The sequence below is a fragment of the Mesoplodon mirus genome (assembly GCF_964341445.2).
Source record: "Mesoplodon mirus genome assembly, chromosome: 11".
Taxonomy (NCBI): domain Eukaryota; kingdom Metazoa; phylum Chordata; class Mammalia; order Artiodactyla; family Ziphiidae; genus Mesoplodon; species Mesoplodon mirus.
Window position 1 is genome coordinate 86,085,344 of NC_138987.1, and position 117,752 is coordinate 86,203,095.

Consider the following 117,752-nt stretch of genomic DNA (forward strand, 5'->3'; position numbering starts at 1 on the left):
ACCATGCCTGACTTATCAGTGTTCATGGCCAGGAAAGAACTTGTGCAATGGTGTGAAAAGAACACACACAATGTGTTTGATGTTCAGAGAGACATAAACTGAATGTACAGAATCTGAGGGAAGCTTCTGTACCGTACAACTCAGAGACATAACTGTGATCTCAAAGGTTGTTTTCAGAGGCAAGGATGGTGGTGGGTCACGAGCCACACATGAATCCATTCCAGTACTTCACACTGCTATCTGTTTAGTTGCAGGTCCCAATTTTCACCAGAACTTCTGCTGACGTTACCCCAAACTGGCATTACTACTACCTGAAGCATTGTCCTATACCAGGGGTCAGCAAAGTTTCTTCTGCAAAGGGCTAAATAGTAAATATTTTAGGCTCTGCTGGCTATAACTATTCAGGCTTGCTGTTGTAGTTATGAAAGCAGCCATAGATAATATTTCAGTGATTGAGTACGGCTATGTTCCAGTAAAATAAATTACAAAAACAGGTGGCAGGCCACATTTGGTCAGCATGTATAGTTTGTTGAACCCCTGTTCTATACTATCCATCCAATGACGAGTCTCTTTATCTTATAGTAGAGGGATATCCATACAACATGCTTACCAGCATGGTAAGATGGTATTTAGGCCAGACCTTAGGGTTTAATGAGTTATCTCCCAACAGTTGCCACATCTTCCAATGCAAGAAGAAACAGAACTCTGTGGTCCACACTACAGAAATATTTACAGTGGACTTATTATCAAATAGCACTATCTCCATTGTTGCAAATTTGGGATGAGGATTTGAGGGAAAGCAAGCTCTACTTTTCAGAGTTGAAAGGAGGCTTCTCAGTTTTCTCAGGGGAGTGGGACTTATCAGTGCTATCAGAACCCAAGGTGCCTTTCTGGGGGTGATCTACAAATTCTGTATACATATTCTTTGCCAGTGTATTTATACATTTGAAGCTGTTTGAAAACAAAAGTAAGCTGTCTTCTACCAGCCATTCGGACACTGTTTTAGGATAGCTTTGTGGATCTTTGAGGCTCTTTGGACATAATTTTTTTTTCATCCTATTTTTTAGAGTGCATAACAAGCTCACTTTTTGCAGTGACGCAGCTCTGTCTTATCTGTAAAAAAGAAAACAAATCCCACCATAAAACGGTAGCTAAAATATCTTCATTGCCTGCTTTCCTAATTCATCTGCCCACCTAGAGATTTTATTTGGCAACTTACGAGACCAATGTCTTCAACATGATACCGACCACACTGAACTTTCACCCACAGAGAAAGGACCGGGTGACTTGCTTCGTGAACAATTTAGTGAATTGTTCTAGTGTTCTTCTCTAGTGGATTCCCCAGCAAAGCACTGAGGAGGCCAGGGAGACCGCGCGCCCCCAGGAAGTGTGGGTACAGCATGTCATGTGGAAAGATTGAGCTAAAAGTTAAGAAATCACATTCAGGGCCTCCCTGGTGGCGCAGTGGTTGAGAGTCCGCCTGCTGATGCAGGGGACACGGGTTAGTGCCCCGGTCCGGGAAGATCCCACATGCCGCGGAGCGGCTGGGCCCGTGAGCCATGGCCACTGAGCCTGCGCGTCCGGAGCCTGTGCTCCGCAACGGGAGAGGCCACAACAGTGAGAGGCCCGTGTACCACACACATACACACACACACACAAAAGAAATCACATTCAGTATTGGGAGCCGAGCCAGGGTGATGGCAACAGCACCAAGGACTCTGTGTCACCACTGCTGTGGAGGGGTAATGACCTTGGGTAGATACTTACTCAAAAAAGAGATATTGTTTCTTAATTTAAAAAAAGGTGGCTGATAGAGACAAGCAAAAGAAGACTATGTTTATGACCAAGGGGCAATTATTAGTGTTTTGAAAACCCTTTCTCTATGGTTATTTAAGTCCATTTGTTGTACAATCACAGTTATTTTTCAGTATGTTGGGCAAGACCATCTAAGTTAGGGAAAAGTTACTTTGCTTAAAAACTTACCAGAATAGTTAAGGTCCTGGAGAAAATAATCCTGATAAATAAATAAATAAAGCCCTAGTTACTGGGGGTCCTTGACAGGGAGTTGTCACAGAATTTTCTAAACATTTCCCTACAACACCTCCATCAGGGAGTCCTTCAGGTTGTCTCCCAGACATTCTGAATGTGTGTAGACCCCTCCATGGCCGCTACCACCGTCCTTATCCAAGACATTGAAGGTCTCGGGGAGATCTCGGGCCTGGACTGTCACAATAGCCGTCTGGCTCCGCTCTTGCTTCCTGTGCCTAGCCCTTTCTCTAGGCTGTGGACAAATCGATCTTTTAGAGACACAGATCTGATCGAGTCATTCCTCTGCTCACATCCTCCGATGGCTTCTCATTTCCGAGAGGAGACAGTCCTATCCCCTGGCTGCGCAGACAGCACTGGATGAGGCCTGTCTCTGCTCAGCGCTCCGGCCCCCTCCCACCCACCTCTCTCCTCCGTGGTCAGAGCTCACCCCGCTCCCACTACCTTGGTCTTCTTGTCAATCTTCCAATGCAGCCTGCTTGCTGTCTTCCACCCTAGGGCTTTTGTACTTGCTGTTCTGGCGTTCCTGGGGGGCTCTGTCTTACATCTTTACACAGTTGCTCATCTTAATCTCTGAATTGAAGCTTAAGCATTATTTCTCAAGGGCTTTCCCAAACAATCCCCCCAAACAGAGGCCTCTGGACACTTTCAAAACCCCATCCCTCTGTTTGCTTCTCTTTGTGGCTTTTATACCCTCCAAAAATTACCTTGGGAAACCGTTCCATAAAACCTTTGGATGATCCTGCCAGAAGATGGAGGAGTAGAGATGGGAGGTAGGCTGGGAGTGAGGGTACGGGTGTGGTTCAGGCAGGGGAAAAGGGTGTCTTGGGACATTGGCAATGGGATTATGTTTTCTTTTGAAAAAAGTGAAGATACATAAACTCTTATTATTTTTATCAGAAGTGTAGTTCTCCAAGGCTTTGAACACTCTAGGAGATAGTTTATACATATTGCAACAAAAGAAGGAAGAAGAACACGCAATTCTCTGCAACTTTTTTTTGTTTTTTGTGGTATGCGGGCCTCTCACTGTTGTGGCCTCTCCCATTGCGGAGCACGGGCTCTGGACGCGCAGGCTCAGTGGCCATGGCTCACGGGCCCAGCCGCTCCGCAGCATGTGGGGTCTTCCCGGACCGGGGCATGAACCCGCGTCTCCTGCATCGGCAGGCGGACTCTCAACCACTGCGCCACCAGGGAAGCCCTGCCTCCCACTTTTGAAGCAGTTCCCAGATTTTGTCCACAGAACTGCAGGATGGACAAATATTTTTGTTTCCATCCTTTCCTCAGACTACTTACACACTTGAAAACAAAGACATAAATCTCACCTTCGGAGGCAGAAGAGCAGTACAAGTAATATCTGAGAATTACTAAATATTATTTGGGTAGGGAAACATTTTCTAACTGATTTGGTTGCTAAGTATTCACATACACACTCTATACAATTTACACTTTTAAAAATATACGTATTAAATAGGCCTAGTAAAGGGAAAAGAATTCCTCTTAATCTTATCATGTTGACTTGCTTATTTTCTTCTTTCCTTTAATCAGAGCTAACAAAGTAGAAATTTAAACTACTTTGCTTATTTTTATATCCTTAGTATCTAGAATAGCATTCAGCCTAGAATAGGCACTCAACAAATATTTGTTGGAAGAAAGAACTATAATCTCAGCAATTCTTTGTGGTCAGTGCTATAATTATCCCATAGCATAGATGAAAAGACTGAGGCTAATGAACTTGTCCAAGATCGCAATTCATCAGTGTTGGAGCTGGGTCCAGCTGGTGCTTTTAAGCATCCCAAAGCATTTGTATTATATCTCCCCGTTTAACATATCAATCCAAACTGTGTTCTGACCTTCTTCTCAAATTCCACCTGAAAATGACCACCTCTGCACCAGCCACAGTCTCTAATATTTCACTCATCCAATTCAGCTAGCATGTTACTGATACAATAATTGGTAAATGTTGGTTTTCTCACATCAGTCTATGTTGAAAAATGTTGGTGGCGGGCTTCCCTGGTGGAGCAGTGGTTGAGAGTCCACCTGCCGATGCAGGGGACACGGGTTCGTGCCCCGGTCCGGGAAGATCCCACATGCCGCGGAGCGGCTGGGCCTGTGAGCCATGGCCGCGGAGCCTGTGTGTCCGGAGCCTGTGCTCTGCAACGGGAGAGGCCACAGCAGTGAGAGGCCCGCGTACCGCAAAAAAAAAAAAAAAATGTTGGTGGCGCCCTGTAGAAATGAATGTTCCTGTCTGCAGCAATTCTGTGCTTCCAAGTTTATTCCTCTTTTGATATCATCTTTTCTTACGTCTTCCAGTCACACAGGAAACTGAACTCATGCTCAATGTATTAACATCTTACTTTACTGAATGAGTAAACCAGTAAGGAATTCTTTGATTTACAAAAGACTTGCTAAAGCACAAAAGCAAAAACTGAGAAAACTGAGGGTCAGCTAGCTAAGTAACATGAACTCATTAACTGAGTTCTCCTGTAGTCTCTGAACATGATGTCTTAGTCAGAGCCCTGGCCACATAAGGGTTAACTGTTAAGAAAAAAGAAAACAAGAGAGTAAGGAGGAGCCTCTGGTTCCAACTGACTAATCTTTTCTCTAACCTGTTTTATGCAACCCTCAGAACCAAAGAAACTTTACCGAAGGATTAAAACTTATGTAAAACAGAGATCCTTTTATTTCCAGCTCGGATTCTCTGGAGAGCAAGAAGCTCCAGCCCAAATGTGTGCAGAGCTTTATTCATATTGGTTACTCAATACGTAATTTTAAAAAAATCTGATGATCTTACAGTATAGAGGCGACAATGAATGAAGATGATGGTGAATGCTAAGGTAAAAGGAGTTCATTTATTTGGGTTGTTGTGGGTTGCAATTCAGTCACTTCTGCTTGGAAAAAATATAACATAGGCTTAATATTGGGAAATATAAAACTCCTTGGGTTTTCTAATTACCTTGTTTATAATTTCCTGATAGTGACAATTCTATTTAATGCAGGATCGTGTAATAGTAACACTATTGCTTGTTCACAGGTAAGCATGTGGAAATATACTTTGATTTTTTTCTAATATGTAGTTCCCAGTGGTTTGGAATATTTGAAGTGAGTCTAAATGATCCAGACAATGTTTCCTTCCTGCTTTTTCCAAGGTCTGAAAATTCCGCCTTTGTTTATCCAGTTCCTCCAAGTCCATCCTCCAAGTTTTGATCAAGCCCCATGTCCTCCATATACCTCTCTCCCTCCCCTGAAGTCCTAGAGCATTAGAGGTCCATACCACACGCACACACACACACACACACACACACACTTCATTGGCATTTTCTTTCAAAATTCAAAAATGAGAAAGTTATTTATTTTTAAGCCAAATAACACAAAAGTGTAAAAAGACAAAATCAACTTGGTGCATATCCTTTTACATTTCTTTCTATGCTCATGTAAAAAATATACAGAATGTATATAATTGTATGTTTTTATATACATATGCTCCCCACTTCTCTTATTCACATGAATAGGATCATCATTATACACATGACCTGACTTGTTGCTGTATTCATTTAAACGGTGTACTCTGGATATTCCTCTGGGTCAGCACATGTATCTCAATCATCCTTGGCCTATTTTTTCTTAGAAATATGTCTATTTCTATAGAATAGATTTCCAAAAGTGAAATCACAGAAACAATATGTACTGCAACTCACAACCCTACCATGTCTCTTCCCCACTCCACTGAATGTTAAAATCTTTAAAATTTTGCTAATTTATTATATGAAAAAAAATGAAGGTATTGTGTTGTTTTGAATTGCATTTCCTTGTCTACTAGTGAGACAACATCATTTACAAAAGCTTTTTATAAATTGTTTTGTCTATTTGCATTTCTTCTTTTATAAACCTCAGCTCATACCCATGTTTGTCTTTTCTTATCAATCTGTAGAAGTTCTTTTTTTACATTAAAGGTATAACCCCCTGTTTCTTATATATATTTCAAACATTTCCTCCATCTTTCTCTCTCTCTCCCCCTTTTCAACCTTATTTATGGTATTTTTTTTGCCTTTGTGTAATTTGTATTTTGATGAAGTCAACTTTGCAATTTTTTTCCATTATAGTTTCTTAGGTTTTTTTTTTTTTGTATTTTTGAAGAAGTTTTTCCCAATCCTAACATTTTTCTACTTTTAAAAAAAAATTTTTTTCTACATTAAAATCTTTGATCTATTGCTTTTTAAATTTTAAACATGATATTTAGACAGGGCTAGCACTCTATTTTCTTTTCCAATAGAGAGTAAATTATGATATCAATATCATTTGTTAAATAAACTCTATTTTTCTTGAAAAACTATTATTAAGTATATATCGAATATTACATTTTCATTTGTACTGGCTCTAGTAATGGACTCAGTTTTGTACCGGTGACCTGTTTGCCTGTTTTTTTGGCTCATCATGTGCTGTTTTAATCAGACTAGTGTTACAGAAGATTTTAGCACCTCCTGTAGCAGGTGCCTACCGTCCTTTTCAATGTCAGGGCAGGGCGGGGGCCGTCTCTCTCTCAACCTCAAGCCTAGAGAGCATGGCTTTAAGAAGTTTGCTCCGAGTGCTTTATATTTGTCCTCTGCAGTTTGGAGGACACAGGGGACTGTTGTCGGACTCCTGCTTAAGAAGTTTAAAAGGCAAAAGGCTGTGAGCGGATCCGCCTGCCAGGAGGTGGAAAGAAGAGAGGGCTACGTTGAAAAAGGACCCAGTCAATGGCCGGTCAACCAGAGCTAGTCTGGGGCTGACTTAGATCTGGCCTGATTGGATTATATGGAGCATTGATGAGACCTCAGTAGAAAGAGGCTAAACTTGTAGGCTGCATATCAAAATTTGAAGGAGAAATTGTGCCTGACTAGTCAGGGGAGGTGCATTTACCCTGCCAAGGACACTGTAGGTGACAGATGGTGAATGGAGGGTGGGATCGCCCAAGACCCACAATAGTGGCCATGAGAGAAAGTCAGTTTTAAATATCCGTCCTGGCCGAAGGAGGCAAGGATGACATTTCCGGTCTCATTAACTCCTCCCATACAAGTTTCAACTCTGCAGGAGACAGAAGCAGCCTTGTTCTACTGTGGGGAAGAGATGGGTGTGTGGGCTGGGGAGAAGATGGCAGAAGCGTATAGAAAACAGAAACAACCTGGACTTTTCTCCCAACCGCAGCATTTGAACAGGTTGTAGTGGAAGGAAAGGAGCCTGAATTTAAGTGAAGTTCCAAGTGAACAAGATAGTAACCCAGAACTGAGCCTTTTTATGGGACTGAACATGACCAGAGGGCTTTACATTTTTTTCTCTTGAAGGTTAACAGAAAGTAGCATGACCTATCTCAGATTCCACTTAGTGTCAGGAAGAGAACTGGCCCAGTGAAATGAAATTGGATAGGCAGTGGAGGGGAGAAGACTAAGGTTATTTTCTGCTATCACCCTGTAAATCCCATGTGTTCAAGGCTCTTGCAATTGCAATCTGTTTCTAATATAAATATTGTTTGGGAGCACAACAGTGGCTTATTTCAGTTTTAAAGTCTTTTTCAATAACACCTCCTCTTCAGGAAACGATGGCCTTCTCCTTAGAAAGACTCCAGGATACTGTTGCTAGCTTTTCTACTTAAATATTTTCTACGGATACTTCGTATTTGCCTTTTAACTTAACATATTTAGCTTTAGAGGCATGTCATCAATTCCATGGGTTGAAAATTGGTAAGGACGGTCAAAGCACAGGAGTCAGATTTGCGCCACTCTATAACAGGAGATTTTTTTAGTAGAATTTATTATTGACAATGAGGATGATCATGATTTCAGACATGTGTATAGCATTTTAAATCTTCAAAATAGCCATTTTATTCCTTATAAATCAGGAAATAAATAGGATGACATGTCCCGTATTTGAAATGAAGAGAGTAGAAATTGTCTTAGGAATTACTTAATACAGATACTTGGAGGCAGGATGAGGACAAAATGAAACTCAAGCTTGGCAACTTGAGTTGTTCAGTTACTTTGTAAGCAATAGAGGCAGCAGGAGCTACCAATTACTGAAACTTACAATATGTCAGGCTCTCCGACTAGCACTTTACATCAATTATCTCATTGTTTATTATATGCCAGGTGGAAGTCTAATCATTTTAGGGCCCAGAGAGAGATTTACATTATCTCCTATTTAGTTGGCTCTAGGAAGCCTAAGGAGATTTACCTAGAGGGTCCCTTGGCAGTTTCTGAAGCTTCAGAGATATTTAGGTCACTTGGATTTCAATGTTAGAATTAATTCAGATGTGGCAATAGCAGCTTGGGTGTTTCAAATTGTCATCCAAATATACAATGTAAATGACAGTGCAGGAATAGTATGGGAGAATGTAGACTGGATTCTACACTGGCTTGGTTCACCAACATTTTTGTCTTACAAATTAGAAATTTTTTGATAGTAATAATTTGTAGTTTCATCTGTTTTATGACAATATAATATAGTGATTGAGTGAGACAGTGTATTTTCATTTGCATTCTAAAGTGGAGAAACAACATATGAAACAGGACTATGAAAACCCATAGGAGGCACTTTGTTTTGAAAAAAGTCCACTTTCTTCCTTTTATCTCTGTGTAGGTGAGATTTTGTTTTTCTTCATTGACTGGTGACACTTATGACATTTCTGGTTTATAAGTTCCTGTTCTTTATGCTGTAAATCTTGTTGTTAAAACCCATGCTAGATGAGGCCAGTTGGTAGGACTACCTATATGAATTCTGATATTTATTCAGAATAAGTAAATTCAGAAATGTCAGAAATATACACTTGAGTATATCTTTGAATCTGCTGTTCTATCTTTTGTCATATTTACATGGCAGAATAAGTTGTTTATATATGTAAGGAAGAGGGCAGAGGGTAAACTCCAATTGAAGTGTCTGTTTTCCAGTTGGGACACTGATCATTTGCTGGACTGGATCTTAGCCTGGTAATGTCTCACTGTATCTGGAAATTATGGTCACATTTGTGGATTTTCTAAGGTTAAATTAAGTTTTAAATATATATTCCTAGAAAAGGCTAGAAAGAAATGTGTGTAGGTGGCAATAACACCTAAGCTTTTCTGGGGCAAATTTCCAGATGAAAACATAGAGTAAAATATAACTATAGTTATTGACTATAACTATTTTTTATACAGGTAAACATTATCTCCGAATGCTTTCCTGTATTATAGATGGGAAAACAATTTACCTCAGATTACTGGTCACAGAGACCAAGCTCATTTTTGGTGGTAAAGTAGTACATTATCCATTTCAGGTGATTTAGCTCCTAAATTCAAAAATACCAAAAGGACAACATATACTAGAGATATATGAGATTTAAGAGATTTTAAAGAGCCTCAACACCTCATGTCTTAAGACAACCACATTAAAGCATACGTTAGATTATTGTATTATGGTGTTTACAATGATAAAGTACAAAAGGGTCTCTTCTACGTGTGAATACACTCTAGAAGACCAATCCTACACTTGCAGATTTTAACAGTTGTAGCTATTAGACTTTCCTAAACGTCTTGACCTGGGTTTACTTTTTTCTTATCTTTTACTCAGAAGTCTTAGAATCAAGGTGAGGCCAAATGTGAAGTAGTGACGTAGTATAATTTTTTTTAATGCCTCATGCTTTGGTCAGGCCATATCCTAGAATTTAATTAATAATAATCACAGCTAATATTTGCTAAATGTGGTAGAGACAGGTATAATTATATTCTAAGTGCTTTTCATGAACTATATCTATCATATCTCTGCCAAGAATGAGGGAATTGAGGCTAAAAGAAGTTAAGAGATGTATACAGTGTTTTGAAAAAGAGCTGTGATCCTAACAAAGGTCGGTCAGCCTGATTCCAAAAACCCTGCCCTTGCTGCTATACCAGTGGCCTTACCACAGTAGCTTTCAGTGTCCTGTTGACTTTTTGCTCTTCAACATCACAACAGGGAATTTTTTTTTTTTTTTTTTGTGATACGCGGGCCTTTCACTGCTGTGGCCTCTCCCGTTGCGGAGCACAGGCTCCGGACGCGCAGGCTCAGCGGCCATGGCTCACGGGCCCAGCCGCTCCGCGGCATGTGGGATCTTCCCAGACCGGGGCACGAACCCGTGTCCCCTGCATCGGCAAGTGGACTCTCAACCACTGTGCCACCAGGGAAGCCCCCGCAACAGGGAATTTTTTAAAAGCTTAATTTTACTTTAATATTATGACATTTGAACACATTTAAACAATCTCTCCTGGTACAGACAGATACTAATCCTAAACTCAAATTCAAATAACGATCCAGAAACTGAGTTTGAATTTCTAGGAACTCAAAGGGTTTGGTTCTGTTTCATAGCCTCTTTTATTTTCCGTGTCCTTTCTGCAGCAGGGGTTCTGGAACAAGAGAGTTCCTAAGGATCCAATACTGTCTGAGGAAGCCTGAGGACTTTTCAGAGAAACAAATGGTTTCCACTGTCTTGTTCTTTTCTCTGTTTTGTGCTGCTCGCATCCTCTACCTTGTCGACCCAGGTTAACATTTAAGAATTTTATAACCAAAGTAGAATTGGTGCTTTAAATCCTGCTCAGGCCTAGCTGTTTGCAGGCAAATGGTTGCAAATGTATGTAGGTCCCAAAGCCCAAACACAGAAATTGTAAGCTAATCAGGACTCCTTTATGCCTTTTCCTGCCCTTCTCTTTCTCCTTCTTCCTTCTTCTTCTTCTTTTCCTTACAGCTCACCTTGCCTCTTCCCTCATCATTTTTCGTGTCTGCAGCTGCCTATCCCATTCTCCTAGGCCTTTGTTCTCAGCTAGCTGTTAAGTAACTTCTTCTAGGGTAATAGTGATAGTGATAAGGATTTCCCTGTCAAGAGGGATTTACTTGTCTTTTAATGAGGGACTCTTGAAGTAAAATGTTTTCAAAATACAAAAGAATGAATTTCAAATTGTAGAAAGTTTGGGAGGTGAATCTGGGATAGGAGTTCTGCTCCAGACTGGTTCCTTGTTCAAATAATTCATATTTTGAAAGTGGAAGTATGTATTCAATAAAGGAAGTGAATAAAGGAAGTGAAACCAGAATACACTTTTATTACAGTTGTAGCTGGGACCACAGCCTCCTAGCCTTCATGTAAGCTCACACTAATTATTTCATCATTTCAGTTACATAGACCCCATGTTCACATGTTTATAGGATAATCAGGGCATTATGCCTATGAAGATGAAGAAGAGTTTTTTTCATCTAAAAATCTCCAAATTTTAATTAAGTTAAAACAGTCGTGATAGTTTTTTCTTTGTTAATTCCAGTATGGTTGATTTACAATATTGTGTTTGTTTCAGGTGTATGGCAAAGTGATTCAGTTATATATATATATTTATTATATAGTTACATATATATATATTTAGATTATCTTCCATTATAGGTGATTACAACATACTGAATATATTTCCCTGTACTCTTCCATAAATCCTTGGTGCTTAAGAAGAGATTTTTAAAAATTTAAGTCTACAATTTTTTTTAATTAATTAATTTTATTTTATTTTATTTTTGTCTGCATTGTGTCTTCATTGCTGCATGCGGGCTTTCTCTAGTTGCAGCGAGCAGGGACTACTCTTTGTCGTGGTGCGCGGGCTTCTCATTGCGGTGGCTTCTCTTGTTGCAGAGCATGGGCTCTAGGCACACGGGCTTCAATAGTTGTGGTGCGCAGGCTCAGTAGTTGTGGCTTGCGGGCTTTGTTGCTCCGCAGTATGTGGGATCTTCCCGGACCAGGGCTCAAACCGTGTCCCCTGCATTGGCAGGTGGATTCTTAACCACTGCGCCACCAGGGAAGCCCTACAATTTTTTGATAAACTTAATTTTCCTTTTTATAATGCCTGTCCATGATTTCAATTTTAAAAATATTGAATTAATTAATATAGAGTTTGTTATGTAGGTGGTAACATTTCCAGCTACTTAAATTCTATCGTTTTAGACATTTTAGAATTTGCTCTCACTCATAATCTACGTGCAACACAGGTAACCTCTACCAGATGTGCTGTTTCTATATTGTCTGCTATTTCCTTTTTAGGATTTGTGTGCCACTTCTTACTGATCATAACTGTTGTTCTAAATAACAAGGAATGTTCCCACAGGGAAGAAAGAGGATGGATTTCTAGAACGTGCCTCTTGTATGGTTCTGTCAAATTTTTGTAATTCTAGATGCAATTGTGCAGAACAAGTGTCTTGTGTCATTGGTCATTGGAGCAGGAAAGGTAACCGGTGATACAAATCCTATTTAGGATTTGGGTAGATTATTCTCATTATCCTTTTTCTGTTTTTGTTTCTTTGAACCTTTCCCTACATCGTTTTGTGCCCACTTTTATTACCCACCTTTATCTCCCACCCCCTGCTTTTTAAATCCTTCTGGTTTGCTATTAATAACAAAAGAACCCACTGTGATACCATATCATTCTTTTGTTTGTGTGCAGTTATCATGGCTATAATAGTTACCACTGACTGAACCCCAAAATTGTGCCACCTACTTTGCGTATTTCATTCCTAGTCTTTAATAAAACCCTACAATTATTATCTTTGTTTTACAGAGGGAGTGTAAGAAGTCACACTCTATCAACTTCATCACTGTGTGATATCAGAACTTTATATTAAAGTTTACTCATTCATTTGCTTGTTCATTATTCATGGAACACACTCATTCAACCAGTATTTATTGAGTATGTGTTATGTGCAAGGACTGGATTTAAATATTGTGGGGATTACAGAAGTAACTCACATACCCTTGTCCTAGATTTCAGGCTAGATGAGGAAATAATACCTGTGCATACATAACCAAAATACAAGGTAAATCTGTAAACTTCTTCAAGGTATGCTCTAAACCCCAGCCACTAAAATAGTATTGAATACCAACGTGAGCTCAATGGACATTTGTTGAGTGACTGAGTGAATGTTTCAATAAACTGATATCGGCAGAGTAATACAGATAAAGTCTATGTAAATTCAGAGGAGAGGCTCCTTGGAGACTGTGGCATTTGAACAGAACCTGGGTGTAGACTCCCAGAGGGTGAAGGGAGAATATCGAAAGGTGAGCAAATTCTGTGAGCAAGGGTGTGGAGGTGGGTGACTGTGAGGTGTGAAATGTAATCTGAAGTTCTGTGGGAAGGACCTTCATGGACTGGCTACAGGATTTGGGCTTATTCACTTGGCAGAATTTTCATTTAACCATAAAAGAAAATTTCCTTAGTTGTATATAGAACAAAGAAATGAGTCTCAATAGAAAAGTCAATATGTTAAGAGGTTGGAATTAACAGATACACACTACCATATACAAAATAGATAACCAACAAGGACCTACTGTATAGCACAGGGAACTCTACTCAATATTTTATAATAACCTGTAAGAGAAAAAAATCTGAAAAAGAATATATATATACATATATATATATATATATATATATGTATATATATACAAAATTGAATGCCTGAGCGCCACAACTACTGAGCCTGCACTCTAGAGCCCGAGTGCCATAACTACTGAAACCCCTGTGCCTAGAGCCCGTGCTCCGCAACAAGAGAAGCCGCAGAAATGAGAAGCCCGTGCACCACAACGAAGAGCAGCCCCTGCTCGCCGCAACTAGAGAAAGCCCGCATGCAGCAACGAAGACCCAACGCAGCCAAAAAAAAAAAAAAAAAAAAAAAAAATTGAATCACTGTGCTGTACACGTGAAACTAACACGACATTACAGATCAACTATACTTCAATTAAAAAAAAGTCAATATGAAAATCTCAGCTGGATTTGGGAGAGGGGATAAAGGTAAACTACAAGTGATCTTTCAGTATTGGAAATTTTTAATAAGGGTATTAGATTTTTCAAACTTTCTTTCACTTGAAACAAAATACAAAATAAAGTAAGACAAAGGTATCTGATACTGGGTAAAGATTGTTATCCTCAAAAGCAAAAGGAAAAACTTCTTTATATTCTGAACACATATTTCTTGCACCATTATTCTTTTGCCTGACCTGTTTGTCCAGTTCTCAGACAAACTGCTTTGGCAGAGTACTATACAAAATAAGCCACAGTGGAAGTAGGGAAAAAAGACTTTTTGTTTGGACATGAAGTAGAGAAATTGCCTGGGCTTTGGAGTCTGATAAACCTCGGTTCCAGTCTTGGAATGACCCTTATTAACTGTGTGATCTTAGACAAGTCAGCTCATTTTCTTTTACAGATACTATCTTTTATTTTGACAGATGTGGCTTGCTAGGCGAAGTCAAAGAAATCCCTGTCATTCTTTTTTTTAAAATATTTATTTATAATATTTATTTATTTATTTGGCTGTGCTGGGTCCTAACTGTGGCACGCAGGATCTTCGTTGCGGCACGCGGGATCTTCGTTTTGGCACGTGGGCTCTAGTTCCCTGACCAGGGATCGAACCCAGGCCCCCTGCATTGGTAGCATGGAGTCTTAGCCACTGGACCACCAGGGAATTCCCTGTCATTCTTATCTATTCTTACAGAATGAAATTTTTGTAGCTGTCACAGCATAATTTAATTTTCTAAGAAAGTACTGAGAGTTGTCCTAATTCCAGGCAATATAAAGTGTGACAATTTTTATAACCTTAAGGATACTAATTGCAAGCCAAATGATATAGCTATTTTAACTTATTCACATGTAGCCTCACAGAAAAACATCTGGCTGTTAATATGTAAACTCTAAGCTCCTAAATTGATAAACCTACTCAGCACGAATACTTAATACTTAATTAATTAAGTACTAATTAATTAATTAATACTTAATTAATACTTAATTAATACTTAATACTTAATTTCTCTCCTGACTGCCCAGAACTCTCAAGTTTGATTGTCATGTCTGAGCATCATAGATAAATTTCTAATGTGTTCTGTGTCTTTATTTCTTCTGTTGGAAATTCCACAGAACTCTGACTCACTGTGTTCTTCGATATCTCAATGTGCACTATTAATAAATGTTTCAAAGCAGAGACTTTTCAGTCAGTGGAAATATTGTCCAAATAATGTAGGTTAAACAGCAGCATGGAGATGAATGGCCAATGCATATTACTATGTTTTCACAAAAATGATCTAAAATTTAAAATTTCCAAAGTTTTAGCAATAGGCAGAGATTTGAATTTTGTTTATGAAATTTGTTCATGAATGAAATGTATGTTATAAATCAATAATAAGGGGGAAGGAACATATGCTAGCATATGTAATTTTTTAAATGAAAGAGCACTTTTCTTTCAATAAATTGAGAAACATGACCATTTGCTCCTGTCCCACTCCACCAAAAAAACCATTTTTAATGGAATTTACTCAAGCTTACTTGTTATGAAAATTTAGAATCTTTATTTTAATAATTATTTTATGGTATTTAATATTTAATTGTGTAATACTATGTTTAGTTTATTTGGAGGTGGAATTCATTTCCCAAAGGGTTTAGTAACTCAAATCAAGAAAACCATAATTAATATGTTCTGGTATGATGAAGATACATTCCATAGCAATTTATCAATTATTTTTAGTTATGTGGTAAAACACCCTTGGGATAAAATGATAGTTCTTGCTTCTTCCATAAGTTGTATGATATGTTTAGAAAGCACAATTGTGTAACCCAGGGGTCCCCAAATCCCCCAACCCGGGCCGCACAGCAGGAAGTGAGTGGCAGGCAAGTGAGCAAAGCTTTATGTGCCGCTCCCCATCACTCCACATCACTCACATTACCGCCTGAACCATTCCACCCACCGACTCCATGGAAAAATTGTCTTCCATGAAATCGGTCCCTGGTGCCAGAAAGGTTGGGGATGGCTGGCTGAATCCATTGTCAACCAAAAGATGCTGGTGGTAAATAAATATCAAGTTATTTTCAGAAGATAAGAGCAGTTAAGCTCTATGCCAGCACAATATCAAGAACAGAAGATGGAAAATGCCCAAGTAGCCTAACTTTCTCCAGAATGTGTAGATAGGCTTAATCTTCTTGATTGTGAAGTAGGAAATTTGTGAAATGGAGAATGACTAAGTTTCAGTCTCCGCCCTTAGTTAGGAATCTAGCAATGCTGAAGAGAAATGTGTCAGTCACACAAATAATACAGCAATAATATAACATTATAATAGAGTATTTTAATATGAATAAAATAGTAATAATATATACTTTAATATCAGATTTCTTTTGAATCTAAAAGATATCTTCTAAGTGTGGTTAGAGGTCAGTGGGTGGAGAAATCATATTCAGTAGGGCAATGATGAAAGATTCTTGACTTTGTCGTTGAAAGATTTCAAAAGGCTGCACTGGGAGACATTCGTTCAATTTGGAGGGAATGGAGGGAAGAGTCAGAGCCTGGAAAATAAGAGAAAATGTGATGATATCTGGTAAACAGAAACAACTAAAAAAAGAGTTTGGAAGAGTGTATGTAAAAGAAATGAAATGATGTGGGGTAAAGCTGGAAAAGAGGATAGGGGTTACTTTATGGAGGGACTTGAATGATAGGCTAAAAAAATTGATGTATTTTTGTAGATAATAACAAGCCTTTGAAAATTTTTGCATAGAACAACTGATATAATAAGAAATGTGCATTTGGAAACTTATTCTGGTATCGATGTATAGAATGGCAGTAAATATTGGAGGTGGAAAACTATTTCAGCAGCCTGTTATAGAGATCCTGGCTTGCACAAAGAAGGTTGGAGCTACTTTACTGGCAATGGGAAAAGAAAGCAGAGACATATCCTAGTAGCAAGGACGTAGAGTACACATGTCCTGGTAACTAATTGGAATGTGGGGAGCAAGGAATTTGACGATCGGTGATAATTTCAAGATATCAAGGCTGAATTACTGTGGAAGAATGGTTATGCTGCTATTAGATATAATAGAGTCAGGAGGAGAAGTAGGTTCATTAGGTAGGATGAAAGTTTGACTTTGGTTATTTTGTTTTGGTAGGCTGTAGATAAAAAGTCACAAAAGTTTATTTCTTGGTCATACTCCATGTCCAAGACAGGTCAGTAGGAGAGTTCTTCTCCGTGAAGTCACTCAGGGCCCCAGCCAGAGGGAAGCCTCACCAGCAACGGCTGCAGCAGAGTAGAGAAAGATTGAAATTTTTCACATAGGTTTTTTTGTGTTGTGTCAACCTAGATGTGACACACATCATTTCTGCTATTATTTCATTGGCCAGAATGAGCCACATAGCACCACCTGAATGCAAGGGTCTGAGAACTATACTCCCTTGTATGCTTGAGAAGGAGAGGATGTCAGTGAGCACTAATATGTCTACTACAGATGCACTGAGTGTAAGGAAGATGGATTTTTCCATAGTTTTGGGTAGTGTGTATGTGAAAGGGAAAATAATGGGTTGAAAAAGAATACTTTCTCCTACATTATGTGAAAAGCTCTCCCTGCACTCAGCCAAAGGAGCTTTAGACTCACAGGCTTTTCTACTGTTAACCAAAAGGTGTTATTTCATCTCAGCATAATATTACCAGGTAATGATATTCAGGCTTCAGAAAAGTAAGAGGCTTATTGCAGAATGTCCTCTCACAATGCTTAAAGAGAATTTCTAGAAGTTCTAAATGCAGTGTTAATAAATAAATTCTTTGTTCTGACTCTGTATTGCAACATGATCGATATAAGAAACATTTTTATTTCTAAATCTTCAATAAAATATAATTTGTAGCATGGACATAAGTATTTGGAAGGTTACTCAAGAGTACTTATGATTTCATGCACCACAGGCACAATGAGAAGAGTTGGGATAAACTTAGTCACCAAAACTTACTGTTTACATTTGCAGTTACATCAATAAAGAAAAACCAATCATTATTTTCACAAGCTATTTAATTATGAGGAGCCAGGGGAAGTATCTGGTACATAAGGCATTCCCAACCTTTATATATTTAGATTCCTACTGGCCTACGAATACAAACTAAGGAAATAATGCTGAATTTGTTCAAATGTTTCACCTTGATAATAAATGTAATGAGTAAACTTTAGAATAACATCTACTCTTAATGTCTATTGTATCAATGTAATAACCACTTTCCTTCTCAAAAGTCTCCTGGTTGGAATAAGTGACATAGTAACCCTAACTCTATCCAACGCCTTAGCACCAGAGGTCGTTAGGTTACTATACATTAATTCTTCTTGTTTTATATCTGGGAATTGTGTACTGCTGTATACAATGTCCTTGAATATCATATGCATTCATTAAAATCTCATTAATGCTTGAAAGATAGATTGGAGAGTTGATATAGATGTAAGATGCAATAAACTGTTACTTAATGTAGACGACTGTGGGAAAATTTTTAAATAAGTAAGTTTAAGAGATTGTAATTTAATTGTACCTTACTCACTTTAAAATGTGCTCATATCCACTTTGAAAGAGGCTAACAATTGAACATCACAAATAGGAATTTATATACTCATTTATTTCACTATGCAATGCATGACATAAAATCACTCTAAATAACATCTTCTGTCTCTATACACTCCAAAAAACCCCAACAAACAAAATAACAACAAAGTCTATAATCTGGTGATCTAAGGCATACTTCGTAAGGGGAAATTTTAATGTAGCAATCAAGTCAATGAGTCAGATTCTTAATAAGATTGAGATGCTTCCTTTTTCTATTTTCTTTTTTAAATAAAAGCTGAGTGCCTTTAGAAATGCATAATGCAGCATGATAGCAGTTTATATGAGTTAATGCTTCTTCCAAAAGTATGAAACTCAGAGTCAGGGAAAAGCAGATACCACATAAGAATCTGACTTAAATAAAGCCCTGGTCAGGGAAGATCCCACATGACGCAGAGCAACTAAGCCCATGCACCACAACTACTGAGCCCACGCACTGCAACTACTGAAGCCCGCGTGCCTAGAGCCCATGCTCCACAACAAGAGAGGCCACTGCAATGAGAAGCCCGCCCACCGCAATGAAGAGTAACCCCGGCTTGCCGCAACTAGAGAAAGCCTGTGCGCAGCAATGAAGAACCAATGCAGCCAAAAATAAATAAATAAATAAACAAACAAACAAATAAATAAAGTGAATCTATTTTTTTTTAAAAGGGGATTTCTGTTCCAGGATATGTTTGGCAAATGCCTGGAGCAGTGTGAAATACTCTATGTGTTAAATGTCTGATAATTGATACGTCTGATAATTGGTCTCAAAGTCTGTAATAGGATTTAAAATTATTCTAAATAAAATATTACCTTCTTTGAGTTTTCCCAGAGGGCCATCATTCTACTGTAAAGAAAAACTAAGAGCTTTTATGTTCGTTGGTTTCATAACTGTGAACCTGCTTTCCCCAACAGGACTTTTCGTGTAAATATGGTAGTCAGGATATATAAGATTCCACCCAAAACTATCATTAAGATGGAAAAGTTGGCTAAAATGGTTAGTGAAAAGCACCATACTCCTATCTTCATGTGTTTTTTCCTCATTGACTACAAGGTAGACCCGGCCTGCCAGCCAACCCACCAGCTAGTGACAAATACTAGTTTAAAACTACTGACCACTTACACACATGCACACAAACATGGAACTTCTTGGCTTTAAGAGAGTTTAAACAGTGATGTTGACTATAAGCCAAACATTAACTCTTAAAATTGTCTCTCTTTAAAAACATCTCAGTTTCAAGAGTTTTTATTTTTTAATTTTTTGGCCGCACTGCACGGCTTGCAAGATCTCAGTTCCCCCACCAGGGATTGAGACCTGGCCATGACAGTGAAAGCCTGGAATCCTAACCAGTAGGCCACCAGGGAACTCCCTCAAGAGTTTTTAAACGGATTCCTTATCCCAGGTCTTAATAGTTATCTGTAGAGGTATGTGAGTTCCTGTAGGGAGCTCCTAGTAACTCCAGAATGAAACCCATATAATTATACTTTTGGTTGCCCTCTGATTATCTGCCAGACAGATAGTTACTACTGAGTCTTAAAAAGTTGGTAGGCAAATGTGGGATCCTTTTGTCTCACTCATGAGTGTAAAGTATCATAACTATGTTTTGATATGGTTTGTAAAGTCTGTTACCTCTTAATCCCATACCATACGTGTATAAAAGTTGAAAAAGATCTCGAGTGAGATGATTAACTTTGTGAAAAAAATGACATTGAATAATAAATCTTCATCAGCTTTATTTTTTTAAAGGTGTTTAAAATTTGAGATGTTTCCTACATAGGCTTTCTCAGCTTTTTTTGAGCTTTATAGAATATTACATGGTTGAACAGCTCGATATAAAATTCTTCCTCCCCCTTAAAAAAAAAATGACCACATCATACCGATTCCAAGAAATTCAATTCCTGAAAAAAAATTGATGAACATTTTATAAGTATTTCTAATAATAATTTAAAGTAAGAGATTGTATGACTAACATGAATATATACATACTGGGTAAAAATACTTAGCAAATGAGTATATCTAATGAAAGAGAAGATCAAGATATAGACAGAAATACTAGGTCATATTGCTAATTTTCCTGTCATCATTCAGTTGTTCTGCTAGTATACCAGAAACTTCATGGCAGGTGTTTTTTTGTTGTTGTTGTTTTTTTGGTTTCTTTTTTTTGCGGTACGCGGGACTCTTACTGTTGTGGCCTCTTCCGTTGAGGAGCACAGGCTCCGGATGCACAGGCTCAGCCGCCATGGCTCACGGGCCCAGCCGCTCCGCGGCATGTGGGATCTTCCTGGACCAGGGCACGAACCCATGTCCCCTGCATCGGCAGGCAGACTCTCAACCACTGCGCCACCAGGGAAGCCCTTCATGGAAGTTTTAAAGTTATTTTTATCCAGGAGAAAACCAATTGAAAATTACAGTCAGTTCTGAGAAGAACATCCTATAAACTAGATAAGCCCTGAAATGAAAAGAAAAATATCTTCGGATGATTCTTCTTATTTATTATACATAGGTGCTTTAGAAATCTTTCCATATGACCAAAGACCTCCATCTCAACAAAAAACACCTGGAAGGAAAATAGAAAAGATGCTGATAATTCTATGAGAAGAGTTCTAATACGACTTAAGGCAAAGTCTTTTCAAAAGTAACCTTAGTCTCCTTGGTCTTTAAAAGAGTATAAATTCAGTTCTACAAAACTATATGGAATCAAAACCAATTTAGGCACAAATGAATCCTCATTATATTATTTATGACATATGCATGAATTTGAACTTAAGGATCTTTTAAATAAATGGAGAATCAGTTTTAAAGGCTTTTCATTTGAAAGTTATAAATACTGCAAACATTTTCACCCTACATAGGTTTTAGACTTCTTTAATATTACCATTCGAATGAAATGACACCTTTCAAAATAAGCTTTTTGAAAAAATCCTGATGCACATGCTACCTATTGAAAACATTTTCAGAGGTATTAATTTACATGTAGAGCATCTTGGAAGTAGTCTCATAAAAAATAATATTTTAATTATAATTCTGTTTCATTAACAGAACAGTTAACAATATAGAAAGAATCCCCCTAAGAACAAATGGCTTTTTAAGTAGAGCTTCTAAATTTAACTTCTTAGAAAATTTAATTTTCCCCTTTATTATTTCTATATATTTAAATTTCCAGAAAGAGATGTAAAAGTTTTGGATATTGCCAGAGCTGAGAAAAAAAAAAATCTATATAAACATACAGTAAAATTCCACCTCATATAACATATATGCTTTAAATTTCTCTAGTTTGTTTGAGAATCAGGTTAGTATAGCAGAAGTTACTACCTTTTGGGTTTTCTTGCTTCATGTTTTGGCTTTGTTCCTCTAAGTTCCAACAGCATATTTCTGACAAAACTGGAACTATCCATTCCTGTCTGTTAGAAGTTTCATCAGAGAGATTTATCAGACTGACATTATTCTTTAAAGAACACAGAATTTAAGGAACAGTTGAACAGCTTAGTGTACTATTCTTTTTTTTCTCTATTTTGTATTCACTTTTAAAAATAATTAATTAATTTATTTTTTAACATCTTTATTGGAGTATAATCTCTTTACAATGGTGTGTTAGTTTCTGCTGTATAACAAAGTGAATGAGCTATACGTATACATGTATCCGCATATCCCCTCCCTCTTGCATCTCCCTCCCTCCCACCCTCCCTATCCCACCCCTCTATGTGGTCACAAAGCACCAAGCTGATCTCCCTGTGCTATGTGGCTGCTTTCCACTAGCTATCTATTTTTAATGTACTATTTTTAAATATGATTTAGTCAGAAATCACATGGAACAAGGGCTGTTAATTACATAGTTGTATTTAATTCTAATTTTCTCATACTTTGCAAAGAAACCAGGATTTTAAAGTTACTAACCTTTCAATGGGTGTACCTTCCAGATGGTCTAATGCAACAAAGAGCATAACGAGAACTACTGGAAGCTTCCAGATGCCCACTGCTTCTCAAATTTTCTGAAAAGAATAATTCAGAATTGAAATCAAGAAATTTATTATAGCTCTGATTAATGGAATATTAAACTAGAGCTTACTTTTAAAAAATCTTTTCTAGAACATAATTTCCAAGGATCATACTTTTATTGATGTAGTCCCTTAACAATTTTCAAATATTTTCAAAATTTTCCCTTACCCAATTTCCTTCTTGAAACAATCTGGAAAATTAATATTATAGAACATTATCCATTTAGCCCTTCTTTGAAATAAACCATATATTTAATCCCAAATTTGTTCTAATGCTAAATAAATAATACTATCCCAGCAACAAAAAATTCCTTACCTTTTAATGTCTTTTAGTGTCAGCAATATCAGAAAATACCTTTGTTAACAAGGAAGCTTTGTGAAAAACACCGAGCTTGCATCCACTGGAGCATTTACTCCCCGACTTGCTAACCAGTAATTGAGCTCTTATATACCCTTCACACCTTTCCCAGCTCTGACATCAGGCAGTTCAGAGAGACTCTGTCATTAATTTCCATCCCTATAGATAGAAAGTACCTCATAGACAGCAGAAGCAGATGGGTCATTATTACATTAACACATCAGTGAATGTTAACGTAGTAGATACAGAGTATCTTGGTGGAATTCATGGTGTGTCACATACAGCAGAAACTTGAATTTGCTATCTTTGTAAAGTACCAGAATGGATTTTCATGGATTAAAGAGAAGTTTGTATTAAGGAATTGGTAAAAAGCAGTGATTAAGAATATCAGGGCATCCCTGGTGGCGCGGTGGTTAAGAATTCGCCTGCCAATGCAAGGGATATGGGTTCAAACCCTGGTCAGGAAACTAAGCCCACATGCCACAACTACTGAGCCTTTGCTCAAGAGCCTGTGCTCCACAGCAATGAGAAATCTGTGGGCACCTCAACGAAGAGGAACCCCTGCTTGCCTAAAGACCCAATGCAGCCAAAAATAAATAAATTTATTAAAAAAAAAAAGAATATCAACAATAGGTTTAAATGCAAAGAATGAAGCTAGGGACATTGAAGTGTCTACCTAAATTCAAATAATGCTAGGGGCTTAATTCCATGAACATTCAGTAACAGATGGAGGTATAAGGACAAGGTACATTTAAAGAAAAGATACAGAACCAACAGGTGTGGGTGGAGTCCTCTGCCTTGGTGAGTCCTGAGTTGGGGCTCCAGCAGTGCTGGCAGTAGTAGCTACTGCAGCAGCAGCTACAGTGCCTCTTCCCTGGAGTCATTACCTGTTGGGATGGCCTCCCAACCCCTCGGACAGGACCTGCTAATCCAGCAGGAGCTTTGGGAGTTGGAACACTAGCTGGTACACTTTAGTCAGCTGCCTTGCCAACCCCAGGGCCTCTTGTAGTTCCAGCAAGTGATACCCAAGCAATGTCAGTGTATTTGGGGGTGTACCCTCCACAGTCACAGAAACCAAGTTCTCTATGTGGCAACCCCAGACCCCAAACCTGCTTTCCTTCATGTTCTGGCTGCTTTGGATTCTTTAACCTGATCTCCTTGATCTCATACCCATCACAGAGGATCAAGTTCTTATGTTTGTCTAAAGCCTTAAAGATGCCAATGAAGATTTGGCCATCTTGCAAGATACATCTCAATCTACAGTTAATGCACTGCAGCATCTTGCTGCTCTTTCCATAGTCATGGTTGCTGTTCCACCAAATCTAATGTCCCCTGGAAGGTTTCAGGATCCTTGAGACCTAAGGGAAGGCTACAGTTAGAGGTATGACGCAGGTTCTCCTACAAACAAGGCAAGCTGGGACAGAATCTTCAAAGAGTAGATAGAGCATTGGTTTTTTTTTTGCTTCAGTCAGCTGCCTGGCTATTCCAATACAGCTTTACCCAACTTCTTGGTGTCTCAGCTAAGAATGTCCATGTCAATTTTGCCTTAAAATCTACCACGGGTACTTGCTGCTGCTGAGATCTCTGCGGGCACAGTGGACACTCTTGATCGCTTGGTGAGGTTGTCCTTCTACGTGTGACTTGAACTTCCACCTCTGGTATGTGCCTGTTCTGTGGTCCGTTTCAGGTGTGAGCAGTCCCTGGCCTGCTCCATTGCACCGCTGGCTGTTCTTCAAAACAGAGCATTAGGCAGCCCTGGCTGCTCCCGTCTGCTGCTCCAAAAGTCTTTTGAGGATTAGATTTATTCATTTAATCTTATGTATTTTTTTCTCACTGGTTTTCCATATCTTTAATTTTTTGAACGTCTTAGAAATATCCTAAACTTGATAGACTAACTTTTCCAATTAAAAATCAACTTTGACAATCATATATTTTTTTAATTTTCAAGATCTCTTGCCTTTTGAATAGCACCTCGGTTTTGTTTCATTGATGTAAAATCCATTCTTATCTACGAGGATACTATTTACAGCTTTCTCTCTCTCTCTCTCTCTCTCTCTCTCTCTCTCTCTCTCTCTTTCAAATTCTTGTCCCTTTGTGGTCTCTATTTCCTTCAGTTCCTTTTTGTTTACCTTTGAATGTTTGTTTTGGTCTCTGTATTTCTTATTGGAGCTTTCTTTAAGTATCTGATGATCCTTAAGCTATCCCTTTATTTATTTTTATATTGTTTTACATCTTTCTTTAGGCACTATAGAAATAAAATAAACTGCACATATGTAAAGTGGACAATTTGATTGGTTTTCACAAATTTATACACCCCTGAAACCATCACTGCAAACCATCACCACAACGAGATGTAGAGATGTTTCCGTCTTCCAACAAGTTGTCTTGTGAACTTTTGCAGTTTATCCCTTCTTCCACTCCTTCATTCTCCTCTATTCCTTTACCCCCTCGCTGGGCAACCACTGATGTGCTTTTTGTTCTTGTATATTTGTTTGCATTTTCTAGAATTTTCTATGAATGGAATAGTACAGAATGTACTCTTTGCCTGGCTTTTTTTTTTTTTTCCACTCAGCACAATGAATTTGAGATTTATCTGCCTTCTATATCAATAATTTTCCCTTTTATTGCTGAGGAGTATTGCTTCTTGTTAACATTGCTCTCTTAGCCTTATGGAGACTGAAACATAAGTCATTATATCTCCTCAGTTTTTTTTCCATCTTGCATAGATGTGTAGCTGTCTTCTGCCTGTAACTTTTCTCTCTCATTCTCTTTGTCTTTGTGGATTCATATTCTTTTTATCTCTTTGCTGTCATTTTAAGATTGGCGTGATTAAATGAAGTCTAACATTGCATGTTGATGCCTTCAAGAAGTATTCTGTGGCTTGGGAAGATATTTAGAATTCTTTCCTAACAAGCTTTACTTTTTATTTTTATTTTTTTACATTAAAAAAATATTGTTCATTCCCTGTTTATAGGTTTCAAACTTAACAATTAATTTTTGATTATAAAAATTTTAAAAAGGAATAAAAATTGAAAGATATGAACTAGTGATAAATAAAACAAAAGATACAAAATTGTTAATATATACAGTATTTACATATGAAAATAGACCACAGTTACAGTTACAGTTTTTGTGTTAGAGTTCCAGGTTATGACTGATTTTTCTCTAAGCATTTTTTATGTTGCTACATAGTTTTAAAACTATCTCGTTAATGGATTGCCAAACATGGTGTGAAGATGGTATCAGTGTTCTAAACATTCTCAGAAATGTGTTTTAAATCCGTGTTACATGGTGTCAAATAATTCTTCTATTATTCCACTCCACCATGAAGATATAAGTAAGATTATTTTCTATGCAAAATGATACAAATTAGGGGCTTCCCTGGTGGCGCAGTGGTTGAGAGTCCGCCTGCCGATGCAGGGGACACAGGTTCGTGTCCCGGTCCGGGAAGATCCCACATGCCGTGGAGCAGCTGGGCCCGTGAGCCATGGCCGCTGAGCCTGCGCGTCTGTAGCCTGTGCTCGCAACGGGAGAGACCACAACAGTGAAAGGCCCGTGTACCGCAAAAAAAAAAAAAAAAAAAAAAAAAGTACATGGGCTTACCTTACTTACTAAAAGAAGGATATTTCAGGTAACCCACAAAAGAAATCCCAACTGTATGCTCTTTATAAAAGACATACTTTCCGTCCTGTTTTAATAGTTTGAAAAATGATGCATTTTTAAGGACTTCTAAGATCCTGTTAATTCAGACATATGGATTAGGAGCTTTTGAAAGGCCTGATGTTCCCCCAAAATCAAAACAAAATAAGCACACAAACAAATGAACAACAATCTCTGAGTTAGAAGAGACTGTCAGGAGAATTTAATTTACTCTCCTTTAATGCTTGAATTATTCATTCAGTAATATTTGGAGCATCTATTGGGTACTAAATTCTTAAGTATAGTCTAGTTTGGAATTTGGGCAACTAAATAAAAACTAGCAATGATGTTTTCAACCTGCTGGAAAAAATACCACAAACTGACTTAAACAACAGAAATTTATTGTCTCATTTTTCTGGAGGCTGGAAGTCTGAGATCAAGATGTTGACAGGATTGGTTTCTTCTGAGGGCTGTGCTATATCTTTCCCCACCTTCTCGTAGTTTGCTGGCAAATCTTTGGTGTTCCTTGGCTTGTAGAAGCATCACTCTTATCACACACTTCATTTCCATTTGAGTTCTCTGTGTGTACATGTCTCTGTTTCCAAATTTCCTTTTTTTTTAAATTTTATTAAGACACCAGTTATATTGGGTTAAGAACCAAACTACTCCAGTGTGACTTTGTCTTAACTAATTACAACTCCAGTGACCCCATTTCCAAATATGGTTACATTCTGAGGTACTATTAGAACTTCAACTTATAAATTTGGAAGGAGGGGAAATAATTCAACCCATAACAGTTGTTTTCTAGAAAGTCTGCAAAAATGTTTGTTTGTTTGTTTTAAATTCTCTCCTCTAACTCAATGATTTTCTTTCTTTTTTTTTTAGTCTTTCACAGTAGAGGAGTTTCTTTTGTTTTGTGGTCAAACAATATTTTCTGTGTTATTTTAGACTTTATTAAATTTTTTGTGATCAAATATATGATTAATTTTAGTAAAGCTTCCATAAGCACTTGGAAAACGCTGTATTTTCTAATTCAGGTACAAAATTCAATATATATCCATATCACCTCCTTTATTGAAAACATTATTTAAGTCTTCTGAATCCTTTCTTATGCTTTTCATTTTGCTATGCCTTGGACTAGGGGGAGAAATAAGTTGTATTATTTATTTATCTCCCTGAATGTCTCTGCCTATTTATCTTTGCATCTCCTGAATTTCCTGCTTTATGAAATTGCTGTACTCCCACTGGGTGCATAGAAATACATAACACATCTTCACTGTGTATTGTTCTTTTTAGTACCTTTAACATGCTTTTTGCTCTGAATTTTAATGCCTTTTGCTCTGAATTTTACCTTGTCAGATATTATGATCATGACTTCTGTTATTTCTTTTTTTTCTCTTTTCTTTTTTGGATATTATTGCCCATTCTTTTAGTCTTTCTGAATAACTTTGTATTTAGTGTGTCTTTTATACACAGCATAAAGTGGGGATTTGTTTTGTGAGTTATCTGAAAAAAAATCTTTCTTTTAATAAGTAAGTTAAGTTCATGTATTTCTTGATATAATAGATATGTTTGATCTTAGTTTTGTCATATTAATAATGACATTTATTCTCTAGTGCTTAGTTTATCAGACTTTGATCCAAGCATTTTATATATATATTATTTAATCCTTACAAAATCCTTATTTTTAAATATATGATGAAACTGAGGTACAGAGAGGATAGTAACACACCCAAGGCTACAGAGGGATTTAGTGATAGAGCTGGGATTCAAATTTAGTCTAGTTCCTTAATCTTGTCTTTTATTGACTGCATTATATAGCCTCATTATTTTGTACTTTTTATGCTAACTCTGGGTAATTAATTTCCTAAGATTGATTTTTCAATTCACAAATTATCTCTTTCATCTGTATCTGATATGTTGATACCCATTCCGTGTGTGTTTTTTTAAAATTTATTTTATTTATTTATTTATTTTTGGCTATGTTGGTCTCTCACTGCAGGCGGGCTTTCTCTAGTTGCTGTGAGCGGGGGCTACTCTTCACTGTGGTGTGCGGGCTTCTCATTGCGGTGGCTTCTCTTGTTGGGGAGCACAGGCTCTAGGCACACGGGCTCCAGTAGTTGTGGATCACAGGCTCTAGAGCGCAGGCTCAGCAGCTGTGGCACACGGGCTTAGTTGCACCGTGGCATGTGGGATCTTCCTGGACCAGGGCTCGAACCCATGTCCCCTGCATTGGCAGGCGGATTCCTAAACATTGCGCCACCAGGGAAGCCATTCCGTGTGTTTTTAATATCAAAGATTAAGTTGTTTTAGTTTTAAATACTTCTTGGTCATTTTTAATTGTCATTTTAGGTTGATTTAAAAACAGTGCATTTGTTTTGTTTTTAATCATTTCATAGATGGTCAGTCAATATTGTTTATCTGATTATCTCACCATATTTTCCTTGGAAATTTGGTCTGTATTTTGTTTCTGATGACTCTCAGTGGCTGTGGCTTGATTTGTGTTTATAAGATCATATGTTCTTTTTTTAATTCTTTTTTTTAAATTAATTAATTTATTTTTGGCGGCATTGGGTCTTCATTGCTGCACACAGGCTTTCTCTAGCTGCAGTGAGCAGAGGCTACTCTTGTTGCAGTGCGCGGGCTTCTCATTGCAGTGGCTTCTCATTGTTGTGGAGCATGGGCTCTAGGTGCACAGGCTTCAGTAGTTGTGGCACGTGGGCTCAGTAGTTGTGGTGCATGGGTTTAGTTGCTCCATGGCTTGTGGAATCTTCCTGGACCAGGGCTCAAACCTGTGCCCCCTGCATTGGCAGGTGGATTCTTAACCACTGCACCACCAGGGAAGTCCAAGGTCATATGTTCTTCAACTAAATCTGTGGGAATCCTAAGGACCCGCATTGGGGATTTTCTCTTAGAGAGGATGTGGTTTATTTGCCACTGTCCAGAATTTGCTGACATCTGAGATCACTTAAGCTCCAAGGAGGGTCAAGGTAATACAGGAGACTCACATTAGCCTCCAACCTTGAGACAGACCCAAAACTTAGGACTTCAAGATCTCAGGACTCCTATTATTATTTGTTCCCAGAGAGACTTTCTTTCACTTACTGTTTACTCATGGCTCTCTGCTCAGATTTCATTTCATTGCCTCCCCCATCACACTCAGATTTCCTTTCCTTCTTGTGAGCTTAGCCATGCCTTAAAGATGTTTGTCTTAATTTGTCCAGGTTCTAGTTGTCTTTTAGTGGGAGGGCCCTTCAGTATAACTTCATACTATAAAAGCAGAAGTGTGTATGCATATTTTAAGGACTTCCAATCTATATAGTCAAATTGCCCTCTAGAAAGCTTATAATAATTTACAGTCCATTAGCAGTGCACTAGGATACACTTTATTCTTAAGTTTGCTAACACAGGTTATTGTTTAGAAAAAAAGTACCCATAAATCATAAGAAAAAGGAAGTAGTATCTTTATATTAACGTAAAATTTTTTTTATTTTATATTAGAGTATAGTTGATTTACAATGTTGTGTTAGTTTTAGGTGTACAGCAAAGTGATTTAGTTATACATATACATATATCTATTCTTTTTCAGATTATATTAACTTAATTTTTAAAAATTACTAGTGAAGTTTAAAAAAATTTAAGTGTTTCTTTGGGTCATTTATGCAATTTATTTTTTAATCACTTAGACATATGGATTTGGATACCAGAATAGGTCCAATCTGATAGAAAATCTTAGACATGGATTATATAATCCAAGGAGAGCATGTACAACAAGAGTAAATTAAGACAAAGTACATCTTAGGAAACATCAAAAGTTATGAGTCATTTTGAGGAGTAGGGGCCAGAGGAAGAGATGGGAGTGCTCAAATATGACTTATTGGGAGAAAAAAGTGATGTCAGAAATCAATGAAAGAGAAAGTCCAAGAAGGAAAATCTTGGTATGAAATGTCCCACTATGCAGATAAATAACATAGGATGAAGACTAAAAAATAGAAATTTGAGGTAAGCCAGTAAAAGTTCACTGCTGACTATAACTGGGGTACATTCAGTGCTTGGTATGGACAGACACAGTATAATGGCATAGCGTTACAGTCCTGAAATGTTACTGATCTAGATCACTGAATCTTAACATATTGAGAATCAAGCATCCTTTTAAGACTCTGATGGGGAAAATGAGCTCTGTTTTTCTGGAAAATGTGGATTTGAACATGCAATTTAAATTTTGAGCACAATATCTAGAAATTCATACTCCCTCTGACAACCTCCTTTATATAGATTCCCCTACTGTAGCCTCATGGCAGACTTTTGATCATAAAGGCAAGAAGAAAGACAGACCAATAGCTTCAGGAAAGGTTAGCGTTAGGTTAAGATAACGGGTAAAAAAAAGGCCTGGCACTTACTAACTACATATTCAATAAATGTTTATTGACTTTTCAGCAGGATAGGAGAGTTTGGTAAGACGGGAGAGGGAAAAGATACTTGTTGGTATAGTGTCCCCAGAGAACTGGGAGGCAATGGGATCGTGAATTAGTAGAGAGGTTAGTCTTATGGGGATGAGGGAAGCAGACATTAGAAATGTGTGTTTTTCAGAAACTGCTTTGTGTCAGGCATTGTGTTAGAACATGTTTGTACAATACCTCACTTAATCTTTAAGCAACCCTGTGAAGTAGGAAAGGTTAGCTTTTACAGATGAGCATTTGAATGTTTAGAGAGATTACATAACTTTTTCAAAATCATGTTAGAAAGTGGCAAGGAGCAGAGTCTAACCTCCACGTGTCACACAACAAAACTGCCACACCTGGTACAGTTATGCAGAAATTAAGGAATTAATTACTATCGCTAAGATTGGACTTGGAGGGGAGGGAAATTTGGGAAATTGGAGTCTCTATTTTCATTGTCAAACTGTTACCAAACTCAGGTTCAGCTGTTTGCAGGTTGAAAGCCAATAAATGAGAGACAAGTGTTGGTGAGAAAAGGAAAGCTTGCTTTATTCAGAAGGCCAGCAACCTGGGGAGAAGGTGGACTTGTGTCCCAGAACAAGCTTCGAAGATTCTGCTTGGCCATGAAAGCTTTTAAAGAGAAAAAAGAGGAAAAAATCTCAGTTAATCACTGAAGTAGGGGGTCAGATTCTGTACCATCTTCTATAGTGTGCAGGCTTGTTGACTTCTTGTGACCTTTCTTTAGATGCTGTCTTGTTCATGCAGTCAGCTCACAGTGTTACTGAAGGGGAAGCTGAAGAAAAGATCTAGTCCTCCATTAATTATTTATTCTTCATTCCTACTTCTTCAATCTAAGAAAAAAATCAACAGGTTAGACAAGGCATGGTGTGATCCAAAGATTTGAGAAGGGGGCTTCCCTGGTGGCGCAGTTGTTGAGAGTCCGCCTGCTGATGCAGGGGACACGGGTTCGTGCCCCGGTCCGGGAAGATCCCACATGCCACGGAGCGGCTGGGCCCGTGAGCCATGGCCGCTGAGCCTGCACGTCCGGAGCCTGTCCTCCACAACGGGAGAGGCCACAACAGTGAGAGGCCCGCGTATCGCAAAAAAAAAAAAAAAAAAGATTTGAGAGGTGTGCTTGGGTGGGAGATTGGTGAAGCGTGGAGGCACCTGGTATAGAGGTTAAGTTAAAATACAGCTTTGCTAAAGTGACAACAAAAAGGGCCTCCTGCAAAGAGCTGCTCCCTGCAAAGGGCTGCTTACAAAACGGCAGAATGACCCACTGAGAATGACCAGTAGCCTGGCCTACTCCTCTCTACTGACTTGTCAGCGCTGTCCCTTAGATGCCTGCATGGATGTCACACAGTCCTGCAGCCCCTGGGTCCTGCATCCTGCCCACCTCCAGGTCTGACTGCATTGGAAGCTGGGATTGACGCAAACCTCTGGGAAAGAGCCAAGTTGTTCACAGGAGATTTTCAAATATGAGCTAAATGAAAAGGGAGAACAAAAAGAACATAAAAGATCCATCAGAGCAATCATGTATTATTTCATATCAAAGCCACCCAGCTTTGATTTTATTTTTGTTGTTAGTTTGTTTTTTCCTAAGACCACCCAGTGAGTACAGAAAGAAGCTGTAGAATTGTCCATGTTGTAGAAGCCTTAGGACTAACTTTTTTCCCCTCTGTACAATATTACCGTCTATCTTGGTTCAGCAGATTATTAGCTCTTTGAAACCTTATTTACATTTTTTGTTTTGTTTTATACTCAGGAACACTTCACAAATAATATTACTTTTGTTGTTTGTATTTGAATTTTATTTTAATTTGATCTAAAGCTAAGTAACTTCCAAGCTAAGTTGATATGTGATAGAAATTAACTGGTTCCAAATAGTCATTTTTTGTTGCTGTTGTGAATACTGTGGTTGGATATAATTATAGAGATGAGTTTTAAGTGATAATGTGTATAGTCAAAAGAAGTCTGGTTTAGATTTGATTATTTAAGCACATCTGATAATAATTTAAGGGTGATACCCTGTGATTAAGTTGTAACTGCTCAGAGAAGTGGCATATGGTTAAGGTTGAAATCTAGCTATTTTATATTCACTGTTAAAAAAGTTTAATAACCTATGCCAAAAATTCCTTTAAAGATTAGTGGTTTCCCTCTAAGTGTAAATTGATTGGTTGACAAAATTGCCAACTTCACTGAGATATTTTTACCTACATCCACTCATACTCCTCCCATCCTCACTCCCATGGAAACAGTCAACCAACCAATGAGCCAACCAAACAGTAGAGGAACAGGGAAAGAGTATTTTTATTTTAATGTGTTTCAGCATAAATGGATTGAAGTTATTTGTTGCACTAGACTTTTGTCTGTGGGTGGAAAAGCCAACATCTATGTATTCTGAAAATATACGGTGAGTTTCAGAGGCCCACCACAACAAAGTGTTAAGTGTAAACAGCAGATGACAGACAAAAAGGAGTGTTTACCTGTGGGCAGCCACGAAGGGCTCATTGACAGTGAGTGATGTTTTTGGACACACACTCAGCCATAAGAGCACCCTTAATAGGAAGACTCAAAATGTTCAATTTAGAGATTCCCTCAGTCAGATGACCTAACTGAAATCAGATGAAGGGAGAGATATAGGGTAATGATCTAGTTACTGGGAAAATAGAATAGGATTAGTTGAGATCTTACTGACACTACGGAAATGGAGCCACTAGACTAAAGACCCATAAGGCTTAGAATTTTATCTAGTTGCCACCATGCACCCCTCCTAATCTTTCCTCTCTTTGCATTTCCAGAGATAAATTCAGTTTTGATGATGTAGGTCTGGACTGAAGCGCTTGGTGAAGTACAATTCTAAGCAGTCAATCTTTGAAATAAAACAGCAAACCTTCCCTGTAAAGACTATCCTGAAATGGAAAGGGAGGAAAGGCCAGGAGGGGTGGATGACACCAATTAGACAAAATTCTAAGGGGTTTGTCATTAAAGCCCTAAGGAGCTTTAGTCTGGTAGTTCCGCATGCAATGGAGGACCTTATGCTACAGGAAATAATCAGCCAGTCACAGAAGGACAAATAAGGCATGATTCTACTTATATGAGGCACCTAAAGGAGTTTAACTCCTAGAAACAGCACAGAATGGTGGTTTCCTGGGGCTGGGAGCAGGGGGAAATGGAGAGCTACTGTTCAACAGGTATAAAGTTCCAGTTACACAAGATGAATAAGTTCTAGAGATCTGTTGTATAACACTGTGCTTATATTAACAATACTGTATTGTGTCCTTAGACATTTAAGAGGGTAGATCTCATGTCAATTGTTCTTACCACAATAAAAACAAAACAAAGCAAACCAGAAATAAAATAAAATGTGGACTGTTAAAACCAAGACAAAACCAAATCAAACAAAAACCCCAGCAAGAGATTAAGAGGCCGATGGCAACTGGAGACCTGACATTTTCCGTAACAATATAGGGATCTGAGGGCATCTTGAATCCGTCTCAATCTGTCCTACATATTTTGTCCCAAGATTTTAAGTCACAGACTGTCAAGACTTCTTTGAAACCCAGGAGAAAAGCTCCTAAGGCCAAGTTCAAATCAGTACAAACTAAGACCCAAAGGCCAACGACATGTTGGTGGGCTTCCATGGCATTTGTCTGATCTCAGTTATTTGGGGACATAAGAAAGCCTGGTGTTGGTGCATTTCAAATAGTCCCTTGATTCACGGTTCCTTCCAAAACTTTTAACATTCTCCAGTAATAAATATTGTAAGGCATTTTAGAAAGTGCAAGACACCAAATGTGTGTTGTTTGTGGAGACACTTTGAACTCTCCTGAGCTGGGTGAGAGTTTTCTTTAGGTCTGAGGCCCAGGAATATGTTGTAGGTGAACTAGAGACCACACTTTGAGAAACTGCACAAATGAAACAAAACAACTTGCTTTTCATTGTCACCACACCCTGAACTCTGTGACCTCCGGGCTTGTACCTCTCATGTTATGGATGGAGCACAGTTCACTGTGTCATGTGATTGTCTACATGTCTTATCTATTGGCTTCTAAGGTGCTTCAAAGTGAGGGTCACTGATTGCTAACTTCTCATTACCCAATGCCTCTTAGCAGAGTGCCTTGGGCACATTTAGTCACCTTGTTATTTTAGCGTGATGTCATATGTGTTTCAGTTTTTCCCAGATTCTTGTTTGCTATTAATAGCCTTTATTTTTTTGTTTGTGGTTGTTGCTCTAAATTTTAATTTTTTTTTTCTGCGGTACGCGGGCCTCTCACTGTTGTGGCCTCTCCCGTTGTGGAGCACAGGCTCCGGACACGCAGGCTCAGCGGCCATGGCTCACGGGCCCAGTCACTCCACGGCATGTGGGATCTTCCAGGACCGGGGCACGAACCCATGTCCTCTGCATTGGCAGGCGGACTCTCAACTACTGCACCACCAGGGAAGCCCAGAACTTATTCTTAATATATTTATATTAATATTTATTAGAAAATTTATTAGAAAATAGTCATAAAATCACCAAATAAGCCTAGGACTCAGCTTTCGACAAACTGAACATTCCTTAAAATGTATTTAATGAAAGTATATGTATATTTAAAAACAATATTCCTTATAAAAAGTTTTACTAAATTTGACAGGTTTGGTGTTTGGTAAATTGACATTGTGCCTGACCTCAGGTTTAATTCTCTTATCAGTTCATTTACTTAAGAAAGCATAATTTGTGATTATCTTTCATGACTTGGAATAGAAAACTACATCTTAGCTTTATATTGTTTATTCAGTCTTGCTTACTTGACTTCTAGGATGATATAGTGAAAACTAATTTAAAATCAATTATAATTTTTAACAGGATACTATGAATCCATTCTCACAAGTGATAATGATCCTGACCTTTTCAGGATTAGCTATTTACCCAAAAGGAATGAGCAGAGTTCTTTATTGTCTGTGCTCAATGGAAAAAAAGATGTCCTGGTCCTGCTTGCAAATAGATGTTACTGCTTCTCTGGTTCTAAAATTTTAGAAAAGGCTGGACTGTTCTCAGTCTCTCTAGATCACTATGTTTACGTCATAAGCATTGGTCCACCAAATTGTAATAATTTAGTTTTCCTACTGCAAGGAGGAGGTAGATTCCATATGAATATGCTACTTTCAACAGACATTTAACCTGGATTTTCTGAGATTTAGGTGAAGAATTAATTGAATTTGGACCATGAAAGGTCACGTTCCCAGAAAATTCTATGGTTGTACTTAACAAGACCAAACACAGAACCAAAACAGATCAAAACCGAAACAGTTTCAAATAACTGAAGGTTAAGAATTAACCTGAGGGCTTGGCTTCCCTGGTGGCGCAGTGGTTGAGAGTCCGCCTGCCGATGCAGGGGGCACGGGTTCGTGCTCGGTCAGGGAAGATTCCACATGCCGCAGGGCGGCTGGGCCCGTGAGCCATGACCGCTGAGCCTGCGCGTTCGGAGCCTGTGCTCCGCAACGGGAGAGGCCACAACAGTGAGAGGCCCGCGTACCGAAAGTAACCTGCTTCTTTGAATGTGCCGTTAATGTTTTTACAATAGCTTTTTGGGGTAATGAGAAGAACCATTTAGCTCATTTACTCACTGTCTCCTATGGAGTGATTACTCTGTGTTTATATGAATATGGATTAGGAAAATTGTTCTGCACATATGAGCTAGGGATTTTGAAGAAAGAATCTTTATTCTCAGCACTGATTTTACCAAGAAAAGGCGGAAGTGGTATTGCAGTTAGTTATTAAAGAAATAAGGAATAGGGTTTACTAACGTCTGAATTCAGTATACAAGAAGACACTCTAAATCTAAAAGCTCAAACTGTTACCTTTCCTTTAAAAAAGAAAATCCTTATTTGTATATTAATTGAGTCAAATGCATTGTTAATTTTGCATTGAGTAGGACTTTAACTAATCTGTTCATTTTCTCTTGTCTTTCTCTTAGGCATATAATTTTCTGCAGCATTCATTCAGATAAGTTACTGTATAGTAGGAAGGACCTTAAAACATTTTCCAAACCAAATGTATTTGCCTCTTTAGTTTCTTGTGTACTAAAATTCCTAACATGTGAGCTAGTCCTTTTAATTAAAAAACTTAACAAAGGGCCCCTATTAAAATATGAATCTGCCTGGGAGGAGCATATTAAATTCAAAATTAAAAGGTGGTAATATATCAGTATGAATGTATTAACTAGCTTAGTTTCATAGCAACTAGAAAAGAGTAGAACCAAGACATAAAACACTGTGGAAAGTGAGTCAGGTGAAGCACTATAATTCATACCTCTGTGAGGCCAAGTATGGGGTACACTGTGGGTTTATGGTATGGTGGGTAAGGGGAGGGAGGTATGCCTTGGATTACATCATCTCTCAGGCTTCCTATAATGCTAAAACTGTGCAGCTCTCTCATTCTAGGAGTTCTGAAAGGCAGCACACGGAACTGTTTAACCCCTAACATTAATGCTACATACAAATAGTCACTCAGTAAGTGAGATTTATCTGATTTTTGAAGATACATAAATTCAGTTACAGAAATGCCAGTTTTCACTGCTCAGCGGTCCTTTTATCAGATTTACTCAGCTGGCAAAAGAAAAAAGTTTGACTCATATTATTTATCCCTTTGCTTTTTTTCTTCTGTCAGTTCTCACACCTTATCTGTATGAAGTTGCCTATGTGTAGACAGAGTAAGTGGCCAGGTAATGGATGTGATTTGAAAGGTATTGCAAAATTTTGTGCTATTCTATCCCATGTCCCTGCCAATGGAAATGTCCATTATCGACATTTCTCCAACGAATGAGATAACCAAGGTGAAATCTTTTTCCTGCATTTTACAAACATATGCATTTTTCCCCCTCTGGGAAAGAGGAAAAGGATAAGCTACTTCCTAATCAGAATGGTGTCTTAGGTAAGCAGGTGTTACACTGGAAAGTAGCAAAATGAGGCAGTCGAGGAACATATATAAAGAGTTAGGGGAAAGGGAGAAGAGAAAAAAGGGGCTGAAAAATATGTTTTCACAGAAGTTAGTCTTTGATTTAGCCTGTCATCTCTCATATTGATTAAGGAGAAAAAAGGTGACAAGGGCAATTTGACTCTCTGGAGATGACAGGTGTAGGTCACGTGGGTGCACACGTGCCTGTGGGTCTCTCACAGTGTGTATAGGTGTTTTAGCAGTCCTGTTAGTCCCTAGGTCGATTTCAGTGAGAGTTGCTCTGTATGTAGTTGTTGTTTTGATGTGCCTGTGATGGGAGGTGAGACCAGTGTCCACTTACTCTGCTATCTTAATCTCTTTTGAAAAGTTTTATAAATTAAAAAAAGTTTATTTAAAAATAGATGATTCTACCTAAATTTTTTATTTTAGATCAATATGTTTGTAGACAAATTATAAACTTTATGATATTTGGTAGTATTAAGTAGGAAGGCAAATTTTTGTCATATATATCATGTTATTTATCATGTGATATAAACTCCTTATTTTAAATTAATATTGAGAAAAACCATGACCTGTGAAAAATTAAATTCAAAGGTGACATTCTGTTGTATTTGGCTTCAGAGAGTCATACATTAAAATGTAGATTGGTGTTTAATTATTATATGTGTTAAAGTGTTAAAATAAGAAAAAAGCTGATATAATGTTTGGAAGTTTTATACTTTGGAGTTTAAATATGTTTGGAGTTTAAAAAATCTTAAAAATCAATAAACTTAGTATTATACTGTTTGTATTTTCTTTAGAACTGAAGAAATAAGATAATAGGTTTTATGTCATTATTTGCAGATATTTCTAACTAGATGAAAAAAGAGCATTTAGGTGCCATTCTTCATTTTATTCTTTCTTTCCAAGAATTGGTTTTGATACAATGGAAACATAAAATGAAGTACTATGCTGTTGGAGGATGGAGGGGACGAAAAGTGCCCACTGAAATGAGAAGGCGTCTTGAGACTGAAAAACAAGGCAGGCAGCTCCATCTAATCAATGGATCCATTTATTATAGGGCAACTTACAAGGCAGGATCTATTGGGATCAGGCGACAACAATCCCGAAGCATTCACACCTGCACTCTGCACCACCGAGGAGCCGTTGGGGCAGTTTTATAGTTAACCTAGGGAATGGGGTGAGTGCTTGGATAAAGGGTGTACATTCCTAAGTCAAGATTTGTGAATGGGGGGGACTTCCCTGGTGGCACCGTGGTTAAGAATCCACCTGTCAATGCAGGGGACACGGGTTCAATACCTGGTCCAGGAAGATCCTACATGCTGTGAACCAGCTAAGGCCGTGCGCCATAACTACTGAGCCTGTGCTCTAGAACCCGTGTGCCACAACTACTAAGCCCAAGCACCACAACTAATGAAGCCCATGTGCCTAGAGCCCATGCTCCGCAACAAGAGAAGCCATTGCAATGAGAAGCCTGTGCACCGCAGTGAAGAGCAGCCCCCGCTCGCCTCAACTAGAGAAAGCCCCCGAGCAGCAAGGAAGACCCAATGCAGACAAAAATCAACCAATCAATAAATTTATTTTAAAAAAATGATTTGTGAATGGGTAACTAGTCTCATGGGTGCTGGAGAATATATCAGCAAAAGGTTTCATCATTTTGTAGGGACTAACAGAGCATAGAGGCCAGCTGGTCCTAATGATTATTAAACATTATCTATTAACTACAAATCCCTTGACGACAGAGAAATGGTTTATTGCACAGTACAGTCCTGGGTAGGGTCAGTGGAAAGAGAGAAGAAACTCTGAGGGCTCAAGATGGTGTCAGTTATTCTAACAGCCTTACACAGGCAGATTTTAGGGACTTCCCTGGCGGTCCAGGGGTTAAGACTCCACACTCTCAATGTAGAGGCCATGGGTTCGATCCCTGTTCGGGGAACTAAGATCCTACATGCCATGGGGCCAAAAAACTTTTAAGTAGAGGAATGAACTTACTGATCAGATGAAGGTACTCTTGAGGGACATTTATAACATTATTTTCTTTATGCTCCTCATTAGGTTAGATTTTAACATCAGTGCTTTTCATGCTTTCTGTCTTTATCCAATGGTCTATTAGAGGTATAAATAAAACAGTGCATGACCACAAATAAAGATAGTTTAAAATTGTCTAATATTCGAAACCAACATGCTGCCAAATGGTACCCAGCTGAGTGGTAAATGGAGAAGAGGCTAGTCCTGCACTCACTCATCTGATTAACGCTAGACCTGAGCATCTCGCTTGATTTTTTTTTTTTTTTTTTTTTGCTGTACGCGGGCCTCTCACTGTTGTGGCCTCTCCCGTTGCGGAGCACAGGCTCCGGACGTGCAGTCTCAGCGGCCATGGCTCACGGGCCCAGCCGCTCCACGGCATGTGGGATCTTCCCGGACCGGGGCACGAACCCGTGTCCCCTGCATTGGCAGGCGGACTCTCAACCACTGCGCGACCAGGGAAGCCCTCACTTGATATTTATTCAGAGCTCCAAACTGTTCCCTTTATATAATTTAAACAAGTGTTTTATTTACTAATACCAAAGTAGAAATGAGAATTGATACCCTTATGGCTGGAAGCACATGGAGCCAGTTGGGAAGTTCTGAGTAGCAAGTCTGGATGCTTCCCGGCTCTAACAGTCAGTGGCTCTGGTCAGGAAAGTTACAGATGCCTCAGGCTGTTTTGCTAAATTAAAGTCCAAATAATCAAAGAGAAGGGAAAGAAAGAGGAGACTGACAAAGGTTCTTAGTGAAAGCAAAATAGTTAGAGAACCAAGGGGAAAAAAAAACAGTTAAGAAAGTTGTTAAGAACACAGCATTAACGTAGATTAGAAATGTGCTACCTTCTTATTACCTTTTTAAAGAATCAGTTCCAATGATGCTTGTTCTTTTCCCCTATATTTTTGTAATTGAAAAAATATATAATGATCCTTGTGGAAAACAGTACATAACTTTCCAATGGAAAAACAAGACAAAATCAATCATAATCCTACCCAGAGGTAACCACTATTAAGATTCTAGTTTTGGTCCTTCAATATTTTATCTAAGTGAATACAACAGTAAACATACACACCACACCAGTGGATAGGCAGCTTAGGGTACTGGATAATAGTCTCTAGGGCCAGACGGCTTGGATCTGAATCCTGGCTGTGACACTTACAAGCAGTGTGACCTTGCACAAGTTACTTGACCTCTCTGTGCTTTAAAGTCCACATCTTCAAAGTTGGGATAATATTATTTAGGTCATAAGGGTTTTTTTTGTTTACCATTCATTCTCTTTATTTTATTATTTTATTTTGTTTATGTATATTTTTAACATCTTTATTGGAGTACAATTGCCCCACAATGGTGTGTTAGTTTCTGCTTTATAACAAAGTGAATCAGCTATACATATACATATTCCCCATATCTCTTCCCTCTTGTGTCTCCTTCCCTCCCACCCTCCTTATCCCACCCCTCTAGGTGGTCACAAAGCACCAAGCTGATCTCTCTGTGCTATGCGGCTGCTTCCCACTAGCTATCTATTTCACGTTTGGTAGTGTATATATGTCCATGCCACTCTCTCACTTTGTCCCAGCTTACCCTTCCCCCTCCCCATATCCTCAATTCCATTCTCTAGTAGGTCTGTGTCTTTATTCCTATCTTGCTCCTAGGTTCTTCGTGACCATTTTTTTTTTTTTAGATTCCATATATATGTGTTAGCATACAGTATTTGTTTTTCTCTTTCTGACTTACTTCACTCTGTAAGACAGACTCTAGGCCCATCCACCTCACTACAAATAATTCAATTTTGTTTCTTTTTATGGCTGAGTAATATTCCATTGTATATATATATGTACCACATCTTCTTTATCCATTCATCTGTTGATGGACACTTAGGTTGCTTCCATGTCCTGGCTATTGTAAATAGAGCTGCAATGAACATTTTGGTACATGATTCTTTTTGAATTATGGTTTTCTCAGGGCATATGCCCAGTAGTGGGATTGCTGGGTCGTATGGTAGTTCTAGTTTTAGTTTTTTGAGGAACCTCCATACTGTTCTCCATAGGGGCTGTATCAACTTACATTCCCACCAACAGTGCAAGAGTGTTCCCTTTTCTCCACACCCTCTCCAGCATTTATTTTTTGTAGATTTTTTGATGATGGCCATTCTGACCAGTGTGAGATGATATCTCATTGTAGTTTTGATTTGCATTTCTCTAATGATTAATGATGTTGAGCATTCTTTCACATGTTTGTTGGCAATCTGTATATCTTCTTCGGAGAAATGTTGTCATAAGGTTTTATCATAACTAAATGAATTGGCAACTCTAAAGCTTCTAAAACGGTGTCTGGACTATAGCAAGTAGTATATAATGTGTATATGTTTTATTATTATCTCCAGTTATATATAGTTTTACAAGAATGGTGTCACATTGTGTGTAATATATTAGGGTTTGTGTTTTTCTAATCTGGTCATAGCCCTTTAGGACAATCTACTTCTACATGCTTTTCTTGTATGTTGGAGTCTTTGAGAAGGTCCAATCAATAAATACCAATAAGTACCAGTGCCCCCCCAATCCTAACTGTGAATCAATTGAAAAATAAGAGACACATATGACACACAGATTCCAAAACATCACTTCCAGCACTGACAAGCTGATGTGAGGGAATGTGGCTTATTTCTGCTGGCAAGCAGGCTTTCTTACAGTTAACTTCCAAATAGATCAACCTCCCCACGTCAGCCTTCTCCACATGGAGTGAGTGAGGGTATGGAGAGGAAGGACATGTCATGCTCATGGAATTCCATCTATATAGAAGGAAATAATAAGAATGAGGAATAATAATATTAGTCTTTTCCTTTTTTCTCCTCCCAACATGGAAAAGTTTTCCTTCTGATTTTAATGTACTGTTTTTACTCTGCTTGTTGAAGCATTTTAACAAAGCACTTAGTGGTAATTGAGACTATGTGTCTCGAATTTCTTTGGACATTTTCCCCACATATAACTTAAATAAGAAAGCTAGATATACCTTGGTAAGTGAAGATTTGGTGACAATGGCTGTGTTTTACCTGATGGGAAAGTAGTTGGTTAATATACCTGACCAGTTAAAAATCAGTTGATTTGATGACAAAATCTCATTTGGTATCACATAGAGATTGTAGGGTCTGCATATGTAATGTCAAGAGCTGGCCAATTATGCAAACTAGATAAATCTCCTGAATCTTCTATTACTGAGAATAAAAAGAGCATTAGGGATTGAAGGCATAATATCAATAACATCAAGAGGTACCCTTCACTGAATGTTGATTGTGTGCTAGCATCATATTACACACTTCTTATATATTATCTTCTTATGTATTATCTTATTTAATTTTATTTCAACTGATTTTTGTTGTCGTGGTCACTTGTATTGGGCCCTCTGATCCTTTCTGTCCTCCATGGGACTGACTTCAGAAAATTAAAATTTCCAGTTTCCCTTGCATCTGATTTCCAGTTAGGTTGTCAATAGGAGATATTGCTGTGAGACTGGGGTTGTAGAGGGGAAAAGCCATTTCTCCAGCTCCATGCATTAAGTGGTGCCTCTGGCAGTGGCTGTGTGTCCCTAAGGGCTCGAGCTCCTGCAACTCAGCCCTTTTCCCTTTCTGATACATTCTCAGGAGTGAGAGAGACTTGCCACTGACATAAATCTCTGGGTTGCCCACCGTCTGCCCAGTTTGGCTTTTTAACTCTTCCGATGCCTTTAGAACTAGTTTCCCATAATTAAATCCTCTATTGAACTACCTGTCATGGGTTCTATTTTCTTGTCTGAACCTTGATTTATGTAAAGATAGAGATTATATTCATTGTATGGGTAGATTAAGTGACTTGTACAGAATCACACAACTAGTTTAAAAACAGGCTTTCAAACCAGTAGTGCCTCCTTTCGAAGCCCAAGTCCTTAAACTACTATTCTGTATCGAAATGATATTCCAAGTGAATGTCCAAATAAATACTTTTCATGAATTGTTTATTTTTATTACTTAGTTCAAATTGTCTGCATGATGGCATGAAGCAGCTATTATTATCCTTTAATTGTCTATCTCTCCCATTAGCTTGTGAGACTGCTTGAGAGAAAGCACATATGTTATTCATCTTTGTAGTCTTAACACCAACTACTGTGCTTGGAATGTAGTAGAGCCTTAATAAATATTTGTGGAATGAATGAATAATAATCACTGCCATTTACAGAGTGACTATTTCATTCCAGCAAGCATGCTAGGGGTCTTATGTAAAATTTATAACTCAGTCTTCATAACAATCTTGAAAGGTAGGCATAAATATTCCAACATCGTAGGTAAGGGAAAATAGGGTCAGAGTTTAAACAATTCACAACTAAGCTAGAATTAAACCCAAGCTAACTGGGCTTTAAAGTCTGACCTTTTGACTATATCTAGCTGCTTCCATTAGTATGAAGGAACAAATATATAAATAATTGGGTTGGAAAAAAATCTAACATCATATTGGATTTCCAATTATTAGAGGAACTTCATAAACAGATGAAGTCTTATCTCTATGAGAAAAAAGAGGAGTTCAGTATTTTCTTGCCATAATTAAATGAAGAAACAAGTTTTTGTATCTCAAACTATGCCTATGCAGGCAAAAGGAAGAGAAATTGGGATAATAATCTGAAATATGAAATGGTTTAAATTGCCAATGTGGAAAACATTGGCTATTCCCATAATTACCTAATCATTATCTAAAGTTACTTGGCATGAGATGTAACCCTGATGATATTCACAGCTAGCTCTCCTAAAGACTTAGAAGTCAGGTTTTAGCTTTACTTTTCCATGTCTTGGTTTATTATCCAGCACGAGACAATAATTTTCCAAAGTACCTGGGTAGGTATTTTTTTTTTTTTTTTTTTTTTTTTTTTTGCTGTACGCGGGCCTCTCACTGCTGTGGCCTCTCCCGTTGCGGAGCACAGGCTCCGGACACACAGGCTCCGCGGCCATGGCTCGCGGGCCCAGCCGCTCCGCGGCATGTGGGATCTTCCGGGATCGGGGCACGAACCCGTGTCCCCTGCATCGGCAGGCGGACTCTCAACCACTGCGCCACCAGGGAAGCCCTGGGTAGGTATTTTTATTGTTGGATTGCTGATGATGGTTTTCACTTGTGTTTCTGTGTGTTCCATACTTTGCTTTGCATGGTAAAATCATATGCATGAGTCTATGGCCCAGTTAAGTTTCTCCCTTAGTTTTACCAGAGTGATGCATTTCTAGTAACTCCTCTGAGCTTGGACTTAAAATAATACCTATATTTGTAAGGCTGATTTGCAGAATCCCTGTCTTATTCTTTGATTTATGATGAAAGGTAACTAATAGAAGCAAAATAATTTGGTAGGCGTCATACAAAGAGTCATTGTTAATTCTCCATGTGCTTCTTTGGCACATACTTGCTTGGTTTGGTATTGGTTGAAATTATTTCAGCTGGATACCACCAAGAGGCTGTTCACTTCTTGCAGAGCTAGGAGCCATTTGAAGATTCTGGAAATAAACAATTTTCATAAGATCTTTGCTGGCGTGACCCTGTCTTTTTTCCCAGGGAAAGGATGTTCTCCTAAATCTTCTTCATGTATGTACTACTAGTTTTGCCATGATAAAGTAAAGCTTTTATTTTGTTAATTCAATAGGAGAGATTAATATAAAATTAAATGTAGGCATTTTCCCAGGTGATTTATAATAATAAAAGCTATGTCTACGTATTTAATACTGGGGAAAGAACACAATAAGACCGTTTATTTGTTTGATAAACAATTGTATTCTCTTGTCGTTGAGACACATCATTAAGGGCTGGAAACCAAGGGGTGTCAAAGACCCTAGAGTGTGGCTGTTCCATGGGTGTAGAGTTTCAGTCATGCAAGATGAAAAAGTTCTAGAAATCCACTAACCAAAAGTGTGCGGGAAGAGAACAATTCTGTAATGTGCTTTTACCACAATTAAAACAAAAATAAAAACAAACACAAAAAGCAGAGTCGTGACCAGTAGACATGGAAGAAACCCAGCTACATTGGTGCTGAAGAATTACCTGCTCCCATTTGAATGTCGAGAAGGAGTTAGAGAAATAAACTGATTCTCTGCTTCATAAAAGTGCAGCAAGGCGTTTTCATTAGCAGTGATGACTGATGGAGATTGTTGGTGATGCTGTGATCCCAAGAGCAGAAGTCACCGTGTAAACAAAGCTGTGCTGACAAAAGGGGACTGTTCACAAAGCTGACACTAACGCGGCATTTAGAATATGAAGAAACAACGTGTGTATTCTCTGATTTGGGGCCAAAGTGCTCAATAATGATTGTGACATTAACTATTGGAATTTACAAATTTTAAGTAAAAAGAATAAATCTTATTCATTCATTTATTTATTTTCCTCTGCTAAAATTTTTCAAAAGTATCTGAAAAGCTAAAATGTTTTCACTGTATACGTTGGCAAATTAAGGAAAGTTTAGTGTTAATTGAATCACATTTAATTCTTTCCAAGTGCTTAGCTTTAAACACTACAGTGAAAAGACAACTGTTTGAAAACTTCTTTCAGGGCTGGAAACACATTTTGAAACAAACCTGTGAGGCATGATGATAAAACCTGCACAATATCACAATGCATAGAAGGAAAAACAGAATTCCCTGATGCGGTGATTTTCTGTGTTACCAACTCCAACTTCTATGCCTCCTCAGGTATATAGGAAAAATAGGCATTTAGAATAGGGTTTTTTTTTTTTTTTTTTTTACATCTTTATTGGAGTATAATTGCTTTACAATGGTGTGTTAGTTTCTGCTTCATAACAAAGTGAATCAGTTATACATATACATATGCTCTCTTCCCTCTTGCGTCTCCCTCCCTCCCACCCTCCCTATCCCACCCCTCTAGGTGGTCACAAAGCACCAAGCTGATCTCCCTGTGCTATGCGGCTGCTTCCCACTAGCTATTTATTTTACGTTTGGTAGTGTATATATGTCCATGCCACTCTTTCACTTTGTCACAGCTTATCCTTCCCCCTCCCCATATCCTCAAGTCCATTCTCTAGTAGGTCTGTGTCTTTATTCCTGTCTTACCCCTAGGTTCTTCATGACATTTTTTTCTTAAATTCCATATATATGTGTTAGCATACAGTATTTGTCTTTCTCTTTCTGACTTACTTCACTCTGTATGACAGACTCTAAGTCCATCCACCTCATTACAAATAGCTCAATTTCTTTTCTTTTTATGGCTGAGTAATATTCCATTGCATATATATGCCACATCTTCTTTATCAATTCATCCAATGATGGACACTTAGGTGAATAGGGATGTTTTTAGCCACTAAGATGAGTGAAGACAACTTTGATACCAAGAGGAATATGTTCTCTCCCTCTCTTATCATTTGACTGGGTAGCTATATTGAGCTCTAATATATTGAAATATAAGCAAGTGGGAGTGGGGGAAGAAAAAACATAAGGGAGAGAGATTGAGTTCTAAATGTATGAGAAGGAAAAACTGAGAGCAGTTGAGAGGTTTATGATAAAACCAGAGGTATTATAGATGAAGACCAAAAAATAGCAGTTTCCACTCTTTTGAAAATTTATGCTATTCTATGGGTTTTTCTAAAACTAGTGTTATGTACTTGCACTATACTTAAGGTGACTTGGAATTTTATGGGAGAGATTTCAGCTTGAGTTCATTTGTATTGTCATTCAGAATTGCCAAGAGTGGTCTCTCATAATTTTCACTTATGACCTATGGATTTTTTCACCACTTACATACCAAACAATCTGTATTTTATCATACACTGTCCAGTTCTATTCCAATGTGTTTATTGAAAAGTTTTACCTTTCCCAATAAAAGTATAATTTCCTTGGGATCTGGGTCCAGGTAACTTTCACAGAGCCTTATACTTCTCTACCTAGTTTATATTGTCTGTAGGACAACTTGTCTGTCTTGTTCACTGCTGAAATCCTGTGCTTAGCACAATGACTGGCATAGAGTAGACTTCTGATAGATACTTGTTGTCTTCATAAAAGAATGAGTAAAGAGAATTAAGCTCATCCATAATTGTTCAGTGGCCATTGCCTTAATGTGTATAGGGGAGTGGGATTCAGGTGTTAAAAATTAGTGCCATTTGAGATATTGTTAAATGGATATTGTTCAGAGGATTTTAATCAACTAACACTGGGGATACTGTTAAGATAGCATCTGGCAACTTGAAATAGATTTACTAGATTAAATATAGTCAGAGTGAAATACTTTGGTTTTAGTACAAAATATTGCCCTAATTTCAAGAAACGAAACAGACAAAATCTTTGACAAAGGGTTAGTAGAATTTAATAGAGTTTAAATCATCTTTTTGTTTTAGATATAAAACATTTTACATACAAAAATGTGTACCTAGGGGCTTCCCTGGTGGCGCAGTGGTTGAGAGTCCGCCTGCCGATGCAGGGGGCACGCATTCGTGCCCCGGTCCGGGAAGATCCCACATGCCGCGGAGCCTATGGGCCCGTGAGCCATGGCCGCTGAGCCTGCGCGTCCGGAGCCTGTGCTCCGCAACGGGAGAGGCCACAACAGTGAGAGGCCCGCGTACCGAAAAAAAAAAAAATGTGTACCTATATATTATATATACACATAGACACACATATATCTGTATTTATTATATATGTATACATATAGGTTTCCACTTCTATGTTTGATCTTCTCTGAAACCTCACTTCTTAACTTGCAGGATTCTTTTCCAGATCATAGAATTATTTGTTATTTTTACTTAGGCGATTTCCACGATTAAAATTCCATGTCTCCCCAGGTTTCTGTGAATCAGCAGTGCCCCAGAAAGCGTTTCCCTTCCTGAGACTCCAGGGAAGTCTTGGAACACAAAGAACTTGAAGAGGGAGCCTGGCCAAATAGAGATTTTTGAGCCTTTGTAGGCTTGCTAAAGCAGATTATTAGTACAAACAAAATCAAAGTCTGTGTGTTCCTAAAAGCAGCATTTTCATGTAAGTCCAAGGAGCTCACTTTAGTTTTATTTGCTTTGGCTAAAGAAATGAAAAGCTTTGTTTTAACCACGTGGGCATTATTTTGCAAGGGGATCATAACAAATTGTTCTAATCTTCAATTTCACTAAAGAGTTACTACAGTGATTTGATGTAACTTTTTCAATGGAAAATTAACAACTGAATCTTTTCTAACGTCATTGTTTTCTAGATATGAATCAGAAGCTTCCTAGGTATTTTTGTAACACAATGGATTCTGATTCTGTTATTCAGATTCAGTGTTTTCTTCAAAAGAATGACGCTTTATGACTTTGTCAGCAATTTAATAGATTTTTCTTTTCTTAAAAGAATAGAACTAAGAAATATCAAGATTTAAAGCATAAATATCTTGGAACACTCAGAAGAGCAACATGGGAGAAACTGAGAAAATTGAAACTCATAGAATAAGATGTCTTTCCAAGTTGAAGGTATGGACTTGCTTTGTGTGGATGTATGTATATGTACCATATATATATTTTAAAACTGAGACCTTGTAAAGTTGCTTATATCTTCATGTATTAATCTAATAATAATGTCATACTACCTGATATATTGATAAGTTCTTGCTTTAATGAAGTTGGTTTGTAACTGAGGGTGTGTCTAAATAGGATTATTGATTCAGGCAATTTAATCAGAAATAGTTTTGAGGGATTTAAATGGAAGACAGGATCCTAAACACTTTCAAGTACACATTATATTACAGTAGGATTTAATTTCCTGGATCAAAGGCCAATTTAATGTTCACTCTTCTGGGGCTTCTGAGTCAGAGGAGTATGGAGGTCTCTCCTGGAAAATGGTTCACTGGACAGAAATGCTTTGTTGATCAGTATTCAGTGATGCCTTCACAATGACCCACTAAAACAAATGTTTATTTCAAGCTTTGGCAACATACCAATCATTCTTTATAAGAAAAATGCCCATTTTGTTAGCTGTTTCTGGTATTCTTGACTATTTCAGACCAAATTCTTTTTGCATAGCCTCAAAGCTATTTTGCCTTCAAACAAAATTTAAATTTATTTTAAACCAAGGAATCTGGATAATTGTCTTGATTCCACAACTAGTGCCTGCAAGTGGTTTCCAAACTGCCACCAGTTTCCTTCATATCAAAAGTCTGTTTTCTCTTTATACATGTGCAGGAAAGATCTACACATGTACCGGAAAGGGGAGAATCATGACATAGAGCTAGAAAATTACTTTTGCCTGAAATGCTCTGTTAATTATATATTTTAAAAATCCCCTTAAATTATTCCTAATTCTCATGTCCACCTCCTAACATTGAGGGGTTAAAAATAAAGACTGAGGCCCAGGCTTGGTTTATGTCGAGTTCAACTACTGACTTGCTGTGTGACCTCGGAGAGGTTGCTTAACCTCCTTGTGGCTCAGTTTTCTCATCTGAAAGGGGTAACAACAGCACTCATCTCATAGAATGTTTTTCTTTTTACATCCTTCAAACAATGACTGGAATATTGTAAACATTCAAGAAATATTAGCTATTATTAATAATAGCATTTGTGGATAAAGGTCAAGAATTATTTATAAACAATTGGTCCTTAATTTTTTATGACTGGAGTTTGGCAGGACTAGATATTGATCTGAAATGAGATAGCAAAATACTGCAAGCACAAGTTTATCAGGTAAAAGTAAGAGACAATCGCTTCATGATTAGCCGGGTTTCTCTGTTTCTCTGACCTTAGACATATGCTCATTAAGCAACATGTTTAGAAGGGATCAAAGGACTGTCTTCAACAAATTTGCTTCAAACTCTGGGGCATTATTAAAAGCTGGTAGGACTAGCTTTATAAATATAGAGGTTATTTTGCACTAGACATGAGTCACAATAGCCACTGGTTGCTTTCACTCTATGAAGAAAACTGTACAGGTTAGGAAGCCCATCTCAATGTTTCAGGAAAAGCACTGGGATCATGATTTATCTAGTTTCCTCTCTTAAAGTGTTAAATAAAAGAAATTATTCTCTCAAACATGATTTGTACTTTATTTGATAGGCCTTGCTTGCTTTTAAATATAAAATCTGAATTATAAAACCATGTGAAAATTGTTTACTCTCAACAATGTGCTCTGAAAAGATTTACAGTGTGATGAGAGACAGAATTTCTACAACTGGTATTTAATATAAAAGGATAAATAGCTAGAGATATAGTTATACTATCTTGGCAGCTATATAACGATATGAATTTAGACTCATATTGAGCTTGATATTTAAATTTCCCAGGTCTTTTCCACATACATTTCTATTCAGATTTCCCCAAACTAATTGGTGCAGGTAACTTTTGGTTTAGGTGTATTTAATCCTATTGAATTTCATCTTATATTCAGCTTACTTTCAGCAGTGACTACTTCTTCAAGATGTTTTTGAATACTGATTCTGTCATTCATTCAGTAAACTTGTACTGGATGCCTACTGTTTGTGAGGCATTTACTAGACCCCGAAGATACGAAGGTAAATAATATATGGATCCTATCTTCGAGTTGTTCACAGTATAGTGAGGGAGAATGTTATAGGCATCCAAACACATAAATAACGTGCACTGTGGGGAACTCCCTGGCAGTCCAGTGGTTAGGACTCTGGGCTTCTACTTCAGGGGCAAGGGTTCAATCCCTGGTCAGGGAACTAAGATCCCACATGTCACATGGCACAGCCAAACAGATAAATAAAGTCCTTAAAAAAAAATAAAGTGCACTGTGCTGAGGGCTGTAATAAATGCAGGCACACAGCAGGGTGGGGAGATAGGGAGTGAGTGGTCAAGGCTACCTGGGAAGTAGAAAAACAAGAAAGACTCCACAACAGAAATACTGATAGAGTTGAGTTTTAAATATTGAGCATATATTTATCAGATGCACAAGGTGAAGAAAAACATTGCAAGTGGAGGACCACCTGTAAAAGAGATGTAAAGTGGCATGGTGAATTAAAAGAACTATAAATAGAACATTATGTTTAGGCACAAGCAGCAAGAGATCATAACAAAGTATATACAAGGTTTTATTTGCCATCTAAGAAGTAGGGATTTTTGTTTATGGGAAGCCACTAAAAAGTTTCAAGAAGTAGAGTCACATGCTAAATATGCATTTTATTATTTGTTTGACAAACATTTATTAAGCTCCAAATAAGTGGTGGCAGGAGGTGGAAGGGAGATTGGAGGTGGGAAAGACTAGAGGAGACTAAAATTGATTGCAGTTGTCTAAGATAAACTGTGTATACATTTGAGAGATTTCAGCATCTGGGTGGTAGTTAAAGCCATGGGAATAAGTGAGATTTCCTAGGGAGAGCATATATAGCAAAAAGTGAAGGGTATGAGACAAAAGCCTGAGAAGAGAAGACTGGATAGAAAGAGTCTAGAGATAGGTGGAGATATAGGTATGCACAGGGGGAGGGGAGGGAATTTCAGGAAGAAAAGAATGATTAATGATCTTAAATGACTCTGAGATATCAAGTTGGCTGAGGACTGAGAAGTACCTATTGGATTTGGAAATCAGGAAGTTGTTTATGACCTTTTATAGAGTAGCTTCAAGAGAGGCTAGACTGTAGTAGACTGAAGGGTGAGTGGAAGGTTCGTGTCGACAATGAATCTAGACTCTTCTTCCAAACAGCTTGATGGTAGCTGGAGCTACCATCAGGGATGAGGGAAGATTTTTAGGACAGAAATGTCTTGGATATATTTATAAGTTAGTGGGGAGAGAGGCAGTAAAGAGTATGAGGATGAAAATAGAGGACGGGGTCAAGAATTGATGAATCAGGATCTCAGCAATGGGAAGAATGGATTCCAGAGCATGGCTGGAGGGAGTTTCTTATACAGGAGGAGGAATACATCCTTTTAAGATGGGAGGGAAATTGGAGAGGTAGTGAGGGGTAAATTTGAAGGTGAACTTGCTGAGATAATTTGCTGGTCAAGAAGAGCACGGGGCTGAGTTGGAGACTGACAAAAAGAAAAGATTGTGACTAACCTTGAAGGGAGTGTACAAAGTGCAGTGTAAATTGTGGGGTTGGTTCAAGATTGAGAAATTGGAAGATGGAGGGGTGAGGATTTTATGGATATGAGTGTACTGGCTGGAGAGTAAATCGAATGGTCTCTCAGGATGGAAGTGTCATCAGGAAATGGAAAAGCCCTATGGCATAGGATTGCAGACTACCATTCAGGCTGACATAAATATATGTATCTATAATTTGTTGATTTTGAAACAGTAATTAATCTACCTAACTTATGATTACCCATTATACAATGCTCCTTTTTCAAATCCCTTACTAAGACCTAAATCTTTTCACTTCCAATTTAATAAAACTATCAAAATTTTAACTTTTTAATAAAACCATACTAGTTTCTGCTGATCACAATGGTTCTATCTGTTAAGTTGTCCTTGATTTTTTTGTTACAGATGGTGTCAGTCTGACTGCTGTCTGGAATTATATCAATACCTAGGAAGTGTAATTCAATATGTGGAAATTTATTGTACTGTATTCATATTCGTTTATCATAGCAAGTACCTGTTCAGTTTAGAAACATTTTTGTATGGTTTATAATTAAAATATTGCTTTAAATAAATTAACTGGCAATGAGGAGCAATAGAATGTTGTATAAATGGCATATTACTTTGTTCGAGAGAACTTAAGAAAATTTGCTACAGAAATAATGTCTTTGTGTAACGTCACATTCCTTTCTAAAAATTAACATATACGTATTCTTTTGTACCACAGATAGTGTTGCAATGCTGAAGATCAATTTAAATCGTTTGCTACATGTTATTTAGAATGATTACTTGCTTCTGTGTATGTATAAGACGTGCCCATAAAATAATGAGGCTACAAATGACCTACACAATTCAATATCACTAATCAATTAGTCCCACTTTGGATTTTCAAAGAGAGAACATAGTATGGAAGACCAGAAGAAGAGATCACTTTAAGAGCTTCTTCCAAATACAAGAGTTACTTGAGCTGGAGAAAATCAGTCTTTTGGTAGAAGATATTTTGTCAACGGGTGGCTAATGTACAATTTAAAAATAAATTTTTCATATGTTTTCTTGCACTTTTTTTCTCCCTAGATGTTTCTGTTGGCAATAACATGTGCGTATGTATCCAAAACACTATCCGGATCTTATATGAATTCCATGCTCACACAAATAGAGAGACAATTCAACATCCCAACATCTCTAGTTGGATTTATTAATGGAAGCTTTGAGATTGGTAATGAATTATTTTTCCATTACTTCTTTTTATACATTATTTTATCCAGGGAGCTAGTCTGAATTTTACTCTCCTTATTTTCCACTTTGTACCATTTAACTGACTGAATGTATTTTCTAAAATGACTTAAATAGCCTAGCTCACTTTCAAATATGTTGAGAAAATTCATTTCAATATTATCCCTGAATAACACTTAAACATCGTCACATATCCCATCATGGGACTTTTTATTCTAATAGTTAAAATTTTTTTATTCTAATAGTTCTTTGGTTAGCTAGCATGAGTAGCAGAGTGTTTAGAGTACTAATATTTAATCTATTATTTGATAACCCTTAGGGCTTTATTTTCATGTTTAGAAGATATCATGGGAAACAAAGAAATCTGTTTTCAAAAAAAAAAAAGCAAATATTTTTCTTCTCCTATTGTTTCTGGGAGGTTGACAATTCTCCTTTCTAAGTGCAGAGGGAAGAAGAAACAGCTTTCACATCTCGCTGAATTTATTTCAGAAACAGCCTTTAGGGAAGAATAAAGCCTATACTTAGGCTCTGATTTTTGTGGCCCACTGGGAAGATGTGAGGACAGAGAGAAAGAATGAGGAAGGGAAAGATTTCTTCTGTGAACAAACCCGCATAGAAATACAAATGTCACTCCTTTACAGTTTTGTAATGGCTTTTACTTCCTTCAAGATGAAAGTTGCCTGTAATATTTTTAATCAGTATCTGAAAGAAAAATTAGGATGGGTTGGAGGCAAAACTGAAACAGGTGATGCTTGATCTTGTCTCCCAGTGCTCAGCTCTCTCAGACCTCATTCTGTGCCATCCGTTTGCTGGCTATGGAGACCCTGGCTATGGAGTCAGAAGTCACTCCCTGTAGAGTCCCTGTGTAAACTCAGCTCGCAGTCTAATGGAGGGCATAGGTGCAAAATAATTTAACTGAATGCAGTAAGTTTGGTGACATAGGTATATGCAATGTCCTATAGGAACACAGAGGAGGGACACAACCTCACTTAAGGCTCTTGAAGTAAAAGTTTTCTGGGTGACGAAACAGGGTTAGATAAGTGTGAAGAGAATTCCAATTGAAGAAGAAGCATAATGTTGAAATAGTATGGTAGCTTGTGTAGGGAGCAACATTCAGCCCAGTGTTATGGACTGGCCACACTTCAGGTGGCAATTCCTAGAATATAAGTCTGGAGAAATGGGCAGGGGTGAGAAATGGACTATTGGAGAGTTTCGTGTGTGTGTGCTATGGAACTTACCTTTTATCCTCTAGGTAATGGAGAGTCACTAAGAGATTGGCAGAGGTTATTAACATTTCTGTGTCAAGGACCTCTTTGGCAATCTGATGCCATATAATCTCAGAATAATGTAATTGCGTAAAATAAAAACCATAAGGGTACAAAGGAAGTCAATTATACTGAAATAAAATTATCAAAATATTAAAAGTAGCTTATATAATAATACTTGTATTTCTTACCATCACATTAAATAACAATATCTACACTAATTTTGAAGTAATCATCAGTGTCAATAATATTTTGAAGTATCTGCAACAACTGTAATGTCGTATGCAAATACCTGTAACTTCTGTTGGTGGTAATTGATGACAAAATCATACATACTGTTAATACTAATGTAGTTTGTGTCTACTTTCACAGTCAAAGGAAATACTAATATTAAGTTACTGAAAATAAAGATGCAGTTTTTTTTTCTCACTCAAGTTCATGGAGCACCTGATTTCTATCCATGGACTCCTTTGGGGTTTATAGATAGCAGGTCAAGAACCTCTGTTAAAAGACATTGTGAAACAGAGCTCTCCCTCAGGGCAGGGGTTGTGTCCTATTCATTTATTATTTCATTCATCCCTAGCACCAATCCCAGTATTTCAGATATTTATTATACAATAAATGCTGGATAGTCAATGATTGGGTGAGGCTGTTAATTTAGACTTTGTTCATACTAATTGAAATATTCATTTGTCACATCAATTTTTTCTAGGAAATCTTTTGTTGATTATATTTGTGAGTTATTTTGGAACTAAACTGCATAGACCTATAATGATTGGTGTTGGATGTGTGGTTATGGGCCTTGGGTGTTTCTTACAATCACTACCTCATTTCCTCATGGACCGGTAAGTACTGCAGTCTCTGATGATTTTTTTTAGGTGCAACTTTCTGCAGGAAATAAGCTTGGATTTCTTTCTAGGAACAATGCTCCTAAAGACACAGAGCACTGTAATAGAAACTGCAAAGTTCAGATTCTGTTCCACCCGCCTGTTTTGTGCTCTTGGCTGCCTGGCTTCCACTTACACGTCAATTTATGAAATAGAGATTTGGGACAACTCTTTTATGGAGTTGAGTCTGATGAAGAGATTCTTAGGACCTGGCAAGATTTGGGATTACTCCTTTCTAGGGACTATTTAGACACTTCTAATTACAGTTGAGTTTCTGTTTAATTATGGGTCACCAAAGGGTAGACCAGTCTGAAGGTTGATTTTCATTTTAAATTTTTATCAAAGTAATATGTGTGCAAAATTGTGAAAGGTAAAATTATATTGAAAAAAGCATTGTCCCCCACCCCTTCAACATTGCTCATATTACTCCTCTCCAGAGGCAACTACTCCCGACTCTTTTAGCTCTTTCTTCTTCTATTTGCTTCCATATTTTTAAGTAAATGTTTATCATTTTAGTTTTTGATACTTTAGTGTTATATAATATACATATTGACTTCCTACTATAAAATCATACTCACTATTCCATGTGTGTGACTATGTATTTTTCATATTTCAGCTGAACCAAGCTGTTATTTTCCCTTTCTTATATCACTTTTTATTTTCCCTGGATTTAATAATTGCCTCATTTTATATTTGATTCATTTTCTTTTTATTTCTCACTAATCATCACCAAATTCTTTACGGGTAGGACAATGTCTTCTCAATATATTCATACATATCAGAGGGTTTCATTTTTGTCTTTGAGATACCTCTCCTGTCATCATCAATTTTCCATCTGCAATCTGAACTGGGAACTCTCCAGGCCTGCTGCATGGCTGCTCCTTTGAAATTTTCACTCACCATTCTCCTTGGGAATTCGTTCTGCCTCTTTCTTCCATTCAGTTACTTACTTCCTGGGTAGTAATATCTTCTCCTTTCCTTTTCATTCTTACTCTTTTTGTGGAAAATGTCATCTAATAGGTTTCTGAGAAAGTGTGCAAGGAAAGGAATAATTTTAAGACCTTAAACATTGGGAAATATTCCTATTCTACTCCCATACCTGGTGACAGTTTGGCTGGTATAATATTCTGGTTTGAAGTTTTTTCCCTAGGGATTTTGAAGACATCATTTCCAATACTTTCTAGTGTCCAATGTTACTCTTGAGAATCCTATACCATTCTAACCCCTGTGACCAGTTTCTTTTCTCTAGGAGCTGTTGGGATTTTCCTTTAAACTCCAGAATTTGAATTCATGATAATCATGTTGGTATAAATGATTTTCCTTTATCGTGCTAGGTGCCTTCAATCTGGACATTTGTAAAAGTTACTTGTATTGTTTCTTTGATAATATTCCCCCTTCTTCCACCCCTCTACTTTCTCTTTCTAGAACTTCTACTTGTTCTTGAATATTGTTACATCCTGAGTTAAGCTTATAGTTTTCTCATCTTTTCTCTCCAGTTTTCTATCTCTTTGCCTTCTTGTTACTTTTAGGGGAGATTTCTAAAGATTTCTTTTTTTTTTTTTGATGTGGACCATTTTTAAAGTCTTTTATTGAATTTGTTACAATATTGCTTCTGTTTTAGTTTTCTAGCTTTTTTGGCTGCGAGGCATGTGGGATCTTAGCTCCCCAACCAGGGATCGAACCCGCACTCCCTGCATTGGAAGGCAAAGTCTTAACCACTGGACTGCTAGGAAAGTCCCTGGGGGAGATTTCTTTATCTTCCAAACCTTTGAATGGATTTCTAACTTTTGCTATCATATTTTTAAGTTTTAAGGACTCTTGTTCTTTGAATGTATCTTTTTAGGGAACATCTTGCCCTTATTTTAAGAATGCAATGTCTTTTCCATCTACATTTCAAGTGTACAGTTTTTTATTTGTTTTCTCTTTGTCTTTATGTTATAGGCTTCCTTCGTATATCTGGTGGTCCTTGGTTAGCTATTCATATTTGAGAGAGAGAGGAATAGCAACAACAAGCTAACCAGAAGTTCTGTGGTACATGTGTAGGACTTAGTTGTTGGAGGACTTCTTCCCAGCACAGGGACTGGATGTTTTAGAGATGGCTCAGAACTGTCCATAACCTGTCAGTTAACTCAGGCAGGGATTCTCCAATCTGTTACCTGAGACATGGCAGCTTGGCTACCAGCCAGGTGGGAGCGGGAGTCTCTTTTTTCACTATGTAGATTTTTCTTTTACTTAATATTCCCAGATTTTAGTATGGCCTCCTATCCTCAGTGTGCTTGTTTTGACTCTCTGCTGTCTAAGGCCATGTTCGTTGGGATGGTGGAGGGTTTCTATTAAAAGGGTTTAACTTTTCCTTATACACACTTTAAACCAATCCTCTGATTTTTTGGATCATACCCACTCCTGCCTTTAGAAGTATCTTGTATCCTGCCTGAAACTTTCCAGGGATATGTGGCTCATGTTCGGTTGCTCCCCTGCAGGCACTTACTTAGGCTTGTGTTTGTTTCTCATATTTTCTAGTTTAGTGACCACTAATCTGCTTTCCCATTTTCAAAATCTTTATCTTCTTGTCGAATTTTCAAAATCTCTTTCTCCTTGTCAAATCTTCCATTTTCTTTATGCTTGTGGCATTATGCCTTTTCCTTTACAATTTTATAATCCATCAACTGTCATTTTGCTGAAGTTTTGGGGATGAATGAACTTTGAATGGGTTATTGGGGTTTAGTGGATAAGTTAAATGAAAATGATATGTTATCTTCTCAGGTATTTCTGAAGGGATCAGAAGTTTTCAGGCAAAGAGTTTTTACTGTCCTTTTAGTTCCTATCCTGTCCAAGACAACATCAAGTAATATTCAGCTATTATTTACATTTCTTTCCACTCTCTGCCAAAGGTGTTATTTTTTTTTGTCTGAAGCTGGCAAGTCTCATGGGATCATGGGTATGGAGACAGAAGCCTTTGTCCACAGTTCACAGCCACTCTGTGACCATGACTGGACAACTGTTCAAAGGGGAAGGCATTTTGACGCTTTTTATTATGTTCTATAGCATAGAAATCAGAACTATCAGTGACATACAAGCATAGCACTCTTTAGCTCATTTGGAACTCAGAAGGGCCAGGTTGTTTGTGTGTGTGTCTGTGTGTGTTTTGTTTTCTTTTGTTTTTGGATTTCTCTTATCTACTAGAAATATAGAAACCAGTCCAGCATAATTTCTACCAAAGAGAGACTTAGTTGGACATATTTTCTTCCATTATTGCAGCTTATAATTTACTTTCTGAGAAAGGGCATGGGATCTTGTGGTAATTTGCCTAAGATAATATGGTCACAGTGTATTAACCCTTTTGTTCTTATGAGAAGAGAAAAACTCATTACATTGCACTGTCACAGTGTTTGAATCTCCACAGGTCTCTCATTATGATGGGCAAATATTTTGTTTTCCTTGGAGATTGATGAATGCATGAAGGGATTATTGTTTGAATTCTCAGAAAGTGGGGTATATTTTTTATGAGCAAACCTCAGAGAATCCAAAGTTGGAAACTTGTTTGTTGTGTTGTTTTTCCTCCCAAAGCTTTATCTTCTTTATTATACTTCGTAGAGTCTATTATTTTTCTTCCTTTTTGTTCCTTATCCACAGTAATTATTTCCAGGAAATGATCACCTAAAAACCACAAAGCATTGATGTTAGGTAATCTAAAGGATAGACCATACATATGCAGATAATTGAAAGCTGTCAATGAATTGCACATTTTCGTGAGTGGCAAGTTATTTTGATGATATCAATCTATGATGATTGGGTGTCAAAGATGAAAAGACATCTGCTTTCCTGGGTTTGGACGTTGTATCTTAAGTAAAGCAGGAGCATCTTCACAATGCTCACATTGTCCTCATTGGCTCCTTAACACAAATGTGTTTTCCCTGTGTTCATACAGATATGAATATGAATCTACAGTTTCAGTTTCTGGTAATTTGTCCTCAAACAGTTTCTTGTGTATGGAAAATGGAACCCAGATTTTCAAACCAACAGAAGATCCATCAGGTTGTCTGCTTCATTTTATTCCTTTAGTTAATTTGTAACTGAACACTTTCTGTGCAGGGTCTTTAAATGAGTTATTGAGTTTGGTTAAGTAAGCTAGAGGAACAAAAAGATATTTTTTGCCCTCTAAAGGATTTTAGAGGGGATCACGGAGGAGAATAGGAATGGCTAATAACAGAAAATGTTATGCCTCTTATATTTTAATATACCTATTAAGACTGCCTTGTCTGTTCTTTAAAATGGTTATTTAAAAATCAGTCAAAGGGGCTTCCCTGGTGGCTCAGTGGTTGAGAGCCCGCCTGCTGATGCAGGGGACACGGGTTCGTGCCCCGGGCCGGGAAGATCCCACATGCCGCGGAGCGGCTGGGGCCGTGAGCCATGGCCACTAAGCCTGCGCGTCTGGAGCCTGTGCTCCGCAGCGGGAGAGGCCACGACAGTGAGAGGCCCGTGTACCGCAAAAAAAAAAAAAAAAAAAATCAGTCAAAGACTTCCACCCAAGGGCCACTGTAAAATTAATTCCTTAGCAGAAAACATCTTAGAAGGATGGGTTTATACTGATGATTTGGTCTATACAATTATCTAAATAGGAAACAGAGGTAGAAACAAAGTTCAAAAGATTTGTGTTATATTATTGATATTCTATAGCAGACAAAGCAGGCAAATATGCTATAGTTCTGAATACTTTAGTCTCTTTCTACTGAACTAGGAACTTGTCTTTTTTGCCCAGTTGTCCCTCTTTACCAGAGACTACTTCCTAATCCAGCACGATAGTGTACAATAATGGTGTTTCTTCCAGGTTCTTGCAGTCCCAGGCACCAACATACCTGCCTCTGCTCCTTCATGTGCTAAAGGACCTGCATAATCTGGTGATACTTAGTCTATAGGTGACCCTGTTAATTTACATCAGACCACAACTTCTTTTCCTGTGATGGGCACATTTTCAGGCTGGATTCATATTAGTGGAAGTTATGGTGGTTCCTTAGGCTGGGAATTTCACTGCCAGCATGGACTAAGAGGGAATCAAAATAGTTCAAATGAGTACAAGAATAGCTGTCTCTGAAACTCTAAATCAAAGGAACCCCCTGGGGAAACAAAAGAAAACAGTGACATCAGCAATAGACCGCGTTCTCTCCTTGAGTTGGCTTTTGCCAAAGAATGAGTCAGGTCCTGTTTCCTATTTTTCCTAATATGCATTGTAGTAGATAAACAAAACCTTCCCAGTTGGGTGTATCTCCAGGGAAATGTGTTGATTCCTTAATCACCTGATATTTTCAGTTTTGCCCTAGAGGAAACCTGGAGTTTGCCTATGATCTATAGACATAAACACTGTGCTCATCATAGATAAAAATATGAATACCCAGCAATGGAGACTATGATTTTCTGGACTGGGAATGATTGAGAGATAGCCTCACAAGAAATTTTGAGACTCAGCTGTGTTCAGGACCCTCATATCTGTGGGTGGCACAGTTTATTAATCACTGGGAAAATGCAAATCAAAAACCACAATGAGATATTATCTTACACCTGCCAGAATGGCTGTCCTTAAAAAGGTAACAAATAACAAATATCGGTGAGGATGTGGAGAAAAGGGAACACTTGTACGCTGCTGATGGGAATCTAAATTGGTGCAGCCACTATGAAAAACAGTATGGGGGCTCCTCAAAAGATTAAAAATAAAACTAACATAGGATCTAACAATTCTACTCCTGGATATATATATACATATCTGAAAAAAACAAAAACACTAATTCAAAAAGATACATGCACCCCAATGTTCATAGTAGCATTATCTACAATAGCCAAGATATGGAAGCAACCTAAGTGTGCATCAACAGATGAATGGATAAAGAAGACGTGGTGAATACATACACAGTGGAATATATTACTCAGCCACAGAAAAGAATGAAATTTTGCCATTTGCAACAACATGGATGGACCTGGAGGGTATTATGTTTAGTGAAATAAGTGAGAAAAAGAGAAATACTGTATGTTTTGACTTATATGTTGAATCTAAAATATGAAATAAATGAATAAATATAAGAGAACAGAAACAGACTCATACATGCAGAGAGCAAACTAGTGATTACCAGTGGGGAGAAGGGTTGGGGGGGGAAACAGGAGGAGGGGATTAAGAGGTACAAACGACTAGGTATAAAATAAATAAAAGGATGTAATGTACAACACAGAGAATGTTGCCAATGTTTTATAATAACTTTATATGGAGTATAATCTATAAAAATATCAAATTACTATGTTGTACACCTGAAACTAATATAGTATTGTAAGTCACTGTACTTCAATTTAAAAAGAAGTTATTTGGTGATCACAGTATACAGTGGGCTCTATAGAGAAAATGTGATTACTACTCAGTTAAATATTTTTCATTTCTATAAAGTAATTAGAACTGTAGAGAATTCAAAACTCAGTGAGCCTCTTACATAAATCTTATAAATATAGTCTCAATTCTAGGGAGAGATGTTTGTGTTTTTTCCTCTCCCCAAAGTTAGTATATATATTGGGTAACACTTATAACAGCTAACTAAGTTTAGTAGTTGCTGGTAAACTAACTCTCTGGAGGGAAAAAAAAAAGCCTTGATTTTTAGTGTTTGTCAATTTCTGTGGTGTAAATACTCTCATCAAACTACCAGCATGTTATCACTAAATACTGAATTGGGAAGAGATGTATATACTCATCTCTCCCCAGCCAGTAGGAACTGGCTCCAGCGTACCACTTATTGTTGGCCATACATAAGTACTCTGTCAGAAAGTGCAAGAGGGATGGCCCAGTGAGTCATTGCTGGCATAGTAAATTGTTGGCCAGGTCCCATGGTCACATAAGAACTGTGAAATGCTTACCTACCAAAAACTTAGAATTAAGTATTGCTAATATTTCACTACCAAAACACTAATGTAATGTCTTTTTTTCTTTTAATGCAGAATGTGTGAAGGAAGTTAAATCATTAATGTGGGTGTATGTACTAGTTGGAAATATTATACGTGGAATTGGTGAAACTCCCATCATGCCTTTGGGTATTTCCTACATAGAGGATTTTGCCAAATCTGAAAACTCTCCTTTATATATTGGTGAGTTGGAAAAAATCTGCCTTAGTCTCTTTTTCAGGACAGTAAGCTCCTTGAGCATGGATATTAGTTATTTATTTGGATGCTTAGTGATTTCCAGAATGATGAACAGTGCTTTGGCACAACTGGCCATCATTTAAAGTTTGTTGAATGGAGCAATTATGGGCTAACTCCAAATAAGCCACTTTGCTAAATCTGCTTTTTACTATTGAAAATGCCATTAAACTAGTGCCCCTGGAGTTCTATTTGACTCCTCCATTTGCTGGGCACCACTCTATACTCAATCTGTTAAGAGATTTAGCAATGTTTTCTCCAAAATGTCTCATATTTCTCACTATTTTCATTATTTCTATTTTTGTTCAGGTCTTCATCACTTCATGTATATGTTATTATAATTTCTATATTGCTCATTTTATCTGTAGTATTTATAATCAATTTCTTATAAAAATTCTTGCAGTATAATTTTTCTTAACTATTTTAAATGTCTTCTCTTTAATGTTGATGAAACATACTGACTCTATCTATTAAATATGAGCTCTCCACTTATTACTAGCTCTACACTCAGTTTATCTATTTAGTTTCCTATATAGTTTCTCTTTATCACAATTTCTTTATAATAGCCAGGCTGTTTCATATTTTTCACAAATATCTGTGTTCATAATTTTGGTAATGTTTCCTGAAAATTCATTTTCTAAAATCTATCAGTATCTCCCACAATAGGCAACTTAAGATCCATCTTGTATGTTGTCTTACAATCTACTGAATATTCTTAATTTATTATGCATAACTTGCTTATATTCCTTAGTTACTCCATCTGTTTTTGGTTATAAAATCATAACTTTGAGTACAGGGACATTTTTCTGTTAAAGTAGAAATATCTTTTTAAAACCAGAAAAGTCAAAGTGGGTGAGAGAAGACAGTAACAGAGCTACATGTAATGAGGAGATTAAAATATTTAGGAATTATCCCAAGCAACTTTGGGTGATTTTGATGACTCACTGATTTTGCAATAATCTTTTTCAGTGTTTTTCTATTCAGTCTTTGAAATCCATTCACATACTTATATTGAAAGATTACAGAATGCTCACCTGCAATAAATTAACAAACAACTTGTTAAAATATGTATTTCTTTTTTCAACAAATATTAGGGTGTATAACACATAGAAACAATGGATAATCTCTACATGTATTAAGATGAATAAGACATTGTCCATATAAAGTTTAGTATGTAAATAACTACATAATTATAAATCAATAAAATCTGATAAATATGTGTCTATTTAAATTTGAAAATTGAAGTAATAATTATTAATAATCCATGTATAATTAAATAATTATGTCAATTAACTATACATCAAGAAAAGAGTTCCATGTATGGCTCTGGAGTTTAGGAGAGAACATAAAAGCTGGACATAAAATTTAAGAATCTTCTATACAGAGACAAAAAGTAAAATCAAGAGGGAGAAATGAGGTTGCCATAGGAGGTCAGATGCTACATAGTGAGGAGCCCTAGGATAAAATACTAGGGAATGCTTCTACTTAAGTGAATAGAGTAAGAGGAAGAAAACTCAAGAAGGGGTAGTCATAAGGGACAAGACTAAGATAATAAATGAATGTATAGTTTTGTATCAAGTGGTAGATTTGGGAATGAAGCTTTCCTGAGGAATATGCCACAAGATATTTATCATAACATAGTATTTCTTTAAAAATCCTCAAAAATATGACTGTGGAAGGCAACAAAAGAATTTTGCTCTATACTGTGACTTTCTCAATAGTAAGATCCCAGCTGTAATACTGAAGGAACCATAGAATCAAAATATCCACCCATGATACAGTAGTGATAATTCTATTCCAATATCAGACACAGTAATAGTTTACTCACAAGACACAACAAAACTCACTGAAGAAGGCCATCACTTTAACCAGTCTGTAATACCACAAGAGAAAATGGCTTTGAATCATAATAGGGACAATCCCACTAATCTCTTTTTTTTTTTTTTTTTTTTGCGGTATGCGGGTCTCTCACCGTTGTGGCCTCTCCCGTTGAGGAGCACAGGCTCCGGACGCGCAGGCTCAGTGGCCATGGCTCATGGGCCCAGCTGCTCCGTGGCCTGTGGGATCTTCCCGGACCAGGGCACAAACCCGTGTCCCCTGCATCGGCAGGCGGACTCTCAACCACTGCGCCACCAGGGAAGCCCAATAGAATTTAAAGATTCCCATTTCCTTAGTTTTATTTCAAAATTATTATTAAGGAGTGAAGTCATACATACACACTGATAATTTTAAGTAAGTTAGTCTTTCATAAGAGAAAAGGAATATTTTCATCTTGGAGAAGGGCATTTGCACACAGTATGGTCACCCTGCTGCAGCCAGTCGCTTCTAACTGCAGATCTTTAACTGTAACCGAGTGTGAAAGAGAATTTGGAGGCTTAGAGAAAGTGGCTTCAAATTAGGAGGCTCCTGTTTCAACATTTAAACAAACATCCTTGTTACTTATACGCACACCAAGTTTAATTTTCTTACAGATTGAACACATAAGGCAAAAATATCTAAGGTAAAAACAATTCAATCTTTAGACTCTTCATGGGATTAGAACTCTTTATGTGGGTGTATAACTTCATATTTTCCTTTATTTCTAGGGTTTATAGAAACAGGAGCTATCATTGGTCCTTTGATTGGACTTTCGTTAGCGTCATTCTGTGCAAATGTTTATGTTGACACTGGATTGGTGAACACAGGTAACTCCATAAAATCTATTTATACAGTGTCTAAAGTACACAAAGCAACATCAGATATGTTATCACATTTAATTGTTACTTTACCTGACCCTCAGTTAGATAGAATCTCCACTTTCCAGGTGACCAGATTGAAGTTGAGGAGTTTAAATAATTTTCAATATTTCAAACCAGTGAGCAGGAGAACAAGATACAGTGCTGATCTTCTGCCTCAAAATCCAGTGCTCTTTCTACTGCACTAATCATATTTCTTGTTTTCAAAAGATTTAAGCACATAGGTTTGAATTCTTTTTAAATCAAGCAATCTTTTGAGGATAATGAAATAGAACTTGTAGCTCTTTAATATATACCTATTTATAAATTCCTTACATGATAGGACAGATAGTCAAACTAGCTTATTGCTAGACAGTATTGTAACACCACATATTGTCAGACAAGTTTTATCAATGTCTGAATTATATGCAAATTCTGTACTTGGATAGAACCTGACAATTATAATTGTAATAATTTTCTATAGTTCATAAAGGAAATAATGACTCAAGCTAATAAAAAAATGTGTGTATCTCTTTACAGATGATCTGACCATAACCCCCACTGATACTCGTTGGGTTGGTGCATGGTGGTTTGGCTTTTTGGTTTGTGCAGGAGTGAATGTGCTTACTGCCATTCCTTTTTTTGTTTTGCCCAAAACACTTCCAAAGGAAGGACTAGAGGATATTGCTGAGACCGTTAAAAATGACAAAGAAGAGAAACAAAGTGAAGTCAGGAAGAAAAGGGCTGGAATCACTAAAGGCAAATATAAACATTTTATGTTTTACAATTTACTTTTTATTTTCTATAGTCGTGTCTGTATCTTAGGCTATTACAATATGCTAGGCTGAGTTAAAACAATTTGTCACTGACAGCAGTCAATAATGTCTAGCTGTGCTACTACAATAATGTTTTCCCATGTTACCACATGGGAGTGAATGATATAGTTTAGAACCTGACTTAGATCAGCATTTCTATGAAATTTTATGTCAATCTGGGTACTCAACAAATAAATAAATAAATAAATAAATAAGGTCCCATCTGCCTTAAAAAATCTATTTTACAGACAGCATAGGTCTAATTAAAAATGAAACTCAAACCAAGAACAAAAGGAGGAAAAAAATATACGCTAATCCAAATAAGTACCATACAGGTCTGAAACCAAAAGTATTAGCTGAGCTGTGAGCTTCTTGGAAGTTAAGGCAGAAAAAAAAAAAGGCACCTCAATTATAGGTCATATAATTATCTCTATTTGAGAGTGGAAAGGATAACAATTCTTAAAGAGAAATTGTTGCCCAAGTAACAAGTTGTAAAAAAAAGAAAAAAAATTATATGATGTACAATACAGGTAATATTGAGTCACATAGTTGTTTTCCAGCAAATTCAGGAGCATATTTCATGTAACAGGTTTTTTTTTTTGGTATAGATCCTCAATAAAAGCTCAAAGAGTAATCTACAGAAGGTGTATCTATGGGAAACTAAGTAAGATAATCTATGTATAGTATTCAGGAATACTCGTTCTCAAACTTGGCCACATATTGGAATCACCTAGGGAATTTTTTAAATTACTGATGCATGGAAATTTTCTAGTATTACCCAGAGGTCTAATTTAATTAGTATAAGGTATGGCCTGGGTCTTGGAATTCTTAAAGAGTGTCCATTTGGAAGGTGGTGAGGGGGCTTAGTTTCCTTACCTCAAAGATAGGGATAAAATACTATGTATAATTATAAAGTTGTTGGGCGAAGGTAAAAGGAGTTCTGACACATATTACTATTATTATTGCTTACTAGTATTATTATTGTTGATGTTGCCACTGCTACCATCACCCGTAAATTATAATATCAATTTGCACAGAATTTTTAGCAGTTACAAATTCACTTAAACCACAATTGAACATAATTTAATACTTCTCATATCATTAGGAGCCAATTCAGAATCTTACAAATTCTCAGAGTCCTTACGATTATATTCACAACTCTTGTCAAAGGGCCGGTATGGACTAGTAGGTAATTTTAACACAGAATATCATTTATAGTCTGCAAGATAAACTAGGAAAGGGCTTAACTTAGTACATGACATCTAGAAAAGAAATTGAAACTACTGAGACTCATCTATTAGGACAGTATGTCAACAAACATGCGTGACCTCAAAAGCTCCAAAGAGCTGTGAACACAAGTCACTTCTCTGCGGTGTACTTTATTCATAAATATGAATTCTGCAACTAGAATTCATTTATTTGCACTAAACTATGCTTCCTCCTCTTCCAAGTTGTTTACTGATTGATACTTTGCTAGATTGGATTTTAGGCTGTTTATTAAGCAAACCAGGATAATACACAATAAGTAAGGAAATCAAGACAGAGAACATGAAGATAGGAAAAATGAAAAGAAATTGTAAGTGAGACTTTGACCCAAAATGGAGACAGTGTGACCTAGAACATTTGCTAGAGCTGGCCACAAATTTGGCTCTGAGCTTTGTCTGTCCACACAAACAGGAAAACATTCGGTTAACTCATTTACATGGTCTTTAGTATATAGCAAATGAATCAGGATCTCAGGGAGTGAGATCTGGGGGTTGATATTTTAAAAGACTGTGAACCGTTAGAAGCAAAGAAATGCCTAGTACTTGAGAAAATTTATATGTCATGAATTTCCACATCTAACTACATTTTAAATGTTCAGGAATTAATCAATATTTATTATTAATAATAATTATTATTAATATTAATTATATTATATAATTAATTATATATATAATATATAATTAATTATATAATAATAATATTAATATTAATCAATATTTGAGTGTGAACTTCTTTATCAAATTGATTTCCTTCCTGGCTTTAGAGGACAGAACAGGAGAACAAGCATCTTTCATTCTAGATGATCTCTACAGAAGAGAAGATATTAGTACAAGTAAAAGAGAAGGATAAGAAAGAAATGGTGTGAACTCAGACAATATTTTTGTCATGTAATAGTTATACTTTTTCCTTAAGACATGTTAGTAACTTAGTGAAGGCAAAACGACTGTGTTCTGATCCCTTCCCACTCAGCTGCCTCACTGTCTTGCAGAAGCTACCAAAACAATGATACAACTTTAGCTTTCAAGGGGCAAAAAGAATCAAGAAATGCAAGTGCATTATAAAACAGGAAAACATACTTTAGAGAGGAGGTTGATGTTTCAGAAAAAGTCAATCATAAAATGCAAAGCCAAGTTTGTATGACACTGTTGTCATCCTTTCCTTTCAGATTTTTTACCATTCATGAAAAGTCTTTTGTGCAACCCAGTTTATATGCTTTTCATACTAGTAAGTGTGCTGCAATTCAATGCATTTGTCAATATGATCTCCTTCATGCCTAAATATCTGGAACAGCACTATGGAAAATCAGCTTCAGATGCAATCTTTCTCATTGGTATGTTTGTTCTTCTCTGCAATTGTAGCCCACCTTTCCCCCCATGAAATGGTGAACAGTGTGATGATGGGTCTAGGAAACTCCTCAATTGAAATCTGTTAGGATATTTTTGCCTCTGGTAATCTCCCCCCATCTGCTCTCCAGGGAAAACAAGAGAGGGTAAGGAAGGGAAGAAGCCAGAAGATCCTGGTTTTCTTCTTTCTTTGGCTCTTTTTGTAGTCAGAATGCAAATCTGAAATATTTGTGGAAAGTTTAGGGAATGTACAAGTTAGATACAATTTTCAGATTTGTAACTCATTTATGTAAAAAGGAAGACAGAGTTAACTCATCAGGAATTTTGTTTCACATCCAGGTTTTACTTTTTTGGCTCCAATTCATGAATTCCGTGGTTTCTAACTTAGTTCCCTGGCTCCCCTGGTGTTTTGAGATGTCTCTGCAGCCCATACATGCTGATTTTCCTGCAACCACACTAACCTCGGTGGTTCTACTCCACCCTGAGTTTCTCCTGGGATCTTTTTTTACTGTTTTGAAAAGAGAATTTCCAGATTACATGTACCCACATCACCTAGAGTGTTTGTTAAAAGTTCAGATACCTGGGATCCATCTCAAATATACTAAATTAGACTCTCTGGAATGGGACTTGAGATTGGATATTAAACAAGCTCTCCCAAGAGTGTGATTCAGTGAACAGACCCTGGCACTGTAAGGATGAAACCTAGGGCTGTCTTTTCCCTTTCTTTTTCCTTTTTTGGGGGGAGGATTGGGGGAGGGAGAGTGCTAGTCAGTAGCAGCAAGACATGAAATGTAAAGACACTTGACAATCCCAGGCTCAGCAAAGTACCTCTAAAATACCTTGAGCTGAGTCAAATTCTTAACAATCAGAGTGGGAATAAAAAGCTGCCGAATCATACAAATCATTCTATGTATGATTATATAATACTGTATATGTTATATACAAATCATTATATATATAATCCCACCCGAAAGAATGGAAAGCAACAAATGACTGGTCGACTTTGACTTGTCACTTCTACCTAGATCCGAAGAAAAGAGATATAGACCATGATCCCTGCATACAAGAAATTTACAACTTACTGCTATTAATTAAATGAATGACAATGATAAGTCTTCCAAAATATATTTCAGTGTTGTGGGGCATTTAAAAATCTCTCTGTATGTAATACATAACTAAGTGGGATAAATTTAAATTAGACTTCTTCACTATGAGTTGGACCTAAATGGTTTTTTATGTGAGACATATTAGATAAATGTGTTATCATATTTTTTCCTTTGCTAAGTCACTTTGTACATAATATTTTACTTGCATTTATAGGTATTTATAACTTACCTCCAATATGCATTGGATATATAGTTGGTGGTTTAATTATGAAGAAGTTCAAGATTACTGTCATACAAGCTGCCCACATAGGATGTTGGTTATCTTTAATTGAGTATCTTCTCTATTTTTTGTGTTTTCTCATGATCTGTGATAATTCTTCAGTTGCTGGCATAACCACCTCTTATGAAGGGTATGTTGTTTTCTAATGAATGTCATACTCTTTCAAAAGTTAATAACATATTTTCTACAGTGATTACTAATGACCAGATTATTTGCTAATTGGAGTTAATGGCAGGAATTTGTGGTCTTTCTCCATCTTATTAAAGAGGTTGGGAATATATCACAGAGTTAGTGAGCTTATGATTGCGTGTGTGTGTGTGTATGTGTGTGTGTGTGTTTGTCTTTGTGATATCCTAGTAGATAGTAAAATGAATATCACAGAAACTAGTTATGGTTTTAGGTTGTATTAGGATGTGTTATTCATACATTTTATACAACCATAAATAGGTAAAATTAAGAGTTGACTATACAGTCTCAATCACCTTTATATGGTTCCACAATGGGCTTAAATTTAACGTAACTGGATCCTAATACATGATATATCGATGTTTATATAAATTTGTATATTTTATTTGTATAGGTATATCTATATTGTTGAATGGTTTTAGATTTGCATTTTGAGGGTTACCTGGGTTCACAGGAAGGTTTTGCATAGTGATATGAATTTTTAAAAGTCATTTGTAGGAATATCTAGATAATAGAGTGATTAGTTGAAATGAAGAGCATCCTAAAATGGTCCCTTTAAGATTATCAAGGACTATACAATTGGAATAATATTAAATACATAATCATAAAAGTAATTTATATATTATCTTATTTGAGTCTTGCAAATTCCATTTAAGATAGCTGTTGTTATTTCCATTTTACAGATGAAGAATTGAGATTCAGAGAGATTAAATGACAAAGGGAGGTCAGGGAAAACCTCTTCAACTCCATCAATATATAAAAATAGAATTTAAAATTGGTAAAATCTTAAAGATTATCTCCATCTCCAATTATCCTGATTCCCAGAGCATATATGTAAAAAGGCATAATCTAGTCATGAGTCAGGACTTTAATTCAGTTTCTAGACCTCCATGCTAGCGTTCTTTTCATCATATTACATTGAACATAAGAAAAGTAATCTTGTTAGACCTTTAGATCTGTTTTTAAATTGAAGCATAGTTGATTTACAATGTGTTAGTTTCAGGTGTGATTCAGTTACAGACACACACACACACACACACACACACATGTATATATATATATTCTTTTTCAGATTCTTTTCCATTATAGGTTATTACAAGATATTGAATATAGTTCCCTGTGCTATACAGTAGTTCTTGTTTATTTTATATAAACTATTCATTTTTTATATAATTCTATTTATTTTTTATAGTGTATATCTGTTAATCTCAAACTCTTAATTTATCCCTCCGTTCTTTCCACTTTGGTAACCATAAATTTGTTTTCTTCATCTGTGAGTTTGTTTCTGTTTTGTAAGTAAGTTCATTTGTATCATTTTGTTTAGATTCCACCTTAGTGATATCATATGATATTTGTCTTTCTCTGTGTTAGACCCTTTTTACAAAACGTTTTCTCCCTGGTTTTATTGAGATATAATCGACAAAAAACATCATGTAGGTTTAAGGTGTATAATCTGATGATTTGACACATTATATATTGCAAAATGATTATCACAATAAGGTTAGTTAACACATCCATCACCTCACATATTTACAGTTTTGTGTGTGTGTATGGTAACTTCTAAGATCTACTCTCTTGGGAACTTTAAAACATACAGTACTGTTAACCATAGTCACTAGGATGTACATCGTATCCTCAGAACTTATTCACCTCGTCTCTGCAAGCTTGTTCCTTCGACCACCTTTCCCCATTCCTTTTCCTACCTCCCAGCAACCACCAATCTACTGTTTCCATGAGTTCAGTTTTTTTAGATTCCACAAATAAGTGAGATCATATAGCATTTTTCTTTCTCTTTCTGACTTACTTCACTTTGCATAAAGCCCTCAAGCCTCATCCATATTGTTGCAAATGGCAGGATTTCCTTCTTTTTCTATGGTGGGTGATATTCCATATTGTGTGTGTGTGTGTATATATATATATACATATACCACATTTTCTTTATCCATTCATCTGTCAATGCACACATAGGTTATTTCTATGTCTTGGTTATTATTGTGAATAATGCTTCAATGAACACAGGAAGAGAGATATCTCTTCAATCGTCTATTTTCATTCTTTTGGATAAATACCCAGAAGTGGAATTGCTGGATCATATGGTAGTTCTGTTTTTAATTTCTTGAGGACACTCCATACTGTTTTCCACAGTGGCTCTCTCAATTTACATTCCCACCAAAAGTGCACAAGATTTCCCTTTTCTCTACATTCTTGCCAGCATTTGTTATCTCTTTCCTTTTGATAATAGACATCCCTTTAAACATCCTAATAGGTGTGAGGTGATATCTCATTGTGGTTTTGATCTGCATTTCCCTGATAATTAGCGATGTTGAGCATCTTTTCATTTACCTGTTTGGCTGTTTGTATGTCTTCTTTGGAAAAAATGTCTATTCAGGTCCTCTGCCCATTTCTAAATTAGATCATTTGGTTTTTGTTATTGAGTTGAATGACTTCTTTATATTTTGGAAATTAACCTATAATCAGATATATGATTTGCAATTGTTTTCTCCATTCATAGGTTGCCTTTGCATTTCGTTGATGGTTTCACTTTCCATGCAGCAGCTTTTTAGTTTGACGTCATCCCACTCATTTATTTTTCCTTTTGTTACTTGTGCTTTTGTTGTCAAATCCAAAAAACTCATTGCCAATACTGGAGTCAAGGAGCTTACCCTTTATGTTTTCTTCTAGGAGTTTCATGGTTTCTGGTCTTAAATTTAAATCTTAATCAATTTGAGTTGATTTTTGTGTATGGTGTAAGATAAGGATCCAGTTTCATTCTTCTGCATGTGGCTGTCTGGTTTTCCCACCACCATTTATGAAGAGACTTTCCCAACCCTATTGTATATATTCCTGGCTCCTTTGTTGTAAATTAATTGACATACATGCATAGGTTTTTTCTGGGCTTTCTATTCTGTTCCATTGATCTATGTGACTGTTTTTAGGCCAATACCATACTCTTTTAATTACAATAGCTTTGTAATATGGTTTGAAACCAGGAAGTGTGATATTTACACCTTTATTCTTCTTTCTCAAGATTCCTTTGACTATTCAGGGTCTTTGTGGCTGTAGGATGGGCTCTGTGGCTGCCCAGGCTCTCTGGCCAGGCTTTCTGGATGGGTAGGACTGGAGGCTATACTTTGGAGTTGGGTGGAGCTCCATGGCCAGGGTGGCCCATTGACTGGGAACCCAAGCCAGGCAGAACTGCCAACCGAGCTCTCTGGCCAGATGGGGTCACCACTCAGCTCTGCAGATGGGCAGAGGTACCAGCTGGGATCCCTGCTTGGGCACTGCTGCAAGCAGGAATTCAGTTTACCAAGATCTGACTGCTGGTTGCTGAAAGTCCTTCCCCCCTCTCCTTCTCCAGTGGTCAAACCCCACAGATTCTCCCAGTGATCCCCTTGTGGAAAGATCTGAGTGGGCCTCCTGGAAAGCATTCCACAATCTGGGGGCACTGGGCTTTCTTTTCCCACTGGAAAAACCATAGGCTTACGGGGGCTGTCTTGATGTGGTGTTGTGCTAGCCTGGGGGAGGGGCAATCTGCTCAGAGTGTTACTGCTCCTGTTATCCTTCTAAGGTCATCCTTCTTGGTCTCTGTGGCTCAGGAGGTGCTTCAGCCTCACAACTGTGTTCTGGGACTTTCACAGTGGTGTCTTGTTTATGGATAGCTGCTCATTGGTCTTCTTGATGATCACTGAACACTTTTCATACTAGGAGAATATATTTGTTTACTCAAGTAGTTATGTTTCTGGAGCTAAATGTATTATATACATTATAAATTGTACTTACAGACTTTGCTCTTACAGATTTTGAACCCTTGAGATTGTTTTTGTAAAATCTGATCTCTCTTGTTATTTTCCACCATGTGGACCAACACTAGGATTTGTTCATCTTCATTTCTGAGTTCTAATTAATACCTGGAAAAATACTTTCTATGTAGTAGGTGTTCAGGTAATGCTTGTTTATTGGCTTTTGTGTACCTGAAAGAAATCATCGAAAAACTAGCTGTGGTCACCAAAGTAAGGTGTATTTTCTTGCAGAGTTATAGTATCCAAGCCATACATTGACAGTTGGAAGATTTCTGCTTCTATTTTGGGGAGTAGAAGAAATATAATTGAGAACTGAGCTGAAAAGAAAAAGAAAATGCTCTAATATTCTTTCAATATCCATGGCATTATTTTAAATCATTTCAGAGTGCAACAAGATTTACATGTGGGAAATGTCCTCCTTGCTGACTGCAACATGGATTGTAACTGTCCAACTAAAATATGGGACCCTGTATGTGGAAACGATGGTTTGTCATACATGTCAGCTTGTCTTGCAGGTTGTGAGACATCCTCTGGAACAGGAATAAACATGGTAACACATCTTATTGGCCTTTTATACAGAACTTTTGTTTTATGCACTGCATTGGCACATTCCAACTATGAACTGGATCCATATTTGACAAAAGTAAAATTAAAGTCTTTCCTCAAAACCAAATTAAAAATTTTTTTATGGAAAAAATAAGTTACTTTCTATGTGCTCACTTAATTTATCTTTTACTTCCTAATTCTTATTTGAATTCTTCTGCATGTCTGACCTCTGATCTTTAATTTCATAACAGTTGACATTATTACTTAATTTCATTTAAAAATACTCTAGACTGAAAAAAAATATTCTAGACTGAGATAAAGTAGGCAGTTTTGCTCTCAATTATTCAGTCAATCTCTTTGCTGGTTTTTTTTTTCTTTTTTCCTGTGTATATGTACACATGTACTTTCTGTGTTTTACACTGTGACAGATTCTAAAGAAGATAGAATTGGGCATGTTTTCTTGCCTAAAAAATGTCACTTATAATGTTGGTTGGTGATCAAAATAAAATACAAATTTTGATATATTTCTTTATTGCTGGGTCAAAACATATACAAAATTCTAACGTTTATAATGGTTATTTATTCATTTATTTAAAACATCTTTATTGGAGTATAATTGCTTTACAATGGCATGTTAGTTTCTGTTTTATAACAAAGTGAATCATTTATACATATACATGTGTCCCTATATCTCTTCCCTCTTGCATCTCCCTCCCTCCCACCCTCCCTATCCCACCCCTCTAGGTGGTCACAAAGCACCAAGCTGATCTCCCTGTGCTATGCGGCTGCTTCTCACTAGCTATCTATTTTACATTTGGTAGTGTATATATGTCCATGCCACTCTCTCACTTTGTCCCAGCTTACCCTTCCCCCTCCCCATATCCTCAAGTCCATTCTCTAGTAGGTCTGTGTCTTTATTCCCATCTTGCCCCTAGGTTCTTCAGGACCTTTTTTTTTTTTTTTTTTTTTAGATTCCATATATATGTGTTAGCATACAGTATTTGATTTTCTGTTTCTGACTTACCTCACTCTGTATGACAGACTCTATGTCCATCCACCTCACTACAAATAACTCAATTTCATTTCTTTTTATGGCTGAGTAATATTCCATTGTATATATGTGCCACATCTTTATCCATTCATCTGTTGATGGACACTTAGGTTGCTTCCATGTCCTGGCTATTGTAAATAGAGCTGCAATGAACATTTTGGTACATGACTCTTTTTGAATTATGGTTTTCTCAGGGTATATGCCCAGTAGTGGGATTGCTGGGTCATATGGTACTTCTATTTTTAGTCTTTTAAGGAACCTCCATACCGTACTCCATAGTGGCTGTATCAATTTACAATTCCACCAGCAGTGCAAGAGGGTTCCCTTTTCTCCACACCCTCTGCAGCATTTATTGTTGGTAGATTTTTTGATGATGGCCATTCTGACCAGTGTGAGATGATATCTCATTGTAGTTTTGATTTGCATTTCTCTAATGATTAATGATGTTGAGCATTCTTTCATGTGTTTGTGGCAATCTGTATACCTTCTTTGGAGAAATATCTATTTAGGTCTTCGGCCCATTTTTGGATTGGGTTGTTTGTTTTTTTGATATTGAGTTGCATGTGCTACTTGTAAATTTTGGAGCTTAATCCTTTGTCAGTTGCTTCATTTGCAAATATTTTCTCCCATTCTGAGGGTTGTCTTTTTGTCTTGTTTATGGTATCCTTTGCTGTGCTAAAGCTTTTAAGTTTCATTAAGTCTCATTTGTTTATTTTTTTTATTTCCATTTCTCTAGGAGGTGGGTCAAAAAGGATCTTGCTGTGATTTATGTCATAGAGTGTTCTGCCTATGATTTCCTCTAAGAGTTTGATAATGTCTGACCTTATATGTAGGTCTTTAATCCATTTTGAGTTTGTTATTGTGTATGGTGTTACAGAGTGTTCTAATTTCATTCTTTTACATGTAGCTGTCCAGTTATCCCAGCACCACTTATTGAAGAGGATATCTTTTCTCCACTGTATATTCTTGCCTCCTTTATCAAACATAAGGGGACCATGTGTGCGTGGGTTTATCTCTGGGCTTTCTATCCTGTTCCACTGATCTATATTTCTGTTTTTGTGCCACTATAATATTGTCTTGATTACTGTAGTTTTGTAGTATAGTCTGAAGTTAGGGAGCCTGATTCCTCCAGCTCCCTTTTTCTTTCTCAAGATTGCTTTGTTTATTCGGGGTTTTTTGTGTTTCCATACAGATTGTGAAATTTTTTGTTCTAGTTCTGTGAAAAATGGCACTGGTATTTCATAGGGATTGCATTGAATCTGTAGATTGCTTTGGGTAGTAGAGTCATTTTCACAATGTCGATCCTTCCAATCCAAGAGCATGGTATACCTCTCCATCTATTTGTATCATCTTTAATTTCTTTCATCAGTGTCTTATAATTTTCTGCATACAGGTCTTTTGTCTCCTTAGGTAGGTTTATTCCTAGATATTTTATTCTTTTTGTTGCAATGGTAAATGGGAGTGTTTCCTTAATTTCTCTTTCAGATTTTTCATCATTAGTGTATAAGAATGCAAGAGATTTCTGTGCATTAATGTTGTATCCTGCTACTGTACCAAATTCATTGATTAGCTCTAGTAGTTTTCTGGTAGCATGTTTAGGAACCTCTATGTATAGTATCATGTCATCTGCAAACAGTGACAGCTTTACTTCTTCTTTTCTGATTTGGATTCCTTTTATTTCTTTTTCTTCTCTGATTGCTGTGGCTAAAACTTCCAAAACTATGTTGAGTAATAGTGGTGAGAGTGGCAACCTTGTTTTGTTCCTGATCTTAGTGGAAATGATTTTAGTTTTTCACCCTTGAGGATGATGTTGGCTGTGGGTTTGTCATATATGGCCTTTATTATGTTGAGGAAAGTTCCCTCTATGCCTACTTTCTGGAAGGTTTTTATCATAATTGGGTGTTGACTTTTGTTGAAAGCTTTCTCTGCATCGATTGAGATGATCATATGGTTTTTCTTCTTCAGTTTAGTATGGTGTATCACATTGCTTGATTTGCATATATTGAAGAATCCTCGCATTTCTGGGATAAACCCCACTTGATCATGGTGTGTGATCCTTTTAATGTGCTGTTGGATTATGTTTGCTAGTATTTTGTTGAGGATTTTTGCATCTATGTTCATCAGTGATATTGGCCTGTAATTTTCTTTCTTTGGGACATCTTTGTCTCGTTTTGGTATCAGGGTGATGGTGGCCTCGTAGAATGAGTTTGGGAATGTTCCTCCCTCTGCTATATTTTGGAAGAGTTTGAGAAGGATAGGTGTTAGCTCTTTGCTAAATATTTGATAGAATTCGCCTGTGAAGCCATCTGGACCTGGGCTTTTGTTTGTTGGAAGATATTTAATCACAGTTTCAACTTCAGTGTTTGTGATTGGTCTGTTTATATTTTCTATTTCTTCCTGGTTCAGCCTCGGAAGGTTCTGCTTTTCTAAGAATTTTTCCATTTCTTCCAGGTTGGCCATTTTATTGGCAAAGAGTTGCTTGTAGTAATCTCTCATGATCCTTTGTATTTCTGCAGTGTCAGTTGTTACTTCTCCTTTTTCATTTCTAATTCTATTGATTTGAGTCTTCTCCCTTTTTTACTTGATGAGTCTGGTTAATGGTTTATCAATTTTGTCTATCTTCTCAAAGAACCAGCTTTTAGTTTTATTGATCTTTGCTATCGTTTCCTTCATTGCTTTTTCATTTATTTCTGATCTGATCTTTATGATTTCTTTCCTTCGGCTAACTTTGGGGCTTTTTTGTTCTTTCTCTAATTGCTTTAGGTGTAAGTTAGGCTGTGTATTTGAGATGTTTCTTGTTTCTTAAGGTAGGATTGTATTGCTATAAACTTCCCTCTTAGAACTGCTTTTGCTGCATCCCATAGGTTTTGAGTCATTGTGTTTTAATTGTCATTTGTTTCTAGGTATTTTTTGATTTCCTCTTTGATTTCTTCAGTGATCTCTTGGTTATGAAGTAGTGTATTGTTTAGCGTCCATGTGTTTATATTTTTTTAATTTTTTTATGTAGCAATTCATTTTTATTCTTTTGACAGGAAATTCTATTTTTTTTGCTTTATAACAAATTTAATCAGTTATACATATACATATGTTCCCATATCCCCTCCCTTTTGCGTCTCCCTCCCGCCCTCCCTATCCCACACCTCCAGGCAGTCACAAAGCACCGAGCTGATCTCCCTGTGCTATGCGGCTGCTTCCCACTAGCTATCTACCTTACGTTTGGTAGTGTATATATGTCCATGCTGCTCTTTCACTTTGTCACAGCTTACCCTTCACCCTCCCCATATCCTCAAGTCCATTCTCTAGTAGGTCTGGGTCTTTATTCCTGTCTTACCATGTTCTTCATGACATTTTTTTTCTTATATTCCATATATATGTGTCAGCATACGGTATTTGTCTTTCTCTTTCTGACTTACTTCACTCTGTATGACAGACTCTAGGTCCATCCACCTCATTACAAATAGCTGAATTTCATTTCTTTTTATGGCTGAGTAATATTCCATTGTATATATGTGCCACATCTTCTTTATCTATTCATCCGATGATGGACACTTAGGTTGTTTCCATCTCCGGGCTATTGTAAATAGGGCTGCTATGAACATTTTGGTACATGACTCTTTTTGAATTATGGTTTTCTCAGGGTATATGCCCAGTAGTGGGATTGCTGGGTCATATGGTAGTTCTATTTGTAGTTTTTTAAGGAACCTCCATACTGTTCTCCATAGTGGCTGTACCAATTCACATTCCCACCAGCAGTGCAAGAGTGTTCCCTTTTCTCCACACCCTCTCCAGCATTTATTGTTTCTAGATTTTTTGATGATGGCCATTCTGACTGGTGTGAGATGATATCTCACTGTAGTTTTGATTTGCATTTCTCTAATGAGTAAAGATGTTGAGCATCCTTTCATGTGTTTGTTGGCAGTCTGTATATCTTCTGTGGAGAAATGTCTATTTAGGTCTTCTGCCCATTTTTGGATTGGGTTGTTTGTTTTTTTGTTATTGAGCTGCATGAGCTGCTTATAAATTTTGGAGATTAATCCTTTGTCAGTTGCTTCATTTGCAAATATTTTCTCCCATTCTGAGGGTTGTCTTTTGGTCTTGTTTATGGTTTCCTTTGCTGTGCTAAAGCTTTTAAGTTTCATTAGGTCCTATGTGTTTATTTTTGTCTTTATTTCCATTTCTCTAGGAGGTGGGTCAAAAAGGATCTTGCGGGCTTCCCTGGTGGCGCAGTGGTTGAGAGTCCGCCTGCCGATGCAGGGGACACGGGTTCGTGCCCCGGTCCGGGAAGATCCCACATGCTGCGGAGTGGCTGGGCCCGTGAGCCATGGCCACTGAGCCTGCGCGTCCGGAGCCTGTGCTCCGCAACGGGAGAGGCCACAACAGTGAGAGGCCCGCGTACCGCAAAAAAAAAAAAAAAAAAAAAAAGGATCTTGCTGTGATTTATGTCATAGAGTGTTCTGCCTATGTTTTCCTCTAAGAGTTTGATAGTTTCTGGCCTTACATTTAGGTCTTTAATCCATCTTGAGCTTATTTTTGTGTATGGTGTTAGGGAGTGATCTAATCTCATACTTTTAAATGTCCCTGTCCAGTTTTCCCAGCACCACTTATTGAAGAGACTGTCTTTTCTCCACTGTACATTCCTGCCTCCTTTATGAAAGATAAGGTGACCATATGTGCGTGGGTTTATCTCTGGGCTTTCTATCCTGTTCCATTGATCTATCTTTCTGTTTTTGTGCCAGTACCATACTGTCTTGATTACTGTAGCTTTGTAGTATAGTCTGAAGTCAGGGAGCCTGATTCTTCCATCTCCATTTTTTGTTCTCAAGATTGCTTTGGTTATTTGGGGTCTTTTGTGTTTCCATACAAATTGTGAAATTTTTTGTTCTAGTTCTGTGAAAAATGCCAGTGGTAGTTTGATAGGGATTGCATTGAATCTGTAGATTGCTTTGGGTAGTAGAGTCATTTTCACAATGTTGATTCTTCCAATCCAAGAACATGGTACATCTCTCCATCTATTTGTATCATCTTTAATTTCTTTCATCAGTGTCTTATAATTTTCTGCATACAGGTCTTTTGTCTCCTTAGGTAGGTTTATTCCTAGATATTTTATTCTTTTTGTTGCAATGGTAAATGGGAATGTTTCCTTGATTTCACTTTCAGATTTTTCATCATTAGTATATAGGAATGCCACAGATTTCTGTGCATTAATTTTGTATCCTGCAACTTTACCAAATTCATTGATTAGCTTTAGTAGTTTTCTGGTAGCATCTTTAGGATTCTCTATGCATAGTATCATGTCACTGCAAACAGTGACAGCTTTACTTCTTCTTTTCCAATTTGGATTCCTTTTATTTCCTTTTCTTCTCTGATTGCTGTGGCTAAAACTTCCAAAACTAGGTTGAATAAGAGTGGTGAGAGTGGGCAACCTTGTCTTGTTCCTGATCTTAGTGGAAATGGTTTCAGTTTTTCACCATTGAGGACAATGCTGGCTGTGGGTTTGTCATATATGGCCTTTAGTATGTTGAGGAAATTTCCCTCTATGCCTACTTTCTGCAGGGTTTTTATCATAAATGGGTGTTGAATTTTGTCGAAAGCTTTCTCTGCATCTATTGAGATGATCATATGGTTTTTCTCCTTCAATTTGTTAATATGGTGTATCACGTTGATTGATTTGCGTATATTGAAGAATCCTTGCATTCCTGGAATAAACCCCACTTGATCATGGTGTATGATCCTTTTAATGTGCTGTTGGATTCTGTTTGCTAGTATTTTGTTGACGATTTTTGCATCTATGTTCATCAGTGATATTGGCCTGTAGTTTTCTTTCTTTGTGACATCCTTGTCTGGTTTTGGTATCAAGGTGAGGGTGGCCTCATAGAATGAGTTTGGGAGTGTTCCTCCCTCTGCTATATTTTGGAAGAGTTTGAGAAGGATAGGTGTTAGCTCTTCTCTAAATGCTTGATAGAATTCGCCTGTGAAGCCATCTTGTCCTGGGCTTTTGTTTGTTGGAAGATTTTTTATCACAGTTTCAATTTCAGTGCTTGTGATTGGTCTGTTCATATTTTCTATTTCTTCCTGATTCAGTCTTGGCTGGTTGTGCATTTCGAAGAATTTGTCCATTTCTTCCAGGTTGTCCATTTTATTGGCATAGAGTTGCTTGTAGTAATCTCTCATGATCTTTTGTATTTCTGCAGTGTCAGTTATTACTTCTCCTTTTTCATTGCTAATTCTATTGATTTGAGTCTTCTCCCTTTTTTTCTTGATGAGTCTGGCTAATGGTTTATCAATTTTGTTTATCTTCTCAAAGAACCAGCTTTTAGTTTTACTGATCTTTGCTTTCGTTTCCTTCATTTCTTTTTTATTTCTGATGTGATTTTTATGATTTCTTTCCTTCTGCTAACTTTGGGATTTTTTTTCTTCTTTCTCTAATTGCTTTAGGTGCAAGGTTAGGTTGTTTATTCGAGATGTTTCCTGTTTCTTAAGGTGGGATTGTATTGCTATAAACTTCCCTCTTAGAACTGCTTTTGCTGCATCCCATAGGTTTTGGGTCATCGTGTCTCCATTGTCATTTGTTTCTAGGTATTTTTAAATTTCCTTTTTGATTTCTTCAGTGATCACTTCGTTATTAATTAGTGTATTGTTTAGCCTCCATGTGTTTGTATTTTTTACAGATTTTTTCCTTTAATTGGTATCTAGTCTCATAGCATTGTGGTCAGAAAAGATACTTGATACGATTTCAAGATATGATCTATCCTGCAGAATGTTCCATGGGCACTTGAGAAGAATGTGTATTCTGTTGTTTTTGGATGGAATGTCCTATAAATATCAATTATCTCCATCTTGTTTAATGTATCATTTAAAGCTTGTGTTTCCTTATTTATTTTCATTTTGGATGATCTGTCCATTGGTGAAAGTGGGGTGTTAAAGTCTCCTACTATGATTGTGTAACTGTCGATTTCTCCTGTTATGGCTGTTAGTATTTGCCTTATATATTGAGGTGCTCCTATGTTGGGTGTATAAATATTTATAATGGTTATATCTTTTTCTTGGATTGATCCCTTGATCATTATGTAGTGTCCTTCTTTGTCTCTTGTAATAGTCTTTATTTTAAAGTCTATTTTGTCTGATATGAGAATTGCTACTCCAGCTTTCTTTTGATTTCCATTTGCATGGAATATCTTTTTCCATCCCCTCACTATCAGTCCGTATGTGTCCCTAGGTCTGAAGTGGGTCTCTTGTAGACAGCATATATACGGGTCTTGTTTTTGTATCCATTCAGCCAGTTTATGTCTTTTGGTTGGAGCATTTAATCCATTTACATTTAAGGTAATTATCGATATGTATGTTCCTATTCCCATTTTCTTGTTTTGGGTTTGTTATTGTAGGTCTTTTGTGTCTGTCCCCAGCGGCTAAAGTTTGTTCAGTGGGTTGTGTAGTGTTCCTGGTGGAGGGGACTAGTGCCTGTGTTCTGGTGGATGAGGCTGGATCTTTTCTTTCTGATGGGCAGGTCCACGTCTGGTGGTGTGTTTTGGGGTGTCTGTGGCCTTACTATGATTTTAGGCAGCCTCTCTGCTAATGGATGGGGTTGTGTTCCTGTCCTGCTAGTTGTTTGGCATAGGGTGTCCAGCACTCTAACTTGCTTGTCATTCAGTGAAGCTGGGTCTTGGCGTTGACATGGAGATCTCCTGCAGATTTCCACCGTTTGATATTACGTAGAGCTGGGAGGTCTCTTGTGGACCAGTGTCCTGAACTTGGCACTCCTACCTCAGAGGCACAGCCCTGACGCCTGGCTGGAGCACGAAGATCCTGTCATCCACATAGCTCAGAATAACTGGGAGAAAAAAAAAGAAAGAAAGTAGAAGATAAAATAAAATAAAGTAACATAAAATAAAATAATTTAAATAAAAATACTTATTAAAAAAAGTTTTTAAGTCATAAAAAGTAAAAAAAAAAGTAAGAGAGCAACCAAACCAAAAACCAAATACACCAATGATAACAAGTGTTAAAAACTATACTTAAAGAAAAAAAAAAGGACAGACAGAACCCTAGGACAAATGGTAAAAGCAAAGCTATACAGACAAAATCACACACAGAAGCATACACATACACAGTCACAAAAGAGAAAAAGGATTAAAATACATATATATATATATATGTATATATACACATATATATATACATATATACATATACATATATATATACATATATACATATACATATATATATACACATACATATATATATATATATATATATATATATATATATATATATGTATGTGTATATATATATATATATATCGTTGCTCCCAAAGTCCACCTCCTCGATTTGGTATGATTCGTTGTCTATTCAGGTATTCCACAGATGCAGGTATATCAAGTTGACTGTGGAGATTTAATCCGCTGCTCCTGAGGCTGCTGGGAGGGATTTCCTTTTCTCTTCTTTGTTCTTACAGCTCCCGGGGTTCAGCTTTGGATTTGGCACCACCTCTGCGTGTAGGTCGCCTGAGGGCATCTGTTCTTCGCTCAGACCGACGGGGTTAAAGGAGCAGCTGCTTCGGGGACTCTGGCTCACTCAGGCTTGGGGGGAGGGAGGGGCACGGAGTGCGGGGCGAGCGTGCGGCAGCAGAGGCCGGTGTGACGTTGCACCAGCCTGAGGCACGCCGTGTGTTCTCCTGGGGAAGTTGTCCCTGGATCCCGGGACCCTGGCAGTGGCAGGCTGCACAGGCTCTCGGGAGGGGAGGTGTGGAGAGTGACCTGTGCTCGCACACTGGCTTCTTGCTGGTGGCAGCAGCAGCCTTAGCGTCTCAGGCCCATCTCTGGGGTCCGCGCTTTTAGCCGCGGTTCGCGCCCGTCTCTGGAGCTCCTTTAAGCGGCGCTCTTAATCCCCTCTCCTCGCGCACCAGGAAACAAAGAGGCAAGAAAAAGCCTCTTTCCTCTTCGGCAGCTCCAGACTTTTTCCCGGACTCCCTCCCGGCTAGCTGTGGCGCACTAGCCCCTTCAGGCTGTGTTCACGCCGCCATCCCCAGTCCTCTCCCTGGGATCCGACCGAAACCCGAGCCTCAGCTCCCAGCCCCGCCCGCCCCGGCGGCCGAGCAGAGAAGCCTCTCGGGCTGGTGAGTGCCGGTCGGCACCGATCCTCTGTGCAGGAATCTCTCCGCTTTGCCCTCCGCACCCCTGTTGCTGCGCTCTCCTCCACGGCACCAAAGCTTCCCCCCTCCGCCACCCGCAGTCTCTCCGCCCGCGAAGGGGCTTCCTAGTGTGTGGAAACCTTTCCTCCTTCACGGCTCCGTCTCAGAGGTGCAGATCTGCCCCTATTCTTTTGTCTCTGTTTTTTCTTTTTTCTTTTGCCCTACCCAGCTACGTGGGGAGTTACTTACCTTTTGGGAAGTCTGTGGTCTTCTGCCAGCGTTCAGTAGGTGTTCTGTAGGAGCTGTTCCACATGTAGATGCATTTCTGATGTATTTATGGGGAGGAAGGCAATCTCCACGACTTACTGTTCCGCCATCTTGAAGCTCCGCCTTCCAAATTTTGATTCTTATTGAAACCTGGGAACATAAGAATTCAAAAAGGGTTGACTTTGTTCTGTTTGTGAAATAAACTATATTTTTGGAAATAAAACTTTGTTTATTGGTAAGTAAATATTTCAACTGAGCATTCTGAAACAAATTTTATTTGTCATATTTATCATGTGGCAAAACAGCATGTGTTTCTAAAAAGCATGACTTTTAGGCAACAGAGCTATTGCAAATGTACTCAAATTTAGAAAGAAATACCCTTTTTCGGAAACCACCCTTCTACGTTTTGTTTCACGAGATAATCCTGAGACACAATAAAGGATATGAGAACAAAGGGAATCAACTGTCTATCTTGATCTAATTGGGAATGCAGAAAATATTTGAGATTTGTATTCAAAACTTTCCTTCCTTAAATAGGATAATATATTATTTTTGACAGGTGTTCCAAAATTGTAGCTGCATTCAAACACCAGGAAATTCATCTGCAGTTCTTGGGCTATGTGACAAGGGACAGGACTGTTCCATGATGCTCCAGTACTTTTTAATCTTGTCGGTGGTCAGCAGTTTCATCTATTCTTTATCTGCCATCCCTGGATATATGGTTCTCCTGAGGTACAAGAATTATTTTCTTTATTTAGATTTATTTCTGGTTGTTTAGTTAGGGAGCTTTTTCTAAGAAAGCCACTTAAGTCCACAGTATCTAAGAACCTGGTGCTCTATATATACCATTTATTAAGATTTTCCCATTAAGCATTGTTGAATTTTACCAAATTTTAAAGTTAGCAATAAAAATGTTTATCTGATGGTATTTCCCTCCCTATCTTTCCTACCTTATTTATTAGAGTTAAATTAGTGAACCTCTCATTGTTTAATGCAAGAAGAGACACATTTATATTTTAGGGTAAACCATATGAAATGATCATTTTCCTAGGTACAGAGTGGTTGCCTAGCTGTCATTTCTTATAGTTCAACCTATAGGACAGCAGAGTTTAATGCTGTCAGAAGTCTCAGTTTCACCAATTACTACCCACAGGGCAAAAGGCACGTCAATTGATCTTTCTGAGCTCCTTTTATCTTTAATTAAAAAATGGATATATAATGAATGCTCAACTGTCTTATAAGGCTACTGTGAGACACAAACATTGAAGGGCTTACTGAAACTAGGAAATTGCAGAGCTAGGATTCAGACTTAGTTTTATTACATGTATTTTTCCAATTACAGCAGCTTCATGCCTTGTAAACAATTCTAAACATGTGTAGTAAACAAAGTGCATTGTTTTCTCTTTTCTTCATCTTGAAGCAGAGTTAAGTTGATCATAATTCTCAGTTCATAGTTTATCCTAGGTGAGGTAAGGTTTCCCTCTTGTTTTATTTCACTTTATTTTAATTTTTTTCATTCCATTCCCCACTTCCTATCACCACTGGCATCTATATTAATATGATAGACATACGTTCTTAAATACATATTTTCCTTTGTAAAATATTAAGTTTTTTGTGTATTGTGTTTTATATTCAAACAAATAGTGTTGTGCCATAAATTTGTTTTGGTTCAAAAGGCACATGGATACATAAATTCACCAAGTACTGCTAGTACTTATGAGTTATTCTTGTACCATCAATGCATGGGAATTTCTACTTCCTCATAGCCTCACCAACACTTAGAATTATTGAACTTTCTGACTTTGACTCTTCCAGTGGGTGTAAATTGGTAGCTCACTGATGTTTTAATATGTGATTTCCTAATTCAATGAGTTTAAGAATTTCTTCAAACTTTTTTCTAGCTATTAATGCTTTTGCTTCAAGATGCTTATTCATTATTTTTGCCCATTTTCATTATAATTCCTATACTTTTCTTGGTGAATTATAGACATTAATGTAATATTGTTTACTTGATACAATTATCTTTTCCTGGTCTCTCATCTTTCCTTTGATTTTTTTCATAGTATTTTTTATGAAATTAAATCCTAAATTTTGTTGTAGTGAAATCTAACAATTTTCTTGCCTTAGGGTTTGCGTATTGGGGAGTCACATTTCAAAAAGGTTTCCATATTCCTAATTTATAAAAGTATTCCCCTAAATTTTATCCTACCAGCTATACAGCTTTACCTAGTTCTTTAAGTCATCACAAGTCTATCTTTATGTGTGGCTCAAGGGAGAGAGATATTCAGTGTTATTTTTCTCCAAAAGATATAGTAGCTTTCCCAGCATCACAGCACAAATAAGAGGTCTTTTTTCCATTGATTTGTGGTGCCATCTTTATCATATTTAGTTTTTATATAACATGGGCCATTTTCATTCTTATTCTGTTCCACAGTTTACTTGTTCTCATACCAGTGACATTGCATATGTTAATGTCTCATACAGTGGCTCTTCCTCACCCACCCACCACTTTCACCTTCACTCTTCCTTTACTCTTTTCTTCCTAAATTGATTTAGCTATCAATGCATGGATCTTTATACTCACATATGAATTTTGATTGTATGGATTCTATATATTAATTGGAGAAACTCTGACATCAAATATTTGTGAACATGGAATATTTTTCCATTTATTTAAAATTTCCTTTATAGATACTACACACACACACACACACACACACACATGTATATTATATATATATATATATATATATATATACACACACACACACACACAAAATGGTACCATGTACAATTGCAAATATATATGTACCCATATATATCCAAACATACATATATGGACATGTACTTATTTGTAATTTAACATGATGTTATTTTCTTTTATATTTTCTAGTTGGTTATTGTTGGTTTAGAGGAATGTTGTTGATTTTTTAAAGTTTACTTTTTATCCAGCAAGTTTTCTTATTTGTTCTAATAACTTGTTGATTTTGTTAGGTTTTCTGTGTAGAAATATGTGCACATATGGAGAGTTTTATCTCTTCACTTCCAAACCTTACACATCTTAGGTTTTAAAAATTTTCTTACAGCATGAGCTTGGACCTCCAAAACTGTGTTAAACTATTTGGTGATAGTGAGTATTCTTGTTCTTTTCTAATTTTAATGGAAACCATGTAAAATTTTTCCATTAAATATGATGCTTGCTATAGATTTTTAGTATGAGTTTTCATCTAGTTTCTGAGTTTTTAATAATAGAATCAGTATTAAACTATCAAATATATTTTTCTTCATCTAGGAAAAAATTTGCATATAATCTTCCAACTCAGTAGTTTTAGTGTAGTGGAAAAAAGTGATAGTTTTTTTCTACATTGAACTGCTTGCATATCTAAGAAAAACCATACTTAATCACAATATATTTTTATATATGATTTGATTTAAATAATAATTTATTTAAAATTATATCTATGTTGATAAGAAAAACATACCTTTTATTTTCTATTCTTTTTTGTTTTTTTTTTTGGAATCTTTCTAGGCCCACAAAATAAATTAATAAATTTTCTATTTTTAAACTTCTGGAACAAGTTGCATTAAATATCTGTTTGTTGAAAATTTTATGAATTCACCTTAAAACTATTTGTACTTTGGGCTTATTTGGTCAGTGATACTTGCTTATTATTTTCATTTATTTAATGTTAGTGTCTATTCACATTTTCTGTATCTGCTTATACCAGTTGTATACTTGTTAGTGTATGGTGTTTATAATATTCTTTTATCATTCTGATATTCTCTGATATATCTGAAGGATTTTCCATTTTTTCCTGTATTTTGTTTATTGCATCTTCTTTATTTTTTTTCTTGATTATTGTTGCCAGAGGCTGTTTTATTTTTCTTTTTTAAAGAACCAGTTTTTGGTTTTGATAATCTTTATTTCATCTATTTCTGCTCCTAATTTTATTTATTTAAAATTTTTTTTCTTTTGGGTTTGCTCTGTTTTTCTTTATCCAACTATTTGAGTTTAACACTTAGATAATTTGTTCATTTTGATTAATGTAAATAAAATCATACATTTCCTTGCAAGTATTGCTTTAGTTATATTTGAACTAGTATTTTCCATGAAGTTTACTTCTAACTCTTTTGTAATATCTTTTATGTTTGCTCCACCAAACCAAAATTTATTTATGTGTTATATAATTTCCGTATCTATGAGAAATTTCTATAGGTATCCTTTATTATTGTTATTTCATTTTCACATTCAGAGAATATAATCTGACAGATGTGGGGTTTGGGGGGGAAATATTGTGGCTTTCTTTGGGGCATAATGCATGTTCAATTTTTGAGTGTTTCATGTGTTTCTGAAAAGAAAGTGTAACTTCTGCATTTTGGATATACAGTTTCCATATTTCTTGGATTGAAGTTAATCACTGTGTTATCTAAATTTTGTAAATCTATGCTTGTTTTTGGTCTGCTTAATTGAACAGTTTTTTTGGAGATGGATGTTAAAATCTTTTTAAATTGCTGATGTATTCCTTCCTATAATTCTGTCAGTTTTTTAATTTATATATTTGGAGGCTATTATTATTAGTAGCACTTAATTTTCTTCTTTATCTTTTAGTCATTTCTTTCAGGCAATTCTATTTTGTCTCTTATTAAAATTGCAGTACTGGCTTTCCTTTGGTTCACTGCTTCCTGTTACACCTTTTTCCTTCCCTTTCTTTTCAATCTTCAATCTTCTATTTCACTTTATAGACAATATGCTAGATCTGATTTGGTAATTTCAGATTGGTGAGTTTAACCCACATATTTATTGTAATTAATGTGATAGGGCTCTTTTGCCACTTTATTTCATATATTCTATTTATTTGACTTTTTGCTTCTTTTTTTGCTTTCCATTGTATTTATTGGATTTTCTTCTGCTGCTTTAAAAGTCATACCTTTCCAATAGCTAACCTGATTATTGAAATTCTTAGCTACATTTCTGTTTTACTTATCAATTTCAAAACTTTTCAGTAATAATATCTACTTTCTATTGAGATGAATACTTAATCATGCTCTCAGCTCTCTTCATATCTTTACTCTTTTCCTGCAGCTCTTGCCAAGATCACATTGTTGAATGTAACACCTGGATTTTTATGGATATACTTGTGCTTTTCTCTATTTTTGTGGAATCTTCATGGATCTCCTACCATGATGGTAGAAGGATGCAACATCTATGCTACTCTGCCAGTTTTTAAGAACTATTTTAATTTCTCTCAGCCTTTTCCCATAATTTGCATTTTAATTTTTCTTTCTTATTTCTGGATTCTAGAATTAATGTTGTTATCAATATCAAATAGTGACAGCATTTGGAGAACAGTTTAAACTGTTTACAATTTCTTAGCTATAAGGATTTCATGCTTTTGTGAGATCATAAGGTGGTATATTAGAAATAGAGGAGAAAGAAAAATTCTTCAGTAAAATGTAAATGCCCTATTTTCTGTATTAAATGGTAACTATGGGAGCAAGAAGGTCATGCTAGGTCTCCTGGCTTTTCTTACTTCCTTCTTAGTAAAATCCTTGATGCTGTCTAAATAACCTACGTGTTAGATAGATAATGACCAGATCAACTGTATCTGAGTCTATGACGCTGAAGAGTTATTTGAATTGGTAAAATACTTATGCCAAGAAAATGCCAATAATATGATATTTTTCCTAAAAATGTACTGTGTCCTTTTGTGAAGAAAGCTGCTTTCATTTTCTCAGCTTTGAGTTAATCAAAGAAGGGAAGGGAATACAGAGGAACTCTCCAAGTGAATTCTTGGAGCAGGTAGCCATGCTGATGCTGAAGTGAGTGGAGCACAAAAAATGCCATTAGGGAATTATAGTCTGCATTTCTACTCATAGGAATTTCAGGCAACAGTGAAAACATCAGGGAATTTCTGGAGAGAATGGAGGAATCTGTGCCACTCTTGAAAAGATACCAAGTCACTTAAAATATGTTTGCTTTGGATTTTTTTCATCACTTTCCTTTGAAAATTTTTATTCTGGCTTTCTTTTCTCCTTACATTTATTTTTTTAAATTCTTGGCTTTTCTGTATTTTGTTAATACAAATAATTTAAATACACCTAGGGTTGCACTGTTCTTGTTTTAGGCTAAAGTTTTAACCATCAGAATCAAGAAATACTATTCAAGAAGAGGATACTGGGGTAGAAATCAACTGATATGAAACATTTTCTTCCTTGATAACTTTATGATAGAAATGAATGAGCAAAAAGTGATGGACAAAATGCCAAGGACCAGAGGTGGGGCTCCTGTGAAGGTTATGAACTGGATAATCAGGCCTTGAATAACCAAGACCTGAGCAGGCAGGAAAATTTTCTAAGGCTCAGTGTGTTACTAGCACACAAACAGTTCTTTTAAGAAACTGTGGTAGATTTTAAATGTCTACTTTTTAAATTTATGAATTCATTTATTTTTTAGGTGTATCAAGCCTGAAGAGAAGTCTCTTGGTGTGGGATTACATGCATTTTGCACAAGGGTATTAGGTAAAAATAGTTATTTTTCCCAACATCAAATCAGACCACTATTAAATTCTAAGTAGATGAAATCACTCCCTCAGAGTAACAGTCTAGCAAATATCCCTTCTGCTTGTAAACAGCACTTTGTAATTAGTGTGAGAATGAAGAACAAAAAGAAATAGAGAACTTTTCTTTTTTATTTGAAAAAGACCTATCTGACCTTAATTCTACTTTTCATCAATTGCTTTTCATCAATGCAATTTGAAAAGCAAAGGAACAGGAAATGCTTTGTTAAAGTATAATGTGCATGTGATTGGCCCAAAACATTGCAGAAAAAAATGTAAAGAATCATTAATTCAGTGTTTTTCTCTACTGATGATTTTTATTTTGCATTTATCCTTCAGATTACTAATTTTTTATAATCTAAAAACTTTACAGTAAAAGTAACTTCCAGTTTGTAAAAGTAAAATTTAAAGCAATAGATGTATATTTTGTTAAACTTTATTTGTTCTACGAATAAAGTTAAAATGTTTCCCAACAAAACAATATATCTTCTTACCTTGCTAATGGATTCTTCTTTCTCCCTTTTAATTGTAGCTGGAATTCCCGCACCTATATATTTTGGAGCTTTAGTGGACTCCACATGTTTACACTGGGGTACTTTGAAATGTGGTGAGTCAGGGGCATGTAGGATATATGATTCCACCAACTTCAGGTAAAGATAATTTTTTTAATTGCTTTCTAAGCATAGACAGTGTGTAAATTGGTACCATTCATATCTAACATTTTCTTTGTCAAGGGACTAGATTACTTTTACCTTTGTTTCCAGAATAGCTAGTGGTACTGTATCTCCAATTCTTATTTATATACTAGAATTTTATTTCCTCAACATTTTCAAAGTACTTGATAAATATAAGCATGGGTGCCTTTCAAAAGCTTGTTCCTTGGGCTTCCCTGGTGGTTCAGTGGCTGAGAGTCCGCCTGCTGATGCAGGGGACGCGAGTTCGTGCCTCCGTCCGGGAAGATCCCACATGCCATGGAGTGGCTAGGCCCGTGAGCCATGGCCGCTGAGCCTGTGTGTCTGGAGCCTGTGCTCCGCAACGGGAGAGGCCACAACAGTGAGAGCCCCGCATACCGCAAAAAAAAAAAAAAAAAAAAAAAAGCTTGTTCCTTAAATTGGTTGCAATCAATATATTGTTGAAGGTCATGGCTGTACAAAAGCTACCTATCTAAATTATATTACTCTCAAGTATCCCCATTTAATCCTACATCATTTCAACATCTTACTAGGTTAAATCCTTACTTCCTTTCACTATCCACTTCTGATCTCTAAAGTGGTATATTTTCTCCCTTATTAAATTTCACTGACACAATATTCTTCATGTCTCTTAAAGCTTTATTTTTTTTAATAACAGACCTGATTTTGAACAAACCTCATATGATAATATTAACCTGTTTTTTAACAAAACTCTTCCATTTTTCTCTTTTTATTTTCACATTCTTTTCCATTTGGAGACCTGGATTTTGTTTAAATTTATATTAATTTCTCCTTATGGGGCAGTAAGAAAACTCATTTTCCAAAAATGATTTAGCATTATTTAAAATAGTCTAAGGTCTTCTCTTGCTCAGTAAAAGGATATATGTCAAGAACTGTGAAGAGAGCAGACAGAATGCGATTCATGTTTTCATCAGTTCCCCTTTCCCCTAAAGTTCCACAAGGGTAATATGGAGGTGGGCACAGATACATGCTGTGCATGCAATGGGTTTGCGTCACAATTAAGGAAAGCCAAGGATCCCTAGTGTAGGTTGGCCTCATCCTGCTGCTTTGATTCCTGTTGATAGTAGCTTTGATTAAATGCTATTTCAGACAAAATTATTATATTTGGTACCATCCTCTGTCAGTCAGGTGAATTAGAGTGACCAATGAAGTGTACTCATGAGAAAATTCATCAGAAACTAATACAATGTAGAAACAGGAGTTACATGTTGATGGACAATTCTTCACGGGTTCCTTGAATTTTGGCATATCTTGTCAGCAGAAGCTTTTGTTCTGAACTATCTTTTCAAAGATGTTTGAACATTAAGTGACCTTGGAATATAAAAATGGTCTTTCCCTCTGGAGCAGTTTTCTGTCCAGGATGATAAAGGTAACATCTCCCTCTGGGGCAAATGTTGGCAGATTTACTTGCAACCCATTTAAATGATAGGGATTTCCTAAACTCAGGATTGCTTAGCTGCGACCCGAACCCAGTGGGTGCACAGCATCCACCTGGGTCTCCTGTGTCCCCACTTCGGGACTTGGGGGGGTGAAAACTAACCTGAACATGAAGCTTGTGCTGATTGTTGTAAAAAAGTCCTTTGTCTCTGACCAAGGAGGCTTGTATCTTCTGCCAGCTTCCATGCAGCTATGGCAGACTAACTTGTTAGCTTAAAATCCAGGTAAGATCTAGGACTCTTTTACAGTTCTTGAGAACAGATATACTGACTAACTTAAAAATTGGCCAAAAATGTAAGGATGATCACTTACATTTATTACCATCTAATGAAAAGCGGGGAAAGGATTAAGGAAAATTTGATGGAAGTAAAGCATGGGAAAATAAAAACACAGAAAATAATTGAAAATAAAGCCTAAATATACCAGGTTTTGCAATAAATGTAAACTAATTGAACTTGCTTCTTAAAAGATAATGCCTTTCATATTGAAGTTTTCTAAATTCCAGCTACATGTTGTTTACAAGAGGTAGCCTAAAAATATAATGCAAAGAAAGGTTGAAGATAAAGGTCAGAAAATGTATACCAGACAAATATTAAATCAAGCTTCTGTGGTTATATTAATGACTATAAGACAAAGTAGAATTTAAAGTGAAAAGAATTAATAGAATTAAAGAAGGATATTACTTAATAATAAAAAAGCACTTCACCAAAAATATATAACAATCATGAACCCATATAAATCTATCAACATAAACTCAAATATATAAAACAAAAATTCACAAAATTACAAGAAGAAATCTACAATTCGTGGAAATTTTCAACACACTTCTACAACAAGTGAATATAAAATACAGATGAAAAATTCGTGAGACTATAGAAGATTGAACCATCCAATCGTGCAAAAATTATCTATTGGTAGATATATAGTGATTTTTTTTAACCCAACTAACAGCAACCATAGGAAAATAATGCAAACCTCATTGTAAAAGAGATTTAAAAAGAAACTCTTTTGCACGTTATTGCAGTGATACTAAGGAGGGAATAAGATACAGATACACCCAAGAACTAGACTGAGTGATCTGCTCCCTCTGTGATTATTCCCAGTATCACTATGGAAAGAACTAGGAAAGGCCTAAGAACCTGGGGGACTGGGAAAAGCAAAGGGAAAATGATCAAATTTGGAGGAGCAAATACAGAGAAACAAAACAGCAAAGAAAACCAAAATAAACAAAGAACAACAACCAAATACTCAAGAAGAGCTTGTGAACTGAAATGTTAAAATACATGAATAAATCCAACAGTAAGAAAGACAAGCACACAAACTACCAAATGAAACATGACTTTATTCCAGATGAAATTTAATCTAATGTCAGAATCTGACAAAGACTTTAAAATAAGTATGTTTAACCAGCTTGATAGGTTTAAAAATAATAAATTGATGTCATAATACCCATTAAAAATGAATAAGAAATTATGAAAAAATTCTAGCAGAAAATCAAAAAGAACTCTTGGAAATATTAGCGATTAAATGGATAGCAGTGAAATAAAAAGAATCCTAAATACATAATAAATTTCAAGTCAACATAAGATAAGAATTGGTGAAATGGAAGAGAGTACAGAAGAATTTATCTAGAATGTAAATCAATGATTTGAACTGATTCAACAAAAATGAACTACATAAGTAATGTTAAAGACCAAGTAGCAGTTAAAGGTATATATTTCAGAAATTTTCTAGAACAGAGAATAGAGGAAATGGCAGAGATAAATTAAAGAACTAATGGCTTAGAATTCGTTAGAATTTAATAGAGACATACATTTTCAGATCAAAAGTGCACTTCAAATGCCTAATTGAATAAATTAAATAGAGATATCAGAGTGAAATTACAAAGGCTCAAGATAAAGAAAAAACATAAACACTACCCAGAGAAATAAACATGTGGTTTATAAAGAAATAACAATTAGACCAATAGCAGACAGGTCATCAACAACCATAGATCCTAATATCTTTATGATCCTTATTGCTTTGGGTTTGGGTTGAAACAAAAACACAAACCAGAGAGCAAGAAATTGTCACATGTGACTACATAAAAAATTTTAAAAAATGTTTGCAACAGAAAACACCATAGACAGTGAAGAATGATAGAACACAAATTGGAAGCATCCGGAACTCTCATACACTGCTGGCGGTGAATAAAAACTATTGAAAAGAACCTTTAGGCAATATTTACTAAGCTGCATCCTCTAAGATGCTTACACATATTTTAGAGAAACTCTTGCTCACATGCACAAGGAGACATGACAACAAAGGTTTGTTGCAGTTTTGCTGATATTTTAAAAAATTTGAACAAAAGTGTCCCACAGGAAAATGGATAATAAGACATGGTGTGTTTGCTACCGAACTCAGGTTCGGCTGCTCACCACTCAAAAGCCAATACACTGAGAAGCAGTGTCAGTAGAAAGGAAAGGTGCTTTAGTCAGAAAAGCTGCCAATCTGGGGAGAAGGTCGACTCATGACCAGAGACCAAATCCGAAGATTCTGCTTAGCCATGACAGTTTTTAAAGGAAAAAGTGTTGGGGGGGGGTGAGGGTGGGAAGAATCTCAGTGAATCATGGAGGCAGGAGATTGTTCTGCATCATTCCCACCGAGTGCACACTGGCTGACTCTATCTTCGGATGTTATCTTGCCTGAATGATCTGCCTGCAGGATTGCTAAGGGAGCTGTTGGGAGCAGAGAGCCAACCACTCTTTAACTATTTAATTCTTCACTCTTACTTCTTTATAACTAGGAAAAGAATTAACAGGCTAGGCAAAGCATGGTGTGCGTTAAAGAAAGCATTAAGTCAGGAGTAAGTTTCAATTGTTTAGTGATTTCATTCCTATAATTAGCGTTTTAAAGTTAGAGGGGGACAGAAATGGGTAAACAGGAAAGGGGCAGAAGAGTTGCTTTCATGTTCATACATCACAATGTTGTTCAACAGTTAAAAATAAATGATGTAGAACTACATGTATGAGCCTAGTTTTAAAATGGTGGGCTGATAGAAAAACTTTCAAAATAAAAATATAGTATTATGCCAATTATTTAAAATGTAAAAATATATACAATAATTGTATAAATTATGAATGGATACATGCATACTTTGTAAAGCTATAAAAATAAACTAGGAACAAAATCCATAAAATTCAACATAGTGTTATACCTGGGATGGGTTATAATGTAGTAGGATCACAGGAATTAAATATTTTCTTTTAACCTGGTCTGAAACAAAAATGGCAAAATTTAATCATTTAAAAAACCTGGATGGTGAGTACAAATATGCTTAACTCTTTTTTTCCTGCATTCTTGAAATGTTTCCTAATAAAAGAAAATTTTAGAAGTAGAAAATGAATATAAGAAGCAGAAATTAATAAATAGACTACACACCATAGAGGTAACCCCAAAAAAGCTGTGTTTTCTAAAAGATTGAAATATAATAATAACAATAATCTGGAAAGGCAAATAAAGAAAGAGAAGAGGCACAAATAAACACTATTAGGAACTAAAAAGGAAATGTAAGTACAGAGACTTAGGAATTTTATACATAATAATTTGGAAACATGTTAAATAGTTTTCTAGATTAATACATATTATCAAATTTTACTATAAATATATTAAAAATATGAATATTTTCATAGCCACTTAAAAAATTTGAATCAGTCAAAAATTCTCATCTTCCAAAGACATCAAGTCCAGAAGCTTTTAAGGCAAGTATTACAAACCTTCAATGAACTGATGATTCCTGCATTATACGAGTTATTCCTAGAAACGGAAAGAGAGGGAAAATTTCCCAATTCATTTTACAAAGCTAGTGCAACCTTGATATTGACATTAGACAAGTTCAGTATAAGGAAAAAAGTACAAGCTGATTTTACTTGTAAATATACATGCAAAAGATTATCAAACTGAATCCAATAAGGTATAAAAACTAACAAATAGGGTTTGTTATAGAATTATAATAAGAATCTTAGATATTCTGCTAAGTACATACAGAAAAATGATTTAGTGATATTTTACAAATTCACAACTAAAACTCTGAGCAAACTCAGAAGAGGAGAAAGAAGCTTCCTTAACCCGATTAAGATCATCTAAGAAAACACAGGAGTAAATATTATAATTAGTGGTGATTCTTTGGAAGCATTCTTACTAAATATTCAAGTAAAACTGCTATCCCCATCAGTATTAAATTTAAGTTGAGGAGTCTATTCAATATAAAAAGATAAAATAAAAGCAGTAACAAAAGATTAGCAAAGAGGGAAATAAATTTCCATCTTCTAGATAAAAAATCCCAAAACTCATTTTAGCAAACATTAGAATTCATAAGTGAGTTCATGAGGTTACTTCATAAGGTTGACGTGCAAAACAATTAGCTGCTGCTCTCCTTATGAGAGTAAAATATTAATAATTAACAATATGCAAAACTATCTTTATAAGTTTTAATGTGTTTTACATTTTTTTGATAGATACATCTACCTTGGATTGCCAGCAGTGCTAAGAGGATCAAGCTATATTCCAGCCTTTTTAATCCTCATTATTTTGAGGAAGTATCATCTACCAGAGGAAAATGCCTCTTCAGAAACTATGCTTGAGGCCAAGTTTACAGGGAAGGAAAATGAGGGCAAAGAGACGGACCAAAATTCCAAAGTTTTGAATGATGATGAATTGAAAACTAAACTATAATGCTCTTTTATATCATGCTTCGCAGAATTGGAGAACACACTACAACTTAATTGTTCTTAAAATCAATAGAGGTACTTACTGCAGGTAATTTTTCCTTGTCTTTAAGAACCTCAACATTTTTCTTTACTCAAGTTGAAAAAATGTTCACTGATAGTATTTCTGAAGGAACAATGGTATTTGAGATTTTCCTCAGAGGGACATTTATACACAACCTTCAAAGTAGGATATCAGAACCAGCTTTATTTTTATGTTAAATTGTTAAAACAGCAATTTCTCTTTTCACTCATGCAAAATAAGGGCATGTTTCCCATATCTTTTCCAAATGATTCTAAAAATTTCCTACTGTGAAAATCTATTTAATTCCATTGAATTTCTGCTTTGATATAAGGATTAGAGACTGAAATTCTTATCTTCTTATGTGAATATTTAAGTATTTTATTCAAATTTATCACTTCATGTGAAAGAAGAGTAAATCTTTTAAATCTATTTTGGAATTGTTCTTTACCTCTTCCCATTCATTCCAGACATGATTCTTTTAAAATAGATTACTCACTAATATGCCATCACTTGATTTCAATTCATTCCCTGCTTTTTGACTCATGTCATATATTTGCTCATTTTGTTCAGAGTACTGACAAACTTAATCAGGTAATTAAAAATCATGTAGCAAAGATTGTTGGATTTTTTTTTCAGCAATTCAAACCTGGCAACTGAACTGTCTCTTAAAAACAAATGTCTAAGTCAAAGTGTGAAAGGTCAATACTAGAAAAACACTAGTCCTTTTTTTTTCAGTATTTTTAAATTAATTAATTTATTTATTTTTGGTTGCGTCAGGTCTTTGTTGCTGTGCATGGGATTCCTCTAGTTGCGTCGAGCAGGGGCTACTCTTGGTTGCGGTGCGTGGGCTTCTCATTGCGGTGGCTTCTCTTGCTGCAGAGCATGGGCTCTAGGTGCGTGGGCTTCAGTAATAGTGGCACGTGGGCTCAGGAGTTATGGCTTGCGGGCTCTAAAGTTCAGGCTCAGTAGTTGTGGTGCATGGGCTTAGTTGCTCCGCGGCATGTGGGATCTTCCCAGACCAGGGCTCGAACCCGTATCCCTTGCATTGGCAGGCGGATTCTTAACCACTGTGCCACCAGGGAAGTCCCGAAAAACACTAGTCCTTAAAGGCTGTTTGTATTGCCAGATATTATCCAAAAAATCAGTTTCCCAGATTCAGGAGGCCTCCTTAGTCTAATGTTTATGTCACCCAAGGTGTCCTAAGTTAGAATACAAACACGAATTTTCTTTACGTCCTCTTAGAGAATGAAATGTTTAAAAAGTAGCTTCTGTTATGGAACTGAGGTTAATAAAACTCAAGAGGTACATTTAAAACTAAATCTACCCTTATTATTATTTTGTAGCTTAGGGATACAATAAAAGTATGTAAGGATTTTAGAGACACAAGAGGCCTTATGGATGATATGGAGTTTCTGGTTCAAGAGAATAGAATGAACAGCCATGTTTATCTACTTCTTATTCTCCCTCCCACTGAAAGGACAGTCAATATAGATGTAATGATAGAACTCCCTTAAGGGTGAGGAGGATGTGGAGAGGGAGGATTGGAGAAGTGGGTGTCAATATACTCTGATTATTTATGTGTCATATAAAGGGAATGGGAGTGTCTCCAGGGATAGAACAGGGTGGCAGGAGCTGTCATTCAGGATGCACTTAGAAGGAGGCTGGGATGTAAGTAGGAACCTCAACCTGAGTTGAAATTTCAAAGAATACAAGTTAGACAGAAAATAGATCACAAGCTAGACAGGAAATAGGCCAGTTAATTGAAGGACTGTCTATGTATACTTTGCAGACCAATATGATTTCCTGAGAATTGGATGCATCTTTTAAGGAGAAAGCAACAGAGAGGACTGGGTAGAATAGGTTTGGGGGGAAGATTTAAGAGTTCAGTTCTCTGCTCGCAAAGTGTGAGGCTTCATCAAGACCGTGATTCAAGACAGGAACAGTGTTGACACTGGAGAGAGGAGCTAAAACCATTGGAAGTGAGGAGTTCCAACTCAGGGGACATGTGGCAGATGAGGGACAGTTGTGTGTTAGGGTCAGATGACATGAAACTTGGAGCTGCTTTATTTGGGAAGGGAGGAAATGAGGAGAATGCACTGGAAGCCAAAAGAGGAGCAAGGACACACCCTATATCCAGAGAGTTGTGAGAAAAAGTCAACAGTTACCACATAAGATGCTTTTGGGGGAAGCATTGTCCTCAGGAGAAATCCAGATATTGGTGAGGCTGCAGCCATGAGGAGAATGCTGGTTTATGAGTTTGAGAATATGGACAGTTTTGGAGATGAGGGACTCTGAGTTCCAGGGGACAAACTGAAAGGGGGCAGATTTCAAAATTGGAGTCTGAGAGAAAAAGTTGATAATTAGAGGTATATGGAAATTAGAGAATGAAAATTAGAAGAAGGGGAACAAGAGATCATCTGGAATTCTGGGACTTTTTAAGTAACATAATGAGGTTAGTCCTGATAGATTTCAAGACAGATAGTGTTGGTGACACCATAAGTGTCAAAATTAGGAGGGGTCATGACTGGGCTTCCTCATGACCCCTTGTCATGGAGGCAAACTGGAGAATCAAAATCTTACTTGAGTACCTGTGGCTCTTTCTTGACTTCTATTGATGGGTTTAAGTTGATCAGAGAAAGCTGAGTCTTAACTCTGTGCACAGTGCACCCACTTGAATACCCTCAATGGAGCAGGGTAGGCCCAGAGAGACATGATTTTGGACCCAGTGTCTTGGACTCTCTCTTATCCCCTGCTGGGAATAATGGCATTTAACTCTTGGGTTCTCTTTTGACACTTCTTGGTGGAGGAAAGAAAATCAGAGAAAGTGAGTATTGCAGTGCTCTGTGACCTCTCCTGACCTCTGTTGTTCAAGTCCATGAGGCCTGGGGAAGTCAGTTATTATTCTGAGCATTTGTCCTCCCTCAGGATAGGGTAGAAGTAAAGGCACAGCAGACAGAAGTAGAGGAGAGAAACAGTAGGAAAACCAGTAGTGGGAAGTCTAGGATCGTTCATTGTCTTATTTAATACTGTGAGGAGTCTAAGTTTATGGAATTAGAAATGGTTTAATATATTATTTATAATCCTCAATATAACTGATATTTATGGGAACTTTAAAAATAAGTACATAGGGCTTCCCTGGTGGCGCAGTGGTTGAGAGTCCGCCTGCCGATGCAGGGGACATGGGTTCGTGCCTCAGTCCGGGAAGATCCTACATGCCGTGGAGTGGCTGGGATCGTGAGCCATGGCCGCTGGGCCTGCACGTCCGGAGCTTGTGCTCCACAACGGGAGAGGCCACAACAGTGATAGGCCCGCGTACCGCAAAAAAAAAAAAAAAAAAAGTACATAGAAAAACCACAAAAATTGGGAAAAAACATAAAGGGAAGGAGAGGAATTCTTCATATTTTATAGCATGGAGTTAAAATATATTTTAAGCTTAATAAATTCAGATAAAATTGGCAAACACATCTTAACAGAACTGCTGAGAATTGGTTGTCTCTGTAGCATTGGAAGCAGGAAGAAAAGCAAAGAACAATGCATTTGCCTTTCATTTTTGACTCTTTTGTACTCTGATTTCTTTTCTCTTGTGCATGTAAAATATAATGAAAAAAAATTCATAAAGAATACACATCAGCAAAAACAATAATAATAAAAGAAATAAAATAGGGCATTTTACAGAAAGGGAAGAACTGAGTCCTCCAATTGTGAGATTTTCAAAGGTTCTCCAATGGGTGTTTATTTATTTACTTATTTTTTTAGTTTATTATTTTTTAACATATTTATTGGAGTATAATTGCTTTACAATATTGTGTTAGTTGCTGCTGTATCACAAAGTGAATCAGCTATATATATACATATATCACCATATCATCTCCCTCTTGAGTCTCCCTCCTGCCCTCCCTATCCCACCCCTCTAGGTGGTCACAAAGCACCGGGCTGATCTCCCTGTGTTATGTGGCTGCTTCCCACTAGCTACCTATTTTACATTTGGTAGTGTATATATGTCCATGTCACTCTCTCACTTCATCCAATGGATGTTTATTGAGCAATTTTTTTCTCGTTTCTGTCCTTGGTTCTAGAGGATATGTGTCTTGGTGTGTGTATGTAAGGAAGGTGGTGATGAACTAAGTTGTAGGCTGTAAAATTCAAGTGGGTGTCATTTTATTAGGGTGAATAAATATACACAGAAAACAATGACAGAATGACAAATAACAGCACAAGGTAATTTCAAACCCTATGGACATATGGTGAGTCACTAAGTAATCAGAGTTTTTTGCAAAAACTTCCCATTCTGTTTTTGGGAAACATTGCAGAAGCATGCTAATTGGTAAGGGATTCCTTTCCAAAAGAAGAAGACAAAGCTTTCTAGGAAGACATTTTGCCCTTTTTCCTTCTTCCTTCTGGAACTGAAGATATTAGGCCTCAAGGAGGAGCAAGAAGCCATCTTGCCACAAGAGGCAAAAGCATAGGGATAAAAGATGATGAAACACGGTGTAGCAGGAAGACAGGCAGAGCCCGGCCACCAGCAGGGACAGGGCTGAGTATTGCAGGTTTTTAAGTTCACCAAATGTGAGAGGAAGGCCTATAAAAAATTTCAAAATGATGAATACAAAATAAAATTAAAAGTGATAATTTACTTAGAATGAGGACAAAAAAATCACAACAATTTCCATGTGATATGCTTTCAGACACGATCATGATTTCTTTTTTTAAAAAAGCACTACTGCAAACATTAGAGTTAAATGGGATATTTAATTTTAATAAAGCTTTCCTGCTGACGTTGGGAGTGAGAAGGAAATGGCTACTATTGCCATTTCTATTCAACATTATGTCCTAGCCACAGAAATGGGAAGAAAAAGAATTAAAATTTGTAAGGATAAGAAAAGAAACAAAAAATAAAACTATCAGTGACATGTTTGTATTGCAGAAAATCCACAAGTTACTATAGATGAGCTATCAACATGATTAAATGAATTTTAACAAAGTTCACTGGTTACAAGGGCAATCCACAAAATCAAATGCAGTTGTTCATATATCAATAGCAATTAGGAAATGATATTAGTAAAGCATATTATTTAGTGTAGCACCAAAAAAACACAAAAAACAAAAATAAAACCACATCGAAATCCTAGCAATAAATCTTATAACAGGTGTCTAAGACCTCTATCCCCAATACTACAAAACAGTATTCAGAGAAATTAAGACCTACATCATGTTCATTTATTGAAAGATTTAATATCTTAAGGATGTCGGTTCTCCCAAATTTTATCTGTAAGTTCAGTGAAATCTCAAACAAAATCCCAGTAGTTTTTGAAATGTGGATATTGACAAGATTAATTTGGCCTTTACATGGAAATGTAAAGGGCCAAGAAGAAATCAAAGCAATCTTGAAGGGTAAAGTTGGAGAAGCCCACTACCAGATATTAAGACCTATAAAACTAAAGGAATTAAGCCAGTGTGATATTGACAATGAATCTCCCATCCCTGGTGCCACTCTCTTCCTTGCAGAGACCTTCTTCACTCCACGCAGAGTCCAACACCATGAGGTGCTGGGCTGCTCTTTTCCTACCTGGAAACCCTTCTCACCCTATTCAGGTTCCAACACCTCACATCCAGCCTTCACTCTGCTCTCCCCCGCAGTGATGTCTTCTTCACCCTATTCAGGTCTGACACCCATGGCAGGGTGCCCCATGTGTGATGTCCCCCTTACACTCCTATGATGGTTGGTGCTATGTGTCAACTTGGCTGGGACATAGTATCCAGATATTTGGTCAAACATTATTCTAGATATTTCTGTGAAGGTCTTTTTTAGATGAAATTAACATTTAAATCAGAAGACTTTGAGTAAAGCAGATTACCTTCCATAGTGTGTGTGGGCCTCGCCCAATCAGTCAAAAGCCTTAATAAAAAAAGACTGACTTCCCCTGAGGAAGAAGAAATTCTCCCAGCAGACTGCCTCTGGACTCAAACTGCAACACCAACTCTTCCCTGGGTCTCTAGGCTTCCCCCCTACTATCTATCTATCTATCTATCTATCTATCTATCTATCTATCTATCTCCTCTTGGTTTTATTTCTCTGGAAAACCCAACTAATAGACCCTTCCTTGGATTCTGACACCTATGCTGGACTATCCCTCTTATGGACACTCTCCTAACACTGCTTGGACTCTTGGGCTCTTACACCCACTCAGGTCCCTGTAGTTCCCCTTAAACAGCTTTCCTCCACCTGCACCTACCTACATACCTACTTTCTTGGCCCCATCTAATGGCTCAGGATTGAATTATTCTAGAAGGAAAAGAACAAGACAAAGGAAGGGAAAGAAAAGAGAAGACCAGGAAAGGAAGGAGGGGAAGAAAACAATTGAATATTTGATAAATTTTAGAAAGTGAATATTATGTTGGATGTTATGTATCCAGAGAGTAGATGCATAGTGCTAAGTGTATTTTACACTAAGTTCACCTACGTCTAGGTCGAGATTAATAAGTGCTATTACACAACATTGTAGCCTTGAAATTTATGTTGATTTCCTATTACCTCCTGCTCTAGGATGAATAGACACAAAGAACTTCTTTTATTGATTGTATATTTAAAATGCTTTTCCATTTGTTCAACCACATAGTAGGCATAAGAAATCTTGGAAGTGATTTTAAAATTTATGAACCATGTATCTAATTTTTAAATTTATTACTTGAGAGATTTGTGGATCCAACAAACAACTGCCTGAGTAGATTATTTTTATGTTTTTAAACAAGGCACTTACTTTCCTTTTAACTGTTCTCAAATTTATAGCCTGATATTATATGTATATGACTTATATATGTGACTCGTACAGGACACAAATTATAGAAATGGCCCAAGTAGTACTCAGAGCTTTATTATAAACAAAGCTATTGAAGTAAAGCCTGGTGTGTGATAAAAACAAAATATGAAACTTTTCTTGCAATCAGCCCTAAGAAAAATTCAAGCAAATGTTACTTTAAAATAAAATGGAATAAAATAAAAAGGAAATCACAAGACTCTTCAAGCCCTCAGATGTCTGTAATTCCTATTTGTATGGCTATTAGCATAACTGATACCATCTTGAGCACTAACAGTTTCTCCTGTCCTTCTGCTGACTCTACCCAGGACTGTACTGTACAGTAAATCACTTCTCTGTCATGAGGGGATTTATGGTTAATAGATACTTTTTAATAATCATTAGGAACAGGTAGCCTGGTAGTCCCCAGTGATGAAAACCTTCCCTGACGTATTCTCAGCATCCACAAGACTAGTTACCCATTCATAAATCTTGACTTAGGAATTCCCATCCTCTTTCCAAGCAACTACCCCATTCCCTAGGTTAACTAAAATCATCCCAGTGGCCCCTTGGCAGTGTGAGTGCAGCTGTGAACGCTTCTGGATCGTTGTCTGCCCAATCCTATCGTGTGAATGTTACCCTATAATAAACTGATCCATTGATTATATCGAGCTGCCTGCCTTGTTTTTTAGTTTCAAGATGCCTTCTCAGTTCAGTGGGCATTTTTCATTCCTTCCATCCTCCAATACAGTTGAAGTCAATTTCTAAATAAAATAATAGCTTAACATATCCTAATGATATATCAAGCTTGGTAGATTCAAAAGACATCCTTCACGAATTCAGAAAGACACATGCACCCCAACATCCAGAGCAGCATTATTCACAATAGGCAGAATATGGAAACAACCTAAGTGTTTATGAATGAATGAATAAAGAAGAGGTGGTATATATATGTATATATATATACATATATACATATACATATATATATATATATATACATACATATATATATATACACACACACTCACATATACACAATGGAATATTTTTCGACCATAAAAAGAGAACAAAATCTTGCCATTTGTGACAACATGGATGGGCCTGGAAGGTATATTATGCTTAGTGAAATAAATCAGTTAGAGAGAGATAAATATTGTATGTTTTTCCTTATGTGAGGAATCTAAAAATAAAACAAGTGAATGAATATAGCAAAACAGAAACAGGCTCACAGATACAGAGAACAAACTGGTGGTTACCACAGGAGAGAGAGGTGGGGGGAGGAGCAAAATAGGGGAAGGGAATTAAGAGGTACAAACTGCCAGTTATAAAATAAATAAGTCACAGGGATGTAGAGCACAGGGAATATAATAAATATTTTATAATAACTTTGTATAGTATGTAATCTATAAAAATATCAAATCACTATGTTGTTCACCTGAAAGTAATATAATATTGTAAGTCAACTATACTTCAACCAAAAAATACATCCTTCACCAGTATCATTTTTGATAACTAAATGAAATGACAGCAATAGAAATTATGAAGGGAGGGGAAGAGAGAGAGAGGTTCTTCCCATCAGTAAAGATATACTGTGCTGAGTTTCCTAGAATGGTTAGTATGGGGGAAGATATATTTAAGTGCCTTTAATATGTGTGTGGAAAACCTCATTCTTTTCATAGCTCTGCATGTTTCCTTAAGACCTGGGAGAAAAATCCCTTGCAGACCCAGCATAGTACACACCTAATAACATCTAGCAACTTCGCCACATTGGAAATATTCTTGTAGTCATCCAAAATATCAGATGTATTTGCAAGATTATACCTTTTCTTCCACCTTAATTCTTAATGGCATTATTTGTTATTTTCTTATCAGTTGTCTAGAGACTTTATATTAATAAGAATATGGGAGATATTGCTGGGTGAACATCACTAGAACTCTTTATGCACAGGTGCTAGGGATAAATCTTTGGGTAAAAAATCCAGCGTAACAAAACCAGACTCACTGTTTTAAAAACATTTCCAGTCAGTCTTAAAAAAATTCAACTGAGAAGATAGAAGGAACTCAATAGAAACAAAATAAAAGCCTTGCTTGATGACTTGGCCCTGTGGAATGAGTGAGTTTAGGAAAGGTCTATTTCAGAATGATAGCTGTACATAGAATTGTTTACCAGATAGATAATTTCCTAGTTATTGGAGAATCTGTTGACTAGCATCAGGTGAGGGAAAGGAAGAGAGGTACTCTCATATAATTCAAATAGGTCTTGAAAATTCCTAAAGTTAACTGAAACACACTTTCTTTTACATCAAGGGAATAAAAGTGAGACTTCTTGGTTTCAGCTCAGACATTCAGAGAGAAGGAAACAGTATTGCATCCATACTCTTATAATAAGAAAAAGCTGGAAAAAAATGTAAATTACAACTTTTCTTGAACCCATCAGTGAGCTGAGGTTAGTGGATAAACAGCTAACTGGATAGCTAGAGTCAGGATCCCGCAGGGAGAAGCAGGATTTGAACATTTACTGACTTGGGGCAGAAACCGCTTAATACCAAATAAGTCAGTACAAGATTCAGATAGAAATTTTTAATGAGTTGTTAAAGACCAAGTGTGGGTTGGCATGAGAAAGTGAAGCCCCTGAAGGTGGCCAACAGAAGGGGGTTCACACCTCTTGCAGCTGATTCCTCCAGAACCTCCACCAGCCATTCGGGGTAGGTTAGAGAGGACACCAGGGGTGCCAGCTGGGGCAGAACAGCAGCTCCTTTTCCCATTCTGCTCAGACCAGTCTCCCCTTTCTCCTCTAAGGAATGGAAGCTTTTCTCTTCAGTGGGGATGGTCAACAAAAACTGTAGCTTGAGGGTGCTGGTGAAAACTCCTGCAGCTGGGAAGGGAAGCAGGAAGAGAAGCTCCACTCCTGGGAGAGGGGCACGTCAACCCCAAATGCTGGTTTACCCAGTCTGCCTGTCTCCCTCCTCCATACCCACGTCCACCCATGGTAACAAGCATACAGGGACTTCCCTGGTGGCACAGTGGTTAAGAATCCGCCTGCCAATGCAGGGGACACGGGTTTGAGCCCTGGTCCGGGAAGATCCCACATGCCGTGGAGCAACTAAGCCCATGCACCACAACTACTGAGCCTACGCACAGCAACTACTGAAGCCCACATGCCTGGAGCCCGTGCTCTGCAACGAGAAGCACCACAATGAGAAGCCGGTGCACCGCAATGAAGAGTAGAACACAACTAGAGAAAGCCCGCGAGCAGCAACGAAGACCCAACACAGCCAAAACTAAATAAATAAATTAAATATATGTATATATATATATATATATATATATATATATATATATATATATATATATATATATATATATAAACCAAGCATACAGTAAAAATAAAAGTGGGATATATTGGGGAGAGCAGCAAGAGACAGATTGTTTGTGGGTAACAGGGCAAAGGGAGAACCAAATCCACATGGGGAGTAGACCCTAAATACAAGGTTTCCCTAGAGGAATTTGAAGCCCTTGATGCACTGAGGGTAACCGCAGCAACAACAAACTTCAAACCCAACCCCACTCCTGTTAGAAACCCTATGCTACAGGCCTAGTAGAAGGAAAGATGTGCTCATCTCCAAGTAGGAAAAATATTTACCTCTGTATCAACTGTCCTATACTACATTTATGACCTTCAACAAAAAATTATGACATAAAAAGGTAATAAATAACAGTCTGAATAGGCAAAGCAATCATCTGAACCAAACTCAGATATAAAACAGAGTATAGACATATTATTAGAATTAAACAAATGAAAGGTTTTTAAAGATGAATGTGACTCAAAGGAACATTTTTACAGAGGGTTTAAATGTATAGAATCATTATTGGTAAGATCAGTCTTAAACAAAATGGGGAATAGACAAAAGAGTTTTGGTGCTAATCGTCTCATTTTTCTGTTACCTTTGCTCTTGCTTTCTGAATATCTTCATTGTTTTCCACTTCCACTCCTTTCAAAAACCTATTGCTTTCAAATGATTGGAATCTCACTTCTACTGTGAAGTACCTGATAAATATATGATCTCTTCCAATTTAAACAAAGTCTCAATTCAAAGGTATAAGCTTCTAAGGATAGAAATTGAAACAGCCTCGAGTTTAACAATGGAGACTGGTTGGGAGTCAGAGGTGTGTCTGTGGGTTTTTGTTGTTGTTGTTTTTTAGTGATAATTTTTAAATTTCTACCTTTCAGCTACTTCTACTGACACTCCCTTTACAAAACATTTTAGTCTTATAAACTATGACAGTCAGGTTTGGAGTTGGTGTTGGGGAAATCACACTGCTTGTCTAATCATCTTCTTGGTTTCCAGGTGGTGAGCAAGTTTAGTTAGGGAGGGTAGAAGGCACACAAGAGGAGAGTGACAATGGCCACTGCCAAATTTGTTGTGATAAATTCTCAATACTTTTTTTGGAGGGGGTAAAATCTCCAGAAATATATATGTTGAAATTGAAACAGAGAGACTAGCATGGTCCCTATGAATGAGACACATGAACATTTTTAATTTTATTATAGTATTGATTACAGTGTATATTATCCTACATTTATATGCCTATTCTCCACCTCATTTGTGGGCTCCCAAAGGGCCAAGATTCTATTTCATAAATGTTTTTATCTCTGTGCTTAGCACATAGATGGCAGTCAAAAAACACTTTTTTGACATTAAAAAATTTTTTTTTTCTTTGAAAGATATTAAAGAAAATCTTCAAAACCTCAGAAATCATCACTCCCTATGCAATGACTTAATACAGCTATTTTTATTTTTGCACATTGTTTTTAGTTCTTATTTATAACGTTCATGTGACTGGCATTTTTGGAGTTCATTTATTCATTCACTCATTCATTCTTTCAAAAATAATTGATAAGGCACCTATTTGTCTGGTACCAAGCTAGATCCTGGGAATAAAATAAGTAGGTAAAATGAGTTCACTTCCTACTTTCCTAGAGCTTATGAGTAGCAGGGGAGACAGACAGTTATTAAATAATCATAATAAATGTAAAATTACCATTTTGATAAGTGCTGCATTACTACAAATATACTGGAAAATTTCTCACCAATGAAGGAGTCTGAGACATTGAAGGAATGGTGATTAAGCTTAGATCTGAATTCTGAGAAGCAGTTACATGGAAAAAAAGAGTATTTCAGGAGAGAGAAATATCATGATCAAAGACCCCATTGCATGAAAATGGAAGGGAGTGTGAAGACATGGTGTAAATAAGGAGACCTCAGTCTGGATATTCAAGTCTTTCTTCAGAGTAGGAAGGCATTCTTCCACTACATCTCTGATTAATGCTTCTTTTCCAACTCTGATTTCTTCCTCAAAAATAGATTTCTTAGGTTGGTGCTTTAGTTTGTCCTCTAAGTCACCTACATTTCTTTCACAAATTGCTTCTTTACCTTTTTCTTCCACATTTTCATAGATTTTTCAAATGTATCTTCTTTATCATGGATTTGGGTTTTTGGCCATTGTCTTCTTTCAATTTTATCCAATGCATATTTTAACTACACTCTTGCATTATTTTGCTTCCTTGAAAATTTTACTTATCATATTCTTATCTCTGTTGAATTTTTTCCCCTAGGATCTGTATTCATGTTTAATAAATGCCACTGAATTAAATATTAATATTTATTCCAGACTCCTGGATTCTGAAGTAGATCAAATAATCTACTGTATATGTGTTAATGTTCCTTTCCTTCACTGCACATATCACATATAAATATAAATTTATTCTTTTAATTTACATAACTTTATAACATTTTATACTTTAATCCTGTTAATGTTCTTCTTCCCCTTTAAAGTGTAAGCTCATCAAGAAAAAAAAAGGGAGAAGACTCAAATCAATAGAATTAGATATGAAAAAGGAGAAGTAACAACTGACACTGCAGAAATACAAAGGATCTTGAGAGATAACTACAAGCAACACTATGCCAATAAAATAGACAACCTAGAAGAAATGGACAAATTCTTAGAAATGCACAACCTTCCAAGACTGAACTAGGAAGAAATAGAAAATATGAACAGACCAATGACAAGCACTGAAATTGAAACTGTGATTAAAATTCTTCCAACAAACAAAAGCCCAGGACCAGATGGCTTCACAGGCGAATTCTATCAAACATTTAGAGAAGAGTTAACACCTATCCTTCTCAAACTCTTCCAAAATATAGCAGAGGGAGGAACACTCCCACACTCATTCTACGAGGCCACCATCACCCTGATACCAAAACCAGACAAAGATGTTCCAAAGAAAGAAAACTAGTGGTGAGTATCACTGATGAACACAGATGCAAAAATCCTTAACAAAAATCCTGAACAAGATGCAAGAATCCAACAGCACATTAAAAGGATCACATACCATGATCAAGTGGGGTTTATCCCAGGAATGTAAGGATTATTCAATATATGCAAATCAATCAATGTGTTACACCATATTAACAAACTGAAGGAGAAAAACCATATGATCATCTCAATCAATGCAGAGAAAGCTTTCAACAAAAGTCAACACCCATTTATGATAAAAACCTTCCAGAAAGTAGGCATAGAGGGAACGTTCCTCAACATAATAAAGGCCATATATGACAAACTCACAGCCAACATCGTCTCAATGGTGAAAAACTGAAACCATTTCCAATAAGATCAAGAACAAGACAAGGTTGCTACTCTCACTGCTATTATTCGACAAAGTTTTGGAAGTTTTAGCCACAGCAGAGAAGAAAAAGAAATAAAAGGAATCCAAATCAGAAAAGAAGTAAAGCTGTCACTGTTTGCAGATGACATGATACTATATGTAGAGAATCCTAAACATGTTACCAGAAAACTACTAGAGCTAATCAATGAATTTGGTACAGTAGCAGGATACAAAATTAATGCACAGAGATCTCTTGCATTCCTATACACTAATGATGAAAAATCTGAAAGTGAAATTAAGGAAACACTCCCATTTACCATTGCAACAAAAAGAATAAAATATCTAGGAATAAACCTACCTAAGGAGACAAAAGACCGGTATGCAGAAAATTATGAGACACTGATGAAAGAAATTAAAGATGATACAAATAGATGGAGAGATATACCATGTTCTTGGATTGGAAGAATCAACATTGTGAAAATGATTCTACTACCCAAAGCAATCTACAGATCCAATGCAATCCCTATCAAACCACCACTGGCATTTTTCACAGAACTGGAACAAAAAATTTCACAATTTGTATGGAAACACAAAAGACCCCAAAGAGCCACAGAAATCTTGAGAAAGAAAAAGGGAGCTGGAGGAATCAGGCTCCCTGACTTCAGACTATACTACAAAGCGACAGTAATCAAGACACTATGGTACTGGCACAAAAACAGAAATATAGATCAGTGGAATGGGATAGAAAGCCCAGAGATAAACCCACGCACATATGGTCACCTTATGTTTGATAAAGGAGGCAAGAATATACAGTGGAGAAAAGATAGCCTCTTCAATAAGTGGTGCTGGGATAACTGGACAGCTACATGTAAAAGATTGAAATTAGAACACTCCCTAACACCATAGACAAAAATAAACTCAAAATGGATTAAAGAACTAAATATAAGGCCAGACACTATCAAACTCTTAGAGGAAAACATAGGCAGAACAGTTTTTGACATTAACTGCCGCAGTATCTTTTTTGATCCATCTCCTAGAGTAATGAAAATAAAAACAAAAATAAACAAATGGGACCTAATTAAACTTAAAACCTTCTGCATAGCAAAGGAAACCATAAACAAGACGAAAAGACAACCCTCAGAATGGGAGAAAATATTTGCAAATGAAGCAACTGACAAAGGATTAATCTCCAAAATTTACAAGCAGCTCATGCAGCTCAATATCAAAGAAACAAACAACCCAAATCAAAAATCGGCAGAAGACCTAAATAGACATTTCTCCAAAGAAGATTTACAGATTGCCAACAAACACATGAATGCTCAACATCATTAATCATTAGAGAAATGCAAATCAAAACTACAATGAGATATCATCTCACACCGGTCAGAATGGCCATCATCAAAAAATCTACAAACGGGGAGGAGTTTCAAGATGGCGGAAGAGTAAGACGCTGAGATCACTTTCCTCTCCACAAATACATCAGAAATACATCTACATGTGGAACAGCTCCTACAGAACACCTACTGTACACTGGCAGAAGACGTCAGGCCTCCCATAAGGTAAGAAACTCCTCACGTACTTGGCAGGGCAAAAGAAAAAAGAGAGACAAAAGGATAGGGACGGGACCTGCACCAGTGGGAGGGAGCCGTGAAGGAGGAAGGGTTTCCACACACGAGAAGCCCCTTCGCGGGCGGAGACTCCGGGTGGCGGAGGGGGGAAGCTTCGGAGCCGCGGAGGAGAGCACAGCAACAGGGGTGCGGAGGGCAAAGCGGAGAGATTTCCACACAGAGGATTGGGGCCGACCGGCACTCACCAGCCCGAGAGGCTTGTCTGCTCACCTGCCGGGGCGGGCGGGGCTGGGAGCTGAGGCTCGGGCTTCGGTCAGAGCGCAGGGAGAGGACTGGGGTTGGCGGCGTGAACACAGCCTGAAGGGGCTAATGCACCACAGCTGGCCGGGAGGGAGTCCGGGAAAAAGTCTGGAGCTGCCGAAGGGGCAAGAGGCTTTTTCTTGCCTCATTGTTTCCTGGTGCGTGAGGAGAGGGGATTAAGAGCGCTGCTTAAAGGAGCTCCAGAGACCGGCGCGAGCCCCAGAGACGGGCCTGAGACGCTAAGGCTGCTGCTGCAGCCACCAAGAAGCCTGTGTGGGAGCACAGGTCACTATCCACACCTCCGCTCCCGGGAGCCTGTGCAGCCTGCCACTGCCAGGGTCCCGGGATCCAGGGACAACTTCCCCGGGAGAACACACGCCGGCCTCTGCCGCCGCAGGCTCGCCCCTGCCTCCCCCGGCCTGAATGAGCCAGAGCCCCCGAATCAGCGGCTTCTTTAACCCCGTCCTGTCTGAGCGAAGAACAGACGCCCTCTGGCGACCTACACGCAGAGGCGGGTCCAAATCCAAAGCTGAACCCCGGGAGCTGTAAGAACAAAGAAGAGAAAGGGAAATCTCTCCCAGCAGCCTCAGGAGCAGTGGATTAAATCTCCACAATCAGTTTGATGTTCCCTGCATCGGTGGAATACCTGAATAGACAACGAATCATCCCAAATCAAGGAGGTGGGCTTTGGGAGCAAAGATATATATATTTTTTCCCTTTTCCTCTTTTTGTGAGTGTGTATGTGTATGCTTCTGTGTGCGACTTTGTATGTATAGCTTTGCTTTTACCATCTGTCCTAGGGTTCTATCCATCCGTTTTTGTTTTTATTACTTAAAAAATTTTTTTTCTTAATAATTATTTTTTATTTTAATAATTTTTTTATCTTACTTTATTTTATTTTATCCTATTTCTTTCTTTCTACTTTTTCCTCCCTTTTATTCTGAGCCGTGGGGATGAAAGGCTCTTGGTGCTCCAGCCAGGAGTCAGGGCTGTGCCTCTGAGGTGGGAGACCCAACTTCAGGACACTGGTCCACAAGAGACCTCCCAGCTCCACATAATATCAAACAGTGAAAATCTCCCAGAGATGTCCAGTTCAACACCAAGACCCAGCTTCACTCAACGACCAGCAAGCTACAGTGCTGGACACCCTATGCCAAACAACTAGCAGGACAGGAACACAACCCCATCCATCAGCAGAGAGGCTGCCTAAAATCATAATAAGGCCACAGACACCCCAAAACACACCACCAGATGTGGACCTGCCCACCAGAAAGACAAGATCCAGCCTCATCCACCAGAACACAGGCACTATTCCCCTCCACCAGGAAGCCTACACAACCCAGTGAACCAACCTTAGCCATTGGGAACAGACACCAAAAACAGTGGGAACTACAAACCTGCAGCCTACAAAAAGGAGACCCCAAGCACAGTAAGATAAGCAAAATGAGAAGACAGAAAAACACACAGCAGATGAAGGAGCAAGGTAAAAACCCACCAGACCTAACAAATGAAGAGGAAATAGGCAGTCTACCTGAAAAAGAATTCAGAATAATGATAGTAAAGATGATCCAAAATCTTGGAAATAGAATAGAGAAAAAGCAAGAAACATTTAACAAGGACCTAGAGGACTAAAGATGAAACAAGCAATGAGGAACAACACAGTAAATGAAATTAAAAATACTCTAGAAGGGATCAATAGCAGAATAACTGAGGCAGAAGAACGGATAAGTGACCTGGAAGATAAACTAGTGGAAATAACTACTGCAGAGCAGAATAAAGAAGAAAGAATGAAAAGAACTGAGGACAGTCTCAGAGACCTCTGGGACAGCATTAAATGCACCAACATTCGAATTATAGGGGTCCCAGAATCAGAAGAGAAAAAGAAAGGGAATGAGAAAATATTTGAAGAGATTATAGTTGAAAACTTCCCTAGTATGGGAAAGGAAATAGTTGCTCAAGTCCCCGAAGCACAGAGAGTCCCATACAGGATAAATCCAAGGAGAAACATGCCAAGACACATATTAATCAAACTATCAAAAATTAAATGTGAAGAAAAAATATTAAAAGCAGCAAGGGAAAAACAACAAATAACACACAAGGGAAATCCCCATAAGGTTAACAGCTGATCTTTTAGCAGACACTCTGCAAGCCAGAAGGGAGTGGCAGGACATATTTAAAGTGATGAAGGAGAAAAACCTGCAACCAAGATTACTCTACTCAGCAAGGATCTCATTCAGATTTGATGGAGAAATTAAAACCTTTACAGACAAGCAAAGGATAAGAGAATTCAACACCACCAAACCAGCTTTACAACAAATGCTAAAGGAACTTCTCTAGGCAGGAAACACAAGAGAAGGAAAAGACCTGCAATAACAAAGCCAAAACAACTAAGAAACTGGGAATAGGAACATGCATATCGATAATTACCTTAAATGTAAATGGATTAAATGCTCCAACCAAAAGACATAGACTGGCTGAATGGATACAAAAACAAGACCCATATGTATGCTGGAGAGGGTGTGGAGGAAAGGGAACACTCTTGCACTGTTGGTGGGAATGTAAGTTGATACAGCCACTATGGAGAGCAGTGTGGAGGTTCCTCAAAAAACTAAAAATAGAACTACCATACGACCCAGCAATCCCACTACTGGGCATATGCCCTGAGAAAACCATTATTCAAAAAGAGTCATGCACCAAAATGTTCATTGCAGCTCTATTTACAATAGCCAGGACATGGAAGCAACCTAAGTGTCCATCAACAGATGAATGGATAAAGCAGATGTGGCACATATATACAATGGAATATTACTCAGCCATAAAAAGAAATAAAATTGAGTTATTTGTAGTGAGGTGGATGGGCCTAGAGTCTGTCATACAGAGTGAAGTAAGTCAGAAAGAGAAAAACAAATGCTGTATGCTAACACATATATATGGAATCTAAAAAAAAAAAAAAGGTCCTGAAGAACCTAGGGGCAAGACAGGAATAAAGACGCAGACCTACTAGAGAATGGACTTGAGGATATGGGGAGGAGGAAGGGTAAGCTGTGACAAAGTGAGAGAGTGGCATGGACATATATATACT

The 117,752-nt window shown here is 37.1% G+C and overlaps 1 protein-coding gene and 2 pseudogenes across 4 annotated transcripts; 1 reads left to right on the forward strand and 2 right to left on the reverse strand.

Moving 5' to 3' along the window:
• Nucleotides 1-23,522: 23,522 nt before the first annotated feature.
• Nucleotides 23,523-24,219, reverse strand: LOC309811973 (small nuclear ribonucleoprotein-associated protein N-like; annotated as a pseudogene). The gene is made up of 2 exons: nucleotides 24,178-24,219; nucleotides 23,523-24,093 (listed from the first exon to the last, which is right to left on the reverse strand). The product of its transcript is annotated as a small nuclear ribonucleoprotein-associated protein N-like (transcript).
• A 16-nt stretch (nucleotides 24,220-24,235) lies between these two features.
• On the reverse strand, nucleotides 24,236-24,485 carry LOC309811974 (SNRPN upstream reading frame protein-like; annotated as a pseudogene). The gene has a single exon. The product of its transcript is annotated as an SNRPN upstream reading frame protein-like (transcript).
• A 24,500-nt stretch (nucleotides 24,486-48,985) lies between these two features.
• Nucleotides 48,986-102,387, forward strand: SLCO1A2 (solute carrier organic anion transporter family member 1A2). 2 transcript variants are annotated; one of them, XM_082635827.1, is made up of 15 exons: nucleotides 48,988-49,018; nucleotides 49,134-49,252; nucleotides 53,880-54,021; nucleotides 56,016-56,148; nucleotides 60,119-60,225; nucleotides 63,160-63,306; nucleotides 65,943-66,041; nucleotides 66,612-66,830; nucleotides 69,318-69,482; nucleotides 70,816-71,011; nucleotides 75,252-75,417; nucleotides 86,421-86,593; nucleotides 92,316-92,380; nucleotides 92,951-93,068; nucleotides 99,065-102,387. In XM_082635827.1, exons 2-15 carry the CDS (start codon nucleotides 49,196-49,198, stop codon nucleotides 99,279-99,281), a joined length of 2,004 nt encoding a protein of 667 aa, XP_082491953.1. In that variant the 5' UTR covers nucleotides 48,988-49,018; nucleotides 49,134-49,195; the 3' UTR covers nucleotides 99,282-102,387. The 2 variants fall into 2 exon arrangements, with proteins under 2 accessions (XP_082491952.1, XP_082491953.1); XM_082635826.1 differs by having other exon boundaries at nucleotides 48,986-49,252.
• The last annotated feature ends 15,365 nt before the right edge of the window (nucleotides 102,388-117,752 follow it).

Coding starts and splice junctions, on each gene's coding strand:
- SLCO1A2 (XM_082635826.1), top strand. CDS start 49,196: ATGGGAGAAACTGAGAAAATTGAAACTCATAGAATAAGATGTCTTTCC. Junction 49,253..53,879: donor GATGTCTTTCCAAGTTGAAG/GTATGGACTTGC, acceptor TTTTCTCCCTAG/ATGTTTCTGTTGGCAATAAC. Junction 60,226..63,159: donor ACCAACAGAAGATCCATCAG/GTTGTCTGCTTC, acceptor CTTTTAATGCAG/AATGTGTGAAGGAAGTTAAA.